General features: G+C 48.0%; 1 protein-coding gene across 1 annotated transcript; it reads right to left on the reverse strand.

Moving 5' to 3' along the window:
- Positions 1–32,446: 32,446 nt before the first annotated feature.
- Positions 32,447–87,865, reverse strand: LOC123001741 (uncharacterized). Its single transcript, XM_057305443.1, has 24 exons — positions 87,661–87,865; positions 67,916–68,070; positions 61,117–61,349; positions 56,613–56,675; positions 51,157–51,209; positions 50,722–50,746; positions 47,231–47,295; positions 46,612–46,636; positions 45,920–45,984; positions 45,297–45,327; positions 44,366–44,442; positions 43,747–43,771; positions 43,050–43,114; positions 42,425–42,455; positions 41,491–41,567; positions 40,877–40,901; positions 40,174–40,238; positions 39,558–39,582; positions 38,862–38,926; positions 38,237–38,267; positions 37,253–37,329; positions 36,634–36,658; positions 34,761–34,849; positions 32,447–32,934 (listed from the first exon to the last, which is right to left on the reverse strand). Exons 3-23 carry the CDS (start codon positions 61,169–61,171, stop codon positions 34,776–34,778), a joined length of 1,044 nt encoding a protein of 347 aa, XP_057161426.1. The 5' UTR covers positions 61,172–61,349; positions 67,916–68,070; positions 87,661–87,865; the 3' UTR covers positions 32,447–32,934; positions 34,761–34,775.
- Positions 87,866–144,179: the final 56,314 nt, after the last annotated feature.

The following is a 144,179-nucleotide window of genomic DNA, read 5'->3' on the forward strand; positions in this document are numbered from 1 at the left end:
CCAAAATCAAGAGTCGGAAGCTCAACCGACTGAGCCACCCGGGGGCCCCTGGTTGAGAATACGTTTAACCAGAGCTCCACGCCTTTGACTGTGTGATGGAACATCCCGTGCATAGGAAGTGGTCGATGACAGGCAGCCGTAATGGTTCACGATTTTTATTTTCCTGGTGCCACGCGGGGCTGTTTGTACGCGAGGCAGACAACCCAACCCAACATCTGTGATTGAGAGCACCTGTCCCTGGGAGGGTTTCTTCTGGGGCCGATCCTGAAAACCACTACTAGTTTGCATCATCCCTTGCCCCCCTTTAGTGGTCCCCCAGGCCCCGTTCACCCACCTCAGCTGCTCTGGAGGATGGCTGCTGAACCCCTGGGGTTCTCCAGATCAGATATTGTACCCACAGCTTGGCACATCCCAAATGTCTCCCAAACTCTTCTTGTGGGATGTGGTACTGAATTCGCAGCCAGAAACTGTATTTTTTGGAGGGTGGACCACAGAGGGGAGTCTGGCTTGTAGGCAGTGTTTGGAGGACACCTGGCCTTATGTGCTGCTGGCTTGGGCTGTGCCCTGGGCATCTCCTTGACCCGGCTGTGCCTTTACATGCCACTGTCTCCAGACAGGATTCTTCGACAGTGTTTCCACGGGGAACACGATCCTGGGGGATTTCAGCTTCCAACGTGTGTGTAGTGTGAAGGGTACGTGGCTGGACCAGGCCTGAAACCCGAGATGATGCTGGAGAGAGATGCTAAGCTCTAAGTGTAACTGTGTGGGTGGTTCTTCTTACAAAACCAATATAGAATTATTGTAGAGGGTTGTTCTTATTGCAAAAACAATCCAGATTCATCGTGGAACACAAGCAACACAAACAACAAAACACCCCACAGAAATCAACCCAAATGTGAACCAAGACATATATTACAGTGCTTAACAATACTAAAATAATAGGATTAATGTTTATTGAGCCCTTGCTAGATGCTTTACATGTTTTATTTCATTTCACTCATTCAGAAAACCGTATTCATGAGAGATTTGAATTCAGGACCTTGAACTCACGAACACATGGTCAGAAGCGCCCAAAGGATGTGGTCCCCCATTGATTCTTCCGTCTGCCCTCCGTCTACTTTTCCATTCCTTCTCCTCTCCATCCTTATATCTACCCATCTATTCTTTTCTGTCCACCGATCGATCCATCCAGCCATCCTCCCATACATCCTTCCATCCTTCCATGCACCCACCCGTTAATTTACCCACCTGTCTGTCCATCAGTGTATACATCATGCATCCATATATCCAAACATCTACTCTTTTATCCTCTGCCCATTCACCCATCCATCCACGTACCCGTGTATGCATCCATCCATTCACCCACCTATTTACTCCTCACCCATCCAACCATCCATCCATCCATCCCATGCAGCTATTTACTGAGCACCGCTGTCTTCCAGGCAACCCTGTATTAAGGATACAACAGGATTCAGTGCCTTTATGGGCCAGACATTCTAGTGCGGAGAAGCAGGTACATGGTCCCATTAATAAGACAGACAGTTTTATTTATTTTTTCTTTTACTTATTTATTGTGGAGAGGGGTGTGGTGGAGAAACAGAGGGAGAGGAAAAGAGTGAATCTTAAGCAGTTCCATGCCCAGCACAAGCCCGACTCAGGGCTCATCTCACGACTCTGAGATCATGACCTGAGGCGAAATCAAGACTCAGAGGCTTAACCGATTGAGCCACCCAGGCGCCCCAACAGACAGTTTTATTTATTTTTTAAAATTTTTTATTATGTTATGTTAGTCACCATACCGTACATCCTTAGTTTTTGATATAGTGTTCCATGATTCATTGATTGTGTATAACACCCAGTGCTCCATGCAATATGTGCCCTTCTTAATACCCATCACTGGCCTATCCCAATCCCCCATGCTGCTCCCCTCTGAAGCCCTCAGTTTCTTTCCCAGAGTCCACAGTCTCTCGTGGTTCATTCCCCCTTCTGTTTACCCCCCCCCCTTCATTCTTCCCTCCCTTCTCCTACTGATCTCCCTGCTATTTCTTAGGTTCCATAAGTGAGTGAAACCATATGATAATTGTCTTTCTCTGCTTGACTTATTTCACTTAGCATAATCTCCTTCAGTCCCGTCCATGTTGCTGCAAATGTGGTGTAATTGTTCTTTTGGATGGCTGAGAAATATTCCATTGTATCTATGAACCACATCTTCTTAATCCAGTCATCTGTTGAAGATCATCTCGGTTCTTTTCACAATTTAGCTATCGTGGACAATGCTGCTATGAACACTGGGGTGCGTAAGGCCCTTCTCTTCACTACGCCTGTCTCTTTGGGGTAAATACCCAGTAGTGTAATTGCTGGATCATAGGGTAGCTCTATTTTTAACTTTTTAAGAGACCGCCACCCTGTTTTCCAGAGTGGCTGTACCAACTTGCATTCCCACCAACAATGTAGGAGGGATCCCCTTTCTCCACATCCTCTCCAACATTTGTTGTTTCCAGCCTTGTCCATTTTTGCCATTCTAACTGACGTAAGGTGGTATCTCCATGTATTTCCCTGATGGCTAATGATTTTGAACATGTTTTCATGTGTCTGTTAGCCATTTGTATGTCTTCATTGGAAAAGTGTCTGTTCATATCTTCTGCCCATTTGTCGATTTATTTGTTTCTTGTGTATTGAGTTTGAGAAGTTCTTTGTAGATCTTGGATACCAGTCTTTTATCTGTAGTGTCATTTGCAAATATCTTCTCCCATTTCGTGGGCTGCCTCTTAGTTTTTGGGACTGTTTCCTTGGCTGTGCAGAAGCTTTTTATCTTGATGAAGTCCCAGAAGTTCATTTTTTCTTTTGTTTCTCTTGCCTTTGGAGATGACCTCCACAAGACTTCTAATGGGTTCTTTATTCTCTGCTGCAGCAGATCTGACATTTTTACTTCATTTAGTGGGGCCATTGCTACCCAAGCTTCTAAGAACTATCCTACAAAGTTCCTTGCTCGATGTTTAATTCTGTGTAACAGGAAAGTTTTCTCATCGTACTGAACTCTCTCACTGCCAGCTTCATGCTCTACCATTCTTGATCCAGCACCCCCAGTATCCAGTCCCATATATGCTCTCCTGGCTCTTGCTTGTACAAGTTGTCCATGTCCTCCGGCAACCTCAGCTCATGGTCCTTGAACTTAGTGGTTTCAGACAACAACTCTTTTATTATATCTCATGTTTTCTGGGTTAGGAATACAGATAGGGCTCAGCCAGGTGGCTCATTAATTCTATAGGTTCCAGAGGTATGTAGCTAGATAGTGGGTTGGTCTTGAGGATCTGAGACAGCTTCAGTCATGTGCCTGATGTCTTAACAGTGATGGCTGTGGGCCTACAGTGGCCTCCCCAGCATGGTGTCACTGGGTAGCAGACTTCTTACGTGTATCCCAGGCAGCGTGTTACAAGAGAGCAGAAGCTACAAGGCTTCTTCTGGCTTAGCCTCAGACGTCTATGATTGTGTCTCTTTTTCTACAGCCTATTGATCAAGTGAGTCACTGAGGCCAGCTCAGATTCAAGGAGAAGAGATAAGGCATCATTTTGTAATGGGAAGAATAGCAAAGCGTTTGCTGCCATCGTTAAGCTACCATACTTCATCAGCAGAGCAGCATAGCACTTGTTATGTTGTGACTTGATACTTTATTGCTGACCTGTTGGTTGGGTGACATCTGGGGATAAATTTTGTGGGTGGTACATATTGTCTCATAAGCCAGAGGCCCCAGCATCAATTTTAAGCAATTGGGAGCATAGTCATCAATAGGGAGAAGCGATCAGTTCTGCATGCCCCAGGGGCTCAGGGAAACATGAGGATTCAAAGTTCTCCAAGATGATTCCATCTCAATCTCAGGATCCCCCTTTCCATTTAGGGCCTTGACTTTGATATTTCAGAGCCAGGGCTGAGCATTCAGTCTTTGCTTATTTTAAATGAAGTCCTGCACCTGATCTTTCGCCTGTCCTGCCCTCTGTCTGGAGGACATGGAAGTCTTTCTGTGTTGCTATAGCGGCCCAGGAGCTTTCAGATTTTACTTTAGATAGAAGGTCAATTTAAAGCAAGCTTTATTGTCTTTCTGCAGTGCATTGGTGGCTCCCTCATTCCACAGAGCATCAGAACTGATTTCATTGGAACCTCTGGAATTCATGTGAATTAGCACCTCCATCGGCCTCCCCTTCACAGGGGTGCCAGCCTACATCACCTCCAGTGGAACCTCTGGCAGGTGCCCAGCTACAACTGGATGGGGTCAGCAGGGTTCCACTGGGGCCTCAGTGCCAACCAGACAGCAGATGAGTGAGTGCCAGTGACCTGCCAGGATTATTCCTGGCTCCAGAGCTCCAGTTGCCTTAGTTTGAGCTCTCCTGGGAAAGGACTCTGAGGCACATATTCATATGCAGGATTTTGTCTTATTTTTTTAGAGGATGGGCAGTTCTCTCTGGAACAATACCTGTTAGGGGTGAGGGAAGCAGGTTTGGGCAAAAGGAGAAGTTGAACTGTCCTCAGCCAACCCTTCAGGGAGCTCTGGAATGGCCATGTTCCAGATTGAGTAATGATGAGCCCTGGGCCTTTGTGCCCCTGTAAGCAGGGTGTCCCCGGCAAGGAGTCATGACCTTGGGCAAGGCAGCTCCCTTTAGCCAAAGGCAATTGCTGGGGAGGACTTGGCTATGGTCCAGCAAGAAACCAACAACATCCTGGCAGCAGGAGAAAGATTGTCTCATCCCTGAAGAGAAAGCTGGTTGGTGTCCAACAGGATTTACTGCCCATCCTTCAGTTGGGTTAGTGGTATACATACTCGTGACAAGAATAAGCAGTCAACTGGGACAACGCACAGACCACGATCTGGGAAGTCTGAGATCGCAGCTCTAAAGCAGACTTATTTCTGACAGTGACCACGGGACAGGCAATGGCAACATGACCACATAGTCAGTGCTAAGGATTTATTGAACGGGAATTTTTGAATGACTACAAGGCTGGAATAATAGGTAATCAGGACTCAGGGAGCAGTCTGGCTTGATTGGCTTGGTCAAATTCTTCTCTCAAGTCTAAGCTGGGCTCACTCCTTTTGGAGCCTCTAATTTAAGTGAAGGTCAGGAGTTATAACAAGTCCTTCCTGAGAGGAGGACCTGGGGTGGACATCTTCTGTGTTACAGTACGTCACCTCAGGTATGTGATGAAAAAATGATCACTTGGTGGCTAATTTGAAAAAGCAACACTTTCTATTTGTGTTTCTATGGGATAATATGGTTAAAGTTCTAAATAATCCATTAAAATAGAATTTTTGGAATCATCTTGTTTATATTAAGTTGGAAACTGCTTGTGCTCTAGTTGAGGTAGGGAAGTAGAGTAATTCCAGAAAGATCTCCATCAGCAAGGACTGGAGTAGTAAGTGGCTCAGCCAAATATCCACAGCAAATACAACTAGGACAGAAAATTAAAGGTCATATGTTGGAAAACATGTTTATTTGCTCCCTTGTCAGAATTGATATTTGGAGAAAGTCCCAGTAGATCAAGTACTAAAAACAGTGACAGAGATTTGGGCAAAAGCCCCACAGCAGGCTAGATAGGAAGGTTGTCAATTGAGGGATATTGATACAATGACAAACACAATTTAATGATGGGGCTCTGAACCTGGGTGCAGAGTGAGTTGACATTTCTTCGCTCGGGTTGCAGAGGCACATGAGGGATGCCTCCTTGACCAGCCCCACATCTCTCATAGACAGCTGTGGCTGTTTCTTCCTATCGTTTTCGGTAAGACAATCTTAATGTGTAAAAGAAATCTCTTGAAAATGCTATTTTCTCCTGAATCCTGTCATTTATTTCATTTGATTTGTTTAAAAAATTGGTTAAAAAATATCACCAAAGTTCACAGGGCATTTTAAAAATCATCCTGGATTTTAAAGCACCAGATTGTTTTTTATAAGAGCATTTAAATATGAAGAAATGTTCAGCCCTGTTCGGAATGCCAAAACCCAAACATTCCAAAGGTGTTTCGGCTTCAGATGAATAAATATATTTTTTGAATTGGTCTCTTTGTACCTGGTCTCAGACTGAGAATAAATTGCCAAGTCTAGAAAGCAGAAAAAATAGTAACTTTTCTGTAAGATTTTTGGGTAAGTTGAAAAGAGTCATAAAAATATAGTGATTGAGCCCAGGAAGCAAATTTCCTAGAAACATTTATAACCCAGCGTTGTTATAACTCCCAGGGCATGGCAGAGCGTAGAGCACCGCACAAGGCTGTGGTGGGCACCCCACCCAGCCCTGGGGAGACTATCAAGGCTTCTGGGGGGAGGCGATGGGTCTGTTTAATTGTTTTGCTGGGGTTTATAAAGGACTCTGTCCTCTTCCCATAGTAGATAACACAAATTAGGACATAAAGTATTTTGGATCATCCAAATCAGTCTTCTAGGGAGTCTAGCTAGCAGTCCAAGACGCGCATTTCTATGATTTGTCGCAGTTTCGGCCAACAGTTGCATTGGAACGAGTGCTGGAAGTCGTCGAATGATCTGATCAAAGATGACACGTGGGCTTTGCCACTTCACTGCCTGCATGCACTTCAGCAGCTCATGAACTTTCTGAGCTTCAGTTTAATCACTTGGTGAACGGAGAGGGTTCCTGTCCCAAAGAGCTGCTGTGTCCATCTGTGATGACACAGGGAAACTTGTACAGTGTCCCTGCCGGGCATACTGATTGGTGCCCCCAAATGTTAGTCTACCCTGAACTGATTCAATAAGATAGTGCCTGCTTAGCATATAGCAGAATGCACATAATGCTTGGAATTTAGTGAGGAATCAATATTTTCTTCTGACAATTAAGCAAATTTTTCTCTTTGGTCTGTGTGTTAGGTATACGGTGCAGTTATAAAAGAGGTCAAGAACACCATCTCCTTATTTTTCACGTATTAGCAATTTTGTTTCATGAGCTCTACACTTTGCTCATACAAAAACATTTTTTTGAACAAATATTCATCACACAGCAGTTATGTATAGACTTTGGGCTAGATAGCCTACAACGGTGAGTAAGACGGACGTGGTCGCTCCTCACAGGACCTCCAGTCGAATGGAGGGGAAACACATCAGCTGAATAGTCAGCCGGATCAGTTTTTTGGTTTGCATTTACCAGCTGTGACAATCCCATGGAGGAGAAGTAGCCGGGGCTGTAAGCGTCTGAGGGTCTCAAGGGAAGGGAATTTTCGGGAATAATTCTCACGCTGGGGTCTGATGGATGAGTAGCAGCTGACAAGAGAAATGGAGTGGTAAGAGGAAGGACTTAGAGAGGAAGGGAAAGAGGGCATGAGGCATTGACAGGGTGTGTGGGTTGGAAGCAAGAAGAGAATGAATCACATGAAGCCATGCAAAGCATCCGGGTCACTTGAGGATTTCACCTTAAAAGCAAAGGGCTGCAGGTGAAGGCAGCAGGAGAACATGCTGGTTTAGCATCAACAGGTTTTGGGAGGCAGGTTTTGGGCAGACTTAGGGGGTGTTTCAGTTGGCCAATTGTCTCATAATTGAAGCTTGGCCTAGGGAGGTGGCTATAGAGAGGTAGAGAATGAGGGATTCCTAGTATGCTTAGAATTTTAAGTTCACAGGATGTGGTGATGAGCTGACAATGTCAGGTGGGGAAAGGAGGTTTCTAGTGGAAAGATACTTTCTGGAAGGTTGATGCCACTCCCTGGCTCAGAGACACAAGTGAGCCTGTGGAGACGCATGGAGTTGGAGGTGCTTTTGGGACACCTGAATGACAGACATCGGGATTGGAACTCTGCGTGAATGTCTGACCTAGAGATGGGAATTTGGGAGTGATGGCCCCTTGTGGGGTATGGCTGAGAAGTGAGGAAGGAAGAGGAACCTGGTCAGGGATATCATGGACAACTGATCTATTGAGTTTCTTAGGATAAGAAATTCCTAAGTGACTGGACCCAGAGGTGGGCATTCTCCCCCTCGCAGTCCTCAGGGGTGGGGGTGGGGTATGTATGGGGGGCAGGCAGTGGGCATGATCCCTGCTTCTTGGAATGGAAAGCCAGAATTAGAATAAAATACACATATAAATGTGTGTCTGGTGTCTTTGTCTTGGTTGCTGGTACTGAAGTGCAGGGCATAAGGACCCCATTTCTGTGCAACTTTCTGAAGAATTGAAGGAAGGGAAGGGCACTGATTTCAACCTGTCATCGGTTTCTTTTCCAGAAGCCCTCTTGATTAAATTGCCAGTACAGGTGCACGGTTACAGACACAGGCATGCAACTCGAAGGCACCCACTTTAGTGTATCTATTTGGAAAGGTAGTTCAGGGAAATGAAGGAAAATGGCTCTAATTATTTTCCTGTTAGGGGACAAAAATATGAGAATGCCACCCTCTTGCTTAGGAGTCTCCTCATTTACTTAAGGAAAACAGAGCAAACGTTCTCACTCAGGACGTGTTGCTTCCTGCGTATAGCGATTGCTAGAAATGCCAGGAACCTCAAAATGTCTGTTGGAAAAGAGATGGAGGTCCAGTGTGGTGACTGGGAATAGAGCAGTAGGCAGTCATGTGGGCTCATCCTGAACTTACCTCAAGGGATGTCTTTTGATTTTTTGTTTTTAAAGGAAATCACTTAAAGAGAAAAAATAACAATAATAACAGGAAGAAAATAATTTATGATAATAAGAAGTATTAGAGGAATACTAATTGGCATATACACATATATAAAAGTACCACACTGCAGTATTTGTGACTGAAAAATTACGCGAGAGGCAGCGTTAAATGGTGTGAAAATGTGGGAAACCTCATGTTTAGCGTATAGACAACAGGAAGAAGAGAGGGTTGCTCAGAGCAGCTATAGAGCCGTGGGGAACTACTGAAATTAGGATTTTCCCAATAACATTAGCTTTCTGCTGAAGACTTCCAATGGCATCTTAGAGTTACTCTGTCACCAGTGAACCCTCCAGAAACAACAGATAAGGAAGACATGATTTTTGACCTCAAGTTCTGAAGGGAAAGGTATGTAGATAAACAGGAAGATAAAGACAGCTTCTCGTCTAATATGTGTTTTTATTTCCTGGATTTGTACAGTTTAAAATGTTTTCTCCTATTCTTTTTCTCTTTTCTCTCTTATCCTGTGGAATTTGAGGATGCAAATTGCCAACAGTTTTAAATAAATAGGGGTTTTAGAATTTTCGAATCGTTTGAAAATAATTTTTTTTTTCAGGAAAAAAATGCATTGCTGCCAGGTGTTTTTTAAAGCTCTGTTTAATAAACACTATGTGAGTATTTAAACACAGGTTTAAACTTTAAATACATAACTTTAATGACGAACTGAGTACAGGAGTCTGAAAGGGAGATCTAAAGTTATTTTTATGTTTAGAAATTGAATTTACTTTTATGAAATAAAAAGAAAACACTTGTAGGGCTGTTTCATGGTAAAGTAGTTTCAGAACTGGTAGGAAGGAAATAAGGTATTTGCTAAAATGAAAGGCATTTTTTATTTCTGAAAACATGCTCTGTAGCTACTGAGATTTGATGTGCTTTTGGACCCCTTGAAAACTGGTTTTATCATTTCCATAAGCAGTGACCCCTTTCTAATCTTCAAATTAAGTGTTATTTAAGCTATTCAGTTGGCCAATGACCAGATTACTTGCCCAGTCCAGCTTCCACAAGGAGTGGGGAACGGTCTATGGTTTTTTGTTTTTGTTTTTTTTCACATCTTGCCTGCGGATTTGTACTTTCATTGAGCTCCTTATTTACAAATTTTCAGTAATAAGTGCGCCGTTTTCAGTAGCACGGTTTTGGAGGAGAGTGATTTGAGGCTTTCATATTAATGGGGTATAGAATTTCCTCCCCATGTTAAGGACTGACGAGCTTTCATAAACTACCCCTAGAGGGCGCTCATCGGCCAGCAGCGGGAGCAAGAAGCCCCCAGTCTCTTGCAACAGGACCAGACTAGTGGTCTCCAGGGGCAGAGCACAACAGGCCCATGAAATGGTTGAAATAGACGCCCTTTACAGTTTTTCTGCATTCTCTCACCTAGTGGTCTCTCAGGTATTAACAATAATAGTTTTTAACAGTGGCAGAGTTCAGTTATTTGATCCTTTGTATTGGCGCTTGCAATCTTTACAATTATGAATTGGGAAGTATTAATTGGGAAAATGAAGGCAAATTACATCTAAATATTCTGTTGGTTTTTAGACATTACGTTTCTGGATTTTCTTCATGTTTGGGTTTTACAGAATCGTTTTTGAATCAGTGTGATTTAATGGGAAGTCTACTTAATACGTAGATGACCCTGGGCAAATTTAATAAGATTTTGTTTTCTCATCTGTAAAACGGGCGCCTGGAGCCCATTTCACAAGGGTTCTGTGATACTTGAGTGAGGGTGTTTGTGAAGGAATCTGGCCGATAAGAATTGCTAAAGAATATATTAAGTCAGAATTAAACACTTTAATATTTTAATACTTTTTCTTCTCTTTAGGTATTTTATATTATGTATGTCTTGTTTAATCATTTATGTAAAAAAAACTTCTAAGCAGAAAAAATTTCTCTCTCTGAAAAGTTTTACAGTTTTCTGCTCATTAAGAAGAAAGACATTCTTTTTGAATCTTCTGTGTCCAATGAAATTAAATGTAAGACAGAAAGCAGAAGGTATTTTCTGACATAGGGTGTTTGTAGCTTCGGTTCTAAGGTCAGTAATTTATTGAAGGCTTTTAACTCGCACCACTATATACACACCTGTCCAGTGGATCAGCTTCACCAGTTCAAGGAAAAAACTCTACTGTATTAATTGTGATCATTTTAAATATTAAGCACACTCTTTTATTAACAAGAAAGTAAAGACTTTGGGGGCACCTGGGTGGCTCAGTCATTAAGTGTCTGCCTTCGGCTCAGGTCATGATCCCAGAGTTCTGGGATCAAGCCCCAGGTCGGGCTCCCTGCTCAGCGGGAAGCCTGCTTCTCCCTCTCCCACTCCCCCTGCTTGTGTTTCCTCTCTCACCGCCAAATAAATAAATAAAAATCTTAAAATAAATAAATAAATAAAAGCTTTGTAAATTTTATGTTACTCTTTGCTCCTATTTTGATTTTGGTAGGAAATCAAGTGTTCATCCGTAGCTTTTTTTTATTTTATTTTAAAGAGTTTAATTAATTTATTTGAGAGAGAGCAAGTGAGAGAGAAAGCACAACGGGGGAAGGGGCAGAGGCAGGGAGAGAAGCAGACTCTCCGCTGAGCCGGGCAGATGTGGGGCTTGATCCAAGGGTCCTGGGATCATGACCCAAGCCAAAGACGGTTGCTTAGCCACCTGAGCCACCCAGGCGCCCCTCATCTGTAGCTATTACATGCAGGAGAAAGATGCTGTCAGACACCTAGGACTGATCTCAAAATTGACTCTGGAAAAGTTGAGCTCCTTTTATGAGAGTGTAAACTAAACCCACCTCTCTGTTAGGCTTTGATGATTTGATTGATGATTAATTAGGAGATTTATATCTTGCTGAGGGAATAAAACCTAAAGTTGCCAGATCTCAGTGTGCTCACCCTGTGAAGTCACAGTAATGCAGGTGCTCCTTTTCATACTCAAAGATCGGGAGAAGTCATGTCAGTGGCCGGCAGAATGGAACAGGGCCCAGTGGAACCTCTTCCTGGTTTCTGTGTCCCTTCCCGTGAGGTGGTTACACTCTTTAGTTCTGGGAAAAATTCCTTGCTGGGCCAGACAAACCCAGTGTTCCAGGCTGAGCCCAAGCCAAGACCAAGTCAGCTCATGGCCCGTGAAAGTTCTTTGGTGCTGGCCAGAACAGTGGCTTGTTCTTCTCCAAACTTCTCATTTCAAATGACTGACTCTCTCCAGCCTCCCAGCCAGGTACAACCATCCTTGTCCACTGGTGAATCTGACCCCCCCAATCCTGCATGACTAAAATAAATTAAGAGCTCATTTCTTCGTCTTTCTCATTGCAGTGAGGGCACCCCATAACTCTACAGTATCTGTTCGTGTAAGCCCGGCCATGTGAGTCAGTCCCCCTAGGGACCCCCACATTTACAGCACCAAAAGCCTAGAGCACCTGTGCTGTATTCTCATTTTACATCAAACCACGGGGTTTGAGCTGGTCTCCAACAGCCAAGTACAGTCCTGACCATGTGGTGGACGGGTCAGAGGGAACCAGCCAACTTCTTCTAAGTGACGGCAGCACAGTTTAGACTTTTTCCCAATATGCTGTTCCTGGACTCTTTTGTTCCCCAGATGGAGGGCCACCTCCATTCTATGAAAGTGGAGGTAGAAGTTGTGACGGGTAGGATGGGATTTGATGAAGTAGGAACTTACCAGTCCTGCTACCAGCCTCTAAGCCAGAGGTCGGCAGACTTTTTCTGGAAAGGGACTAATAAAAACGATCTTAATCTTGGCAGGCCATATGGTCCTGTCACAGTTCAGCTTGGTCATTGTATTGTGAAAGCAGCCACGGACAACATGTAAACGAACGGCAGTGTCTGTGTTCCCAGTGAAAGTGTATTTATGCAGATAGGTGGTGGGCGCTGTGGGCTACCATTGGCTGCCCCTGCTCTAGACCATCCCACCCCCGCTGACTCCACAGAAACATGGCCAATGAAGCACCCTTCTGACTATACGGACCAAGATCCGGGAATAAAAGAGAACAGATATCTGCTTACCTTGCTCAAATCCTCATTAGGGCCAACTGCTGCCCCTGGAAGCTTCTGAAGTCTTAATAGAGGGCAGGACTGTCATATGCAGGCAGCTCTCTCACAGCGGCAGGGGAAGAACGCCACCATCCGGGATGGATTAGGAGCCCACTCCTCGCACATTTGTAGACTAACGCTTTGTCCATTTTGGTGGGCCTGTGGGCAGTGGGCTTCTTCATAGAACAGGCGTTTCCCCACAGACTATTCGCGAGAGTGACATTGTTTGTTTTCCTCCTTCCTTAGCTGCACTGCAAAATGGATGCTCAGTGGAAAATTCTCCAACTAACACTTAATCAAGTGGCCCAACAGACCACTTTTCCTCCCAGCTGGCCTCCAGCTTTGAAGATAATCACTGGCACCCAGACAGGAAGTCCCAGGGCTCAGCCGTGGGTTGGGGGATCTCCTGTAAAGCCACAGCAACAGCCCCGTCACCCTATTCTATACCTCCTGATTTGCCTTGGATGTGGCGGTCTTTAGAACACTGGGCCAAATACTGTAAACCATTGAGGGTTTGCCTTCTTGAATGCTCATGTGTGGGTACACGATAAGATCCTTGTTGCGATGTCTTTGCTGAGACCAGCATGCCCCAGGGAAGTTCAGCTTGACCGAAACCCGAGAGCATGTTAGCATTTGCCGTGGGATTGACAAGACAGAGCTGCACTTGGTGGTCTGCTGAATCATTCTACGTGTTGTCATCAAATGGATCCTTCCAGGATTGTTCAGGTGGTTGGAGGGTTGTGTTTGAGAATGGTAATTCCTGCTTCAAATCCTGAATGATAACTCGTATGTGTATACATTTCCTTCTAAGAGGGAAGATCTGCCCTGTAGACGTTACTTCTATACTCTTCATTTTCCTTCTGTCAAACTCTAAATAATGTGGCCTACAAAACTGAAAAAGCAGCAAAAATAAAATGTCTTTTGGTAATGATTTCAATATTACTGTTTCCCCCTTTTTTTGTTGTTTTTGATAAATTGCAGTTTCTGTGCGTGACCACTAATGTAAGACAGTGGTCTTTTCTTCTATATTAAAATAAGAGAACTTGTTTCTTTTCAATCCTTCTACTCACTTAACCCAAATTTGCTCTTTCATGCCTCTCTCATCACATTTCTTTCATCCATTTCTAGAGCTTTCTGATCTAACCTGCTACTCGACTTACCGATCTTCAACATTTGTGATGAAGTGGAGAGGGAAGGTTACCAGCCTACTGCTTCAAGCCCAAACTCCTTTGCTGGCGTCTCGCCCCCAACCGCTTCCTTCCCTTTCTCTGCCTCCACCCCTTGCCTTCAAATAGGTAAAAAAATAAGTCTCCTGCTCCCACCCCATACTCCTGGCACTGCTCCTCTGAAGCAACCATGATTAATAGTTTGCTTGGGGTTTTTCAGAAATTCCTCTGTACGTGCAAACATACAGGCCCCTTTCCTTGTTAAAGAAGTGGTATGTGGTGTCCAGTCAACGTTTTGTATTTTGTGCTCTTCATTCACTCCTACCTCTTGAAGATTGTTCTACATCAGCACATGTGGGTTGACCCCAAACCTTTTCATGCCTCATGGGTAGTTTCCAGAGTCTTCCATGCTCAGCTCCACCTTTTCCCAGTAACCATGAATCGTCATTGGTCTCCAGTATCCTCGGGTGGTGTCAGGATTGCTTTCTCCCATCCCTCAAGAGGTGTGTCCCTCTCTGCCCTGATGCCACAAGTTTCCTTCCTGTGTGCTTGATGTTTTAATATGGCACATCCTTCAGGGCCCAGCTCATCCTGTGCTTTACTAACATTTCTCGAGATTGTGCTAGTCAGGTTAGCACTTAGTTGTTCCCTTTGTGTCATCTTCTTTCCCTCTGACGGAGCCGAGGGTCCCTCTGGGCAGCCCCTCTGACCTTCCTGTTCCTCCAAAGTGCCTAGCACAGTGCCAAGAACTAACTTCATTGGATTCTTCCTCAAAAGATCACATGGTCACATCCATCGCTTTCCCTTTCCTATTGTGAGCACTTATAGGGAAGGGGAATTCTGGTCTGCTTTTGAGATTGTTCACATCCCATATTGAGTCATTCTGATGCTCCCCCCAAACAGTAAAGGCCAGGGCTAAGTGTTTTTTTTTTTTTAATTTTTTTAAAGTCTTTATTTATTTATTTGAGAGAGAGAGCACAAGTGGGAGAAGAGACGGAGAGGGAGAAGTAGATTCCCCGCTGAGGAGGGAGCCCCATGTGGCGTTCCATCCTAGGACCCTAGGATCATGACCTGAGCTGAAGGCAGTCGCTTAGCCGATGAACCACCCAGGCACCCCCAGGGCTGAGTTTTATAGTTTTATGGACCTCTATTTATTGTCATTCTATTTTTTAATGGTTTTTTATTATGTTAGTCACCATACAGTACATCCCCGGTTTCCGATGTAAAGTTCGATGATTCATTAGTTGCGTATAACACCCAGTGCACCATGCAATATGTGCCCTCCTTACTACCCATCACCAGCCTGTCCCATTCTCCCACCCCCCTCCCCTCTGAAGCCCTCAGTTTGTTTCTCAGAGTCCATAGTCTCTCATGTTTCATTCCCCCTTCTGATTACCCCCCTTTCTTTATCCCTTTCTTCCCCTACTGATCATTCTAGTTCTTATGTTCCATAGATGAGAGAAATCATATGATAGTTGTCTTTCTCTGCTTGACTTATTTCACTTAGCATTATCTCCTCCAGTGCCGTCCATGTTGCAGCAAATGTTGAGAACTCGTTCCTTCTGATAGCTGAGTAATAGTCCATTGTATATATGGACCACAACTTCTGAATCCAGTCATCTGTTGAAGGGCATCTCGGTTCCTTCCACGATTTAGCTATTGTGGACAATGCTGCTATGAACATTGGGGTGCATATGGCCCTTCTCTTTACTACGTCTGTATCTTTGGGGTAAATACCCAGTAGTGCAATGGCTGGACCATAGGGTAGCTCAATTTTTAACTTTTTAAGGGACCTCCACACTGTTTTCCAGAGTGGCTGTACCAACTTGCATTCCCACCAACAATGTAGGGGGATCCCCTTTCTCCACATCCTCTCCAGCAGTTGTTGTTTCTTGCCTTGTCAATTTTTGCCATTCTAACTGGAATAAGGTGGTATCTTAGTGTGGTCTTGATTTGAATTTCCCTGATGGCTAATGATTTTGAACATTTTTTCATGTGTCTGTTAGCCATTTGTATGTCTTCATTGGAAAAGTGTTCATATCTTCTGCCCATTTTATGATTTGTTGATTTGTTTCAGCCCCAGGGCACGAGTGATGCAGCACCTGCGTGCAGCCCAGAAGCCCTGCTTTGTGCAGCCCGTGAGCAGAAAGGTCTATTTCTCCGTGAGAGACAGCTGTAAGACTTACTGGAGCTCCTCCTCCTCCCCTGGAGCCGGAGCTCCCACTCCTCCAGCTCTTTGGCAGACAGCTCCATGGCCAGCTGCGAGTCACTATCAAAACGGCTCCTCTCACTCGAGGCTCCAGGGCACAGGCCTTCTGAGCTGGTGAGCAGGATCTCCTGGATGGCCCTGTGGGGAAAAAGAGGTGGAAAAAAGCAGCCCATTACCAGCAGCATCAGGGCCACAGCAGCACCTGCATTTAGCTGTCCCCTGAGAGCACACCATGCAGGGCACTTTATATGCGCCTCACGGCCACGTTGCCATTCAGTCCCCTGTGGCTCTGGAGGTGTGAGTGCCATGTATAGGTGAGAAATCCGAGGCTCAGGGAGGTGAACAAACCCGCTCAGGGTCTCCTCCCAGCTCCTCCTCCACTGTCTTCCCATTGATGTGTCCTAGGGCTCAGCCCAGGAAACAGGAGCTCTTTAAGGCCTGGCATCTGTCTTGTCCACCTCTGGTCGATCGGCACCCTACACAGGACCTGGTCTTCTGCACGTGATGGAGCCCGCGTGAGAGAAGAAACAAACCCCAAATACATCCTGAGAGGCCCCGCTGCTGCTCCCCCCATCCAGGTGGCAGTCGTGCTCCTCTTAGGAAGGTGCCTCTTACAACACTGGGTCCACCCTCTGCTGAGGCCAATGTGCGTGATGTGATCTATTGCTAAGATTTTGTGTGGTTTTGTTTTGTTTTTTGGGGTTTTGTTGTTGTTGTTATTGTTGTTGCTGCTGCTGCTTAAAAATGGCCTCAAAATCCACTTAGGAGAGTCTACAGCCACACAAAGGGAACTGCACTTGAGTGTCAGACTGTATGAGCCACTGCAAGTTTCAGAACAGCCGGATTAAATGTTGTGACCAATTGAGAAACACTGGTGTCTGTTATGAGTTGTACTCAGTGTGACCACAATACCGCCACTGTCTAGAAAACACACTCCAATCCTTAGATTTCAAATGGTGCTGGGCCCCATGAGAGGCAGGAAACCAGGAGTACAGTAGAGCAGATCACCAGAACTAGAAGCTGGTTCTTTGAAAGAATCAATAAAACTGACAAACCACTGGCAAACTTCTCCAGAAGAATAGAGAAAGGACCCAAATTAATAAAATTATCAATGAAAAAGGAGAGGTCACAACACCAAGGAAATTGGAAGGATTATTAGAAACTTTTACCAACAGCTATACGCCAATAAATTAAGCAATCTGGAAGAGATGGAGGCCTTCCTGGAAACCTATAAACTACCAAGAATGAAACAGGAAAAAATTGATTTCTTAAACAGGCCAATTAGTTATGAAGAGATTGAGTCAGTGATAAACAACCTTCCAAATAACAAAACTCCAGGCCCGGATGGTTTTCCTGGGGAATTCTACCAAACATTCAAAGAAGAAATAATACCTATTCTCCTAAAGCTATTACAAAAAATAGAAACAGAAGGTCAGCTACCAAACTCATTCTATGAGGCCAATATTACCTTGATCCCCAAACCAGGCAAAGACCCCATCAAAAAGGAGAATTACAGACCGATTTCCCTAATGAATATGGATGCCAAAATCCTCAACAAGATCCTGGCTAATAGGATCCAAAAGTACATTAAAAGGATTATCCATCCAACATAATAAAAAAATATTATAAAAAAATAAGTGTTCTGTAAGTGTTCAAGCAGCTGCTGCCTCTAGAGAGGGGGCTTCGACGGCCACAGAGCAGGGAGGGTAGAGGTGTACTTCTCATCCTTTACGCGGGAGGATGCATTACCACTCCTCAGGAATGCCAGTTCCCTCCTGGTTCCGGTGAGGACGCAGGACCAGAGACTGGCTTCGGGGGGTTGCTGGGGAAGCAAGCCGGCAAACCAACATTCTGGCCTTGGCCTCCCTTCCCTGTGGATGCCCTTCTCTGCCTGTGGAGCCTGTTTCTGCCAGGATAGAAGGGACCAGATTCTGATGCAGATGACAAGATAACATCACGCCTTTATCGCCCCCACCCCCCAGCAGACCCACATGGACACACACAAAGGCGCTTGGCTGTCTTCCCTGGGAACCCTGCCTGGGGAGCCTTCCTGCTCTCCCACATCTTCTCAGGGGCACGCACCCATCCCTGGAGGAGAGGCATCATTTACTGGAGGGACTTAATTCAAAGAGGCTCTGAACAGGATAGAGGGTCAACCCCGGCCAGAGTGGTCTTGGTTTCAGACTCTGAGGGAGGGAGGCTGACTTCTGGGGGTGCAGGGACAGCTGCATGTTCTGGGCAATGGTGGGGCTCAGCTCTGCTCTCTGGAGGGCCAAGGTCAGTTTGGCTCTGCCTTGGCCGTGCCCTACACGCTGGAAACTCAGTCCTGCACCATCCGTCTTGTCCCACGGGCCTCCTCAGACACCCCTTCCCTACCCCTGCTCCCACTGAACCCAAAAGGCATACTGAGTTGGCCCTTGCATGGCTGCCCACTGTAAGATCCTGAGACGGTATATCAAATGTTTGGCAAGAGTCACTGAGTGGAATGACTGAGGCTGTTCTCCCCACCCCATACCCACTTGACTGAGACTTGGCCTCTTGGTCACCTGCTCTGTGAGTCTCCTCTGCATCTGCCAGGGCACCCAGCACCGGGGACATGGCGGTATCAGCACACCTGCAGCCCCCCATCCTGCCTTCTGGGGAGCCCTCTACTGCATGTTCTCTGGCCTCCTGTTGGTCTGTCTGAAGTCCATGGTAGACCCTTACCCAGCTTTCCAGATCACACTGGATTGATGGCCTCTCAGTATCCCAACCACCATAACAAGAAAATGTTTATCAGCAAACCACCCACACATGGAAAGCCCCCCCGCCGCCCCACCCCAGCCCAGGGCCCCCCAAGCCCCGGAGTCTGTGCAGCTCAGTGGCTCTGTGGTTCTGGGGGCGGTACCATGCAAACACAAGGCAGTCAACTGTGAAGAGAAACTGCAAATCTCAAAGGAGGAAGGTAACAGGTAGGTACATCAAAAGAAAGGATTAAATATCAAAGGATTAGGACAGGCCTTTAGGAACCTGGAGAGGCCCTTGAATGTTTTAGTTTTTGTTTTTTCCAAAACAAGCCAGGTCTGCTGGAGCCTGAGCCTTGTAAGGGCAAAGGGAGTCTGCAGTGTCCTGCTCACTGGCTTGCAATTTCCTCAAAGACTCGCCAACAAAATCAGCTTGCTGTGTTTGCTTCCATGTGCTAAAAATCAGTGCTACTCCCAAACAGAACCCCAGTTGTGTTAAATGTAAGATTAAAGTATGAGCCACAGAGACAACCACAGTTTCTCTAGGGGCTTGTCCTGGCGACAGGCACCTTGTGTGTGCAGAAGGGGAATCTCCGCGTGAGGCGGAGAAGCTGGAAGGGTCCCCCGAACCTCTCTGCTGGTCCCCAGCGCACCCAAGGACTCACGTTAGGACCCATGCTCCCAGGTTATAAAAGAGGAAGACGGAAACGTGTGGAATGAGTACCCAGCGCTGCTGGGTGAGCTGAGGGCTCAGGTTTGCAGCCCGGGATCTGAGCCCCAGCATCTTGAAGCAAGAGCGACCCTCCTCTCCTAAAAGTTGGCCTGCCACCGGGCCTGGCAGGATCAGCACCCAAAAGCACAAGGTATCTTGGGGTCTGCTCCTGAGGTGGGAGACAATGGGTAAGAACCACCTGGAGCTTTCAGGGGATCTCAACTCAATCACTTCCCTGTGCTTCTGTCAAACGGCAAAACTGAGGAGTGGTTCGTGAATGAGAAAAACGGGGAAACCTCTCAAAACCCAGTACAAACTGAGGGCTTCAGAGGGGAGGAGGTGGGGGAATGGGGTAGGCTGGTCATGGGTAGTAAGGAGGGCATGTATTACATGGTGCACTGGGTGTTATACGCAACTAATGAATCATGGAACTTTACATCGAAAACTAGGGATGTACTGTATGGTGACTAACGTAATATAATAAAAAACTATTCTTATAAAAAAAAAAAACACCCGGTTACCCTTTGACCTTATAAATTATTCAAGTTCTAGGATGCTAATGAATCATAGGGGTTTGGAAACCAATCAAAGGAACCTCTGTTCCACTTGTGAGCCCTTGAAGTAGATCCACAGCGAGAGGCTTCGGAGTGCTCCGAGCTGTCTGCTGCTCACGGAACCCCACTGCTCAGCAGCCACTGCCCTCTCTCCCCGGGGTGACCCCTTCCTGGCTCGGGATGAAGCAGGGCCTCTCTGTGAGAGCCCATGTCTTCAGGTCCAAAGGCGGCAGTTATGGAAGATGCCCGTGTCTGCATGCCTGCCTGGGTCCCAGCTGGCTCACCGTCCTGCAGCATGGTTACCTCGTCCATCTCCGCACTGAAGTCACTGTCCCCGATGTCATTGGTGGCTTTCAGGCTCAGCTTGTAGGAAGTAAAGGGCCTCAGCCTGAAACACAGAAGAGCCACGAGGGCCTGAACCCCTCGCCTTTGTCCTGCTCGCAGCTCTGGCCACAGGGGGCGGGCAGCCAGGAGGAAGAGGCACTCAGTGACCACGGAATCTGTCCTGCCCGGGGAGGGGCCCTCAGGCAGCTGGCGCTGTCCTCACAGCCTGCCCCCAGGAACAGAGGGCTTTCTGGGTGGAGGGGAGTGGGGAACGTCCAGGCGGGCCCAGGCTGGCGGTTCTACTCGGGGCCCCTCCTGTCATTAGAGCTTCTCCTGCAAAGCAAATCACCGCTCTCTGAGGGATGCGAGAATTTCTCAGGAGGAGCTGATTACTGCAGCCCTCCCAGGATTCAGAGCCAGAAAAGAGGGCCCGCCTAACCACTTCCTTGCTCGCCCAGAAGTGCCCTTTCGTGGGGATCTCCCCTGGCCAGGCCCACCTTGCTCCAAAGACCATCTCTGCCTGCCCCTTGTTTCTGCACTTGTCCGGCCGGCAAGAGTGCCACGCCCTGGACAGGCAGTGCCCGGGTTCACTGCACAGCAGTTCTGTCTGCTGGACGTGCTGTGATTCCCATTGCAAGGATGAGAAAATCGAGGCCCAGTGCCATTAAGGCCCTTGCCCCCTACCAGAGGACTGGCCAGAGGCTTGGCCGGGGCTGGAAGAGGATCTTGTGTTGGGGCAACCTCTCCGCCGTACCTGAGACACAGGTAATGCCAGTTGTCCGTGGGGGGAAATGTCCCCACCTGCCTGCTGATGGGGATTTAAGGGGCACGAATACTCTGGGTGCGTGGCTCGTTGCCACCGCTCAGGCCTCCCTCCTTCCCTCCGTTGAGCAGGTCCGTGTTGATGGTCTCCTGTGCTGAGCTCTGTACCACACACACTCCAGACAGACTTCTAAGCAGAGGACGTTCCAGTCTTCCTTGGGTCACTGGCTGGCCTGCTCCTGTGGCTTTCCTTGCCATTACTTCTGAAGGAGCAGATGAGGAGACCCCACCCCACCCCTGCCCCGCTGGCAACAGCTCTGTTTCAGGCAAGGCTCTGCCCCTGTGTCCATCTCCCAGACCAGGAGAGCAGGAGTGGCTCTGGACTCTGCCTGCTTCCTCAGCTACCAGTGGGCAAACCCTCAGGGCCTCTATGCTGGGCCTCTGTCCTCCCTCCCAGGCCAACCTGTAGACTCGTGGGTTTCAAACCGAGCACCGTGGAACCCCCGGAGTCTCTGAGGGATCCTCTAGGAGACCAGAGGGTTCCCATGCCCCCCGAGTCAGACAACAGCAGCCCCATTTCCATCTGATTTGCAAATGGGGTCTGGGTAATCCTTTGCCTACAGGAAGGTTCCTGTGTTTTCAAAGACTGATAACTATCTTTGGACACTGGATCAGAAGAATCGTCCTCTTTGGGGTGCCTGGGTAGCGCAGTCGTTAAAGCGTCTGCCTTCGGCTCAGGGCGTGATCCCGGCGTACCGGGATCGAGTCCCACATCGGGCTCCTCCGCTGTGAGCCTGCTTCTTCCCTCCCACTCCCCCTGCTGTCTTCCCTCTAACGCTGGCTGTCTCTCTGTCACATAAATAAATAAAATCTTTAAAAAAAAAAAAAGAAGAAGAATCGTCCTCTAACTGTTTCATATGCCCTCCTGCCTAAGATGGGAGTACTGTGGTTCTCTGTCGGCCGGCACCTCAAAGGATGCTCTCGTGCCAGCTTGCCCTTCTACGGCTGGTCCGCGACCGCAGGTCTGTCTCCTGACCTCTCTGTGCCCCCATTCCACAGCTGGAGAAGGCATGCCAGGCAACCTTGCTTTGGCCCTGGCTGTCCTGGGGGTGCTTCCAAAGTTCCATCCTTAAGAATGCTCTTTGTTCCTGGTTTCTGGGGGAGCTATCCTTTATAAAGTTAAAACAAATTGTTTCCTATCTGTTTCTGGCTTCCTAGGAACTATTTTATCTAATTCTGGTGACAACTACATGGTTTTTTCCTTGGGTTCCTGCCTCAACCACCTGAGGCCCCATATTTGCATTAGCTTCTCTTTCCTAGATTAGACGGTGGCCCAGGGTGGTTGTCAGGAACATGCACTCTGAAGCCCAACAGCCTACATGCTAACCCCCACATAGCCTTGGGCAGGTCAGTGAGCCAGAAGCATCTCACCTGGGCTGACAGAAGCACTGAGATCATGAGGCGGTCATGCAGCTTCCGTTCAGAAGCAACACAGGAAAGAGACTCTAGTACCCAAGGCGTGCTCACTCATCCTGGCTGCTCTCCTTATCATCAGGACCCTCTGGCAGCAGCTCAAGTGGCCCCAGGAAGAGCCCGTGCCCTGCACACTGTCCTCTAGGCCCATCCATCCCCTCAGCAACCCCACCATGATTTGTAAGTAACCATTCCCCTCCTGGACGACTGTCTGCCTTCCCCCACAGGGACAGGGACCAAGGTGGTCTCCTTTACTGCTCTGCCCTCAGCACCAAGAACAAGGCCCCACACCTAAGAGGCTCTTGGCGAGGAAGGGAGGAAGAGAGGAAGGAAGGGGAGGGAGGGAGGAAGGAATGGGGGTAGGACTCGGGAGGGGTGAATGAGAGGACGCTCGTCACCATCAACATGGTGTCTGGCACATGTCAGCATGCCAGAAACGACCCTCGTCCTTGTATTTAGTGCTCATGTTCACCTAGCATGTTACCTTGAGGACATGTGTCAGACGTGTCATTGATCCCTCCATGTTTAGCACCTACTGTTCTCTAACGCTTTGTTTTGGAATCTGAGGCAGGGCCGCCTCCTCCATTCCCACCCCAGCACACACAGCAGGGGTGCAGTTCACACACTTCAGATAGCTGGAAGCTTCCGCCAGGGTCTGAGGTCAAGCGGAGGGTTCACGGAGAGCAGGAAGCAGAGTTCCCAGCTTTAGGCCTGTTTCCTGGGCTCGTGTCATTTACAGGACTGTTAGCTGTCTCGGGGGCCGCAGGGCACACCCAGGGGCTGAGCTGCAGGAGCACCCTCTCCTCGGGGTAGGAAGCCCACTAGGTGCCCTAAAAACAGACCAAGAGGGACCCAGCAGCAGTGAAGGGAGCTCCATGGGAGGTGACCACAGTCCCAGTGTCCCCTCTCCTGGTCCCTGACCCCTGCAAGTTCACCCAGCCCTTCCTCCTCATCCCTGCATAGCCAGTCCTTGAGACCCCTGGTCTACCTCCCAGTCCTGCACTGGCCTCCACCCACCCCCGGGCTCTTGCCATGCTCCCCCCTGAGGCAGAGCAGGACTTCAGGGCTGGTGACCTGTAAACAAAGGCACAAACCATCCTGGACCCTCTTCCTCAACCCCTCTCATTTCCCCCAGTTCTGTTCCCTGTTCACACGCCACGCCCACATCAGGGTCGGCCCAACCAGAATCCAGAGTCTGGTCCTGGCATCTAAGCCTGGGGAAGTCCTCAAACTTCTCTGAGCCTCCCTTTATTCATCTGTGAGAATGGCGGTACCGGTACCCGGCCCTCCCAGGGCTGCCATGACAGTCACAGGACATGACCCCCTCATGGAATAGGCGTATCCTACATGTGACCTCCTCTTTCTTGTCTTCCCAAAGTCCTCCTCTACCCCTGCCCACAGTGACCTCGTTGTCCCCAGATGCATCCGCCACACACAGACTCCCTTGGCCTCTCCCACTCAGCACCCTCTACCCACCAGCTTTCTGCCATCCACCCTCGAAACTGGCTGGATTTAGGTAAATGTTTGAGGTAACACCTTTTCCTAAACTCCAGCTGTCTGGGGAGGGAACAGGTCGGTGGCTCAGGATGCTCACTGTCCAAGCTCGCAGGAAGCAAGCACAGTTAGAAACCAAGCTTGTGCTTGACCTGCCTGTTCAGCTCCACAGCCAAAGTACTCGGGTGGGGGTGGCACGGAGGTGGCTTCCTGTCCCTGTCCCTGCCACGGAGCTGGAGGGAGAGTCTCATACACAGAAGGAGCTCCCTACATTCATTTGCCCGGTTTGGTTATGAAAATAAAGCCTGAGTCCTGATCATTTTAGAGGCTACCTACCGCTGCCTTTATGCCTCATCTATTCAGAACTCGTGATTAGCACCACAAAGATCAAAGAATATTGAACCCATGCAGGATATCCCTGGCCATTTAAATTAACCTGACCTTTCACGTGGCTTTATTTTTTAAAATGGCATGGAAGAAGAAAAGAAAGAACCCCGTGGAGATGGGGCCAGCATCCTGACTTGAACTGAATCCCTCTAGTTTCACACAGTAATCCCCTTCCGGCCCTCCTGGTTGGGTCCATCGCATCGCCCTGGGGACACGCAGAGGAACAGCAGGACCTGTTATCGGTGGATACACAGCTGTCAGCTGAGCTCACACTGCTGCTGTCTCATCCTAGTAACACCCAGAATGCCTGTGTGGCTCTGGGCCCACGGGCCTTCTCCTCCTCTATGGTACTGCATGTCTGCGGGATGCAGCCCCGATATGTCCCTCAACCCAGAACCTCCCTCCTGCTCCAGACCCACACCCTCTAAATGTGGGGACGGCCACTTGATGTAGATGGCGAAACTTTTTGCTTTGAACTTTGATTTAAACTTTTATGTTTTCTGGTCATTGGCAGATTTTAAGCAATCGGCAAACGTCAAATGTAACAAGAACGCTGAGAAAGAGGAGGTTAAAGTTGCTCTGAGGCTGTTGAACAGGAGGGAGGCCACACCACGGCCACGTGCAAAGCGCTGCTTTCCTAGAAACTCGGCCCACGGCGTGTGTCTGCTGACGAGTGGAAGAGACCCTGGAGGGGATGGACCACAGCATCTCCCACACCAAATCAAACTGTCTGCCGGGAAACATGGCCCCTCCTTTCCAACGTGACGTCCCCTGCTCACCATTGTCTGTTTGATCTCAGGAAGCTCCGGGACAGAAAGGCCATTGGAGTTCCTTTTTCTCCTGTCTTTCACATGGCTACCCAAAGAGGTGACTCCCTGTGATGCCCAGTGCTGACCACACCCACGTGGGCATCACGTGGCACCCCAGTCACATGCTTACACCTTGAACCCAGGAGAGGGAGCTCCTTTTCTCTCTAAACTTTGCTGTTGCCCCATGTCAGAGGCAGAGACAGAGCCACATGCCAGCCCCCACTCCTCCCCCACAGCTTGAACTGCGCTGGGGGAGAGGGTGCCTGAGGATCAAGGCCGGTGCAGGAGCTCCCCCACCCCGGCTGCTCCTTTCCCTTGGCTGAGGTTCAGCAGCATGCAGAAGCTGAGCTGGGGAGCCTTGCAAAGGAGGTGCACCCATGGGAGGTGCTGGGGCTTCAGGCGAATATGACCTTTGCGATCCTCAGCTCTCCTCTGTAGAATGGGGACGATGATTCTCCCTCGCTGGGCTAACATGTGGGCTCGATGAGAAATGTGAGATTTTACAGCACAGTGCTCAGAATAGGGGGGGAGGATCAGTACATGGTGTTCTATCTGAAAGGTGAGAGGAACATTGGCCAGCCTGGGAATGGGGTATAGACCTCCTCCATCATCCCAATGAGAGGTGCTGGCCAGGGTCCTGGAACCCTCAGCAGGTGGGACACGCTCCTTCGTGGCCCCCTCACAGCCTGACGTGACCTTCAGGGAATGTGACCACAGTCAGGGCCAGAGGAGGAGGACAGGAAAGATGCGAGGCCAGCTCCCCAGACAGGCCTGCCCACCAGAAAGACCCAGGGGGCTTCTACAGGGTGGCGTGAGCCTGCACAGCCCAGGCCTGCTTGTGGAGACACAAAGCCTGAGGTCCCTTCTGAGAATCCTCACCTAGATGGTTCGATAGCCCTGGTCCCCTATGAGCCATCATAAAGGAGAATGCCCTGGTCTCCAACCATAGCGCGAGGTGGGGGGTGCCCTCATCCCCCACTGCAGAGGGGGCTACCTTGGTCCCCCACTGTAGAGGGGGTGCCCTGCTCTCCCACCATAGAGAGGGGGGTGCCCTGGTCCTTTACTGCAGAGGGGAGGGTGTCCTGGTCCCTCACTGCAGAAGGGGTGCTCTGGTCCCTCACTGTAGAAGGGGGTGGGAACATGAGGAGGGGCCCCAATGAGGCTGTAGGTGCCAAGAACTTAGCTGTGGTGGTTGGCACCACTCCCCTCCACCTTTGCTTGGTGGTTCCCTCAGCAGCTGGATAAATGCTGGGTTCTCAAGGTGCAGTGGGGATGCCTCTGCCATTTCCCTTCTCAGCCATTACTAATGGATGACAGAACAAGTCTGCCTTGCTGACTAGGACAGAGAGCACAAAGAGAAGGTGCAACTCTCTCAGCCTGTGACACCCCTTCCCCCTACCTCCCCCTCCTCCACATCTGCCTCTCAGGGGATAGGGCACTAGAGCCCATACTTCCAGGCTCCCTGGCCCCATCATCTGTGCTTCATCAATCTCTGGGACCTGGGGTATGCACATGACATGCACAGGGCATGCCCAGAGGACAGACCCAGGGCAGAGGCCAGAGCAGCTCCAGGAGGTGGGAGTCCTGGTCCCTGGTACAGGGAGTGTGCACTAGGAGAAGAGAGCTCAGCGTCTCTGGCCCACACATATTCCCTGCTCTGTTCCCTGGGGAGGGCGTGCCTGGCTCTGGATACCTTTCAACAGCACAGGCTTTGGCCTTGTGGCGGATGGATGAGGAGTAGGTCTGCTGTTCTCCCCGGGGGCAGCTGTCACACCTGCACAGTGAAGTAGTGGATGGGGGGGGGCGCCATCGCTGCCCGGGACCCACTGGAGCTGGAGGCTGTGCGCAGTCACTTCTGACTGTGACACCAGGAGTTCTCGGACGGCGGGGGGGGGGGGGCACTGGACGCTCTGCAACCAAAAAAGAACAGACCAGGGACACGTGACCGGCTGCTTCTCCAGGAAGGCACCATGTCAGCTCAAGCATAAGGACGCGGGCTGCCCATGAGGGCAGAGAACAGGGAGGTCATTCCCAGTTCCGCAGGCACCTGCGGCTCCCTCACGGCCAATTCTGGACCTGCCCCAGCCTGGACCTCATGGGAGACCCTGGCTTGCTCCCAAAGCGCTGCTCTCTCCTGTCGGAGACAGTCGGACAGACAGGAGGATGAGCCCACATGTGTTCCGTGGCAAACACACATCCCTACAACATCTCGAAGTTGACACCTGGGCTCTGCTGAGCACATCCAGGCCCCTGTGGACTCTCCTTGTGATCTCAGGCTCAGTGCATCTTTCATGCTGACTCCTTCTTCCTGGAAGCCAACCCGAGCCTGAAACACAGATGGTGTCCCACTCGGCTCCTCCGGGATGTGTCACCGCCACTCTGTCCCCACAGTGCTGGCGACTGGGAGTGCAGAGCGCAGGGAGCGGGGACCTGGCTCCCGAGCGTGGATCGTTCCCAGCATGCATCTCCCTGTCCCATCAATTGCAGCAGAGAAACCCCACAGAGGAAGGAATAATTGATTAATTGTTTATCATGAAGAAAGTGCTGAATTTCCCTAGGGGGCTGCATCAACTCTGGCAAGAGCCTTTGGGAGAGGCACTCAGGGCCCTGAGCATGCCCCGGACAAGGGGGAGCCTGAGGATCTGGGCCAAAGCTGCAGGAGGGGTTCTCCTGGTGCCTGTCCCCGGTCTCGCCAACCCCACCCCTGTGCTGGCAGCTGCAGGTCAGACAGCGCTATGCGCCAAAAGCCAGGGGCCAACTATGCATGGCTGTCTCTCCACCCACCTCAAGCTTTGGCGTCTCCAGTGACTTCAAGGCTTCCTTCCTCCAGTTAGCAGTAGAGGTAACCTTGTCAGAGGAGGGGCTGTGCATTTGTCTTCATCCTTGGGGGACTGAGGCTCGGCGGTTGAGGTCGGGGGACTCACAGCAGGCTATGGCCTTCCCCTGGAAGGTGTGGAGCCCTGGAAGCTCCGAAGCCACAGATGGGGGACACCAGCGTCCCCCCATTGGCCATCGCAAGGGTCAGCCGTGTGCCTGGGCCAAGCAGCCCTGTCCTGAGCAGCTGGGTGTTCCAGCCAGGGCGGCCTCCGAGCAGGTGCCAGAGCTCAGTGGGCCCTTCCACCTTGTGGGGCATCAGCTTCCCCAGCTGCTCAGCCTGCTTGTGAGGGAATTTGAGAGAGCAGTGAGCCGCAGTGCCTGGAAGGTGGCCAGAGCGTGGCACGGGCTCAGTGCACGCTAGGCTCCTTTGCCTTCTACCTTTTGTAGGTTTCAGATCGGCCCTTGGGATGGTTTTCCAAGCACTCTGGGCTCAATTCATGCCTCCCTAAGACTGTCTAGATCTTCTCCTAGAGTGATCCCACAGGCCACGGGGACACTGGCTCACGTTCTGAGTGCAGCCATGGCACCAGCTCTGTCCCCGGAGTTCTGCGGGCCATTCTGGCCCTCAGGCTTCCCAAGAGGCCACCAGGTGAGTGCAGGGAACAGAGAGGGGAAGGGCCTTGCCTAAGGTCACACAGCTCCAGAGCCTGATGCTTAGGGACTCCCAGAGCCCACCCATTTACTCTGTGCGCAAGCACCTTCCTGTCATCCTCTTCCCTGAGACCTCTGGGTCTGGCCCTGATCTCCCAACCTGGAGTTGGGGCGGCCTTGGGGAGGGAGTCTTCTGAGGCAGATTCCAGAGTGAGGCTGGAGGGCATGTCAGGTGCTCGCTGAGATGGGAACCCACAGCAGATTTCTGTAGGTGGAGGAGATTGAGTGTCTGTGGAGGGTGTCCACGTCATGGCCTCACAGCTGTGTCCCCGGCAAATGACTGAATCCGTCTGGGCCCCACTTCTGTAGAACTGGGGCTCACAGCGCTTTGTTCCCCAGGCCTTTTTGAGGATAAACCAAGACAATGTACAATAAACATCTCACCAGTGCTTGGAACGGAAGCAGTGTCCGTGGAGACAGATCTCCCTATGACTGCTGGGTAGAAAACTTGTTTATTGAGCCCCTGCTGAGCTGGGCACCTGGTTTTGAACATCAGCCATCAAGTGCCTGGCTTCAGGGAGCTGCACTCCAACAGGATGACTCAGAGCCACCCTGGGCCAGTTACACAACCTCGCTGAGCCGCGTCTCCAGCTTTAAACCTTGGACATTCCTGTCTTTCTGGTAAATGGGCTGTGCAGACATGCGACAGTGCAGGGCCTGACCCAGGAAGCCATGGACCCAGCAAGTTCATGGCTCTCATTTAGGCCCAGCTCTCCTCCCCACAGCACCACAACAGTGGACTTGGGCCCCGGGGTCGTATGTCTCTTCTCAGTGGTGATGACAGTGGCCACCAGCAGCAGCCCATAGTGGTGTTTCGTCTTGGCCAAAAGCCTGAAGATGTATGCCGACTCCAGGGCCAGCTTGGCTGCTGTGAACTGCCTCACCGTGGTCCCCACTTCCACCGATGTGAACGTGCTGGGGCTTTTGCTGGCCAGGCGGTAGGGGATCTGGTACCCTGTGGACAGGGCAGGAGGACCACCCATTGGTCACATCACCCCCCTCGGACCCCCGCATTCCCGCCACCCAGCCACCACCGCTCTGCTTTGTTTCCCTGACATTCTTCCTCCTCTGCCAGCATCTGAGAGGGAGGGCACAGCCATGTTGATGGATGGAGACTCTGAGTGCTGGGCCCCCATGACCCTCGTTCCCCTTCATCCTTCCCGCCACCAAGATGTGGACAGTTTCATCTTCCCCAGGGCTGTTGGAGCTGAGAGAACATGGCAGGAACCAACCAGTGCTCCTGAGGGGCAGGCCCAGTGCTCCCTGCTTTTTCTCTTCCTCCTCACCCCTCCTGCCACCCCCCCCTTATCCTCCCAGGGCCCAGGGCAGTGCCTCCTCCTAGAATGTTCCTTCAAGTGTGCCCTTCTCCCACGGTTACATGTCTTTCCTCTCAGTCATCCTCCCTGTCTGTCCACAGATCCCAGCTTTGGGAATGGGACCTGGTGCAGCTCAGCATTGACTCCTGCTGTCGGCCCCTCCTCTGCGCCCACCCCCAGGAAACCCCAGCGTGGCCCCCATCCTGGGGGTTCCCCTGCAAATAATAACCCCCTGCCAAGGAAGCAGTGGGGTGCATGTTCTCAGTTCTGGGGGGCTTCCGCAGCTCTGAATGGCTCCTGAAGTTCCTTGGTTTTCAAGGGATTGCAGTTGATGAGATGTTATGAATGACCAAGCCTCCCAACCAGGCTGTGCCAGACCGCCTCCACGCATGTCTGAAGAGGCAATGCCAACTGTCAGACCCAGCCCGGGACCCAGCTGTGCTCCTGCCCTGATTAAAACCAGAGCTGGTGGGGTGCGGTGGCATCCACAAACACAGAAGACAGCCTACCTGCTCATTGACAGATGACGTGGGCCTCAAAGTCAGGAAATCATGGGGTCCAGAAAGAACTTGTGTTTACTCAATAGATGTGTGCCCCACGAACCCAGAAAGCTCTGGATCAGCAGAGGGGCTTCTTGGGTCTGTGACAGCAAGGGCAGAGTGGTGACAATGGTTACCGTCCCCATGGACTGTGCTCAGTCAGCCTCCAGGCCTCCCGGGTCCCTTTCTGCAGCCACCTATCGCAGTCAGTCCCTCCCAAATGTCCCCTGGGGGACACACTGCCCCTCCTGAGGACCATGGCTCCACAGTCGGACCCGCAGCAGCTTGCCTCCCCTGGGCCTCTCTGCTCTGCACTCTCCTCCCTTCTGTTCATCAGCAACAGGCAGGAGCCTGTTTGGGTCCATCCAGCCAACTCCTGGTGGACCTGCCATCCCAGAGCCGACCTAGGAAAAATTCCTCAGCCCCTCAAACTGTGAGGAGTGCCCTCCACTCTCTGTTCTGCTCACCACCTGCTTGTTCACAGGCCACATGCCTTGATGAGACCCTGGACTCCCTGGAGACCTGGAAGGCATCTGTCTTGGCCTCCCCGCAAAGTCCTTGGAGTGGCAGGGTTTCAGGGCCCTGAAGTGGAATCATGCAATATTGGTCTTTCTCTCCGTGCTTTATCGCACAGAGCATAATATCTTTTCAAGGTCCGTCCATGTTGGGGCATATTTCAAAATTGAATTCCTTTCTAGACCTCCAGTTAATAAAAGTGTATCGATATTGTTTTGCTAATTATAACAAATGCACCACATCCATATAAGATGTTATTAGTGGAGGAATTGGGGTCGGGGGGCGTGGGTTATGGGAACTTTCTATGTTACCTGTTCAACTCTTAGATTTGTCTAAACCTCCTGTTGTCAATAATGCCTATTAACTTTTTAAAATCTGAGAACACTCTTTCAGGGAGCGATCTGTGTCAGCCAATATTGGTTCGAACATCAGCTAAAGGTCTGTACGTTAGCTAAAGATGTTGTTTACTGGTAAAGGTGAGCCCATTCTTGAGTTAGAAATGCACGTTGACTGCTGGAGTTACAGCGATACTGACTGACTTGATCATTTGCCTTTGCATACAGAAGAGAAAAAGGTGGCTTCACATTTTGATGGTTATCTCTTACATACGGGTCACTGAATAAAGTAGCATCATTCTTCTTGAATGAACCTAATGAGTCCATCCCCACAGTACCTTCAACTGGGTCATTGGTAGGGTGCCCCCTGTTGTTTGGCCAGAGGCGGAGTTTTCAGAATCACTGCTTGGGGTCAGGTGATACTCTTGACTTCAGGCAGGAGCCGCGAGCACCTGAGAAAGTTACGGACACCCCTCTGTGTCTCATTTGCCTGTTCTGAGATGTTGAAATGTGACTGTGGCCTACTTGTTAGAATTATGTTATGAGGCTAAAAGTAAATAAACACAAGGAAAGCCTTAAGAAAAATAAAATAAATGACTGGTGTTTCATAATCACCCTAAGTGTTCAATTACTGAGCGACTGCAAGAATAAGGTAGACACTTGGTGGTGGTGGAATCCAGAGAGGGGACGTGGATGGCTCCACAGCAAGATAGGATGGACGCTCACTCTTAGCTTTACATGGGGAGGATGCTTTACTGCTCGTGGACAATACCTGTTACCATCTCCTGTAATCCTCAGGTCAGCCCTATTGAGGTGGGTGGGGGCAGAGCAGGGGCTGTAAGCCATATTCTAGTGGGAGGCACTGAAACGTAGAGAGATTAAGTGACATGCCAAGAGTTACCAGTCGCTTTTGCCAACATTAGAGATAGATTTCTTGTTTTGTTTTTTTTTTAAGATTTTATTTATTTATGTGACAGAGAGACAGCCAGAGAGAGAGGGAACACAGCAGGGGGAGTGGGAGAGGAAGAAGCAGGCTCACAGCGGAGGAGCCCGATGTGGGACTCGATCCCGGTACGCCGGGATCACGCCCTGAGCCGAAGGCAGACGCTTTAACGACTGCGCTACCCAGGCGCCCTAGAGATAGATTTCTTACAGGCTTTTTCTATTTATGCACTTCCCACCAAAGGGAACACTGTTCTCATTTGGGGCAGACGTAGCAATTCCTCCAAGTCGTGTGCCTGAATCATCACAAGTGGCCTCGGTTTGGAGCTGACACAGGAGTTGGAATGTCCAACCTTGGTGATTCATTTCATTTGATGAAATCGGAAGTTCCCAGAGGGACGTACCATGGGGGGTCCACGGACGGACGGCACATCCAGCAGTCAGAAACCCAGGAGTGACGTCAGGGATGTTCTGACCTATCAAGGGTAATAATTAGTAGAATGATTAGAATAAGAAAACGGGAGTAAAGGGGTCATTCTGGGTGAATGGCAACAAGGGTTTATGGAAAATGAGAAGAATTATTTTAACTGAGCAGATACAAAACAGAAAAAGAATCAAATGGGAGTCTTGACCCAATATCTTGTGTGGAAACTGCCCACTAGCCATCACAATTTGCCTGCTCTGAAAATCTTGGGGCAGCTGCCTGCTTCTGAAGACTGGCTATTTTCAGAGGATCTCTGAGAAACCTCAGTTTGAGTAGCCCTCTAATTGTGTGAAATTCTGATTTTTTAAATTATTATAATTATTTTAGTGGAGACATGTGAAGCCAAGGGTGAACTCCCAGGAGTTACACTGCTTTGTTTTTAAACAGTACCTGAAGGGGTCCCTTCAGGGGATGTGTAAGGGCAGTTTTTCTCTGATGTCTCTGCCTGAGGTTGAAGATCATGAAGAGGCTTCCAGGAAGATTTCAGGAATGGAGGCCTGAAGCTGTTGGTGAAAACCTTGGGCACTATTACAAGGGCTCTTTGCAATATGCTGCCATGTCTGCACGTAGTAGGGTAGTGCAATCTAGTCTGGGTAGTGAAATTCCTAGAGATAAGGAACTTCCAGCTACTCATTTAGTGGGAGAGCCCGTGTGTTCCCAAGGGTATAGACTGGAGAGCCATCATCGCTAGTGTGTATTTGCACCCAGGGAGCTCACAGGTTTCTGAAAGTTTTGCTACTTTTAATGGAAGGATGAAAATGTTTTGCCCACTTGAAACAGTTTATGTCTTAAATAATGAACTGTGTTCCAGCAAAATTGTCATTTCTTGTGAAACTCTATATTTCTTTTTGGCCAAGTAAAGAGAACCCTTTTTAGAGGCTTTTTTGTTCTCTGGACAAAGTCGGAGATCATTCACACGTTATATAAGAACTGAATTACAAGGGAAACTTAGATTTCCTTTTTCAGTCTTGATCGAGCACATGGGAAAAGGAGAGGGGCCTTCAGTGAACTCCTGGGCCATGACTGTCCAGGTATGCCACTGTTCTGTCCAGGAGAGAACAAAAAGGATATACCCTTCTGGTCTCTTAGTGAAACAACTTTGGATTCAGAATTTCTTTTGGAGGCCTCAACATAGCATCCAAAATGTGCTGCCCATTGGGCTTCCTCCTTTCCGATGATGCTTCTCAAATGAATGATTTTGCTCCAATCAGGTTGTCTAGAGTTGGCCCTGAAAAGCCAAGTCATCGTTGGTGAAGTCGTGGGGAACAAGAATTCGGATTGTGATGAATGTACACATGAGCATCAGACATTTTTTTCTGGAAGAGGAGAGGGGTTAGGTTTAGAGGATTCCCAAGAGAGCTGGTGACAGTTGGTTGAAATAGAACATTTGTGCATCTCATGCCTTGGGCCCCAAAAATGACAGGGCTGAAGAGAGAGATGATAGATTTGAAGATCCAAGAACATCAAGTGCCGGGAGGAGCCCAGGTCCTGCAGGAGGAGGATCATAAAAAGCAGGAAAGAGGAACTTGGCCAAAGCTACAAAAAGGACCTTCTCAGTAAGAGAGAGGAGACGGATGCCTGGGTGGCAAAGGCGGGTAAGCATGTGACTCCTGATTTCGGCTCAGGTCATGGTCTCTGGGTCCTGGGGTCAAGTCCCATGTCAGGCTCTGCCCTCAGTGGGGATTCTGCTTTGGGGTCTCCCTCTCTCTTCCTCTGTCCCTCCCCCACTCGTGCCATCTCAGTCTCTCCCAAAATAAAATAAATAAATCTTTACCAAAAAAAAAAAAGAGTATAAAAATGAAAGAGGAAATAAATTACATGTGGATGGTGGATCTATGGGTCCGAGTCTTCGCATCCTGCGAAGTCGTCTTCCTTACGGACGACAGTGGCCATCGTCATGGCCTGGTCTTGGGAAAGGAAAGGGGACAATCAGGGTGAAGTGAGGATTCAGGCCACTGCCCCCGGGATTATGTCCCCGACCCCAAAACTCAATGCTGCCCTCAGCTCCGCAGTCCCCCCACCTCACCACCCATGGGGCCGTGATCCCTTTACCTCACTGATGAGAAAGGCGTCCAGGGTCTCTGGGCCCTTCCCAGCCCTCAGATTTCATAACTGGGACCAGGAAGCAGTGCCTGTCAGCCCATTCTTTCAAGAGGCAGCCACAGTGGTGCCCACGACTTTTTGTCCCCATGATTTCCTACCTTCCTCTGCTCCCTCCTGCTACCCTCCCTCCTCTCTCCCTGAATCATTAATTCCTTATTTCCCTTCTCCTGTCATCTCCAACAACCAGACTGTTCTCTGCAATGGGAACAGTGGAGGAATGATCATGGGTTTACTGACACGCTCCCTAGTCAATCAGTTGATCAATGAGCCAATGCAGCTAACATGGAGGCGGCTGCCACGGGCCTGGGGTGATGCTGGGCCATGAGAGTGACCATCAGCTGGGCAATCAAGTAGACTGCCCCATGCCTGGGCTCATCTTGGGCACTTGACACACACTTCCAATTGATGACAGCCCGTAAGTGTCCTAGCCCAGAGAGGAGATGAGTGTGACAGTAGAGGTAATGGTACTTGTCCGAATTCCCCTAGTCTGTCAGTGGGGGGATGGGCATTCTCCAGCTGGTGTGGCCACATAAACACCAGTACCTGCAGTGTTCACCAAAGACCCTGAGACCTGGAAGGACTAGGGGAGGCCCCGAGCAGATGGATGGAAGGTCCGACGGTGGGCCGTGACCACGATGTGGGGACCAGGCCCGTCGCTGTCAGTGGACTCTGACAGGAGCAAAGACCCTGGCCCCGCTTCCCAGAGCCTCTGTCCTGGGCCTAGTCAGTCCCAGGAGACCAGCTCAGAGGGACGTGAGAGCCAGTGTGTGCTGCCAGCCCAGCAGCCTTCACACAGGCCTCTAGAATTCCCGTCAGCCAGGGAGGGTCTCCGGGCAGCTGCATATGAGCCTCTCTCCCATGGAGCCAAGTGAAGGTCTTGCTCTGCTCCCAGTATAAGGGATGTGGTGAAGAGAAGAGAGAAATGTGCTCCAGAATGTGCCTCTCACCTCACCTCTGCAGCAGAATGCCTCGGGGAGTATTGCTCGCTATGAATGGGGTTAGAGCATATGGAGGCATTTGGTTCCCAGGCATGAGCTGAGGGCCACCGCTTGGCCTCCCGCGGTCATAGGGCTATAATGTGTGCGCTGTGACGAGATTCCTTTATCTCGTCTTTTCATTTCGTTTCTTTTCTTTTAATTTCTTTTCTTTCTTTCTTTCTTTCTTTCTTTTTTTTTTTGAGAATGTGGACAATGGACATTGTGCAGTGGCAGTGGGATACACCTCCTGGAGCAATATGCAATCTCTCTCTCGCTCTTTCCATCTCTCCCTCTCTGCATCTCTGCATCTCTCTTTCTGTGTCTGACTCTCCCTGTCTCCCACACAAAAATACAATCTTATCACATAGAGCCACAAAAGACACCCCAAACCCAAGCCTCACGCACACACACCCACACCACACACAGGGAATACAATGGCTTCCTAGGACTGTAGACACATGGACACACTTTTTCACCTGGGAAATCTCCTGTCCACCACACCCCCACAACCCAATCACGGCGGCTCGCCAGACTGAGGATTGCAAGGATGCCCCACCTGCATTAACATCTAGAGTTTTGTCTCAGGAAGAGGCTGATTCCAGAATACGTACCGCATTCACCGGATGCTCCTGTCCCCTGCAGGTACAGAAAAGAGGACACCGTGAGGCCCAGGTCATGCTACACACTGTCTGTCTGCATGAGCTTTATTTCCCTCAATGACTTTAGGAACCCAGATGGAACACAGTGGTTGAGTCCAACGATCCCAAAGTAAGTGAACTGGGGATGCCTTAGGAAGTTGTTTTTCCTGGGGGACATGTCTGTCCAGTCCATTCAGGACGGTGACTACAAAATGCTTCATCCAAGCAGGAGAAAGTGTTACTGAGGGACAGGATCCTACCACAGCGTTTAGAACCACGTTTGGTGTCGCCAATGCTAAGTGTCCTCTCAAATCAGCTAACGGTTGGCAGAGACAACCACTCAACGCTCTCCCCACCAGGGAAATTCCATATGTAGAATCTCAAAAGTATATATAGCTTTTTACATAAAATCTGTATATAAAAATAATTTCATTTCCATATACAAGCAGTTGACATTAGGAAAATGATTTTTGTTTTAGTATTATGTTCAATTCGCCAACACAGAGTATACTGTCTGAATTTCATCTGAATTTGATTGGAAAGAAACCCAGAGAGCAACATTTGTTCCTCGGGGATAGACAGGCGAGCTCACCTTGTCAGGAGGCAGGCCCTCCTCCTCTGGGATCCTCTGATACAGCCAGGACCAGACAGCGCCATCATCAGTCACATCTAGAAGGACACAGAGTACCTGTCAGCGTATTGGTGGTGCTGCTCAAGAATGATGCGGGGAGGGGCGCCTGGGTGGCTCAGTTGGTGAACCATCTGCCTTCAGCTCAAGTCAGGACCGCAGGGTCCTGGGATCGAATCCCGCATGGGGCTTCTGCTCAGCAAGGGTCTGCTTTTCTCTCTCCTTCTGCCCCTCTCACCTGTTTGTGATCTCACTCACTCTCTCTCAGATAAATAAAATCTTAAAAAAAAAAAAAAAAAGAATGCCTCGAGGTGTATTGCTCACTATGAATGGGGTTAGAGCATATGGAGGCATTTGGTTCCCAGGCATGGGCTGTATGCCCCGCTGGGCCTCCCGCGGTAATAGGGCTAAAATGTGTGCCCTGTGATGAGATTTCTTTATCTCATCTAATCTTTTCTGTTCTTCTCTTTTCTTTTCTTTTCTTTCTTTCTTTCTTTCTTTCTTTCTTTCTTCTTCTTTTTTTTTTTTTTTGAGAATGTGGACAATGGGAATTGTGCAGTGGCAGTGGGATACACCTCCTGGAGACATATGCAATCTCTCTCTCACTCTTTCCATCTCTCCCTCTCCCTCTCTGCATCTCTCTGTCTGTGTCTGTCTCTCCCTGTCTCCCACACAAAATCACACACTCACAATCACACCACATAGAGCAACAAAAGAAACCCCAACCCCAAGCCTCATGAACACACACCCACACCACACACAGGGAATACAATGGCTTCCTAGGACTGTAGACACATGGACACATTTTTTCACTTGGGAAATCTCTGGTGCCCCACACCCCCACAACCCAATCAGGGCGGCTCGCCAGACTGAGGATTGCAAGGATACCCCACCTGCATTAACATCTAGAGTTTTATCTCAGGAAGAGGCTGATTCCAGAATACGTACCGCTCTCGCTGGTGATGGTTGAAGGTGTCACCTGCAGGTACAGAAAAGAGGACACCGTGAGGCTCAGGTCATGCTACACACTGTCTGTCTGCATGAGCTTTATTTCCCTCAATGACTTTAGGAACCCAGATGGAACACAGTGGTTGAGTCCAACGACCCCAAAGTAAGTGAACTGGGGATGCCTTAGGAAGTTGTTTGTCCTGGGGGACATGTCTGTCCAGTCCATTCAGGACGGTGACTACAAAATGCTTCATCCAAGCAGGAGAAAGTGTTACTGAGGGACAGGATCCTACCACAGCGTTTAGAACCACGTTTGGTGTCGCCAATGCTAAATGTCCTCTCGAATCAGCCAACGGTTGGCAGAGACAACCACTCAACGCTCTCCCCACCAGGGAAGTTCCATATGTAGAATCTCAAAAGTACATATAGCTTTTTACATAAAATCTGTATATAAAAATAATTTCATTTTCATATACAAGCGTATGACATTAGGAAAATGATTTTTGTTTTAGTATTATGTTCAATTTGTCAACACAGAATATACTGTCTGAATTTCATCTGAATTTGATTGGAAAGAAACCAAGAAAGCAACATCTGTTCCTCGGACAAAGAACTTCTAGCTCACCAAGGCGAGAGGTGTGCCTCCGGCGCTGTCTCCTTTGATGGGATCCAGGGCTTCCTCCAAGGCATCTAGGACACAGAGTACCCGTCAGCACATTCCTCTTGTTGCCCAAGATATTCATGAAATGTTGCTTGATATGGACACAAGGCTGGGGTGTATGGAGCCAGCTGGTTTCCAAGCATGGACTGAAGTGCCCCTGCTGGGCCACCCACTGCAGTAAGGCTCTAAAGTGCGCAGTGTGATGACATGGCTTTGGAGAAGGGTGACATCATGCAGTATCTGTCTGACATATCTCCTGGAGAAACACCTTTCTCTCTCTTTCTCCCCCTCTCTGTCTCTCTTTCTCGGTCATCTCTCTCTTTGTCTTTGTCTCTCTGTCTATGTCTCTCTGTCTTTCTGTCTTTGTTCCTCTCTCTCTCTCTCTCACACACACACACTCACAATCACGCCACATAGAGCCAAAAAAGACACCCCAACACCATGCCTCACGCACACACACCCACACCACACACAGGGAATACAATGGCTTCCTAGGACTGTAGACACATGGACACACTTTTTCACCTGGGAAATCTCCTGTCCACCACACCCCCACAACCCAATCAGGGCGGCTCGCCAGACTGAGGATTGCAAGGATGCCCCACCTGCATTAACATCTAGTGTTTTGTCTCAGGAAGAGGCTGATTCCAGAATACGTACCGCATTCACCAGATGCTCCTGTCCCCTGCAGGTACAGAAAAGAGGACACCGTGAGGCTCAGGTCATGCTACACACTGTCTGTCTGCATGAGCTTTATTTCCCTCAATGACTTTAGGAACCCAGATGGAACACAGTGGTTGAGTCCAACGACCCCAAAGTAAGTGAACTGGGGATGCCTTAGGAAGTTGTTTGTCCTGGGGGACATGTCTGTCCAGTCCATTCAGGACGGTGACTACAAAATGCTTCATCCAAGCAGGAGAAAGTGTTACTGAGGGACAGGATCCTACCACAGCGTTTAGAACCACGTTTGGTGTCGCCAATGCTAAATGTCCTCGCGAATCAGCTAACGGTTGGCAGAGACAACCACTCAACGCTCTCCCCACCAGGGAAGTTCCATATGTAGAATCTCAAAAGTACATATAGCTTTTTACATAAAATCTGTATATAAAAATAATTTCATTTCCATATACAAGCAGTTGACATTAGGAAAACGATTTTTGTTTTAGTATGTTCAATTCGCCAACACAGAGTATACTGTCTGAATTTCATCTGAATTTGATTGGAAAGAAACCAAGAAAGCAACATCTGTTCCTCGGACAAAGAACTTCTAGCTCACCATGGTGAGATGTGTACCTCTGGCGCTGTCTCCTTTGATGGGATCCAGGGCTTCCTCCAAGGCATCTAGGACACAGAGTACCCATCAGCACATTCCTCTTGTTGCTCAAGAATATTCATGGAATGTTGCTTGATATGGGCACGAGGCTGGGGTGTATGGAGCCAGCTGGTTTCCAAGCATGGACTGAAGTGGCCCTGCTGGGCCACCCACTGCAGTAAGGCTCTAAAGTGCGCAGTGTGATGACATGGCTTTGGAGAAGGGTGACATCATGCAGTATCTGTCTGACATATCTCCTGGAGAAACACCTTTCTCTCTCTTTCTCCCCCTCTCTGTCTTTCTCGGTCACCTCTCTCTTTGTCTTTGTCTCTCTATGTCTCTATGTCTTTCTATCTGTCTTTGTCCCTCTCTATCTCACACACACACACACACACACACACACACTCACAATCACACCACATAGAGCCACAAAACACACCCCAACACCATGCCTCACGCACACACACCCACACCACACACAGGGAATACAATGGCTTCCTGGGACTGTAGACACATGGACACACTTTTTCACCTGGGAAATCTCCTGTCCACCACACCCCCACAACCCAATCAGGGCGGCTCGCCAGACTGAGGATTGCAAGGATGCCCCACCTGCATTAACATCTAGAGTTTTGTTTCAGGAAGAGGCTGATTCCAGAATACGTACCGCATTCACCAGATGCTCCTGTCCCCTGCAGGTACAGAAAAGAGGACACCGTGAGGCCCAGGTCATGCTACACACTGTCTGTGTGAGCTTTATTTCCCTCAATGACTTTAGGAACCCAGATGGAACACAGTGGTTGAGTCCAACGACCCCAAAGAAGTGAACTGGGGATGCCTTAGGAAGTTGTTTTTCCTGGGGGACATGTCTGTCCAGTCCATTCAGGACGGTGACTACAAAATGCTTCATCCAAGCAGGAGAAAGTGTTACTGAGGGACAGGATCCTACCACAGCGTTTAGAACCACGTTTGGTGTCGCCAATGCTAAATGTCCTCTCGAATCAGCTAACGGTTGGCAGAGACAACCACTCAACGCTCTCCCCACCAGGGAAATTCCATTTGTAGAATCTCAAAACCATATATAGCTTTTTACATAAAATCTGTATATAAAAATAATTTCATTTCCATATACAAGCAGTTGACATTAGGAAAATGATTTTTGTTTTAGTATTATGTTCAATTCGCCAACACAGAGTATACTGTCTGAATTTCATCTGAATTTGATTGGAAAGAAACCCAGAGAGCAACATTTGTTCCTCGGGGATAGACAGGCGAGCTCACCTTGTCAGGAGGCAGGCCCTCCTCCTCTGGGATCCTCTGATACAGCCAGGACCAGACAGCGCCATCATCAGTCACATCTAGAAGGACACAGAGCACCTGTCAGCGTATTGGTGGTGCTGCTCAAGAATGATGCGGGGAGGGGCGCCTGGGTGGCTCAGTCGGTGAACCATCTGCCTTCAGCTCAAGTCAGGACCGCAGGGTCCTGGGATCGAATCCCGCATGGGGCTTCTGCTCAGCAAGGGTCTGCTTTTCTCTCTCCCTCTGCCCCTCTCACCTGTTTGTGCTCTCACTCACTCTCTCTCAAATAAATAAAATCTTAAAAAAAAAAAAAAAAAGAATGCCTCGAGTTGTAAAGCTCACTATGAATGGGGTTAGAGCATATGGAGGCATTTGGTTCCCAGGCATGGGCTGAACGCCACCACTGGGCCTCCTGCGCTAATAGGCCTAAAATGTGTGCCCTGTGATGAGATTTCTTTATCTCATCTTGTCTTTTCTTCTCTCTTTTTTTTTTTTCTTTGAGAATGTGGACAATGGGAATTGTGCAGTGGCAGTGGGATACACCTCCTGGAGACATATGCAATCTCTCTCTCACTCTTTCCATCTCTCCCTCTCCCTCTCTGCATCTCTCTGTCTGTGTCTGTCTCTCCCTGTCTCCCACACAAAATCACACACTCACAATCACACCACATAGAGCCACAAAAGAAACCCCAACCCCAAGCCTCATGAACACACACCCACACCACACACAGGGAATACAATGGCTTCCTAGGACTGTAGACACATGGACACATTTTTTCACCTGGGAAATCTCTGGTGCCCCACACCCCCACAACCCAATCAGGGTGGCTCGCCAGACTGAGGATTGCAAGGATGCCCCACCTGCATTAACATCTAGAGTTTTATCTCAGGAAGAGGCTGATTCCAGAATACGTACCGCTCTCGCTGGTGATGGTTGAAGGTGTCACCTGCAGGTACAGAAAAGAGGACACCGTGAGGCTCAGGTCATGCTACACACTGTCTGTGTGCATGAGCTTTATTTCCCTCAATGACTTTAGGAACCCAGATGGAACACAGTGGTTGAGTCCAACGACCCCAAAGTAAGTGAACTGGGGATGCCTTAGGAAGTTGTTTTTCCTGGGGGACATGTCTGTCCAGTCCATTCAGGACGGTGACTACAAAATGCTTCATCCAAGCAGGAGAAAGTGTTAGTGAGGGACAGGATCCTACCACAGCGTTTAGAACCACGTTTGGTGTCGCCAATGCTAAATGTCCTCGCGAATCAGCTAACGGTTGGCAGAGACAACCACTCAACGCTCTCCCCACCAGGGAAGTTCCATATGTAGAATCTCAAAAGTACATATAGCTTTTTACATAAAATCTGTATATAAAAATAATTTCATTTCCATATACAAGCAGTTGACATTAGGAAAATGACTTTTGTTTTAGTATTATGTTCAATTCGCCAACACAGAATATACTGTCTGAATTTCATCTGAATTTGATTGGAAAGAAACCAAGAAAGCAACATCTGTTCCTCGTACAAAGAACTTCTAGCTCACCAAGGCGAGAGGTGTGCCTCCGGCGCTGTCTCCTTTGATGGGATCCAGGGCTTCCTCCAAGGCATCTAGGACACAGAGTACCCGTCAGCACATTCCTCTTGTTGCCCAAGAAAATTCATGGAATGTTGCTTGATATGGGCACGAGGCTGGGGTGTATGGAGCCAGCTGGTTTCCAAGCATGGACTGAAGTGGCCCTGCTGGGCCACCCACTGCAGTAAGGCTCTAAAGTGCGCAGTGTGATGACATGGCTTTGGAGAAGGGTGACATCATGCAGTATCTGTCTGACATATCTCCTGGAGAAACACCTCTCTCTCTCTTTCTCCCCCTCTCTGTCTCTCTTTCTCGGTCATCTCTCTCTTTGTCTTTGTCTCTCTATGTCTCTCTGTCTTTCTGTCTTTGTTCCTCTCTCTCTCTCTCACACACACACACACACACTCACAATCACACCACATAGAGCCACAAAACACACCCCAACACCATGCCTCACGCACACACACCCACACCACACACAGGGAATACAATGGCTTCCTGGGACTGTAGACACATGGACACACTTTTTCACCTGGGAAATCTCCTGTCCACCACACCCCCACAACCCAATCAGGGCGGCTCGCCAGACTGAGGATTGCAAGGATGCCCCACCTGCATTAACATCTAGTGTTTTGTCTCAGGAAGAGGCTGATTCCAGAATACGTACCGCATTCACCAGATGCTCCTGTCCCCTGCAGGTACAGAAAAGAGGACACCGTGAGGCTCAGGTCATGCTACACACTGTCTGTCTGCATGAGCTTTATTTCCCTCAATGACTTTAGGAACCCAGATGGAACACAGTGGTTGAGTCCAACGACCCCAAAGTAAGTGAACTGGGGATGCCTTAGGAAGTTGTTTTTCCTGGGGGACATGTCTGTCCAGTCCATTCAGGACGGTGACTACAAAATGCTTCATCCAAGCAGGAGAAAGTGTTACTGAGGGACAGGATCCTACCACAGTGTTTAGAACCACGTTTGGTGTCGCCAATGCTAAATGTCCTCTCGAATCAGCTAACGGTTGGCAGAGACAACCACTCAACGCTCTCCCCACCAGGGAAATTCCATATGTAGAATCTCAAAACCATATATAGCTTTTTACGTAAAATCTGTATATAAAAATAATTTCATTTCCATATACAAGCAGTTGACATTAGGAAAATGATTTTTGTTTTAGTATTATGTTCAATTCGCCAACACAGAGTATACTGTCTGAATTTCATCTGAATTTGATTGGAAAGAAACCCAGAAAGCAACATTTGTTCCTCGTGGATAGACAGGCGAGCTCACCTTGTCAGGAGGCAGGCCCTCCTCCTCTGGGATCCTCTGATACAGCCAGGACCAGACAGCGCCATCATCAGTCACATCTAGAAGGACACAGAGTACCTGTCAGCGTATTGGTGGTGCTGCTCAAGTTTGATGCGGGGAGGGGAGCCTGGGTGGCTCAGTCGGTGAACCATCTGCCTTCAGCTCAAGTCAGGACCGCAGGGTCCTGGGATCGAGTCCCGCATGGGGCTTCTGCTCAGCAAGGGTCTGCTTTTATCTCTCCCTCTGCCCCTCTCACCTGTTTGTGCTCTCACTCACTCTCTCTCAAATAAATAACATCTTAAAAAAAAAAGAGAATGCCTCGAAGAGTATTGCTCACTATGAATGGGGTTAGAGCATATGGAGGCATTTGGTTCCCAGGCATGGGCTGAACGCCACCACTGGGCCTCCTGCGCTAATAGGCCTAAAATGTGTGCCCTGTGATGAGATTTCTTTATCTCATCTTGTCTTTTCTTCTCTTTTTTTTTTTTTTTTCTTTGAGAATGTGGACAATGGGAATTGTGCAGTGGCAGTGGGATACACCTCCTGGAGACATATGCAATCTCTCTCTCACTCTTTCCATCTCTCCCTCTCCCTCTCTGCATCTCTCTGTCTGTGTCTGTCTCTCCCTGTCTCCCACACAAAATCACACACTCACAATCACACCACATAGAGCCACAAAAGAAACCCCAACCCCAAGCCTCATGAACACACACCCACACCACACACAGGGAATACAATGGCTTCCTAGGACTGTAGACACATGGACACATTTTTTCACCTGGGAAATCTCTGGTGCCCCACACCCCCACAACCCAATCAGGGCGGCTCGCCAGACTGAGGATTGCAAGGATGCCCCACCTGCATTAACATCTAGAGTTTTATCTCAGGAAGAGGCTGATTCCAGAATACGTACCGCTCTCGCTGGTGATGGTTGAAGGTGTCACCTGCAGGTACAGAAAAGAGGACACCGTGAGGCTCAGGTCATGCTACACACTGTCTGTCTGCATGAGCTTTATTTCCCTCAATGACTTTAGGAACCCAGATGGAACACAGTGGTTGAGTCCAACGACCCCAAAGTAAGTGAACTGGATGCCTTAGGAAGTTGTTTGTCCTGGGGGACATGTCTGTCCAGTCCATTCAGGACGGTGACTACAAAATCCTTCATCCAAGCAGGAGAAAGTGTTAGTGAGGGACAGGATCCTACCACAGCGTTTAGAACCACGTTTGGTGTCGCCAATGCTAAATGTCCTCGCGAATCAGCTAACGGTTGGCAGAGACAACCACTCAATGCTCTCCCCACCAGGGAAGTTCCATGTGTAGAATCTCAAAAGTACATATAGCTTTTTACATAAAATCTGTATATAAAAATAATTTCATTTCCATATACAAGCAGTTGACATTAGGAAAATGATTTTTGTTTTAGTATTATGTTCAATTCGCCAACACAGAATATACTGTCTGAATTTCATCTGAATTTGATTGGAAAGAAACCAAGAAAGCAACATCTGTTCCTCGTACAAAGAACTTCTAGCTCACCAAGGCGAGAGGTGTGCCTCCGGCGCTGTCTCCTTTGATGGGATCCAGGGCTTCCTCCAAGGCATCTAGGACACAGAGTACCCGTCAGCACATTCCTCTTGTTGCCCAAGAAAATTCATGGAATGTTGCTTGATATGGGCACGAGGCTGGGGTGTATGGAGCCAGCTGGTTTCCAAGCATGGACTGAAGTGGCCCTGCTGGGCCACCCACTGCAGTAAGGCTCTAAAGTGCGCAGTGTGATGACATGGCTTTGGAGAAGGGTGACATCATGCAGTATCTGTCTGACATATCTCCTGGAGAAACACCTTTCTCTCTCTTTCTCCCCCTCTCTGTCTCTCTTTCTCGGTCATCTCTCTCTTTGTCTTTGTCTCTCTATGTCTCTCTGTCTTTCTGTCTTTGTTCCTCTCTCTCTCTCTCACACACACACACACTCACAATCAAACCACATAGAGCCAAAAAAGACACCCCAACAGCATGCCTCACGCACACTACCCACACCACACACAGGGAATACAATGGCTTCCTAGGACTGTAGACACATGGACACACTTTTTCACCTGGGAAATCTCCTGTCCACCACACCCCCACAACCCAATCAGGGCGGCTCGCCAGACTGAGGATTGCAAGGATGCCCCACCTGCATTAACATCTAGTGTTTTGTCTCAGGAAGAGGCTGATTCCAGAATACGTACCGCATTCACCAGATGCTCCTGTCCCCTGCAGGTACAGAAAAGAGGACACCGTGAGGCTCAGGTCATGCTACACACTGTCTGTGTGCATGAGCTTTATTTCCCTCAATGACTTTAGGAACCCAGATGGAACACAGTGGTTGAGTCCAACGACCCCAAAGTAAGTGAACTGGGGATGCCTTAGGAAGTTGTTTTTCCTGGGGGACATGTCTGTCCAGTCCATTCAGGACGGTGACTACAAAATGCTTCATCCAAGCAGGAGAAAGTGTTACTGAGGGACAGGATCCTACCACAGCGTTTAGAACCACGTTTGGTGTCGCCAATGCTAAATGTCCTCTCGAATCAGCTAACGGTTGGCAGAGACAACCACTCAACGCTCTCCCCACCAGGGAAGTTCCATATGTAGAATCTCAAAAGTACATATAGCTTTTTACATAAAATCTGTATATAAAAATAATTTCATTTCCATATACAAGCAGTTGACATTAGGAAAATGATTTTTGTTTTAGTATTATGTTCAATTCGCCAACACAGAGTGTACTGTCTGAATTTCATCTGAATTCGATTGGAAAGAAACCAAGAAAGCAACATCTGTTCCTCGGACAAAGAACTTCTAGCTCACCATGGTGAGAGGTGTGCCTCCGGCGCTGTCTCCTTTGATGGGATCCAGGGCTTCCTCCAAGGCATCTAGGACACAGAGTACCCGTCAGCACATTCCTCTTGTTGCTCAAGAATATTCATGGAATGTTGCTTGATATGGGCACGAGGCTGGGGTGTATGGAGCCAGCTGGTTTCCAAGCATGGACTGAAGTGGCCCTGCTGGGCCACCCACTGCAGTAAGGCTCTAAAGTGCGCAGTGTGATGACATGGCTTTGGAGAAGGGTGACATCACGCAGTATCTGTCTGACATATCTCCTGGAGAAACACCTTTCTCTCTCTTTCTCCCCCTCTCTGTCTCTCTTTCTCGGTCACCTCTCTCTTTGTCTTTGTCTCTCTATGTCTCTCTGTCTTTCTATCGGTCTTTGTCCCTCTCTCTCTCTCACACACACACACACTCACAATCACACCACATAGAGCCACAAAACACACCCTAACACCATGCCTCACACACACACACCCACACCACACACAGGGAATACAATGGCTTCCTAGGACTGTAGACACATGGACACATTTTTTCACCTGGGAAATCTCCTGTCCACCACACCCCCACAACCCAATCAGGGCGGCTCGCCAGACTGAGGATTGCAAGGATGCCCCACCTGCATTAACATCTAGAGTTTTGTTTCAGGAAGATGCTGATTCCAGAATACGTACCGCATTCACCAGATGCTCCTGTCCCCTGCAGGTACAGAAAAGAGGACACCGTGAGGCTCAGGTCATGCTACACACTGTCTGTGTGAGCTTTATTTCCCTCAATGACTTTAGGAACCCAGATGGAACACAGTGGTTAAGTCCAATGACTCCAAAGAAGTGAACTGGGGATGCCTTAGGAAGTTGTTTTTCCTGGGGGACATGTCTGTCCAGTCCATTCAGGACGGTGACTACAAAATGCTTCATCCAAAAGCAGGAGAAAGTGTTACTGAGGGACAGGATCCTACCACAGCGTTTAGAACCACGTTTGGTGTCGCCAATGCTAAATGTCCTCTCGAATCAGCTAACGGTTGGCAGAGACAACCACTCAACACTCTCCCCACCAGGGAAATTCCATATGTAGAATCTCAAAAGTATATATAGCTTTTTACATAAAATCTGTATATAAAAATAATTTCATTTCCATATACAAGCAGTTGACATTAGGAAAATGATTTTTGTTTTAGTATTATGTTCAATTCGCCAACACAGAGTATACTGTCTGAATCATCTGAATTTGATTGGAAAGAAACCCAGAGAGCAACATTTGTTCCTCGGGGATAGACAGGCGAGCTCACCTTGTCAGGAGGCAGGCCCTCCTCCTCTGGGATCCTCTGATACAGCCAGGACCAGACAGCGCCATCATCAGTCACATCTAGAAGGACACAGAGTACCTGTCAGCGTATTGGTGGTGCTGCTCAAGAATGATGCGGGGAGGGGCGCCTGGGTGGCTCAGTCGGTGAACCATCTGCCTTCAGCTCAAGTCAGGACCGCAGGGTCCTGGGATCGAATCCCGCATGGGGCTTCTGCTCAGCAAGGGTCTGCTTTTCTCTCTCCCTCTGCCCCTCTCACCTGTTTGTGCTCTCACTCACTCTCTCTCAAATAAATAACATCTTAAAAAAAAAAAAAAAGAATGCCTCGAGGTGTATTGGTCACTATGAATGGGGTTAGAGCATATGGAGGCATTTGGTTCCCAGGCATGGGCTGTATGCCCCGCTGGGCCTCCCGCAGTAATAGGGCTAAAATATGTGCCCTGTGATGAGATTTCTTTATCTCATCTTGTCTTTTCTTCTCTTTTCTTTTCTTTCTTTTCTTTCTTTCTTTCTTTCTTTCTTTCTTTCTTTCTTTTTTTTTTTTTTTTTTGAGAATGTGGACAATGGGAATTGTGCAGTGGCAGTGGGATACACCTCCTGGAGACATATGCAATCTCTCTCTCACTCTTTCCAACTCTCCCTCTCCCTCTCTGCATCTCTCTGTCTGTGTCTGTCTCTCCCTGTCTCCCACACAAAATCACACACTCACAATCACACCACATAGAGCCACAAAAGAAACCCCAACCCCAAGCCTCATGAACACACACCCACACCACACACAGGGAATACAATGGCTTCCTAGGACTGTAGACACATGGACACATTTTTTCACCTGGGAAATCTCTGGTGCCCCACACCCCCACAACCCAATCAGGGCGGCTCGCCAGACTGAGGATTGCAAAGATGCCCCACCTGCATTAACATCTAGAGTTTTATCTCAGGAAGAGGCTGATTCCAGAATACGTACCGCTCTCGCTGGTGATGGTTGAAGGTGTCACCTGCAGGTACAGAAAAGAGGACACCGTGAGGCTCAGGTCATGCTACACACTGTCTGTGTGCATGAGCTTTATTTCCCTCAATGACTTTAGGAACCCAGATGGAACACAGTGGTTGAGTCCAACGACCCCAAAGTAAGTGAACTGGGGATGCCTTAGGAAGTTGTTTGTCCTGGGGGACATGTCTGTCCAGTCCATTCAGGACGGTGACTACAAAATGCTTCATCCAAGCAGGAGAAAGTGTTACTGAGGGACAGGATCCTACCACAGCGTTTAGAACCACGTTTGGTGTCGCCAATGGTAAATGTCCTCTCGAATCAGCTAACGGTTGGCAGAGACAACCACTCAATGCTCTCCCAAAAAGGAAAATTATATGAGATCTATATGTATAATCTCAAATATACATTGTCTGATTTTCATCTGAATTTGATTGGAAAGAAACCAAGAAAGCAACATCTGTTCCTCGGACAAAGAACTTCTAGCTCACCATGGCGAGAGGTGTGCCTCCGGCGCTGTCTCCTTTGATGGGATCGATGTCTTCCTCCAAGGTATCTAGGACACAGAGTACCCGTCAGCACATTCCTCTTGTTGCCCAAGAATATTCATGGAATGTTGCTTGATATGGACATGAGGCTGGGGTGTATGGAGCCAGCTGGTTTCCAAGCATGGACTGAAGTGCCCCTGCTGGGCCACCCACTGCAGTAAGGCTCTAAAGAGCGCAGTGTGATGACATGGCTTTGGAGAAGGGTGACATCATGCAGTATCTGTCTGACATATCTCCTGGAGAAACACCTTTCTCTCTCTCTCTGTGTGTCTCTCTCTCTATGTTTCTGTCTTCTCTCTTTCTGTCTCTGTCTTTGTCTCTCTTTCTCTTGCTCTCTCTCTCACACACACACACACTCACAATCACACTACACAAGACACCTAACCTCCAAGCCTCATGCACACACACCCACACCACCCAGGGGGAATGCCTTGTTTTCCTAGGACTGGAGACACATGCACATAGTTTCTCACCTGGAGTCTGCTTTTCCCCACACTCCCAAGCCTCAGTCCTACCAGGGACCTGGAATCAGATGGCTCTCCAGACTGAGGACAGTGAGGACATCCCCCCAACCTGCCTTACCATCTAGAGTTTTTCCTCAGCAAGGGACTGATTCCAGAATACGTACCACCTCCACATGGTTCTGGGGCCACCTGAATTTACAGAAAAGAACACACCCTGAGAGTCAGGTCATATGCATACTGTGTCATCAACGGCTCTCTTGGTGACTATTGAAAACCAAATGAGAAACAGCAGGAAAGACAAAGGCCCGGAAAGGAAGCACAGTGTGCACCCGTGGAAAAGGCATGAGCTTTTCCTGGGGGATGGATCTTTCAAATTCCCTGAAGCACAATTACAAAACTCTTAATTCAGGGAGGAAATACCGCTTCTGAGTAAAAGGTCCCCTACCACACAGTTTACAACCTCCCCTCCCAACACCCCAAGAAAATGGTACCTCACGTCTAAAAACTACACTGTCATGTTGTCATAGCTGAACTCACTTCAAAAAGACGAAACTCAAGTAAGAAACATTTCTTTCTCAGGCAAAGACAGCCAAGCTTACCCTCGATGTGTTGGGCCATGGTGGTTTCTTGCCAAGGTCCTCCTTGGTTGACTCTGAAAGGACACAGAGTAAGTGTCAGTCCATTGTTGGTCCTACTCGGGAATTACTCTATGATCACTGTTGATATGGACACGGGACAAGACTCTATGGGAGTGACTGGCTAAGAAGCATGAGCTGAGCTGCTGCTGGGCCATTCTCCTTGGTGGGTGAGGAAAAGCAAACAAGAGGATGAGAAAACGAAGGAGAAACAGACCTTTGACTTTCTAGCTTAAGGCAACCTGGTCGATGTGAGTCAGTTAGTCTACAAAGAGGTCGCCTGGTTGCACACTGTGGTGTCGTGAGGGAGCCCCACCCCTCCCTCTGCCCGTAGCAAAGTCTCTCTAATTGTTCTGCCAGGACGAAGCTCCTCCAACTGGCCATCTGAACAGGAGACAGACTACAGGACACAGAGTACCTTCCCGCCACGGTGCTCTATCTCATGAATGACTCAGAGAGCTCTGCTTGACTTGAACGACAGAACAGTGGAGATGGATGTGGTTGGTTAAACAGCATGCAGTTGCCAATGGCAAGATTTGATTCCTTCTGGTGGTTGAGTAATTTACAGTGTATCTATATTACAAACTGAGGGCTGCTGAAGGGGGGGTTGGTGAGGGATGTGGTTGGTTTAACAGCATGCACTTGCCAATGACAAGATTTGAGTCCTTCAACAGTTGAGTAATATTCCCATATATCTAGAGAACACACTGAGGCTGCTGAAGTGGGGGGATGGGGTAATTGGGTGATGGGCCTTAAGGAGGGCACTTGATGGAATGACAACTGGCTGTTACCGCAACAGATGAACCACTAAGTTCTACCCCTGAAACTACTAATACAGTATATGTTACCTAATTTGAATTTACATTAAAAAAGAAAAGCCTGCAGTTGGCTATTGGTGAGCCCCCTTCTTCATGGAAGGAGATGCAGAGAAGAGAAGCAGCAAAGAAGGGAGAAACAGAGTCCTGGCTTTGCCATTGAAGGCAAAGGTACACCTGAAACGAATGGAATATGGTGTGTCAGCTCAACTACTTCCATTAAAAAATAATAATGATGAAAAATAAAGACACTCTAAAGACAGAAGATAGTCCAAAAATTTAAAAATATGAAATAAATAAAAATAACATCATTAATCTTATGGTATTTCCCCATCCAGTGTGTGTCTCATGTATGTGTTCACTGAGTCGGGTGGCTCTCCGTGCTAGCAGTAGTCATCCACTAATGGGATGGTCCTTTACAGTGGGAGGCCTGGGTTCCTCCCGACGTCCTCTACCTCAGCTCTGTAAGAGAGGTGCAGGAAAAAGAGCGGACCCTGGGTTAGTAACCAAATGTTACTTGGAGTTCTTATTTGTCCTTGTTGCTTGGGTGTGTCATTGCCAGCACTGGAGGCTTTCTGGGGCTCAGGGGGATCATGCAATCAAAGAGCACTAAACTATCTCTTGATTCCCGTTTGGGGCCAGCCGCTGAGAAGTGACCCAACACTGAGAGAGATTTACCATGTTTTTCAATGTTGTGCCTCCCAGTCTCAAAATCTGTGAGCTGGACAGTTTGGACCTTCTGTGTGCTTTTCACACTAAGGGCTCTGCCCAAGTCTGCCCTCCATGTGACCACTGAGGCCACCTCATAATGGTAGACAGTACTTGGGATCTCTGTAGACTCATGCAGCTCAGATATATACACAGGCCTTGGAAAGATCCTGCGTGGTTTCTGTTGAACCCATGGCTCAGAGCTATGCTTGTCAGTGTGGGAAGTGCAGTTCAGTATCTCAGAGTAGCAGCATGGGTCCAGCCATCTGGGTGCACATTTTGGCATTTCCACTTAAGAGCTTGTGTGCTTGGGCGCATTCAGCTCTGTGCCTCAGTTTCTCCATCTGAATACTGCCCTTAGCAAGCAAAGTACTGCATTGGTGGTGAGGGTTGAATGGTTAGTGTAAGTAAAGCATGCCATGGAAATGCTCAGGAAGGTTCCTTGGAGGTGAAATGTCTCATCTGAGATGCCATAACTCCACAGAACTCAGAGCTGCAGTCAAACTCTGCTGTCCAAGCTCCCAGGCCAGTGCTTTCCCCATGACGCACACCTGCTTTGTCTAAAAAGGACTCCTTTATGTTAAGCCAGACCCGGTGTTTAAGGAGTCACATAAAGGTCTCAGAAATGCTTTTTCTGACTGCCTGAGGACACGCTAAGTGGCCATTTCCCAAAATAATGTGCATGATGCTTCCAGAATGAATTAGTTGCCTGACCTGACAGCTATCTGGTCCAACACGACGAACACCAGTTGACTGGTGGGAGAGAGCTTATGTACCTAACATACTCATGTTCTACAACGTGTGAAACTCTATCATCTTGTGAGATTTCCTCCTCCTACATGTGAGCACCTCAAGCTAAGACCTGTTGCCCAGCCATGCGAGAGACCAGAGCTTCGCCTTTGCACAGCAGGCTGGATGCAGACTCAGGGGACCTGACCTGTGCATTACCTCACAACCACATGAATAGAGGCTCGTGCTTTTCTAAAGCTGGAGCTCTATGTGCACAAGGATGCAATTGTCTACATACAGAAATTCATATGTCTCTTCATCTCAAAATGTTACCTTTTCTTTTTTCTATGTTACTAACTCCCTATGTACATGTGTATCTATCCATCTCTGTCAATGGGTTTCTTGGTCTGTCATTGTGTGTGAAAGCCTGGATACTCAATGGATATATGTAAAAACACATATATTCTCTATTTTCACTAGTCCATACCTCTGGGAGGGTAACACGTTGAGTGAAAGCATATGGCTGATATTTCTGTAAACCTCTAATTTAGGATAACAGCCAATGTAAAAGGTGGAACGTCAAAGAAAACGTGTGTTTTGCTACGTAAGCTGACATCTAGACACAGGCTTCTCGGCTGTTTTTGGAGACCTGGTTATATGAATGGAAGCAGCGTGTGCCCAAATATCTTGAAGTCAAGACACATTTCAGGAGAAGGGAGTTGAAGGCACATGAAGACAAAAGTAGAGGGCTCCACATGCAAGGATCATGGCAATCACTGTCCACCCTACGAACAAGAAAAAGCCTGAAGACACTGAAAAATCAACCACTCTCGGATCCATGGAGAGGGGAGGACACAGGACAAACCATGGCCCTGAGGAGACAGGAAAGGGAACACAGGGAATCCAGGTTTCCTGGAGCACAGACTCTCTAGCAGAATATACTGTTTCTCCAGCTCACCTGGAACATTCAGCAAGAGACCACATGCTGGGCCATAAAACACACCCCAACACATCTCAAAGAGTAGAAGCAATACAACAGCTGCTCTCAGACCTCTATGAAATTAAACTAGAGCTCAACCACAGCAAGAAATCTTGGGAAATCCCCAAATAGCTGGAAATTTTTTAAAAATGGTCAAAGAGGAAGTTTCACGAGAAGCCTGAAAAGATTTTGAACTAAACGAAATGAAAATATACGTTGACAAAAATGTATGCAAAGGCAGTGCTTGGGAGAATTTATACTACTGAATGTCATCGTGTTGGAAAGTAAGAAAGATTCAAAGTGAATAGGCTTCCTCCTTAGAAAACAAGGCAAAAAAGAGTCATGTCATATAAAGCAAGTAAGAGAAAAAAAATCCTATAATTGCAGATACCAATGAAATGGAACACAAAAAACTCTCAGACAAAATCAACCAAACCAAGACAAAAGCTGGTTCTTTGTAAATATCAGTAAAATGGATAAAGCTCTAGCCTGACTAACCATGAAGAAAGAGGGAAGACACACATTAACAACAGATGAAAGAGGAGACGTCACGTTGAAAGGATTCTAAAGGAATACATGGAAAAATTCTAGGATTCCTGAAAGGAAAGAGGCCAATTCCTTCAAAGTCACAAAACTACCAAAACCCACTGAAAGGAAATAGATGATCTGAACAGGCAGGTATCAAAAACATTTAACCGATAGTTAATACATTTCCCAGAAAGGAAGAGCCGGCCCCAGATGGTTTGACTGGTGAATCCTATCAAATCTTACAAAGCAAAACACAGTCTTGCTGTGTCATCCAGCCATCTCACTCCTAGGTATTTACCCGGTTGAGTTGAAAAATGTGTCCGCATGAAAACTGGCCCAGGAGTGCTTCTATCGGCTTGATTTACAAACACCAAATCTAGAGGCGACTAAGCTGTCCTACACTAGGTGAACGGAGAAACAACCGGCAATACACCCTTACGATGCAATACGATTTGGTAATAAACATAGCTGAGCTACTGGAGCACATAGCTGGCTCACTCAGTTAAGCATCCACCTCTTGATTTGGGCTCAGGTCATGATCTCAGGGGCATGATATCCAGCCCCACGTCAGACGGGTTCCCTGCTGAGCATGGAGGCTGCTGAAGATTCTCTCTCCCTCTTCCTCCGCCCCTCCCCACACACTTTCACTCACTCTCTCTCTCAAACAATAATAAAAAGAAGATTAAAAAAAATAATTGAGCAATCAAGTCACAAAAAGACATCGACGAATGTGAACTGTATAGATAAAAGTGAAAGAAGTCAGTCTGGAAAAGCAACATGCTTTACGGTTCCAACTAGATGACATTCTGGAGAAAGGAAAGCTATAGAGATGACAAAAGGTCAACGGTTGTTAAGATTTCTAGAGAAAGGGCAAAGGCATGAATAGGTTAAACACAGGATTTTCAAGGCAGTGAAGTTACTCTGTACATGGTGGATACACGACTTTACACATTTGTCAAAACCCATACTCCTGCACAACACAGAGCAGACCTTCCTAGCGATGCTGGCCTTCAATGAGTATTAATATCGCTACGCTGGTTTGTGATTCGTGACACGTGTTCCACACTGATGAAGCTTTTAAGGATTGTGGAAATTGTGCGCCAAGGGATAAGGATGATAGGGAAACTTTTTATATTATCTGCTCAATTATTATCTTAATCTAAACCTATTTGAAGTAATAACGTCTATTCATTAAAAATAATAAAATCTATTTTTCCTAATATTTGATAACAGACTAATGTCCATTCCTTAGCTTCACTATACCTACCATGAAATGTGAACAGACTTGAGTTGCAAATGCCATTTGACTACTGTGGTTATAAACTGATGAGTGACCAGCTAAATTAAAATTGTCACACGTGAAACAAAAATAATATGGCTTGGCATTTTTGTCTTAAGTATGGGACACTGAAAACTAGTGTAATGATTCTTCTTCTTCTTTTTTCTTTTAGAGACAAAGAGAGAGTGTGAGCAGAGGAGGGGCATAGGGAAAGGGAGAGAGAATCTGAAGCAGGCTCCATACCCAGCATGGAGCCCAACACGGGGTTCAATCTCATGACCCTGACATCATGACCTGGGCCAAAATCAAGAGTTGGACACCACCCAGGTGCCCCTAGAATAATTATTCTTGAATCAACTTAATGAATGAATTTCCACGGTACCTTCGACAGAGTCAGAAGTGGGGTGAACCTTCGGCTTTATTCTCCTGGCCAGCTTCCGGAGACCTAGAGAAAATATGGATGTTTTCTTCACTTTTGTTTTTTGTTTTCTCAGAGACCATGGGAAATGCATGACAACAGAAAGAGCTGTTGACATCTTGCTATCAGAAGGCCATAGGAAAAGGAGTGATAAGTTCATCAGAGTTCAAACTTTTGATCCCATGGTTCATCATTTGCCTAGCAAAGCCACCTGAGTCAGAGAGGGCTTTCGGAAGGTCTTAGGGTTCATATAGCCTTCAAATACCCCACAGAGAATGTAAACTGATGCAGTCACTATGAAAACACAATATGGGACTTCATCAAAAAAATTCACAAAAGAACTACCATTACACCCAGCAATCCCACTCTTGGATAAGAAATCCATTTGAATTCAAGTCTAGATTTCAGAGAAATATCTGCCCATGTTCGGCAGCACTATTTACCAAAGCCAAGCTATAGAGACAACTTAATGTTGAGTGGGGGAGCCGGGACAGGAATGGAGTTGGTTCCTTGGGGAGAGAGGTCCCAGAACACCTGACACCTGCCCAGACACCTGAGATCAAGCCCTGCAGCCCTGAACCAGGGCTCCCTCATCTCTTTCTCATATCCTCCAGCCCCGAGTTGTCTGTGGGAGACAGTGGATGCCCTGGGGGAGGTGCCTGAGCCAACAGCAAAGTCCAAATCCTAGCTCACCTTCGCACATCTAGGTTTCAACCCCTGACCCAGAACACAGTGCAGATGCCCCTTGACAAGCCCCTCTGAAGGGCCAGGGGAAGCCCAACTGTGGCCATCCTCCCACAGCATTCACCCTACTAGCTGTCTGACGTGGAGCCTTCCCCGGGACCAGTTGAGCACCCTCAGGGACCAGTGGTCTGCGGGGCTCCCAAGCTGATTCAGAACCCAGGACTTTCCAAACTAATTGTCACATGACAGCTCTACCAAGAATTAGCTTCCCTTCAACTGACCAACCCTGGCTGAGCAGTTCCTGTGAATTAACTGGAAAAATGGCCACCTGGGCTAGTGCTTTGCTGGTTTAATAAATTAAGCCTATGACCTCTAGTATCTCACTGGTATTGATCTAAGTAAGTCTCCAAACTGCCTGGGCTAAGGCCTGGCTAAGAGTGAACCGGGACTGCACTGGCTCTGAATGGGCACCTTCCCTGTTCCTTCCTTCCTTCCCCAGATCCAGTCTTTATAGACTCCTCATCCTTCTCTAAACCCTGCAGTGGCAGGGGACCAAGCCCCACCTCCTTTGAGAGGGACCCCTCAGGGACGCCTGTGTGGCTCAGTGGGTCACGCGTCTGACCTGGCTCAGGTCATGATCTCAGGGTCCTGGGATCGAGCCGGGCCTCTGTTTCTGCACTCAGCTTGGTGCCTGCTTGTCCCTCTTCTCCTCCCCCACCCCACATCCCCCTTACTCACCGCTTCTGCTCTCTCATTCTCTCTCAAATAAAATCTTTTTTTAAAAAATCAGGGAATATACAAAGGACACATAGACAGGGACCCTTCCATACCCACACCCTGGAGAAGCTCCCCCATCACGACTCTCCGTAAGGATCACCCACACCTGCTTTTGCATTTAAATCTATCATCTGCTGTATACTATTTTGCACATGATAATAAGCAACCTTTTATTGAGAGACTTAGATTCAGATCTAAGCACGACTTTCTGTTGCATTTCATCTCACATCCTTTGTGAGGAAGCTCATCAATTGTTGACGATTTGTCAATAATGAAGTTCTATCATTGAAAACCAAGCACCATTATTCATTTGATGCTGTTTGACTTCTAGTCTTGCTTTGCAAGGCTATGTGTATATAGTCATGAAGCATGGCCTCTCTCCATGCTTGCACTTACTAGCCAACAATGGGAGAGCTCCGGAAGGAGCAAAGGCCCCCACTGGAGCATGGACACTCCCTGGCCTAGCTGGAAAAGCGCGTCCAAACAAGGATGATGGACAGCAGGCTGTTACGAGTGTTTGAGTTCTTGTTGGTCACTGTCCCTAAAGTGTGTAGTTCATGGCATTCAAGCATTTTTTTAGGGCTCATGGGGAGAATGTTATCAAATCTACAACACTATGTCCCTGATTCCTTTCTCTCTGTTTTTAAAATAGGCTCCATGCCCAACATGGGGACTGAACTCACGACCCTGAGATCAAGAGTCAAATGCTCCACTGGCGGAGCCAGCCAGGCACCGCTCAGCATGCTCCCTATTCTTATTCTATTTGTGCCATGCCCTGAAGAGTGACCATGCCATGACACTGATTGGCCAGGCACTGACCAGCTCTGGACAGAAGGTTAATCATGAACTGGTTCTTTGAGTCTTATTTTTCCTTGTCCCAGCAGTGTCCCTAAGGTCACAGGATGTCGGCATGACTAGGGCTTACTCATACTGACAATGCCATCAAACACCATGAAAGGGTCTCCTCCATTCTGACCAGATTGAGGTCAGGTGCTGAGGAGTAGCCCAGTGTTCAAACAGAGTTTGACTGGCTTGTCCTAAATGGTGCCTCCAAACCCTCAGAATCTTTGGACTGAACACAATCATGGCTTCAAACGGACCAGGCTTTCTACGTCCTTTTCAGATGAATGACTATGGCAAGATCTGGACATCTATGGCTCAAGAGCTTCCCTGGGCTATGTGACCACTGAGGTGACCTCATAATGACAAACAGTGTTTGGGATTCCCCTTGGCTCAGGGAATTCCTGACATCCATGCAGATGCTAAAGCTTCTTTGCACAGTAACTACTGATCCCATGACTGAGTCATAAGTGCAGTTCGGTTCAGTAGTTAGAGCACGAGCACTGGACTGCAGGCCTGGGTTCACCTCCTGGCTCCTTTACTTAGAGGAGTTCATGAACCTGGTCACATTCATCTCTGTGCCTCCGTTCCTCCACCTGAGGAACAGGGAGAGGAAACAAATCATCGCATAAGTGTGTGATGAGCATTGAATGAATGAACACCTGTCACGTGGTCAGAAAGGTGAATTAGAGGGTCTAGATCTTGTCTGACATCTCACAATTTCACAAGTTCCAGAGCTGGATTCAAATCTGGGAGTCTGAGTTCCCACACCATTGCTCTGTGACACACAGCTGCTTTGCCTAAATACAAGCATTTTACCCCAACATGATTTCCTCTGGACAGAATCAGAGGCAAACAACAACAACAACAACAAAAAGCAAACGAGCAAATCTATTGCTGTCTCCCTGAATCCACTCTCTGGGGCCCTTGTCCACAAATATCCATGACTGTTCTCTAGAATGTTCCAGTTGCCTGTCTTAAGGTCAGCAGATCAAATGAGATGAATCCCAGTGTAAAGGAAGGGAGGGTCACTGTTACAAAGTCTTGTGTTTTCAAACATGTGAAACAATGTCATCTTGCATTATTTATTCCTCACACAAATACAAGTGCCTCCAAACAAACTAGGAGTTCCTGAGACCCTTGTCAACTCATAGAAGAAAAAAAAAAAAAACATAGCTTAGCTTTTGGGAAGAGATCTGGATGAAAGTTCAGGAGAACTAAGAAACACATTACATCAAAACCACTTTAATGTAGACACGTTCTGTTTTCAAGCTACAATCCTCTGTGCAAACGTATGCAATCATCTATATATACATATATACTTATATATATAATGCGTGTGTCTCTGCTCTTGTGTCTACATCACCTATTTTTCTTTGTGCATCACTAATAATCTGTGTACTTGCTTATCGATCACTCATTAACTCGATCCATTAACCAGTTACCCATCTTTCACCATACATTAAAGGCCGGCTATTCATTGCGGCACCGAGGAAAAAAGGTCATGCTATTGTCACCATACTTACGTCTGGGGCACTGAATGGGACGGGTGGTAGCATACCATTGAAATCTCTAGAAAATGTCATTTTGGATAACACCCAAAGTTCTTAGAAATGGAAATGTGTGTCTGGGGGTCATAAACTGAAATGTAGACTCTCATATTCTGAGGATCTCTTTGGGGCAACTATTGATAGGAACGAACCCACATGTCCCCAAAATCCTGAAATCCATACCCCTTTGGGGATGAACGGTACAGGGCAGACATTGTAAGACACTGAGAAAATAATGATAAATGTCCTCCATATCAACCTTTCTGGGTTCACTCTAAATTTCAGAAATGCATAATGTGAATATAGAATTTAGGATGCTTAAAAAAACTTAAACGAACATAGACACTGCCGTATTTCCCCCCCTTGAGAACCTAGGGGTGACAAGTGAGGAGTGCAGGATATCATGGAAGTAGTCCATTGTTCTCCATGGAGGACAAAAACCAAGGCTGCTAGGTCAGTAGAACCACCAACAGTAGAAATCAAGGGATAAAACAAAACTATAAAACATGTGTAGATGAAATTGGGAGAGAGGAAATTTTCAACGATGAGAAAAATAGTTTGAGAAAGAGTGAACTGAGTCCTAGCAAACAGCATTCAGAAGATCATTAGGAACATACCATCACAGCAGGAACCACAGCAGAAACCACAGCAGGAACCACAGCAATTTCCCATTCTGAGTTGGAGCAGCAGAGCAAACACCAATCCCTAGGAATGGGTCAGCTCAAAGAGTCCCAGCTGGAAAGGACAGCAGAGGTGTGGCTCAAGTCACCATGGCGATGGTGTCATCATAGACCTTTCAGAGTCAATGCAGCTGCACAGCGGCCAACTTCTGGTGTCGACAGGGGCCTGTCTTCACAGACAAGGGGGGCATGGGAGAGTAAATGCTTTGTTTCGAAAGTTGAACCCCACTCTCACACTTTCTCACTCTTTTTTTTTTTTTGAAAATAAAAGACATGAGGGGGGATGACCTGCCACCCCCCCCAAACAGAGTCACTAGCCAAACTTCAGGGTGAAGAGGGAAAAGAAAAACAGATTGAGAATAAATAGAGGTCCCACTCTTGATTTAAAACACCATCCCCACCCATTCTATCCTCCAGTCACCAGACATGTCTAGAATATAGTTTAAAATGGGTCCCAGGTGAAATGAAGAGCAGTGTTCACAGAAATTCCATTCTTCAAATCATTATTTCTCTAAGTATATACTAATGAAAGTATGTCATTCTCTCACCGTCTATGCATACTACCTGATTTTTCTCTGTGTATAGCTGAGAGGACGTACTTAGTTACCTCTCAACCTTTGTGAATTTCTTGGTTAGTATGTGTATATAAAGCAGACTCTTTCCTGAATAATGAGGGGGGAAATATCACTGTATCTTCACCACTGCATTTCTGTAATAGTGAACGGGTTGAGGGCAATACATACAACTAGTACTTTTCTAAATGAAGTACTTTAAATACTCCCCAAAATGCAGGGTTCAGTGTGTGTTCTGGCTCATGGATGGGCACTCAATAGACACAGGATTTTGATCTGTTCTTGAAAAGTAGCAATGGAAATGGAAGGAACCAGTTCCAAATATACATAAAGAAGGAAACCTTTTAGAACAAAACCAAGTGCCGTGGACTTAACCAAGGAACTACAATACATGCTAAAAAAACAAACAAACAACAACAACAAAAAACTGGATGTAGTCGGGGAACCTGGTGAATCCTTGGACTCTGAATTTTGGCTCGGGTCATGATCTCAGATTCGTGAGATCAAGCCCCAGAAAATAATGGCATAAAACAACCCCTTTACTTTGGTAAAGTACTATTTTGGTAAACCTGGTCACAAGGTTAGGAATTCATCCAGGACACAATGCTGACATTAGAAAACGAAAGGTTTCACATATCCACACCCAGGATGATCCCCACTAGGTAGAACTTGGGGTCCATGAAAAGAGCAGCCCTAGGCCCAGTGCCAATAAATAAACGAGGGCTTTCTATTTCTCAAATCCACAATCCAGAATCCAAGTTTTGCAGGCAGTTGGAACTTCCTGAGTTAGTGAACAGATTCTTTGCAAATGCCCACATCTATTCTTTGCATGTTCCCCAGATCTACTTCCCAGTAGGGTGGCCAGAGGGCAACCAAGGGGAGTCCATGATGCCAGTTGTGTAGCTGAACCTCTCAGCACCTCTTTCAGATTCTATCTGAACCGAATACCCACTTTGGACACTCCTCAGGGTAGCAGAAATCATGAGGTTGTCATTGGGTGTATCTACATCTGAGGTCATACCCATTGGAGAGAAAAAACAAATTCAGCCACTGGTCAGAATGCAGAGCCTGGACATAGAAGAGGCCCACATATTCCTTTTGCATTTCAGTGGCTTCTCTCTGCTCTTTCCACAGTCAATAAACCTTCCCACAGAAATCTGTCCTGAACATCGAACTCACGACTCAATTAATGATGCCTATAAGAGAGACCTTGTCTCACAATCATTAAGCAGTGAATCAGTAAAAATGTTGTAAGGAGGGAAATAAGCAAGACCAGACATAGGGGGCAGTATGATTTTTGAAGCCTTTGTTTTTTTTTTTTTTTTTTTTTTTTTGGACTCTGGGGTAGCCACAACCTTTTCCATATCAAAAGGTTAAGACACACATTAGTATCATTTTTCCCCCACAAAGCCAAGAAAAAGGATGAGACTGTGCTACATGTCTTGCGAGGGAAATCAAGAGTCGAGGCAGGTGCTTTCCATAGGAAATAGATTCCACCTGAGGTCTGGCATGGCAGGGAGACCTTCCACAAGGGCACCAGTCAAGAGCCCAAAGGAGGTGGGGAAGCAACGGGAAAGGAAGAGTGTATGAGGCGATCGCTCCTCCAAAGAATAGATGTCTCACAAGAAACCGAGCTGTCCTGATAATGGACTCTGTCGGGTGGCTCACTTGTGTACAGAGCAGGACTCAACCGTCAGTCTTTATCAGAGACCTACCAGGTCACTCTACTCTGCACTTGGGACTGAGGGGCACAGGCCCATAAAATGCCCAAAGTCAGGTAATTCCCACCTTTTGTGGGGAACCAACTGTGATATCACAATCTCTGAGTCATTAGTGAGGAAGGGGGCAGTGGGGTCGTTTCGGCATCCACGGCTTCACCTAGGGAATAGCTCTCAGCTAGGCTCCACATCTTTGATCTTGGAAACCAACTTCCCCTACTGCCAGTCGAACCTGACTCCATTCTTCCAAGAGACCACAGAGCACAGAGGACCCCTAAGGGGGGGCTTTATGCAGTCAATTGGTGCAGTGGAGGAAGGAGATGTGTTCACGTTTCAAGTACACCCGTGTGCTCTATTTCCTGACACCAACCACAACCAACTCGCCACGTTCTCCAACAATTCAATTCATACTCCACAGATTTCAGGGCTCAGTCCCACAAGTCTGTCCCCACTGCAGAGGCCAGTCACAAATGGGGTGTTCAAGCTACCCACACTTCTGCCCAACCACAAGGTCAGGTACTCCCTCAGACCCCCTCCTTAGGGTTGATAATTTCACTAGAATGACTTACATCCACAAGTGGATGGATAAAGAAGATGGGCTCCATGTATACAAAGGAATATGACTCAGCCATTCGAAAGGATGAATTCTTACCACTTACATCGACCCGGACGGAACTGGAGTGTATTATACTGAGTGAAACACAGCAGTCAGAGAAAGACAAGTATATGGTTTCACTCATAGGTAGACTCTAAGAAACAGTGCAGAGGATCATAGGGGAATGGAGGGAAAACTGAACTGGAGGTCATCGGAGAGGGAGAAAAACCATGAGAGACATTTAAGTATATGAAACAAACTGAGGGTTGCTGGAGGTGAGGTGGGGGGGATGAGGTAATTGTATGATGGGCATTAAGGGGGGGGCGCGTGATGCGATGAGCACTGGGGGTATACGCAAATGATATATTATTGAACACTAGATCTGAAACTAACGATGTACTATACGCTGTCTAATTGAATTTAAATTTTAAAAAAGGAAAAAACAATTATAAATACACTGTAATAAAAGTTATATGAATGAAGGGGAAAAAAAGATCGACTCAGAAGTCAGGAAAGCACTTTACTTACATCGACCAGTTTATTATAAAGAATACAACTCAGGAAACGCCCAATGGAAGAGATGCGTGGAGCAAGGAAGGTCTAAAGGGGGTGGGGAGTGGCAGAGAGCTTCCACGCCTTCTCTGGGGGAAAATCACTTTTCCAGAATATTAATGTGTTCACCAACGTCTTGTTCAAGACTTTTTATAACCCAATCTTCAGCCCCCTCCCCTCACAGATGGCCAGTGGCTGGGGCTGAAATTTCCAATCCTTGACTCCCAGTTTGGTCCTTCTGGTGACCAGCCCCACTGTGATGCCATTTCTGGGCCCCACCCTATGTCAGCTATTTAACCTAAACTCTGGAGAGGTCTGTTGGAGATTTTATGACTAACAAAAGTCTCTCCTATCCCTCAGGAAACTGCAAGGATTTTAGGAGTCCTGTGCCAGGAACCAGAAATTAATTAATTAATTAATTAATTAATTAATTTATAAATTTTCCACAAAGCACTTCTCCAGAAAGGCTAGGCAGACAGGACATTGGCTTGCCTCTTCAAACTACTTCATGGTGGCTTCCCAGAGGGAGATCACCTGGACAGCTGAATGGCAGGATCATCTGTGATTTAAATGCTATTGTTTCCTGAAATCCTTTCATCCTTAAAGTGGAAATACCTAATGGGTCCTAAGTAAATGTCCTTTCTAGTGCTAACGAATGAACACACAAAATCAAGGGCACATGGTCCAAACCGAGAGAGATCTGAAATGCCGATTGGAAACCAAGTCTAGAATCCTCACTGGGCTTTGAGCTGAGACGGGAGAAGGATCCGAACTTAGGCGGATCCGCAGCTCTGCCTGCAGGTCCTGCCTGGCCCAGACACTAACCCAGAGCAGGGTTGAGTTCAAGGTGTCCTGACAGGGCAGAATTCTCCACCTTCTAGTTCAGGGCTCTCTGATAAATACCTAATGCAAGACACAGACATGGTTTCATGTTTTCTAATAAGCACACTGGAAACAAGAGAAATGAAAATGGTGAAGTAAATGTAAATGATGTTTTGGGTTTGGTTTTGTTTTTTAAGGAGGCTCCTGCCCAGTGTGGAGCCCAAGGCAGAGATTGAACACACAACCATCAAGACCTGAGCTGAGATCAAGAGATGGCATTTTAACCAACTGAGCCACCCAGGCACACTAAACAATGTATTTTTAATTCACTATCCCCCAAATGTTCACATTTCCACATGTGACACAAGAAAGGTGGCCACATTTCAAGGGCTCAAGAGCCACTCCGAGCTGGTGCTACCATATTGGACAGGGCAGACAGAGATCGTTTACTCATGGAATCCTATCGGCCAGTGCTGTTCAGGCTCCCTCAGGCTATACTGCACTTTGATTTATGAACATCCTGAAATAATCCACTTCTTCAGACTGAGTACTGAGACTCACATCTGTGCCAGGGATTCTCAAACCCAGAGTCAATGTGGGACAAAATTACGTACATGTTGCCAGGCATGGGTGGTAGTGGCTCAGTAACGGTTTAATCAACCTCGTCTAAACTCTCCATCTTGCTCTCTCCTTAGCCACCCTCTGGAGAATGTGAGAAACTCATGAATGGAATGAATGATTATCAATCATTTTAATGAATGAAAATAAATTAATGTAGGGCTCCTCTCTACTCGCCTTGAATCCTGGCTTCCAGGCGTTTACACGGTGAGGCGGCTTCCATTGGCGTTCTCGCTCTCCCTGTATTCACATCCTGTCAATGTCTCTTCAGTCTGAGATTAGTTTTACTCCATTAAGGGGTACATAATAGAATATTATACCCAGAGGGTGTACCTTCCCAGTTCTCTGGACACATTCTATTGGCTTCCAGTGGTCCCCAAGCAGGGAGTGCTTTGGCCCCCAGGGAACACTCGGCAATGTCTGGGTACATTGAAGGTTCCCAACTGTGGGGCGGGTGCTACTGGCATTTGGTGGGTAGAGGCCGGGGATGCTGCTCCACATGCTACCAGGCTCCCTGCAGCTCCCGCAAGAGTTCCCTTGCCCCAAATGTCAACAGAGCCAAGGTTGAGAAGCCCTGTCTTAAGCCATGTTTGCTAACACCCTTTAAGAAAAATGGGGGTTCCTAGGGGAGCCCTGAATTGGGCTCTGCATTCAACATGGAGTCTGCTTGAGATTCTCCCTCTCCCTCTGCTCCTCCAACTCATGCTGTCTCTCTCTCTCTCTCTCTAAAATATACAAATAAATCATCTTAAAAAAAAAGAATGAAAAATGGGGATTCCTCCTGATCTCTTTGAACCCAATATTAAACGGCCAATATCTATCTCTATGGAATTAGTCACAGACCCCACTGATGTAAAAAGGAATACACCTATTCTTATATTTCAATTTTTTCAAAGTAGCGGAAGTGTTTTGGGAAGTGTTCTCTCAAAGCTCACTCTCTGGACCCAGTCATTTCTCCCCAACTGTTTTTCTCCATGATTGCAAATATGTATTTTCAAGCATTGTTAGACAAACTGGAACGGGCCCCAGACCACCTGAAATTGGACAACAGCCTTTCCTTTTTGAAAATTTTGCAAGACAGCATAATAGAAACGAGACATCTAAAGTTGCAGTAAATCATATCGTGTCTTTTATCCAAACTAAAATTCATATTCACAGAACAATTATTACTGCTCAGCCATTTCACACCATTTTTCACCCCTTGTTAATGCTAATAAAGTGTATGAGTTTTGAATCTGCGGGTGGCTGACCAAAGTGTGACCCCACAGCATGTATAGCCTGTTAGAAGGCTGTGTGCCTCACAGTCAAATCCAACCACCATTTCTAAATATTGCAACTCACGAGTTTCGGATTTGCTTTCTTTTGTTCGCCACAAGTTTGGATACATTTGAAAATGTCCAAGAATAATGAGAATTGTAGACTTTACTTCTGAGATGGGAAATTACAAATAATTTTCATAACATCTTCATATTTCCCTTCTTGACATCGTACCACAACTTAGGTAAATGGCCTTTGGTTTATTCTTTGCATAATGTCCAATCAAGTTTTCTCCCTTCAATTATGCCATATTGTTTTACAGTACTCCTAGATAAGCAGGAAAGTGTAGGGAGCATGAAAATCAAGAGATAATATAAGGGAAATCAGATTGATTTCAAGTTATAAAATTAAATTCTACATCAATCCAGTAATAACTATTTGTTGTCTACTTTTTGCTGGATACTGCTTGTAGTTGATATCCAAAATCAAGACCACAGACCCAGCTATTAAATTTGTCTCATTCAAAAAGAATTAAGACCACACCCATCCAAAAAGAAAAGAATAGTAACCGATTCTATTAGAAATGTTTATAAGTTGGGTACCTGGGTGCTTCAGTCGGATGGGCGTTGGATTCTTGGTTTCAGCTCAGGTCATGATCTCAGGGTCCTGGGATCCAGCCCTGTGTCAGTTCCACACTCAGGAAGGAGTATGTTCCTCTCTCTCTCTGCTCCTCTCCCTGCTTGTGAGTGCTCTCACTCTGAAATAAGTAAATAAAATCCTTAAGAAAGGTATTTCTAAAAGGGAAGTTTAGAGTGATACAGGCCTAACTCAAGAAACAAGAAATGTCTTGGATAAGCAACCTAAATTTACACCTCAAGGAAACAAAAAAGAACAAAGGAAGGCAAAAGTTAGTAGAAGGAAGGAACATATCAGAACAGAAACAGATGAACTACAGACTAAAGAGACAATGGAAAGACTTTTAAAAAAACAATAGAAAGATCAACCAAAGACCCGGTTCTTCGAAAAGAACAAAGCTGACAAATTTTCAGCTGGACTCAGGGTGAAAAAAGGAATGAGAACTCCTAAGCAGCAATGGAAGAGATGTTCCCACGGATTCCGTAGATATACAGAGGCTCACAAGAGACTACTATGGACAACTACTCCCCAACACACTGGACGACCTAGAAGAACAGGATTAATTCCCAGAAACATGCAACCTTCCAAGACTGAATCACGAACTGAAAGAAATTCTGACTAGACCAGTTACCAGCGGAGAAATTAAATGAGTAACCGAAAGCCCCTCAATAATCAGAAGTCCAGGACCAAATGGCTTCACTATAAATTCTACCAAATGTTCAAAGGAAAATGAATACCAATCCTTCTCAAACTTTTCCACAAAAAAAAAAAAAAAGGAACGCTTCCCAAATCATTTTAGGAGGCCAGCATTGCCCTTAACAAAAGCTGCCAAGATGCCACAAGAACAGAAAATTACAGACCAGTATATGTGATAAACATGGATATAAAAACCCTCAACAAAATATCAGCAAGCCAAATTCAACAATACAGGAAGAAGTACGATCAAGTAAGATTTATTTCACGGATACAGCGTGGTTCAAAATCCAAAAATCAGGGGCCCCTGGGTAGCTCAGTTGGTCAAATGTCTGCCTTTGGCTCAGGTCATGATCTCAGAGTCCTGGGATCCAGCCCCACCTCAGGCTCCCTGCTCAGCAGGGAGTATGCATCTCCTTCTTCCTCTAGGCCTCCCCCTGCTCCTGCTCTCTCTCTCTCAAATAAACAAAATCTTAAAAAACAAAACAGCCTATAGGCCCTCCCTCCGTACTTAACACCTCAACTGTCAGCAAGTCCTAAGCCAGGCTTCAACCCCAACCCCAACGCCAAAGTGACTCTCAGCTTCTCATTTCCAGCCAGTGAAGCAGAGTAGCATAGGCCACTCCCAAATATGCCATTTTCAAACATTATGTTGGATTAAAGTTACTTAAGAAACAGCCAGTGCCAGAGGACACTCGGACCTTCCCTCGCTGCACCAGGAGGAAGAGAGGCAGCCTCCTCACCAGCCATGGGCAGGTGAGGGCCGAGGTGGCTATACAACCTTGTTACTTCACTAGATTACCACCCCAAGCCCAAACCCCTCATCTTGTCAACGCTTCACCAATTGACTGTTTCTATTCATAGAAAGCATTAAAAACAGTCCGCTTTGGTCACTTTTGAGCCTTGTGTTTTGGGGGCTCCTGTACATACAAAATTAAATGGTTTTTTCCTGTTCATCAGTCTTTTAAAAAATTTTTTTATTATGTTACGTTAGTCACCATACAGTACATCATTAGTTTTTGATGTTGTGTTCCATGATTCATTGCTTGTGTGTAACACCCAGTGCTCCATGCAACACATGCCGTCCTTAATACCCATTACCAGGCCAGCAGATCCCCCCACCCCTCCCCTCCTAACGCTCAGTTTGTTTCCCAGAGTCCATAGTCTCTAATGGTTCATCCCCCCTTCAGCTTACCACCCCCTTCATTCTTCCCTTCCTTCTCCTACCAATCACCCTGTTCATCAGTCTTATGTCAACTTAATTCTTGGACCAACTGTAGAACCCAGAAGGGAAGAGGGAGAAGTTCTCACCCCTACACTATGAATCAAGAAAACAACTAGCCCCCTCTTACCGCCTCTGCATTTCAGGCACAGGACGCATGTCCATTTTACCCCCAAGGGCCAGAAAAGGACACAGTGAACAGAGGACAGAATTGGGCCTTCAGTGTGGGAGCCCCGTCCTGCCCAGGAGGACCTCCTGCTTCACACAGCTCCTTCCTGCTCTAAAATGGTAACATTCTGATGATTTGAATAAAAGAGAGACAAACGGAAAAGAAACTGGTCACTCTCCAGGAAGGGGATTTTGAGGGACTGGGAGAGACTGCAAGGCATGTGGGAACAAGGGGAGGTACATCCCAGTGCCAGGGGGTCAACACCAGCACAGCAGAGAGGCAGAAACTCCAGGGCCAGGGTTCCTCTGGAGAGGATGAGTTGTTTTGTAGAGTGGACAAAAAAACCGGGGTTGTCTGGAAGAGCCTTGGGGTACCTGCACCAGGAATAAGGTCAGGGCGGTGGGTCCAAGTCCCCCACAGCAGGGCCCGGAGCCAGAGCCGTGGCTAGGTCTATGACGGGCATGAGAACCTGTGAGGAGCAGCCCTGCCCAGCCCAATGCCAGAGCCCTCGGCCACTGGAGCCCAGAGCACCAAGGAGGGGTAGAGAGTGCACCAGGAAGGAGGTGGCCCAGAATCCTCTGCATGTCACATCCCACGGGCTGTGGTGGGTCACCGTTGGCCGTGCTGGCCAGCAGAAGAGAAAGGAGCCGACTACGCAGGGGCAGGTGCTAGAGACGCCAGGGCTCTGCCCACACAAGATGCTCTCTGTACTGTGGATGTTGCTGCCTGACTCCTGAGGGGCCCAGGGAGCTCCAAGAGAGCCCAGAGTGAAAAGTTTTCTCAGGAGGTGAGCCCAGGAAACAGAGGAAGCTGACAGAAGGCCTGTTGAAGCAGTTGCTCTGCTGGGCCCCCAAGGATCTGCCCACTGGGGGGGGGTGGGGGGGGCTGCGGCGGCATCCCCCCAACCCCCAGGAGTCATGGGCGGGGGGCTGCTGGTCGGCAACTCCCCTAGAAGCCCGGCCCCAGGGTAGAGAGCACCTTCGGGCACAGGGCACTGCCAGCGTCCCAGACGCTGCGGGATGGGCCTTGGCGGGGAGTGCCGGGCCCCGACCACGCACATGGCATCTGCCACCATCCAGAGGTCACGGTTTCTATCTTCGGGGCTGCTTCTGGCCATCATTTTTCTATGCATATGAACGTGAAACAAAACTGATTTTACTTCAAGTGCAGACTTTTCATTCGTGTCTTCTCACTACATCTCCCAAGCGTCATTCTTTTCCTTCAGAAACGTGAGTTTTGATGGCTGTACCATTCCACCACATGGACCTGCTCTTCCAGGTGCCACCAGCACTGAGCCAGAAGCAGGGTGTTCGCAGCTCGATTTCCCAGGGCTCCTCTGCCACTGAAACACAGAGACGACGAGGCCCACTTCCTACAGCCACGGCGCTGGCTCTGAGGCAATGCATGGGACAGCAAGGACAGCATCACCATGTGCACCTGCAGGAAACCCGGCTTATTATCCCTGCCTCTGCTCCAGCTCCCACATGAACCACTGGGAGAAAGCCCCTCAGCCTGCGGGTATGTTCGTACTTTCCTCTTATCTGCCCTAAACTCAGGGTGATATACCCCAGTCCCCACTCTGGCCTGGTGAACATACAGACGGGCACCTCAAATGTCCTTACAAAGCCCTAGCCTCAACGGACAATAGAAGAGAGCCCTTTCCTGTGCCTAAATGGCAAAAGCAAGCAGATGAGTACCCGTTCTTGCATTTCTAGAGAATAACAGGAGATAGTTTTGAGGGAGAAGAGTGTTTTGACAGAAAAGACTAGTTACATAATTACACTTCGAGCGAGATCAGAAACATTAGTGTGTGGGAAGCCAGTCTTGCAAAGAGATGTTTCCATTTATTCCCTATGAACACTGATCTGAACATTTGGAAGCTGTTTTCTCAACCCTCCTACAGCATCTGCAATTTGGGGTGCTAGCTGTAATAATATTCAGGTCACAGGTTACCCTGACAACATTTGCTACCATTACAACTGGACCATTACAACAAGATGTTCAAATGTGGTGTTTTTCTGCATTACAGGTAGACATAGCACTATTGTACTTTCTGTCTGTCTTGCCATGGTTGGAATGCTTAAAGTATTTATATACTGCCCTCTCCTTACCTGGATTTTTGTGATTTTTAGTGACCCCCCACTGCCCTGGGACTATGGATCAAAATGTAAACTTTTGAATGTCCCTTAGGAGCTCTTATAACCTGGCTCCAACCTGCCTTTCCCGGTTCTTTTCCCTGTCATGTCCGTGTGAAACCTCTGCTGGGGAGCACCAGCTAGATGCTGGCACAGGGTGACGTCTTGGGCGACAAGAAGAAATTCTCTGGTGCGGGAGACACGGTGAAATACTAAACAGCCATGCGTTCCAGTGAACATTCGCTGAGTGCTTACCACGTGCTGGGCGTTGTCCTAAGGTCCTCAGGCACAACTCAGTCAACACTAGGAGGGAGAGGGGTGTTATTCCCATTTGAGGGATAGGGAAACCGAGGCACAGAAAGGCTCAGTAACGTGCTTAAATTCATCAGGCTGGGCTACTGAGTCTGCAGGGTTGCCCACATTGCCTTTGGCCTGTCTGGAGCATGGTGCTTCAAACCCAGGGGAGAGCAGAGCAGGCAGCCCGGGATTCTTGAGTGCATTGTGCAGATCTTGGCTTGCTGGGGGTGCAGGGGAGAGTGAATCACACCACCTCGATGTGAGGTTGGGGAAACTTCCTGAGAACAGCTGGCTGACTCAGATCCTGAGATCGGTGTTGTTTGGCCTTTCCTCTCGCTGGGTCTCGCCCTCCACAGCCTGAAGAGGCTGAGCCCGTCGACCCTCCCACATGCCCCAGTCCTGCCACTGTGCCCCGAGTGGACTCAGTGCCCAGGGAGTGACGTGGCTACAAGTGCAGGGTGGCAAGAGGGGCCACCACTCAGAGTGAGGAGTGGAAGGAGCCACAATGGCCCTGAGAGGGACTGGGGGCCCACTGACCCCAGCCTACGGGGCCTGCGTGCAGGTGACAGCACCTGCTCCATCCACCATGGAAACGGCACACGACGGGAAGGCACACAGGTTTCAAGTCCACATGAAAGTCTCTGTGACCAAAAATAAAAGGGGAACTTTTGCAACATCCGTGACATTGAATATTGTTAATTAGTTAATGATCATGTTGGGTGGTGTTTACTGGGCTAAGTTGCCCAGACCCTGTGTCACGGCACTAACAGAGCAGAGTCAGGCCTCCAACCCAGATTCAGAGCCCAACAGCGGACTCAGGTCTCTCAGCCACTTGGTACTCTGATGCTGCCAACGAGTAAGGTATGTGAGAGCCCATAAGGAAGGGGTGACTCCCCAAGAGAAAAATGGCCAAAGGACGTGTTACGGGCTGAATGGCATCCCCCAAATTCACAGGTTACAGTCCTTGCCCTGAGCATCTCCAATGTGACTGTATTTGGGGAGAGGGTCTTTACAGAGGGGATTAAGGTGAAATGAGGTCACTAGGGTGGGCCCTGATCCAGGGGGGACTGGCACCCTTACAAGAGGAGATCAGGACACAGGCACACACAGCGGGATGACCAGGTGAGGGAAGACATGGGAGGGGGGACAACGAGAGAGGCTGCTGGAGACACCAGCCCAGCCATGCCTGGATCTCACACCTCCAGCCTCTGGACTTGACAGAAAATAGATTCCTGCTGTTTAAGAAACAAACTAGTACAGAATATAAACTGGAAATTCCCCCCCCCCCAAAAAAAATAATAACTTATGGCCAGTAAACTTTGAAAATGTTCTCTTCATATGTTCTATTTAATGTATCAAACTGGCCCAGATAAAAACAAACAAAAAACAAACAAACAAAAAGCCCATTAATGTTGATGTTGGTGAAGGTGGAGTGAGATGGGCACTGCTGTCAGGAGAGCTGACTGACCCAAAGTTTCTGGAGGGAAGAAGTTTCGATCCCGAGCCTATCGAGTGTTGGCAACGACGTGCAGAACCATGGGGGTCCTTACACCTGCTGGTGGGAGTACAAATGGCTATTACTGCTCAGGAAAGTGGTCGGGCGTCATTGTGCAGAGTTGAAAAGGCTCCAACTCTGTGGCCCACCAAGGCTGTTCCCGGGTGTGTGCCCCGGGGAACCCTTCCACCTGCGCGCCAGGAGGCAAGCACCAGGATGCTGGAGGCGCTGCGAGCATCCCGTCCGGTGTGTGCAGAGCCAGACAGCCAAGGTGTGTATGTAGGAAAGATTCGTGACGTGGCAAGAGAGGAGCAAAGTCACAGAAAAACACAGGACAGGAGTTTGCATGAAATCTAAAAATATGCAGCACTAGTATTAGCTTTTTAGGCTTAAGTTTACCTCTACGAAAATCATGCAGAAAATTGAAGGAGAGATAAACACAAAATCCCTCAGGGGGCCTGGCGGGCTGTCCATGCTAGACGGGGTGGCAGGGACACGGGCAGGCCACCACTGCTAAACATGCACGTGCTAGAACGAAGAGAATCCTTTCTAAGTAGGAACTATTTTGTAATTAAAATAGTAGAAAAATGAACAGAAGAAAAAAATCATAACATTATTTTGGGGCGGTGGAATTGTGGGTGATTCTCATTTTCTGCCTGTTACTTGTTTGAATTTTCTGTTTTTTAAAAAGTCTATAGTGAACGTGTTGTTTTTATCTTATGATCGTCCTTTTTTATTATAAATCTTTCAAACATACAGGAAATACTGGGAATGATATAGATGAAACACCCAAATATTGATTGTACCAAACTGAACAAATCTTGAGATTTTGCCAAATTGGACTGTTTTTGTTTTCATATAAGAGAAGAGACAGAAAAAGTTGAGGTTGTCTGGTGGCCCCACCAGCTCCTCTTCCTCAGAGGCCACGCCCCGTCTCAACTCCAGGTGTAGTCCTGTCCATGAGCTCACACGTTGACTGTACATGTAAATGACTATAGTAACACTCCTGGAGGTTTAAATGTACAGGAACATTCTCACGCTCTGTGGATTCTCCTGCAACTTGTTTTCCCCATGAACACATGCTTGTGAGACTTCCTCACGTTAGCTCGTGTAGATCTTGGTCATTCCTGTAACTGCTATCATGTTTTCTGTTGCGTGAAGAGCCCAGGATACACATTTCTGTTGCCTGATTGATGGACACTTGGGTGTCTGGCTCTTTGTTTTTCCCTGTTATTGAACACGACACTGCAAGAGTGTCCCGTGTGTGTCTCCTTGGGTAGAGGTGTGAGAACTCCAGGATTTAAGACCTGACAGGAAGGGCCTCCGGGATGGAGAGGACAGATGGGGTCACCTCGCCCAGACATGACCATATCATTCTCCGGGAGCATATGAGCATGTGTTTGCCCACTTACCCATCTCACCTGGGTCGTATCAAGACTTTCTAGGACTCCCAATCTGAATAATGTAAATGCTACCCCATCATGGTCTGAGTTCTCCTTTCACAGTGCTTTCTCAAACAGACGCACAAACGTTACAGATGCCCTTCAAAGTACGTGATGAGATTTTATCTTTGGACAGTGAGACTCGTGTGATGACAGTGGGCACAACCAGGCAGGGATGGCCGTGGAGTCACATCGAATGTAGACTTTAGAGGCACAGAAGGGGCAAAGGACCAGCAAGCACAGTGGGCTGGCCCTGGCTCAGGCCACAACGTCCCCATGTTTGCGAGGAGGACCCAGGATGAGACTGTGACAGGACAGAATTCACATTCTGTGCTCCAGAAAGGTTTCCTGTCTCACAGCAAGCTGGGGACGCCCACTGGGTCATCAGATGTTTAGCCCTGCTCTGTCCAGAAGAGGCAGCAGCCGGGGCGTGGTGCTGAGGGGCTCCAGGAGACTTCTGGCCCATCCATGCACTCTGCAGACCATCTCCCGCCCCAGGTCTGGAGCACAAGGTGTGGGGCCTAACAGGTGTCTGGGATCCCATCTCATCCGACAGGATCTGAAATACCATTTCACCAGCAGCTTCCTCGGCGGCTCCTTGTGATTTTAAAATAGCAAGAACCTGCGGTTCCGAAGGTCACCCATTTCAGAATTACTGTACTCAGCAAAATACCCCACCCAGCAACTCCAGAAATCGCACAAGGAAGGGTCAGACTGAGGAGGGCCCAGCCTGGCAGCAGACGACGTCAGGATGCCTCAGGCTCTGTCCTCCCCATGTTCGTGACTCAAGAACTCAAAACTATTTGCCTCTCTAGTTGTTACCTAGAAGGCAAACCTGATTCCATCACTTTGCTGCTCAAAGCCCTTGGGGGACTCCCTACTGCCCTCAGCACAGATTATTTAAAAATGTTTTCTAATGAAGTAAAACCCTTTTTCAAACTGAATCTTAGAATCCTAATATCAGAAGCAGGTGTAAGTGGTGAATTTCACTACCTGTCTGTAAGCTCAGGTTTATAATCTTCCTGTAAACCACCCAGTACACGAGCTAACATATCTGGGGGTCTGCCGCGAGTCTGGATTAGGGACATAGCCTATCAGAGGCTGGCCTGGGTCTGGAGAGTAGATCGAGCCTGGGGCCCTGGCCGTTAGATGCCTGATTTCACAGGTCTGGGCCCCTGGGCACTCCCTGCATGGCAGAGCCGGCCATCCCCAGGCAACCCAGGCCCGGCCCTGCCCACATCCGCAGGCAGGGATCTGCCTACACTCTCACAGGAAGAAGGCATTCCCTCTGGCTGAGTGGATGTCCCTCTTCCCTTCCTCCAGGACTCCAGAGGCCACTCATCGACAAGATCCAGCTCTAAAGCCACCTTCCGTCCGCTGAGAGCCCCTTGGCCTGGGGGACCCGCTTGTGGATCATCTCGTGAACCGTTATTAGTCACCTATCACATTGCATCATCCTTGTGCCTCTCCCCAGTGGTGCCATGAGCCACACGCCTCCTGAGGACAGGTGCATCTTCTTCACTCCTTACTGCCCACCATGCAGGCGACACCACGCATAGGGGAAGCCCTGAATTTGTCATGGTGAAGGGGTGACTAAATAAGGGAACTGATGATTTCTTTTTTTTAAATAAAACTTGCCTCCTTTGGGGAACTAAGAAAAAATAAGGCTTTTCATCAATGCTATCAGAGTTGCCCCCCTGAATGAAACATTAAAAGTAAACCATTTCCTAGGGACCCAAGGCACAAAATTCACGCTGGAAACTTCTTAGAAGGATGAGGTGAAGGCCCTGCAGCCGAGGATGTTTCCTGGAACTTGGGAGCAAAGTCCAGGTCTCTGGTTCCCATGAAAAACGAGGCTGCTGCTTCCCAGACACCCATGGAAACAGCCTGGTTATTTCAGAGCTGAAGGAAGGGCCAATTACAGATGGTTTTGTTGTGAACCATGAACAAATGGAAGAAATTCTGGGCTAACAAAATGTAAATTTCAATCTGCAAAGAAACCTCAGAACACAGCTCCCAGGACAGTAGAGGGTCCCACATTTCCCAGCGCTAAAAATGCCGGGCTGTGGCAGGCAGGATTTTGTTGTTGTTGTTGTTGTTGTTCAACCTCTTTGACATGTAACAAGAACAGAGGAAATCAATGCAATTGCGATTTCCCTCTGAGCTACGATCTCTTTAATCACGGCCGCTTCCTTACCCAGAGCGATGCCGTTGGGCTCCTCTGGCGGCTGCCACACCATCCACACGGACTGAGTGTCACTTCTGGCAACACGAGCCTCACTGGCAGGCCCGGGGCTGGAGGGAGGAGAGGAAACCATGAGGCAGGTGCCTCTACGGTGTTACGTGGAGACATGACGTGGAGACAGCCCAGGACTCTGTGGGCTGGCCGAGCATTCTCTACCACAGCTGACTCTGTGCATGGACCAGACACTCTAAGGCCACAGACGACTTCTGGAATCTAGCTGACTCCGTGTGGCCCCCTAATGATGGTAAGAAAACACCTCATTTAGAATCCAGATCATCTGCTTTTCCAACTTCTAGAAGCGGTGCTCACACACTGTGCTGGGAGCCCATGAGTGCAAGGGGTGCGAGGCTGCAAGCACATCAAGCTGGAGGTCAAGATTCTGCCCATCTGGGCTGAATCCTTTCGGGAGCTTGACACCTGCCAGCAAGTGTTAGGTAAATCAGATGGCCTAAAGTCCCTCCCCACTGACAAAGTCACGTATTTACAAGGAGTGATTTTTCTCGTGTGCACCGTCTTAGAAAATTAAGAGTTGGCGCACGAATGCACAAAATAATCCCGTGTGATGTGGCCCCTTTGCCTCCAGCTCACAGCCGTCATAAATATATTCACGTAAACAGCCCGGTGAGTGAGTGTGCGGCCAGCACCAGAACTTGTGGTTGGAGCTTACCTGACTCCCAGATGAGAGGCAATGGGCTCGGAGCAATGCATACAGAGACAGGAGGATGTGTGTTACAGTCATTCCGGGGCCACTGAATTCTGCCTCTGGTTACTAAGCTGAGAACGGTATTTAAAAGTTTAAACCCGTGTTTGAACACATCTGTGACCCTTGCGCTTGGTAACCTAAACGTAAGGAGGCTATGGGCTCCCACACCAGGACCAACTGCACAAACGGGCAAATTTTGATGGCAGCCTCATGGGTCCCCATCCCCCGCGCCATCCCCAAAGCTGATCATTTGGATCGCGCTGAAATGAGGGAGAGGAAAACCTGCCTCCAATCACACTGCAGGAGAAGAAGGAAAAGTATTCTGTGACTTACAGCCTCTACTTCAGGAAGTTGTAACTGGCCAAGGTTGGAGGCTCCTTTTTCTTTTCCTTTGTGTAACCGGGACTCCATGGCTTCCCATAGTTTTGCAAACAACCTTGATCCAACTGCCCCCGTCAGACCCTAGCCCCCCGAGGCTCTGCACCCAGGAAAGGATGGTGTGCAGAGCTCCTTCCTCTCCTTGACTGAAGCCCAGCGCTGGTGCTGTCTCCCAGCAGAACACAGAGATGCCTTCCAGCTCGACAGCCGAGCACCATGGGGGCTAATTGAATGACTTTGGCCGACATGTATCAGGAAATCTACAGTTGTCCTACTTCTGTGAGAAGCTTCTGATCCCTAATGTGTGTGTGTGGGGGGAGCAGTATCTCCCCCAGGATATACACCCCTCCCTGACTATTTGCTACAGTCAGTGTAACAATAAAAATGTAAAAGGAGATAACCTTTAAATGTCTGACAAACTGGAAAAACATTTGCTGATGATTTAGACGTCCACAGAAGCAAAGCCATCAAGAGGCGCTTGTGATTCTGGCCCAGAAACACAGGTGCAGGGCAGTGTGGGAGCCCGTGGAACCCACCGCACTCTGTGTGAGAGCTTCTAGGGACCTCCGGGCATGTGGACGATGGGAGTGGGTGGCACCACGGAAATCAAGGCACCCAGGCTGGGAGTGGGGCTCTTAACCCGATCTGTGCTGACACTGCCAGCGGGGCGTTTTATGGCCCCCGCCCACCCAGCCTTTACTGCGCTGCCTCTCATAGAGTTATGACAGAAATTTGCAGAAGTTCGTCATTAGGCTGTAGAAATTCACTCCAGGCTAAAATTGGCCATATAAATGCCCAGTGACTGAAAAACAATTCTGTTTTGTTTTCCTCAACTGAAAAAAAGGGGTACAAAAGTGGTTCGAAATTTAAGTTAAAAATGACAACTGGGAGGGAGTTAAGATGGCGGAGGAGTAGGGGACCCCTTTTTCAGCCGGTCCCCTGAGTTGAGCTGGATAGGTACCAGACCAGCCTAAATAACCACGGAATCAGCCTGAGACGCAGGATGATGCATCTGGATCTCTACAAATGAACATCTCCAGCGCTGAGTATTGAGGTACGAAGAGGGGAGCTGTAAACCGTGCACAGATATCGGAAGATAAACGGAAGGGGGAGGGAGCCGCCGTGCTTGGGCGCCGGGAAGCGGCAGCCACCTGCACGGGGGAGCGGGCGGACTCACAGAGGGCACCCGCGAGAGAGCGGACTGAGATCGGTGAGCTGTGAACGCGCGCCACCAGGCATCTCCCAGAACACCGGAATCCCGGTGTGCTCACGGGATCCAGACTGAGACCGGGAGCTCCTGGAGCGCGCGCGCGGGGCGGCTGGTGGCTGGCGGGCCACCTGCACAGGGGAGCGGGCGGACTCGCGGTCGGCACCCGCGAAACAGCAGACTGAGACCCTGAACCGGGTGCGCGCGCCACCAGGCTTCTCACGAAACTCCGGAATCGAGGTGTGCTCACCGGGCATAGACTGAGACCGGGAGACCCGGGAGCAGTGCGGGGTGGCCGGTGGCTGGCGGCATTAGAAACACAAAGGACAGAGACGCGCCGGCCCTGGAAGTGAGGGCAGGGACGCCGGGTGTGGGGCGCACATCCCGGGACGCTGCAGGGTTGAGCAGCACCAACAGTAACAGAGTAAAAGTGGCCAGAACATCAGTGGAGAACGGGCCACAATCCCTCTGTTCTGTGACAATGCTGCCTCTGCTGCTCTGACTCTCAGAAGAGGCATAGCCGGCCGCCAGGGAAAGCCACCAGAGAACAAAAGCCTGGAGATACCAGCTCAGAGAGTGCCCATCCCCATCCTCCCTCGCAGGGGACACGGAGACTCTAACCAAACAGGGTTGCCTGAGTATCGGCGCAGCAGGCCCCTCCCCCAGAACACAGAAGGCAGGCTGAAAAATCAAGCAGCCCACAACCCGAGGCGCCTGGGTGGTGCAGTCATTGAGCGCCTGTCTCCGGCTTAGGGTGTGATCCCAGCGTTCCGGAAAGGAGTCCCTCATCGGGCTCCTCCGCTGGGAGCCTGCTTCTTCCTCTCTCACTCCCCTGCTTCTGTTCCGTTCTTGCTGACTGTCAGTCTCCCTCTCTCAGATAAGTAAATAAATAAAATCTTTAAAGAAGAAGCCCACATCTCTAATATCCCTATAAAACAAGGGGCACGGCCTGGGACCCAGTCAATAATTTTGGGCTCTGGACAACCCCGCAACCTCTCCTCATTAGAATGACAAGAAGGAGAAGCCCCCTCCAGCAAAGAAAAGACAGTGAGTCTGTGGCCTCTGCCACAGAAGTAACGGATATGGATGTAACCAAATTATCAGAAATGGAATTCAGAGTAACAATGGTCAAGATAATGAGTAGACTTGAAAAAAGTATTAAGGAAAATGTTACTGAGAATATAGAATCCCTAAGGGCGGAAATGAGAGCGAATTTGACAGAAATTAAAAATTCTATGAGCCAAATGCAGGCAAAACTAGAGGCTCTGACGGCCAGGGTCACGGAAGCGGAGGAAAGGGTTAGTGAATTGGAGGATGGGTTAATAGAGGAAAAAATAAAAATAGAAGATGGTCTTAAAAAAATCCACGCCCACGAATGTTGGCTACAGGAGATTACTGACTCAACGAAACGATCCAATGTAAGAATCATCGGCATCCCCGAGGGGGTGGAGAAAAACAGAGGTCTAGAAGAGATATTTGAACAAATTGTAGCTGAAAACTTCCCTAATCTAGCAAGGGAAACAAAAATTCGTGTCCAGGAGGCAGAGAGGACCCCTCCCAAGCTCAACCATGACAGACCTACACCACGTCACGTCATAGTGCAATTCGCAAATATGAGATCCAAGGATACAGTATTGAAAGTGGCCAGGGCAAATAAATTTCTCACGTACCAAGGCAAAGGCATCAGAATTACCTCAGACCTGTCTACACAGACCTGGAATGAGAGAAAGGGTTGGGGGAGCATTTTTAAAGCACTTTCAGAGAAAAACATGCAGCCAAGGATCCTTTATCCAGCAAGGCTGTCATTCAGAATTGATGGAGAAATAAAGACATTTCAGAATCGCCAGTCACTAGCCAATTTCGTAACCACGAAACCAGCCCTACAGGAGGTATTACGGGGGGTTCTATAAAAGTAAAAAGGCCCCAAGAGTGATACAAAACAGAAAGTCACAGCCAATACAAAGACTTTACTGACAACATGGCAGAATTAAAAGCATATCTCTCAGTACTCAGTCTTAACATTAATCGTTTAAATTCTTGCTTTAAACGCCACAGCGTTGCAGATTGGATAAAAAGAAATGACCCATCCATTTGCTGTCTACAAGAGACTCATTTCGAACCCAAAGATGCATTCAGACTGAGAGTAAGGGGATGGAGTACCATCTTTCATGCAAATGGACCTCAAAAGAAACCTGGGGTAGCAATTCTCATATCAGATAAATTGGATTTTAAACTACAGACTATAATTAGAGACGCAGAAGGGCACTATATTATTCTTAAAGGAAGTATTCAACAAGCGGATATGACAATTATAAATATATATGCCCCCAACAGGGGAGCAGCAAGATACACAAGCCAACTCTTAACCAGAATAAAGAGACATATAGATAAAAATACATTAATAGTAGGGGACCTCAACACTCCACTCTCAGAAATAGACAGAACACCCTGGCAAAAACTAAGCAAAGAATCAAAGGCTTTGAATGCCATACTCGACGAGTTGGTCCTCTTAGATATATATAGAACACTACACCCCAGAACCAAAGAATACTCATTCTATTCTAATGCCCATGGAACATTTTCAAGAATAGACCATGTTCTGGGACACAAAACAGGTCTCAGCCGATACCAAAAGATTGAAATTATCCCCTGCATATTCTCAGACCACAACGCTCTGAAATTGGAACTCAACCACAAGGAAAAATTTGGAAGAAACTCAAACACTTGGAGACTAAGAACCATCCTGCTCAGGAATGACTCGATAAACCAGGAAATCAAAAATCAAATTAAACAATTTATGGAGACCAATGAGAATGAAAATACAACAGTCCAAAACCTATGGGATACTGAAAAGGCATTCCTAAGGGGGAAATACATAGCCATCCAAGCCTCACTCAAAAGAATAGAAAAATCTAAAATGCAGTTTTTATATTCTCACCTCAAGAAGCTGGAACAGCAACAGAGGGACAGGCCTAATCCACGCACAAGGAAGAAGTTGACCAAAATTAAAGCTGAAATCAATCAAGCAGAAACCAGAAGCACAGTAGAGCAGATCAACAGGACTAGAAGCTGGTTCTTGGAGAGAATCAATAAAATTGACAGACCACTGGCAAGACTTATCCAAAAGAAAAGAGAAAGGACCCAGTTTATTAAAATTACGAATGAAAAAGGAGAGGTCACGACGAACACCATTGAAATTGGAAGGATTATTAGAAATTTTTATCAACAGCTATATGCCAATAAACTAAGCAATCTGGAAGAGATGGAATCCTTCCTGGAAACCTATAAACTACCAAGATTGAAAAAGGAAGAAATTGATTTCTTAAACAGGCCAATTAATTATGAAGAAATTGAGTCAGTGATAAACAACCTTCCAAATAACAAAACTCCAGGCCCGGACGGTTTTCCTGGGGAATTCTACCAAACATTCAAAGAAGAAATAATACCTATTCTCCTAAAGCTATTTCAAAAAATAGAAACAGAAGGAAAGCTACCAAACTCATTCTATGAGGCCAATATTACCTTGATCCCCAAACCAGGCAAAGACCCCCTCAAAAAGGAGAATTACAGACCGATTTCCCTAATGAATATGGACGCCAAAATCCTCAACAAGATACTTGCTAATAGAATCCAACAGTTCATTAAAAGGATTATCCACCACGATCAAGTGGGATTCATACCTGGGATGCAAGCGTGGTTCAATATTCGCAAATCAATCAGCGTGATACATCATATCAACAAGAAAAGACTCAAGAACCATATGATCCTCTCAATCGATGCCGAAAAAGCATTTGACAAAATACAGCATCCTTTCCTGATTAAAACCCTTCAGAGTGTAGGAATAGAAGGTACATTTCTCAATCTCATAAAAGCCATCTATGAAAAGCCTACTGCAAATATTATTCTCAATGGGGAAAAGCTGGAAGCCTTTCCCTAAAGATCAGGAACTCGACAAGGATGCCCACTCTCGCCACTATTATTCAACATAGTACTAGAAGTCCTTGCAACAGCAATCAGACAACAAAAAGGGATCAAAGGTATTCAAATCGGCAAAGAAGAAGTCAAAATGTCTCTCTTCGCAGACGACATGATACTCTATATGGAAAACCCAAAAGAAGCCACTCCCAAACTATTAGAAGTTATAGAGCAATTCAGTAACGTGGCAGGATACAAAATCAATGCTCAGAAATCAGTTGCATTTCTGTACACGAATAACGAGAAGGAAGAAAGAGAAATCAGGGAATCCATCCCATTTACAATAGCACCAAAAACCATACGTTACCTTGGAATTAACTTAACCAGAGACGTAAAGGACCTTTATTCTAGAAACTATAAATCACTCTTAAAAGACATTGAGGAAAACATAAAAAGATGGAAAGATATTCCATGCTCATGGATCGGAAGAATTAACATAGTTAAAATGTCCATGCTACCCAGAGCAATCTACACTTTCAATGCTATCCCGATCAAAATACCGAGAACGTTTTTCAAAGAACTGGAACAAATAGTCCTTAAATTTGTACGGAACCAGAAAAGACCCCGAATCTCCAAGGAACTGTTGAAAAGGAAAAACAAAGCTGGGGGCATCACAATGCCGGATTTCGAGCTGTACTACAAAGCTGTGATCACAAAGACAGCATGGTACTGGCACAAAAACAGACACATAGACCAATGGAACAGAATAGAGAGCCCAGAAATGGACCCTCAGCTCTTTGGGCAACTAATATTTGATAAAGCAGGAAAAAACATCCGGTGGGAAAAAGACAGTCTCTTCAATAAATGGTGCTGGGAAAATTGGACAGCTACATGCAAAAGAATGAAACTTGACCACTATCTCACACCATACACAAAAATAAACTCCAAATGGATGAAAGACCTCGATGTGAGACAGGAATCCATCAAAATTCTAGAGGAGAACATAGGCAGCAACCTCTACGACATCGGCCAAAGCAACCTTTTTCATGATACATCCCCAAAGGCAAGAGAAACAAAAGACAAAATGAATTTATGGCACTTCATCAAGATTAAAAGTTTCTGCACAGCCAAGGAAACAGTCAGAAAAACTAAGAGGCAGCCCACGGAATGGGAGAATATATTTGCAAATGACACTACAGATAAAGGACTGGTATCCAAGATCTACAAAGAACTTCTCAAACTCAATACACGAGAAACAAATAAACAAATCAAAAAATGGGCAGAAGATATGAACAGACACTTTTCCAACGAAGACATACAAATGGCTAACAGACACATGAAAAAATGTTCAAAATCATTAGCCATCAAGGAAATTCAAATCAAAACCACACTGAGATACCACCTTACGCCAGTTAGAATGGCAAAAATAGACAAGGCAAGAAACAACAATTGTTGGAGAGGATGTGGAGAAAGGGGATCCCTCCTACATTGTTGGTGGGAATGCAAGTTGGTACAGCCACTCTGGAAAACAGTGTGGAGGTCCCTTAAAAAGTTAAAAATTGACCTACCCTATGATCCAGCCATTGCACTACTGGGTGTTTACCCCAAAGATACAGACGTAGTGAAGAGAAGGGCCATATGCACCCCAATGTTCATAGCAGCAATGTCCACAATAGCTAAATCGTGGAAGGAGCCGAGATGCCCTGCAACAGACGACTGGATTAAGAAGTTGTGGTCCATATATACAATGGAATATTACTCAGCAATCAGAAAGAACGAGTTCTCAACATTTGCTACAACATGGACGGCACTGGAGGAGATAATGCTTAGTGAAATAAGTCAAGCAGAGAAAGACAACTATCATATGATTTCTATCATCTATGGAACATAAGAACTAGAATGATCAGTAGGGGAAGAAAGGGATAAAGAAAGGGGGGGGTAATCAGAAGGGGGAATGAAACATGAGAGACTATGGACTATGAGAAACAAACTGAGGGCTACAGAGGGGAGGGGGGTGGGGGAATGGGATAGACCGGTGATGGGTAGTAAGGAGGGCACATATTGCATGGTGCACTGGGTGTTATACATAACTAATGAATCATCGAGCCTTACATCGAAAACCGGGGATGTACTGTATGGTGACTAACATAATATAATAAAAAATCATTATTAAAAAAAAATGACAACTGTCTCCGTTGTTTGGGCTGTTCAAGCACACCGCTACCATACTGTCATCCTCGGTCCACTCTAGGATGAGGGGAGAGCTGGGGACTCCGTTGCCAATGCGGACGAACGTGAGCACCCGGAGCTTGCATAGCATGAACTTCTGGAGACCGGCCAGCAGCGCCGACTGCGTGTGGTTCCCTTGCACGATGGGACTGCGGGGCTCGGGGGTCCAGGTCGTTGGCCCGGAACAGAATCTGGAGCATCCACACACAAGCGTGCATGGTCATGGGGATGCAGGGTGCCAGGAGGGGGCCTCTCAACCACAGGGCAAGGACCAGCAACTGCGGCTTCTCCCCCACAGCAGCGGTGTTTAAGGCTTATGGATCTAGTTTCCATATGCTGGTATTTAGTGGGGAAGACGTGCTCCAGAGCAGAAGAGGAGCTGAGTTAGGACCCAGCCCATGGCAGGGGGAGCTCCCCTGAGCCGTGATTTCCCAGAGCTGAGGCACACAACAGCAGGCACACCAACCACATCCACTAGAACGAGGACTTGGTCATAAACACCGACACTGTGCTTCCTACAGAAGGAGCCAGCGCCCCCTCGGTTTCCCAGGTTCTTGGGAAATTGGGCTCCTGTCTCGAGAGAGTTGCTGGAATTCCCTGCACCCTGGGCCACAGTCCCCCTGGGCTCTGTGCTGCTGCCCATGCACAGACACAGCACCCTGGGAAACTCCAGTCCACGGCCCTGCCTGCTCCTGCTGGTTTGCTAAGTCCTCACTCGCAGCTCATCCTTCCTGAACTGGTCCCTTAGTCCAGGACCCAGAAGGCCATAAGAGATGGCGGACCTCAGGGAGGAGCTTGAAAACAGCAGGGCAAGCTCTCTTCTCCAGGACCCAGGTATGTGCTGTGGAGTTGTGGTCACTACACCTGCCCAGTGAGATCCCCACGTCCAGCAGGGCCTGGGGGAGCAACTGAATGCCCACGAGAACAGGAGGGGGAAAACCAGAGGCTGGGGATCAAAACCAAGGAAAGCCTGGAGTTCCGATGCTGGAAGGCTGTACAGGGAGTAACAGACAGGTGTGGGGCCCTATGGGCCACATCCAGGAAAATCCGTCCCACTGCTCGGGGGAAGTGATGTAAACAAAAGCACAGGTGGATAAGTGCAGGTAAGACTAAACCCAGCAAGGGCCCCCCAAGAGGCAGAAAGGTGCTCGCCCCTCCTGCTGTCGCCATTGCCCTGGATGGCCCAGGATGCTGGTGTGCGCACCAGCATGCAGGTAGCTAAGAACACCCACTCAGCACACGCTAGGAGCACACCGCAGCTCACAAAATCAAACCCCCTTCCCTCTCAGACCAGATCAGAGCCAGCCACCATGATGACTCCCGTTGTACAAGCCAGGAAGCAGAGGCTCGAGCTTAAGTAGCCGGCTCCTACCCGTGTGTTGTTTGGGCCTATGTTAGGAGGTTGTAGTCGTGCCTCGTCACCAGATGGCAAGGAAGTTTAGAGGAGAAAACAGATGTGAACATCACAACACAGGACGGTGCTGCAGGTCTGGAAGACGCCCTGCGCTCCTTAGTCTAAGGGAGTGACACGCAGGAGCACCTGCACAGTCTAAGCACAGGACAGTCACCTCTGACACATACCTTGTAGCCCAGTATGAGCCCGTTCTGGTCCTGTTCAGGCACCAAAGCCCACGTCAGTAAAATCTGGGTGGAGCTGACGGCCTCAGCAGACGTGTTTTCAGGAACGTCTGAAGGAACTGCAAAGGATGAGTAAAACAGATTGGTTCCCAAAGTCCAAAGGCTTCAATAAATAAAGGTCTAATTTTTACCTAATCAAGTTGTCCTTGAAAGAGCAACCAGTTCTGAGCATTTTGGAATGATCAGATTAAGCCGGCAGAGGTATAACAGAAATGTAAATCTCTAATATTAGCAACAAATCCCACAAATCCTGGGTATGTAGGAGCTCAATTTTATCTGAATCTACCCAGCAAGAAAATGTGCTTGGTCTATTTTTAGATTAACTTGTGGGAGCTGCAGACTTGGATCTCAAATGGGAAATCCTCACTCTCAGCCACCCGGGCATCCATGACGCCCCACCTGCGCCATCCCCACTGCTCTGTAGTTACCCAGAGAGCTGTGGGCAGACTGGTTCTTTATTAGCCCATAACACTGTCTAAAACAGGTCTTTAAGAAAATGGCACTATTATGCACAAACAAGCACTAAGCGGGGTTTTTCCCCTTCCCATTTTTTGGAATGGAAACAGATTTATCTCTACCACCAGCATCTTCATTACAGGAAACCTGCTCGAAGCAGCCTTTAGAGAAGACTAGATGGTATCTTGGCTATTAGAGCACAGAGAATGGCTGCAGATGGCAGGGGTTTACAGAGAGAGCGAGAAGGCAAACGGGAGCGGCAAACGAAAACATAAAACATTTGCATTCTCCCCTTCTTTGTGCACCATAAAAATGCGGGTAGCAAGGTTTTGCTCTCTCTACAGTCAACAATTACTAATTAAACAAAGCAGAACCAGAAATACTTATAAAAGCTGCTTTCTAGAACTTTAACCCACATCTGAGCATCGGCTTAGTACAGGGCCTGGCAACGCGTGCTCCTCCAAGGATTAGGGTCTTTCCTTCCGTAATTCACTGAAAATAATGCCAAGTGATACAACCTTCCTGGTGTGCTTTCAAAGCAGTCAGAATTTAAAGAAAAGTTTTCTGCAAAGATGATGTGATTAAGTGGATCAAAAAAGAAAATACTGGTGTCCCGCCACGAAGTGTTTGGTATGAGCCAAATCCTCAATCCTGGAAAGCCGCTCCGCTGTTGCCTGCCCTGCCCAACCTTCATGGCTCCTGGAGATGGGGCGCGAAGCCACCTCCTCCTGGGCCTCCACCGCTCCCCAAGCCAGGGCGGTCCCTCCTCCCTATGTTCTGCTGGCACCCCAGGCTCACTCTGAAATCGCCCCCTGCTTTCAGTGTGATGAGTCCTTGGACGGCCGACTCCTCACCGGACATGGTGCTCCAGCCTCTTGCTCATCTCTGACGTCTGGCCTGCGGCCAGGCAAAGGGCAAAAGGCTGGACAAGGGAACCTGGAGTCTCGTGGCATAGAAAGCCTGGGTTCAGCTTGCACCCAACCAAAGAGAATTAGGTGAGGGATGTTCCAGAGATTTCACCTATCCCAGTGACAGTCTCAAGGGCCATGTTGCTCTGAGTTTAGGCAAGTTGGAGCCTGCCTCGACCACGGAACCCACTGAGATATTCTCGGAGAAGTAGCTGGTGAGCTGAAGAGAGGCTTCAGGGAGGGAACTCGACATGGGCAGACAGTACACATGGAGGCCAGGGACACAGTCCCTGCGGCCTGGAGGGCTGGCAGATACCAGAGGGGATTTCATTTGTAAAGTACCTCATGGCTAGAGAAAGCAGAGGTGCACACATCTTAAATAAGTCAATATGACAAAGTGTTCTAATTCTCTAGCAACCCCTCAGAGCAGGCAGTAACCTCCGTGCGTCACAGTCAAAGCACCTGAGCTGGGTGGCTTGCCTGTGGCCATCCCGCTGCGACGTGGCAGAGCTGGGGTTCAAGGTCCCATCTCTCTGACCCCAACGCTTGTCCCATTTGTTCTCATGTCACTGGCCATTTCATCTGGGCACCAGGTAGCCTCAGGGAACTTGTCTGTGGCCTTTCCTGGAGGATGAGTCGGACGGTGATCCATGGAAGGTGGTGAATGTCCGGGGGGGGGGCAGGGGAAAGGGGCAGGATGGGGTTTCCTGAAAGATCCCATGGCCAGTGTCCTGGCAGTAAGAGTAAGAAGAGGGACCACAAATCTGCTCTTCCCCTGGAAGAGTGTCTGATTCTGCTGGGTCCCCACTTTCTGAACCTCCTATTTTCCTGGAGAAATGTGATTTTCCCCTGGTCTCTGTTCAGTCCAGTGGGGCCTCATGACCACAATTTATTCAGCCCCGGATTTCACCACGATTTTAGACTCAAAAGCCCCAGCAAGATCCTGAATCAACCCCCATGGAAGGGAGCTTATGTGGTTAGAGACCAGGCAGAGCATCTCCTAAAGCACGATACAGTGATGGAAGGCACTCATGGGTCCCAAAGCAAGGGCGATGGCTGAAAATGCGCTTCCTTCTTTCCGGTCATTAAACTCGGGGATTCCAGAACACCAAAAGGTGTCGTAAAGTTCATTCTGATGGAAGCAATAAATATAGTTAGGAACTTGTGCTTGCAGGTAAACAAGAATTTAGAGAGCATCTCAGGGACTTTAATATTAAAAAAAAAAAAACTGTCAGAATCTGCTGCCCATCTGCAGTCCCACAGCCCACCAACTCGTGCGTGGACACCGAGCCCCCAGGATGGGCAGTGCTGACGCGACATCCAGGGAGGGCAGCAGAGGGGCACTGGCCATGGCTGTCTGGTGCCTCCACGCACACGGCATCTCCCCCATTACCTCTGGTCTCCACCCACGTCCCTGGGCTCTGTGCAGCCCCTCTGGGCTGTGGGTTCCCCCAGACCTCGCTTCTCCTGCCTGCTGCCCTGCTCCCTCTGGACCTCAGACTCTCCCTCCTCACGCCCCTTGCCCCACGTCCAGCCTTCCCCCACCTCAGTGCACCAGACCAACCAGTTCTTTTCATTTTGTTAATTCAGAATTTTGGATCTAATGGAACAATTAAAAATCAAACCTTCTGGGCAATGAGTATCAATAGCTTCAAGTATCCCCAGTGTTCCCGACGTTCCTGTGGTGCTGTGAGCATGTGGCCTACGTTAGTTCATTCAGTCCTCACAGCAGAACTTCCAAGTCACTATCCCCGTTTGCAACTGAGAACGCTCAAGCGCAGAGAGGTTCGTGAACTTGCTGGAAACTAGCAAGGGTTTCTAGGGTTGGCCCGGGCTCCACACTTCCCCACAGAGCCTCCGTCCACACACAGCCTTCTCTCTGAAGCACTGATGTGTGTGTGCACACCTGACCGCCCCCCTGACCTCAGTGGGTCACACCTGATACATGGCTGAACGGTTTGATCCAAAGAGTCTTCCCTGAATGTACAGGAGGACAGGGCTTTATGTTCCAAGCTTGTCTACCAATTTTATTTTTTAAAATCTGATCTTGATCAAAATTTACAAAAATACGGCATGTTGTTCATCATGGTAACCTGGATCCCAATCCCAGCGCTTCAAGCACCCTCCAGGGCAGCGTTGCTGGGGTCTGTGACGTCACCTTGATATGTGGGTGGGCTGGTGTTGTGGACGTGGACAAGACCAAAAGACACAAGCAAAGCCCCTGTGGCAGAAAGCACAGCCCGGACACATCGCAGGGAACGGCATGGGAGGCTTGCCATACACAGATGGACAAAGCGGGGGGGCACGTGGCCGGTAGAGAGGCGCTTGGATTCCTGCACTGCTCCTCAGGGGGCATGCTCCTTGGGGGTGTGTGGCAGCTCAGGAACGTTCCACCTGCTCCAGCCTGCCAGGGGAGGTGGAGGGGCTGCCCCGGCCGGAGCTGGGCAGCATGGGCCAGACAGAGCGAGATGGGGATGGGGACCGTGCCGCTGCTGGGAGGGACTGCAGAGTATCGCCCACAGCTCTGAGGTCACGGTGGTGTTGCCAGCCCAGGACCCCAGCGGGCAGCCGTGAAAAGGCCAAGCTCCACGGAAACTGCTACTTTAATGACATGGATTTGTTGAAATAAAATACAAAAAGGAGTTCATTAAGCCCTATTAGCTGGTGAGAACAGAGGCTCATAAATGGAATATTGGCAACCACCGCTCATCTGGGATATGCTGGCCCTGCTCGGTGATGACGTGTGCCCATGGCTTCCCCAAAGCTTTACACCAGGAATGAGCTGTGTGTTGTGTTCACCAATGACCACGTGTGTATCTGAAGGAAGGAAGTCTCGGTGTGCATACGTCTACCCAGGCCTAGCCAGGGTTCTGAGGCTTGGCCCTCGTGAAGTCCGCGGGCCAAGCAGGCAGCCGTGGACACTCTGCCTCCGAAATCGATGGTGAGCGCAGCTCTCATTCCAGCCACGGGCCTGACCGGTCCCCGAGGCGTCTGCTGAGAGTCTTTGCTTCCAAGGGCAGCCTCCGTCTATGCACTTTTGGTGTTTCAGCTTTTTTGTTTTCCCTAGCACTGCCTGGCTTGCTTTTTCCTCCCTCTGTATGGCTTAAAGTTAAACTGAACGGGCTCCCTTCTCTGCCCATCCCGCACCATGTTCGGTTCTTCTGCTCCGGGAGACAGGAGGCCTCTCACAGGTGATCCTGTGCTGAGAGACTGGAGAATGAGCTACCTGGTTCCTGCACTGCACTTTCAGTAGTGACTTCTCCCCTTTCCTGGAGCTACGTTGTTCCTGATGGTGACTATCTCAAAGCATTAGGTCTGAGGGCAGAACCAGACCCATACATGCACTCTGGTTAGAAGTGAGGGGCACAGGAGGCTTCAGAGCAGAGGTGCCCTCTGGGGTCTGTAGGGGTGGTCTGCAGGGGGCCCTGGCCCAGCACAGGCGACTATGTGTGGTTTTGAGACAAGAAGCAGGAGGGGTTGGCACCAGGAAGTTCCCTGACTAATGGGAGAGAAAAGAGTTTAGGGGAGGAACGCAGTCCCCAGGCTATGCCCTCAGGCACCCAGGACACGGCCTGGAGCCTCAGACACAGCACCGCGACACAGTGATGCTGGGCACCTCCCGCCTTTGTCCCTGGGGGACAATGGGGAGCTTAAGCTTGAGCTGTTCCGAAGTTCAGGGTGAGGGGGTGCTATACGCCTGTCTGTGGACACAGCCCGTCTTTGCGAAGCTGAGTTTCTGGTGGTTTCTGTGATACGGGAGCAGGTACAGCATGAAGACCAATGAGGGAAATTACGGAAATTAAGGTGGTGGCGTTCACTCCGATCCCACATTCAAGAAGGTGGGCAGAGCCCGATCCCATCAGGAACATCAGGAACACACATCCCTGAAGCCGCAGGATGCAGGTTGAGAGGACAGAGGCAGAAGCCCCAGGCATGGCAGGAGGTGCTGCAGGCAGAGTCCCAGAGAGCGCCTGCCACAGACTGTGTCCCAGACTGAGTGGCTGAGGTGTGGAAACATGAGCGGCTGGCTTGACGTTTCAAGTAATGCTCAGGAAATGGAAGGGGCCGCTGGAGGCTGTGGCCCTGGTGCCTCCTCCCTGCAGGCCCACGAAGAAATGGAGGGTCTGGGAGATAAGGTAAGGCTCCCACCTTCCTCTGAGGCCGAAGCCACCCAGATTTTTTCATTTTGAAGCCAAGATTTAAATTAAGCTTCCACTTTTCAGGTTAAAGCTCTTCTGTTCTAAAAAAAAATCATCGAAGCCCCACAACAGACACCTGCAGCCTGTGAGCAGTCTGCCTGGCAGCCTGGCTGTCCTCACTTCGAGTCCCCAGGGGACACTGGGTGGAGCACAAAGGGTGTGGGAGCCAGGACACACGGGCTGCGCTGTGAGGTCCAGGTTTGGGCAGGGGTCAGTGCCGGGTGTGGTGACTGAGCTCTCTGCCCTCTGCCGACAGCCAGGCAGATGTGTCCACTTCCCTGAGAGGCTTCCGGTGCCCGTCCCCCAGCCAGCTGGGCTGTTTACAGCGATGCCCATCTCCCTTTTGGGGTGAGATTGTTTTTCCTTTTTCCAAAGACAGGGATACTAACCTGTAATGATGCCATTTTTCTCCAGGGGCTCTTACAAGCTGACCTTGAGCGACGTGTCCAGAATCTCCATGAAACTCAGGTGTCCCACAGCTCCTGGTTCTTGCAATGAAACCTAAAGTCACCAGTTAACACGAGGGCCCCCTTCTCCTTGGGTCAGATGTGCGTGGAAAGTTCTAACCAGGGAAGGGAAGTGGGAGCCCAGGCTGGGGCCTGCAGGCTGAACTCGAAGGAAATGCCAGCAAAAACTCAGAAGAGGCAAGGGACTTTGAGGTGCAAAAGGCCTCCTAGGTCTGAGCATGTAAATTGTTTTGCTCAGCTGCATCCCGGCCATGGCGAGAACCAAAAACAGGCAGTGGGAGATTTATACACACCTCTTTCTCCCTTACCTACTCTACTGAGAACAAGCAGGGGCAGAATCAGTGGCAAAGGAGGAACAGGAGGAGAACGGAGAGGAGCCGAGGGACCCACTCGCTCAGCACTGACTGAGGAAGTGCAGGCCACGTGCCCGGCAGGGACACCAGGCTCCTCCTGAGCTGCCCCGGCCTCATGACTCCCTTGGGCAGGCTCTGAATGTGCTACACCAAGATCTTTTTAATCATACCACATGCAGTATTTCAAGCTTTAAGTAGGAGAGCATGAAGACAAGGGTGTTGGTTGTCCTGCCCGAGAGCAGAGCTCGGGGCATCCCCGCAGAGAAGCCTCACCTGTTCTGGCAACTGCCGGCATCACTTGCAGACAGCGGATTCAGTACCCGCTGCTCAGCGCCACTCAGACCAAGCTCCCTAACACAACTCCTAATTAAAAAAGGAAGCAGGATGAGAGACTGTGGACTCTGGGAAACAAAGTGAGGGCTTCAGAGAGGAGGGGGTGGGGGAATGGGGTAGGCTGGTGATGGGTAGTAAGGAGGGCACGTATTGCATGGTGCACTGGGTGTTATACGCAACTAATGAATCATGGAACTTTACGTCAGAAACCAGGGATGTACTGTATGGTGACTAACATAATATAATAAAAAAAATTAAAAAAAAAAAAAAAGGAAGCAGGGCGCCTGGGTGGCTCAGTTGGTTAAGCCACTGCCTTTGGCTCAGAGGTCATGATCCCGGAGTCCCAGGATCCCAGGATGGAATACCGCATCAGGCTCCCTGCTCACCGGGGAGTCTGCTTCTCCCTCTGACCCTCCTGCCTCTCGTGCTCTCTCACAAATAAATAAAATCTTTAAAAAAACAAAAACAAAAACAAAAAAGGAAGCAAAGGTGGAAACAGCCTCAGCAAATATACTCATCTGGGTGAAACTTTCAAAAGACATTTTATGGATAAGCTCAAACACTGACAAGGGCCACTCTCTGAGTCAGGGAGATGGTAAAATAGAATGGTTGTCGAATCCAGCTCATATTCCTCTGGGTTTAGTTTCCAGAAAGACGATCTGATAGATTTTTGAACGGACTTGTTCTTTTCTTGATCGATAGAGCAGCAAAGAAAGTTTTTTGCTCCTTTTATACTCTCAGTGTCTCTGCTTCTTGGATTCCTGTCCATATCTGCTGTCCTCTAGCTCTGCTGGAACCAGCTGGCAACATCTAGTCTTAAAATTTATATTCTGTTTCCTCTTTACTGTGTTGCCCCCCCCTCCCTGCCCCACTCGTGAGTTCTTATCACTTGGAGCTTTGGAAAAGGAGGCCTGCAAGATGTGGAGGCACGGGAGGTGCCCTCAGCAGGAGAGCACAGGTGGGGGGGGGGGGGCGGGTGCCTCCAGCACTGGCCAGTCCAAGCCATCTGCCCTCCTTCCACCTTTCCATAACACAGTGCATGCTCTGAACAGCATCGATAGGCTCCCCAGCTAACAAAAAATTGTGACTCTATTAGAAAATTCTAAAAAGATGACATTGCTTCCAGTTTTCTCAATTTCCAAAAAGGAAATTTCCAATTTCTCTTTTTCCCTAATGGGGGAATGCACTTAAAGTTCTGTTTCCTGGCCACAGAGCTTAATGGGAGGTGTCCCCACTATGTCTGTTGGCTTGCTTAACTGGCAACAAGTGTGTGTGTGTGTGTGTGTGTGTGTGTTTCGTAAGTGAGGAATTCAAGCAGGAGTCTTAACTCTCTTCTTTGGAAGGAGTTGCCTTCTTTTGCCACTTTTTATTTTTTAATAAACATCCTCCGAAAAATGAAATCTGATATTCAGTTGGACATGGCTGTGGCTGGAACAGAGGTGCTGCGCTGGCCTCTTCTTCAAATAAACGAAATAGAGGAAAACATCCACATAATGAAGAGCTATAAGGGGGGGGTGCTCGTAACATCTGTCCCTCCCCACCTCCCTCCCCACCCCATCAACACATGTAAAGGGGCTCCGTTGTGCTTTCCTACAGATGAATGCAGAAAGTACCCTTCAGCCAAGCCAGGCTCCTCTCTCCTCCGAGACCCCACGTGGGCCCCCTGCACGCCCCCTATGCACCCTCAGTCCCACACAACTGGGCCAGAACCCAGCGGCGTCACCCTTCTCTTAGCCCCCTTGTCCCATACTTTCCCCACCAGATCCCTATGAACCTTTTGATTCAGCTCTGTGTTTGTCTGTGTCTGTGTGTGTGTCCTGGGTTTCAATGTCAAATAGATGTCCTATTGTAGACTGTAGTCCAAAATGTCCACAGACTCCTGCAAATCCACCTACCATGTGAACAGAAGTTAAGATGAGATCTTGCTTCTTTTCCATTCTATATCCAACCTGCGCTGAAAATCTGGAAGTAATTTCTGTCCATGTTTGATACATGCAGATTGGAAAAAACACAAATTCCAGCCATGTGACTTTGGGTAAGTTCGTTACCTCTTAGAGCTCCCATTTATCTCTGTGGAATAGGAGCAGTGAAGCTTCTCTCTCAAGACTGCCGGGGGTATGACCAAGGTGAGGCATAGCATGTGCATGCATAGCAGAGGATAACAAAACCTCTTACAGGGTGGCTTCCTCCAAACTGCTAGCTTCCTAGCCTTTCTTCTTTCCTGAAAATTCTAAAAGACTGAATTGAGCCCATTCCTAATGGAACATCCCACATCATTTTGTGCACTTCTTACTTAATGTTGTAGCTGGTTCTGGGAGAATCTGCCACATTATCCTATTCTGTACGTGCAGCCCGAGGTCTAGGACGTCTTAAGGACTGAGAAACAGATCTTTCGTGCCATGTTATTTATGCCACATTGACAACTTCCCAAGAGGAGAGGAGAACGGAGCTTGCCAACCGAGTGTTCATTTATAATCCTTACTTTAGAAAACCTTTCAAAGCCCAAGTGAACATTTAGGAGCTTTTCCTAATGTTTCAGAAATGTGGATAACCCAACGTTTTTCCCATCTCTCTTTAAATATGAAATATTTCTTTTTCATTAGAAGATAATGTTCTGAAACCAGAATCAATCATTACAGCACAAAAATACCTGTTACGGGAAAAAAATGATATAAAGAAATCAAACCAGAAAAAATTAAAACCTTATTGTGTTCAAAATGATGATTTATACTATCATTTGTCTTTAGACCCATTATAGAAACACCAGCATCTGCGTCTTTGTGACCACAGTTAAGAAACAGATGGAAGTTCACTCATCTACACGGGCCTATTTTAGGATCTAGTGGTCATCTCTCACACTCATGCTCCCACAGGATTCCATGCTCAGGCTCCCCTGAGAACCTTGCAGTCACACTGCGTCTGCACGGGTCTCTCACAGGAAGTTGAACCGTTTTTAACAAAACATGAACTCAGAGGCCAAACACTGCCTCAGCATTAGATTTGGATCCCTTGTTGCTTCAAATGACTATAGTACTCTCCTCCTAAATGATAGGAAAGTTGCTGATGTCGACATTGGCAGTAAGAAAAATGGGCATTTAAGTTATGCAGAACTTACACGTTATGGCTTTTTTCCACTCGCAACTGAAAGCATATTGATTGCCAGAGCGTTTTGAAAGAAATTCCTGAGTCAATTTAAGTTATTTTCCATTTCACTTTGGGAAATCATGATGGAAATCTGACGAGCTGATTCCACATGAGCCGGATTTTGGGCCACAACTCCTGTGGCAGGAGGGACCTTTCCTCTCACCCCCTTGGAACGTTCACATGGCTGGGACTTACGGTTTTGCTGCTCGATTTGTAAGATAATATGTCACATTTTAAAAGGCCTAGAGCAGAAAGGGTCTTGGAGGCACTGCTAAGAAAATCTAGCCAATGGAATTGGCAGACAGGATAATGGCAGAATAGTGGATGGGCAGGGGGAGTATGAAGAGTGGGGGCGTGTGTGTGAGAAAGTTTATATTAAATAATCCCCACATGTCCAAGTTACCCCATGCTGACAATGCAAAGAGCCCAAGTAGACAAACCAGTTGTTTTAATAGATCTCAATAATAAATGGGATTGAAACAAAGACTGGGCCATGTGACAGGTGAAGAGTAGGTTCAAAATTACTTCAGGGATCAATAGCACATTATGTTGAACTCAAGGTACAGATGACTTGCTCATCATCAATTCTGGGAGCTTCTGTGAAGGAAATACACTCGAGAGCCAACCTGTGTGCCCAGCAGCAGGTGGGCGCTCCCTGCCCCTGCGGACGCTTGCCCGTCACACATGTCTCCTGTGGGCGTCAGCAAGGGCTGCCCACATGTGCTTGGCTAGCCCCCAGGCCGAGGCTGGGACGTTCCTGAGTGATCTTTGAGAATGACCAGCCACCATGTCACACACCGCCTCACAGTGGCGGGAGCCGCACCAGCTCTCCCTGGCGTTGTGATGCTTTCTCAAGAGGACCTAAATCCAAAGAGCTTATTAAAGTCAGGACAAATTCCATCTCATTTCCCCTAATGGATCGGGCTTGCCGCTTGGCCGAAAGGAGGAGGAAAAATCAGGCGGGCTGGCTGGAAGCTTTATTCTTCCTGAAGACCAGGTGCTTCTTGCTGTTCCCACGGTGTCCTGACAGACTCCAGAATTATGTGCCTATACGTTCCGATAATTTTCCAAATTAGGCTGACAAATAATTTTATGAGTTATTCTCTTCCCCTGTAATACACAGGCATTTAAATTATTCTCTTTCCAGCTGCAAGGACCAGCTCACTCTTACAGGCTTTCTCGATACGCGACACTAGCAGCCATGGAGCACCCCAAGCCCACAGAAAGGGGACCCAGTGGCCACAAGCACCTTCAGCTGGTGCCCAAACAGACCACAAGCTGAGGCCTTGAGGCCAACGGCCCCCTGAGCCGTGGGGCTCATGTCTGCTAATTCTTATGTGGGCAATTCTGAAGGATCATGAGGCCCTCTGCATGCAGCCAGCCATGACACAGAAGGTCACATGATTTTAGTCTAGAAATTGCATCTCCTCTGGGCTTCACTCCTCAGCAGGATTTGCTGTAGAAAGCAAGGCAGAAACTGCTAGCTGCCTTCGACTGTCTGCCCCCCCTTCCTTTCTTAGCAATGGACGGAAATGTATAGAGCTGAAAGAGCACCTTTCCAGGCTTTCCTGCACAGAGATATTCCATGAATTCTAAGCATAAGTCGGCAGCAGAAGGAACTTCTAAGAATGTTCTTCAAAGACTAGTGTTACTTGCATAGTTGGCCACAAGATGTAACCCTGTGCCTTCTTCCTTCTAGAATGTGGACATGACAGCTGGCATCCCAGGAGCCAGCTTGCAGCCCCAAGGCAAATTCTAAAGACGGCAAAGCAAAAAGAAGCCTGACCCTCTGGGTACCACGGAGCTGCCACTAACACCCCATGCAGCCCAAGGCCCGCTCTTGATGGGAGAAAATAAAAACACCCCTGCACTGTGTTTCAGCTGTTACTCTGGGTCTGTTTCTCACAGCTGGAGAGACCACCACTACAGACAGTGGAACCCTAGCTCCTCTGCTGCAGTCCCACCATGTAGATCCCAATAAAGCCCCTTTTCATGTCGATGGAGGATCCCTCTGAGTCTCTGTGCTGGCAGTCGTTGAAGCACGCCTGTCACACCGACCTTGTGCACAGCCGGGGTGTGGCCACACCCGAGCGAGGCTGGCTTCGTTGGTCGTTCTCGCTCTGCTGTCACAGATGTTCATACCCCCTTCCGGGCTAGGCTGCAAGTCACCAAGAGTCACGGTGTGTCGTAGGAGCTCAGGGCTTTCCAGGCCTTGACCTCATCTTCTCTCGCAACCGCCCCCGAGGCAGTCAGCACAGACAATGTTACAGATTATAAGCTTATAGTGGGGAACTTGGGGCTCACAGATGTTTCTGGGCAGATGTGAGTGAACGTGTGTGTGTGTGCAGACAGCTCACAAACCCTTGCTCTCCATCATCGTCTCCCTAAATTATTCATGGCCCCCGTTGTTGCCATTTTTCTTCCTAATGCCTCACCTTCTAATCAGCTCATTTTTTATCTGGTTTATTCCACCCCTGCTCCAGACAAGGTCCCCCGCCCCCACACCCTGGTTCTTCCCAACCACACGTCTAAATCCTCTCTTATGTACTTCCTGTCTTGGGCGGGAACATTGATTCAGAGACAGAATTTACAAGCTGCTTTCCCTTTGTTCAGCTGTGGGGTGGTTGACCAGGATGCTCCCGAGGAGCAGGGCTGGACCCACACAGTGTAAGCACACGGCATGCATGGGGCCAGCTGCCTCCCCTGCACGTGCAGCCCTCCTGACACCCGTCGAGTGTCACAGCCATGCCCAAGGGACAGTATCCCAACGCTGTGGTCAACAAGGGTCTCACCCCTGATCTGTCCTGGGGCTCGGGCTTGCCCCTCAAACAAAGGAGGATCAGGGTGAGCAGCGCTTCCCAGTGAAGACTCAGAGGCTGTCACAAGCCTAAGAAGCTCTGTCGAGTGACCAGGGGATGGGTGTGGGAGTACGTATACGGCAGGATCTGGAAACATCAGGAAAAGACCCACTGCATTCCAGAAGCACGGGGTCCTTTCCCCAGGGTGTTACAGTCATGTGAGCATGCAGGAAGAGTCTGAAACATGGCGAGAAGAGAGGGCTGTGTCCCTCAGAGGGAGGACAAAGATGCCCGTGCTTCCTGTGCCCATGCTGGTTGGGAGCAACGTCAAAGCACAAATGCCTGCAGGGAGGGAAGATGTGGATTATGACCACTCCCCTGGGTGCCCCCGAGACCTGCAGGGACTCCGGGCTTAGAGCTCCAACAATAGCCATTCAAAGCCCAGACAAAGGAAGAAGGCCCACCTGCATGAGGAGATGAGATGGGGAAACTACACACAGGGCATCTTCAGGAATGTCAGCTCATCGAGAGTTTAAAAAAAGTGATACTACAAACCATACTTGCACAGAGAGCTAAGAGAAGTCAGGTTCTCACCTAGAGGAGGAAAGCGAATCCTTGCACTGAGTAGAAGCATCCTCAGTCTCTCCATTCAGAAAATCACCTGACCCAGAGGTGGGAGCCAGCCCGCCCACCCACCGCCTCTGCCTAGCCCTGAGTGCTGGCGTTTCAGACCAGCTAAGCTCGAGCTAGCCAGCGTTCAGTTCCCCTATGTGTGAGCAACTGCAAGCAAAACCTGCCCTGTTCTAGCCAGTGCCCCACCAGCAATCTGAGGAGGGGCTGGGCCCCACTACTTTTCACATGCAGTCTCATGCACAGGGCACCACGCTCCCAGGGCAGACTGTTGTGAAGCTCTCAGAGGGAATAGAACACGAATGATGAAGCACCGCCCAAACATACCAGCCCACCCTTCTCGTGGCCAGTGTCAGAGCTCCAGGGAACCCATGAATTCATGGTCAAATCATTGCCCATCAGCCTGGAGTCATGTGGCCCCTGGGGCTCCCTGTCAGCTCGCCTGCACAGCCACCAACAGGTTCGTTCTCCTCATACAGGATTTTGATCCTGTCGCTCACTGCTCTCAACCTTCAAAGGCTCCCCAGTACCAACCGAGTCAAAGCCAAACTCTAAGGCCACAAGCCCTTCTCTGTGAGGTGGAGATGTGCTTCCCATATCCCAAGTCCTTCTCTGTGAGGTGGAGATGTGCTTCCCATGCCCCACACTCAGACACCCCGGTACTAAAATGAAGCAGTCCTAGTTAACAGTGAGAGAGGACTGTTAATAGCAACATTCATTATTTTTTTAATGTTTTTTTTTTCTTATGTTACTCACCATACAGTATATCCCTGGTTTTTGATATAAAGTTCCATGATTCATTAGTTGCGTATAACACCCAGTGCACCATGCAATACGTGCCCTCCTTAATACCCATCACCAGCCTATCCCATTCCCCCACACCCCTCCCCTCTGAAGCCCTAAGTTTGTTTCTCAGAGTCGATAGTCTCTCATGGTTCATTCCCCCTTCTGTTTAACCCCCCTTCTTCTTCCCTTTCTTCTCCTACCGATCTTCCTACTTCTTATGCTCCATAGATGAGAGAAACCATATGATAATTGTCTTTCTCTGCTTGACTTATTTCACTTTAGCATTATCTCCTCCAGTGCCGTCCATGTTGTAGCAAATGTTGAGAAATCATTCCTTTTGATAGCTGAGTAATATTCCATTGTGTATATGGACCAGCTTCTTCATCGAGTCATCTGTTGAAGGGCATCTCGGCTCCTTCCACGATTTAGCGATTATGGACAAAGCTGCTATGAACATTGGGGTGCATATGGCCCTTCTCTTCACTACGTCTGTATCTTTGGGGTAAATACCCAGCAGTGCAATTGCTGGATCATAGGGTAGCTCAATTTTTAACTTTTTAAGGGACCTCCACACTCTTTTCCAGAGTGGCTGTACCAACTTGCATTCCCACCAACAATGTAAGAGGGACCCCCTTTCTCCACATCCTCTCCTGCAATTGTTGTTTCTTGCCTTGTCAATTTTTGCCATTCTAACTGGCGTAAGGTGGTATCTTAGTGTGGTTTTGATTTGAAATTCCTTGATGGCTAATGATTTTGAACATTTTATCATGTGTCTGTTAGCCATTTGTATGTCTTCATTGGAAAAGTGTTCATATCTTCTGCCCATTTTATGATTTGTTTATTTGTTTCTCACGTATTGAGTTTGAGAAGTTCTTTGTAGATCTTGGATACAAGTCTTTTATCTGAAGTGTCATTTGCAAATATATTCTCCCATTCCATGGGCTGCCTCTTAGTTTTTTTGACTGTTTCCTTGGCTGCGCAGAAGCTTTTGATCTTGACGAACTCCGACAAGTTCATTTTATCTGTTGTTTCTCTTGCCTTTGGAGATGTGTCATGAAAAAGGTTGCTGTGACTGATGTCATAGAGGTTACTGCCTATGTTCTCCTCTAGGATTTTGATGGATTCCTGTCTCACACCGAGGTCTTTCATCCATTTGGAGTTTATCTTTATGTATGGTGTGAGAGAGTGGTCAAGTTTCATTCTTTTGCATGTAGCTGTCCAATTTTCCCAGCACCATTTATTGAAGAGACTGTCTTTTTTCCACTGGATGTTTTTTCCTGCTTTGTCAAAAATTAGTTGCCCAAAGAGCCGAGAGTTCATTTCTGGGTTCTCTATTCTGTTCCATTGGTCTATGTGTCTGTTTTTGTGCCAATACCATGCCATCTTTGTGATCACAGCTTTGTAGTAGAGCTCGAAATCCGGCATTGTGATGCCCCCAGCTTTGTTTTTCCTTTTCAACAATTCCTTGGCGATGTAGGGCCTTTTCTGGTTCCACACAAATTTAAGGGCTATTTGTTCCAGTTCTTTGAAAAATGTCATTGGTATTTTGATCGGGATAGCATTGAAAGTGTAGATTGCTCTGGGTAGCATGGACACTTTAACTATGTTAATTCTTCTGATCCATAAGCATGGAGTATTTTTCCATCTTTTTGTGTCTCCCCCAATGTCTTTCAAGAGTGATTTATAGTTTCTAGAATATAGGTCCTTTACGTCTCTGGTTAAGTTAATTCCAAGATAACTTATGATTTTTGGTGCTATTGTAAATGGGATGGATTCCCTAATTTCTCTTTCTTCAGTCTCATTGTTCGTGTATAGAAATGCAACTGATTTCTGAGCATTGATTTTGTATCCCGCCACATTACTGAATTGCTCTCTAAGTTCTAGTAGTTTGGGGGTGGAGTCTTTTGGGTTTTCCATATAGAGTATCATGTCATCTGCTAATATGACATTTTGACTTCTTCTTTGCTGATTTGGATACCTTTTATCCCTTTTTGTTGTCTGATTGCTGTTGCAAGGACTTCTAGTACTATGTTGAATAATAGTGACGAGAGTGGGCATCCTTGTCGAGTTCCTGATCTTAAGGGAAAGGCTTCCAGCTTTTCCCCATTGAGAATGGTATTTGCTGTAGGCTTTTCCTAGATGGTTTTTATGAGATTGAGGAATGTACCCTCTATCCCTACACTCTGAAGGGTTTTAATCAGGAAAGGATGCTGTATTTTGTCATATGCTTTTTCTGCATCTATTGAGAGGATCATATGATTTTTGGCTTTTTCCTGCTGGATAAAATCTATGACACTGATAGATTTGCGAATGTTGAACCACCCTTGCATCCCAGGGATGAATCCCACTTGGTCATGATGGATAATCCTTTTAATGCACTGTTGGATTCTATTAGTCTGGATCTTGTTGAGAATTTTGGTGTCCATATTCATTAGGGAAATTAGTCTGTAATTCTCCCTTTTGATAGAGTCTTTAGCTGGTTTGGGGATCAAGGTAATATTGGCCTCATAGAATGAGTTTGGTAGCTTACCTTCTGTTTCTATTTTTTGAAATAGCTTTAGGAGAATAGGTATTATTTCTTCTTTGAATGTTTGGTAGAATTCCCCGGGAAAACCATCCGGTCCTGGTGTTCTGTTTTTTGGAAGGTTGTTTATCACTGTTTCAATCTCTTCATAATTAATTGGCCTGTTTAAAAATTCAATTTCTTCCTGTTTCAGTCTTGGTAGTTTATAGGTTTCCAGAAAGGCCTCCATCTCTTCCAGATTGCTTAATTTATTGGCATCAAGCTGTGGATAAAAGTTTCTAATAATCCTTCCAATTTCATTGGTGTTGGTTGTGACCTCTCCCTTTTCATTCATAATTTTATTAATTTGGGTCCTTTCTCTATTCTTTTGGATAAGTCTTGCCAGTGGTTTGCCAATTTTATTTACTCTTCAAAGAACCAGCTTCTAGTTCTCTTGATCTGCTCTACTGCGCTCCTTGTTTCTAATTCATTGATCTCTGCTCTAATCTTCATCAACTGCTCTCTCGTACGTGGATTAGGCCTGTTCCTCTGTTGCGGTTCCAGCTTCTTGAGGTGAGAATATAATAACTGCATTTTATATTTTTCTATTCTTTTGAGTGAGGCTTGGATGGCTATGTATTTTCCCCTTAGTATTCCCTTACTGCCTTTGCAGTATTCCATAGGTTTGGACCATTGTGTTTTCATTCTCGTTGGTCTCCATAAATTGTTTAAATTGATTTTTGATTTCCTGGTTTATCGAATCATTCTTGAGCAGGATGGTTCTTAGTCTCCAAGTATTTGAGTTTCTTCCAAATTTTTCCTTGTGGTTGAGTTCCCATTTCAAAGTGCTGTGGTCTGAGAATATGCAGGGAATAATTTCAGTCTTTTGGTATCGGTTGAGACCTCTTTTGTGACCCAGAACATAGTCTATTCTTGAGAATGTTCCATGGGCATTAGAATAGAAAGAGTATTCTTTGGTTCTGGGGTGTAGTGTTCTATATATATCTATGTGGTTCAGCTCGTCGACTATGGGATTCAGAGCTCTTGTTTCTTTGTTGGTTTTCTGTTCTGGTGCTCTGTCTATTGCTGATAGTGGAGTGTTGAGCTCCCCTACTATTAACGTATTTTTATCTATATGTCTCCTTATTGTGCTTGAGAGTTGGCTTGTGTATCTTGCTGCTCCCCTGTTGGGGGCATATATATTTATAATTGTCATATCGACTTGTTGGATACATCCTTTAAAAATAATATAGTGCCCTTCTGTATCTCTAACTATAGTCTTTAGTTTAATATCCAATCTGTCTGATATGAGAATTGCTACCCTAGCTTTCTATTGAGGTCCACTGGCATGAAAGATGGTATTTCATCCCTTTACTTCCAGTCTGGATGTATCTTTAGGTTCAAAATGAGTCTCTCGTAGACAGCAAATGGATGGGTCATGTCTTTTTACCCAATCTGCAACCCTGTGGCGTGTTATGGGAGCATTTAGGTCATTTACATTGAGACCGATTATTGAGAGATATGATTTTAATGATGTCATATTGCCAGTAAAGTCTTTGTTTCTATCGATTGTGACTTTCTGTTCTGTATCACTCTTGGGGCCTTTTTACTTTTATAGAACCCCCCTTAATATCTCCTGTAGGGCTGGTTTCGTGGTTACAAATATGTTTAATGACTGGAGATTCTGGAAGGTCTTTATCTCTCCGTCAATTCTGAATGACAGCCTTGCTGGATAAAGGATCCTTGGCTACATGTTTTTCTCTGAAAGAGCTTTAAAAATGCCCCCCAACCCTTTCTCTCATTCCAGGACTGTGCAGACAGGTCTGACGTAATTCTGATACCTTTGCCTTGGTTGTGAGAAATTTCTTTGCCCTGGCCCCTTTCAATACTTCATCCTTGGATCTAATATTTGCGAATTGCACTATGACGTGCTGTGGTGTAAGTTTGTCGTGGTTGAGCTCGGGAGGGGGTCTTCTCTGCCTCTTGGACACGAATGCTTGTTTCCTTTGCTAGATTAGGGAAGTTTTCAGTTACAATTTCTTCAAATATCTCTTCTAGACCTCTGTTTTTCTCCACCCCCCTCGGGGATGCCGATGATTCTGACATTGGAATGTTTCATTGAGTCAGTAATCTCCCGTAACCTACATTCCTGAGCATGGATTTTTTTGAGTCCAGATTCTATTTTAGCTTTCTATCATCCTCCAATTCGCTGATACGTCCTTCTGCCTCATTCACCCTGGCCGTCAGAGCCTCTAGTTTTGACAGCATTTGGCTCATAGAATTTTTAATTTCTGCCAGATTCACTCTCATTTCTGCCCTTAGAGATTTTATATTCTCATTAACATTTTTGTTAATACTTTTTTCAAGTCTACACATCATCTGACCATTATTACTCTGAACTCCATTTCTGATCATTTGGTTATATCCATATCCATTAGTTCTGTGGCAGAGGCCACAGACTCATTGTCTTTTCTTTGCTGGGGGGGGGGTTCTCCTTCTCATCATTCTGATGAGGAGAGGTTGCGGGGTTGTCCAGAGCCCAAATTATTGACCGGGACCCAGGCCGTGCACCCTTGTTTTATAGGGATTTTAGGGATGTGGGCTTCTTGATTTTTCAGCCTGCCTTCTGGGACAGGGACCTGCCGCGCCGATCCTCAGGCAACCCTGTTGGGATAGAGTCTCTGCGTTCCCTGTGAGGGGGGATGGAGATGGGCACACTGTGAGCCAGTATTTCCAGGCTTTTGTTCTCTGGCGGCCTCCCTGGCGGTTTGCTATGCCTCTTCTGAGAGTCAGAGCAGCAGCAGCCGCATCTCAGCCTCTGTCTCAGAACAGAGGGATCGCGGACCGTTCTCCACTGATGTTCTGGCCACTTTAAATCTGTTACTGTTGGTGCTGCTTAACCCTGCAGTGTCCCGGGATGTGCGCCCCACACCTGGCATCACAGCCCTCACTTCCAGGGCCAGTGCATCTCTCTCCTTTGTGTTTCTAACATTGCCAGCCACCAGCTGCCCCCGCGCGCTCCAAGAGCTCCCGGTCTCATTCGGGTTCCAGTGAGCCCACCGAAGCTCCATTTCAGTCCGGTCGTGCGCGTTCCCTGGCTCACGATCTCAGGCTGCTCTTTCACGGGTGCTGGTCTGCTGCAACATTCATTATTTTAAGTATTTCCAAATTTGTTATTTTATTAAGTAGATGAATTAAAGCAAACATGAATTGTCCAGGGGCTCAGATGTCTCCATTTTCCCATGAGTCACATGCGGCTGAGCGGGTCCTTCCTGGCTGTCTCATATATTTCTGCCAGTGAAATATTTCCATGTGGAAGCAGAACTGATGGTGCTTCATTTATAAAGGAGGCTTTCTGGACTCATGGATGATGACAGTCAGTCGATAAGAGGTGATGATAACAGTATGTAATATCAGGGCACGTTAGGTCTCTGGCATGAATTGGGGAGAGAAGTGGCCAGTTAGAAACCTTATCATTTGAAACAGGTCAAGGCCTGGTGGCAGTAAAAATGCGTAAGCAAATAAACTCACACTTGTGAGTCGGCAGAGGATAAAAGCGCTGGATGAAAGGAGTTGTCGACTGAGTGGGGAAATTGCTTCCCTGGACCAGGATCGGGGTGCTGTGGGCACATGCAGCCCCTCCAAGACACGGCCCATTGATTCTTGCCAAGCGCACCAGCAGTGAAATACGTTCTGAATGCCAGCTCTTCCTGTGGCTGAGGCGTAGCCTGCAAAGGCAGGGCCCACTGGCTTTAGGTCATTCTGCCTGGCCATATAGGGGAGGGTGGGCTCAGGGAGGGGATTTTACCAATTTAGTAAGTTGTCTGGCTCGTGTAACTGAAAGTCTTCCCCCCCAAGAAGGAGCACCAAGTTGCAAATTCCTTTACCAATAATCATGATGCATTAATTACTAAAAACGTAATTCTAAATAATCCCTCTCTGGAAGAACGCTCAAAAAACATCAATGACACCATTTAAATAATTATATAATAAATGCCTAGAAAAACACTAGAATGAAATACAATAAAATATGGAATGGGCACTATTAAAAAATTAACAATGATGGTTTTTGATGTCAGTGAATTCTACAACTTTCCACGATGTTTATGCATTTCTCCAGTAATGAAAAAGATCTTAATTGAAAACAAAATTAAATGAGCCCACATTCCCATGAACTCCACACAAGCTGAAATGAATTAACAAGGATAAGTAAGTCTAGCATGTAAAACCCACTGTAGTTTGTCCAAAAAGCTAAATGCCTGACAATGGGTCACTAAGGGCAAAACACTATCCTCATGACCTCAGGAAGTTATTTGTGGCTACTTAAAATTTTTCTTTTATAACATTCGTCAGGGAACTAGGGAGAACAAAATGAACTTACTACTTTTTTCTTAGTGTTTACCAAAGAAACCTTAGCTCACTTCTGAGCCAACAAAAATAAAATTCATTTGTCTCCACTCCAGGATGTCACTTTGGGCAAGGTAATAACTAAGTCATTTGTATACTACGCGTCTAGCCATACTTACATTATTTATAAGCTCATGAAGTCTGTAATTATAATGTATCCATGCACTACAAATGTGAATGTACCTTTGTTCATTTTTTCCCCTTTTAGTAGAAATTGCATTAGAAGTATAGGCTTCTAATGATTAAAAATAATTGACGGGGAGGTTGCGTGTATCTTCTTTGTTGCTACACGATTTTGTTGACTGGACTCCTAAGGGCTCGTTCATACGGGTCTCACTGCCTCTTCTGCCTTCCTGTACTTCACAGACCGTCGCACCACAGGTCTGCAAGCTCCTTAGAGAAGGGGCACGATCTTTCTCATCACTGCAAATTTCCTTATTATGGCACCTAGCACAGAAATTTATGAAAAGATACTTGACATAATTCATAGGGAATCAGAATTTTCTACTTCTAATGACGCTTCGTTTCCTGAGCGAAGTGACGGGTTAACCCGGAGAAGCCAGGACAGAGCCTAATTGCTGAGTGTAAATCTAGACAGAGAGGGAGGGCTGGTTTCTGAGAAGGTGAAGAATGGTGCCTGCCAGCCTGGCTGGTGTGAGGGAAAAGTCACACAGCAGACTCTAGGTGGTGGGAAGGCTGGAGAAACGGGAGGGACCCTCCTGCCGTCCCTATAAAAAGTCAGTAAAATCTATCCTCCTAACAGCTGTGGAACGGGAACCCTGCTAGCAGATGAGTGCAGGGTAAAACCAGATGCTTATCCCAGGGACGGCCGACATAGGGATAGGACACGTGTTTGTTCAATTGGATCAAGAGCCCAACAGTTATCTACTAAGAACCTGCTCTGTGCCCTTAACTGTTCTAGCTTCGGGGCCCACCAAGGAAGCACAGCCCAACATGCGCTCTGCCCTCCGGAACCCCGTGGTTCCCTAACGCTTGTCCCGGATCTACTTCCAACAGTGGATCCTTATTCCCCATGGATTCCGTACCTGTGGAGCTACCCGCTCACTAAAGTTTGTAACCCCCAAATCCAATGTTCTTGGACATGCAGAGTGGCAAAAAAAAAGGGGGGGGTCCCAGCTGAGGTCAAAGAAGGCCAAACTGCCTTGTTTCAGCTCTCCTACTGTAAACAAGAATCCCCTTCACAGTCGATTATTGCTGCATTTTTTGGCTTTTTTTTTTTCATCCCTGCCGGCGATTTCCATTTAAAATGGTCCTCAGGTGTAGTGCTGAAGTGCTCTCTAGTCTTCCAAGCAAGAAAAGGCTGTGTGTCTCATGGGGGAAATGCGTGTTAGATAAGCTTCATCCAGGCAGCAGTTACGGGTTGTTGGCCATGAGCTCAATGTGAACAGATCAGCGATGCATATGTTAAATAAGTTGTCTTTAAGGAAACACACATAAAGTAAAGTGATGTACTGACTGGTTGACAGATAGGTGAGGAGGGACCTAACTGTGCTGCTCCTCGGAGCACTGATTCAGTGCTCACTAACTCAGGGTTTGCAGGACCACGAATAATGAGAATGAAGTGAATCTGTGCCTTCCTCTATTGCTGTTCAAGTGAAGGGAAACGCAGAGCAGAAGTAATCTTTAGGAAGGGCCAACTGTGGGCCAAACGTGGTGCTAAACATTTAAAATACATTCACTCAGCGTAACTCTCACAACCAACTTGTGAGGTAGGTAGCAGCTTCACTTGACAGATGAGAAAACTGATGCTCAGAGAGGTTAAGTGAATTTTCCAAGGTCACACAGCCGGTGATAGAATACTATCCCTACCACTGCCTGAGAGATGACCGGGGGAGAGGATATAATTAAACGGAACATTTATTCTCAGTCTCAGTTGTTGTGATGGTAGGATGTGAGTATAAGGGACAATTTGAGAAGACGACAATTAGGACGATCTCAGCCAAGGGACAAAAAGATTCTCCTCGAGGCTGGGGGACCTATGAGCTGGACCGTCACCTCTCCCTGTTGGAGATCCCGAGGGGGAGGGTGACAGGGAGAGGCTGGGCTTCCACCAGTGTGAAGGTTCCCCTTTCCCACAGGGCACATTATAATCCACTCTTAATTACTCATTCGTTTACTCAACATGTACTGAATACCTACTATCTTACCCCAAGTTTAGACACTGGGGATTCAACAGTGAACAAAACAAATACAAAGCACTAGGCTCAAGGAACTTCTGCGCTAGTGACAGGATTGAAAGACTGAGTTGTGTGGCCTCAGGTTAGTACTTTTCCTAAAGTACTGTGGTATTCCAACTTTCACGAACACCAACAAGTACTGATGCAGAAATATGTCCATACTGCCTGACTCTGATAACAGCACTGAAACTGCCAAGGAGATAAGCAGCAGCCACACCAGCCTGCTGCTTGCACGCAACGGAGCGCTCAGTTTTCTAGGCCCCCCTTCCCACGGTGAACTAGATATTCTGAAAAGCTGCCCTGCTGCGAGACATCACCTGCTGGATAAATGGAGCAAAAACTGGCCCATCATTATCAGAGTTAGCCTAAGGAAATGATGCACCTCCAAAGTCACTTGAAGTCTTTTTAGAACAATGGTTCTGACCCTGGCCTGCACACAGAATCTCGGGGCTTGCAAAAGTCCTGTTGCCCAGGTCACGAGCAAACCAATTAAATCAGAATCTTGCAGGAGAACTCGGCCATCAGGATTTTATAAGACTCCCCAGGGGATTCTGATGTCCAGCCAAGGTCAAGAACCACTGCTTCAGAATGTGACAGAGCACACGGTGTGCAGGGAGACTTGGTGATTCCAGTGTTCTGTCAATTTCACTAAAAACTGCAGAAGCCGGTGGATCTGAAAAGTTACCTAGCTTCTTAAATTTCCTCTCCATTCCCTCCTTTCTTCTGCTCTCCACCCTGGGCTGGGAGGTGTGGCCTCAGACTGACAAACCAGAGACCAAGAGGCACGTGCTCTACAACAGAGCAGTCAGGTGCGCCTTGACTCTTGTTTTAAACTGATTATTGTGAAATAACTTTAGGCTTACAGAAGAGGAAGAGAGTGCAGAGAGCTGAGGCTGTGGGTCTGGGTGCCACACTTTGAACAGCAACCTGGACAATACCTAGATTGACACACCAGAAATGCCATTCACTGGCTGTGTGGTTGGCTGACCTGCAGTTCCCTTATTTGGAAACGGGAAACTCCCCTTACCTTCCAAGGTTGCTGGGAAGAGCAAAGGAGCAAACATCCACCGAAGCCCTCCGTTAGCCATGAGTTACCCACAAGCATCCATTATTCTCACTACCTACAAGCTACCGTGCAGAGGCTCGCCCAGTTACAGTCAAGAAGGACGGCATTAACTTGGTGTCGCACACTGTACGGTGACTTCATGTCCGTTCCACAGTTTAAGCTCCACATAATCCTGGGAAGCAGGTACACGACACTGTCCTTCACTTACTAAATGGCTCACCCTGCGGGTCTGAGGGTGTTGCTTTTCCATATTAACTCTCCCTGAAATATGCGGGCTGCTCCTTGGTGCTCTCGCTGTCAGGAGTGACTGAAGACGCCTTATGAATGTGGCGGCTCAGTCAGCACGGGGTTCCTAGGTCTGTGTCGCCAGGCCCGAACCACTCCTACTTTTCAGACAGAGCTTCTCTGCAACCTCAGCCTGCTTTGGGGCCCAGCCCATTCCACCCCGGCTCCTCTCCTGGGGAACCCAAGGAGGCACTAAGGGAGGTGGGGCTCGGGCTCCCTCCAGCTGTTCCGCACCCAGGGCACCCTGCCCTCCATGTAGAATGGTAAAGTCAATTCAACACATTAGCTTTTTCATCAAAGGAGTTCAACTATTGAAGGCATCCATTTGAAGTAAAAACAAAAAGAAAAACAAAACACAAAACACACACCATCGCCCCCCATGAACATCCCTGGCTTTCCTCTCCTGACCTCTTCACTTTCCTTTGTAGGCTTTGTGGGGCAGTGGAGTGGTGGGACTTATCCACCTGAAAACCCCATCCTGAACAGCCTCGAGAAAGTTTTCCTTAGACATTTCTAGTCCCTCCCACCCACCATCCGGGAAGAGTAAAGGTCTCATGGGGAAATCTTTACAACTGCCTAAAATAAGCTGACATTCATTTATACACTCACAAGTCTTCTCCAGCCTCCAATCTTTCTAACAGTGCCACTCCCGGATCGAAATAACAAAAAACGTTTACATTCATGTGCTCCCTGGCTTAAAAGTTCTTCTCATGACAATGCAGGGTTCCTTCTTAATTAGCTGCTAAAAACGAGAGGCCATCTTACAATTAAAAACACAAACAAGTTGAGATCATTTGTGGGCTAGCTTAAGGTAAAGGAAGCACCATAATCTTATCCTCTGTGGGGAGGAATTTAGAATGAAGGAAGGCTAGCTGTCCTTGGGCTCCAGCCAAAGAGTGTTGTCACCAAACTACCCAAAGAGAGTCTTATAGGGCAGCTTCTTGTTCTCATCTCCCTTCTAAGTCCATTCCAACTCCACTAGCTCTGCTCCAGCCAATTCCTTCACATCTCTGCTCAGGACCTTATTCTATCAGGAAGCCATTCTGCCTCTTTCTCTATAGATCTGGGGGAAGGATCCTCCTCCTCTGGGCTCTCTGACGATCTTACATCCTAAGTGTGTTAGTTTAACAAGTATTGCATGGACTTTCATTCCCCCCATCCCTGGAGATAAACCAGACCATCAATGATTTCATTTAATTTTCAAATCCCCGTATCGACTTTCAATAAAGTTCTACAATTCTGACACCAGTTGCAATGTGTTTCTTCCACGTGACAAGCAAGTCTTTGACACCACCCGCATGTCCTTTTCTGACACGACCTATCTGGAGATAGTGTCAGCTTGCACAGCTCAGTCCCACCACACTGGACCCCCAGCACCCTCAGATGCCCATCACAAGTCCAGTTTGCCACCTGTGCTTGACTGGCCACAGATGGGAGGTTCCAACCACTGCCTCCTTAGGCTCAATTAATTTGTTACAGTGGCTCACAAAATTCAGAGAAACATTTCACTTACAAACCTACCGGTTTATTATAAAAGGATACAACTCAGGAAGAGTAAGAGAGAAGATCTGCGTAGGGCCAAGTACGGGGAAAGGGGTATGGATCGAGTTTCCATGCCCCGTTCCAGAGCGCCACTCTCCCAGCACCTCCAATGTTCACCAACCCAGAAGCTCTCAGAACCCGTCCTTCAGGGTATTTGTGGAGGCTTCATCACATGGGCATGATTTTATGATTTCATGACAATCATTGTTCTCCAGCCCCTCTCCCCTCCCAGGAGGTGGAGGGCGGGCCTGAAAGTTCCCACCCAATAATCAAGTGGTTGGTTCCACTGGCAGGCAACCAGCCCCCTCCTCAGTCCCAAAGTCTCTCATTAACACAGCAAACAAAAGATACCCCATCACCCTCCACACTTAGGAATTCCAAGGGCTTTAAGGAGCTTTGCTGCAGAAACGGGGTAAGATCACATCTATATTCTAAATCACAACACCGCAAGTTCGTAACTCAGTGCTGGACAGTAATACAGCATGGATATTTAAATGACAGGCTCATTTTTATGTTGATGACCGAAAAGGAGCTTCTCAAAGAGCAAATGTTTAAAATTCATCAAATGAAATGACTTTCTGAAAACCAGAATCTTTTACTAAAGTTTTTTCCATTTACAGAACAGTTTCTGCAGCTCTGAACCTAATTCTTACCAAAAAGGGGATTAATAAATGTTGGGATCTGGGGGGAAAAGTGACCTCCTAATGTTAGAGCTCAGGGATAGCACTGGAAGGAAGATGAGTCAATGCTCAGATGTATTCCTTGGCCTAGACTTCAGGAAGGCAGCATATACAAGGAGAAAAGAAAACAGACAGGTAGAAGAGTCTCTCAGAGCCTGCATTTCCAAACGGGAAGGCCCTTTCCTACATGGATTCCTTGGTTTCATCAACAAGTATTTATCAAGTGTCCAACTAATCACCAGCGAGGATATTTATAAACAATTACACGATGGAGTCCCTCTTTTCGGACGTTCCTAGTCTAGTGGGGAAGACAGACATTCCAAGAGCCCTTTGGAGAAAATGGGGAGGCTCTATTAACCAGCAGAGCTTCTTTTTCCCTCGGGAATTCTGGGCCCTTGGCTGAAATCCTCACCTGGATCCTCTGTGTGGTTGGCCCATCCTCACTTAATACTGCTCCTCCATCCCTAGCCTCAATCCCACTTCCCTCTTGTACATTCCTCACAGCACCTGCTATTACATGAAAGCGTGTGCTTCAGTCTAAAGCTTACAGTAGAAGCCATGAGAAAGGGATCTTGTTTATTTTGTTCAAGGCCGCTTGCCCTGAGACTAGAAGAACGCCTGGCAAATTCATATATTCATTCACCGTATGTTTAAAGCATCTGCTAGTGCCAGGCACTGACCCGGGCAGAGATCGGGAAGCGGAAATTCCCTCTCCTCGTGGAGCTTCCATTCAAGTACCATAAAGACAATGACTATGATGGAGCGCTTTCTTTGGAGAAACTCCACAACACTGAATCCTAACAGCAACTCTGAGACAGGTAGGATTATAATCCTTGCATTACAGGCAAGGAAACCTGGACCCAAGAGGTCAAGTGACTTGCCTAAGGAGAAGGGGCAGGGTTAAGATGCGCACCCAGGGAGTCTGGCCCTAGAGCTCAGTGTCTTACTAATCTGCTAGAACGCCTCTTGCTTACATACCCACAGTATGTGTGCAGTAAGTATTGTTGGAAAACGGCTGGAAGCCTACGGAGAACCAAAGGAAGACAAGGACTTCATTATGGAGGTACAGGGTAGATGATGTGGGCTGAGGGGGAGGTTAAGGAGCTTCACAGAGAAAGGGACATGGCCGATTCTTGAAGGCCTGGAGTGCAAAGGGTGGGAATACAGGGAGGGTGTGAATGCAAACAACAGACACAGCAACACTTAGTGTGACTGGACCATAAGGGGGTTGGAGAGAGGGCACCAAATTCATATAGTGATGGTAAAGGGCCTCGTACGCCCTGTTACATAGTTTGAACTTGGTCCCGAAAGTACTCAACACAGAGACCTGAGGTGGCTGAAATGGAATCGCCGAGAAGCTCAGATTTAAAAGACCACGGACAAACCAGGAGCAAAAGGTGTTAAGCCAGAACCAGAATAAAGGAGCGCCATATTCTCTTCCAACTGTGTGATTTCTTTACAGATCTCAGCACCTCTATAACTGTGGATTAAACGAAGTTCTCAAATCCCCTCTTCCACTTACGCATGACCTCAGGGACCTCAATAAGATCTAACGGCACTGAATTCATGATGACGTTCCAAGGTTTGAGATGATTACCCCATTAACCTTTTGGACACGTTTTCCAGAAGATGGCTTTTCTTCTTATCACAGAGACAGAAAACAAGCAGATCAAGATCCTTCCCCAGATGGTAGGTAAGTGGTGATCTCACAAAAGAAAGGGAGGATTGGGAGTGCCTCCAGGGCTCCAAGGAAAACACTTAGGGAGGTGAGACTGCAACTTGTATGGAAACTTTCTTCATCAGCAAGACCGGATCTGTCTGTGCTAGGACCAGGGCCTTGGCTATAGAACACCCAGCACCGTGCTGACAGCTGCTACATGCTCACTAAATGGGGGGTACCTCGATTTATGCGGTAAACCTGCACTAACGCACGATTCTGCCAACAGAAGCAACCTCTGGTTCAGAGTTTTTGTGTGGGGCGAGGACTTGCAGAACTTTCTACATCTGTCCTACTAAGGTCTTTTCCCCAAAGAACCAACTGTGTATTTTCTTTTTAAGGACCTGTCTCCAATGTCACAGCCAAGAAGAAGGTATCTTTTCCCCTCAGATGTAAAGACAGAAACCACCAAAAGAGGACATCCAAATAAAGGCCTGAACCTCAACCCTGGCGGGAGGTTCAGAACCAAGACAACTTACCACTGTGATGCAAAACCACCGGGGAGATGACAGGGTGGACCATTCTTGTGCCTATCTCACTGGAACCGGCGGCGAAGACGCAGAGGTCAGACGCGTTGCATCCTACCCGCCAGGCCAAGGAATGTGAGCCAAGAAGAACCGTCTGTAAAACAAGTACAGCTTTGAGTTCAGGTCTTAGGGATTGCACTCTGGGAGACACAGAGTCACCCCCAAACGGAAAGTGTGCTCCACACTGCCAGCAGGGAGCGCAGGCTCAAAGAGGTCAAAATCACAGGGTCGCACAAGCTGGGAAAGAATTAGGATTGCTGCGAGCAGACCTTAAACTAATGCATGGTTGGCGGTTTGGCTACCAGGTGTTCCATGATGTCTATTTCAGACCAAAGCAGGAGGATGGGGTCCTGGAGGTGGCCCAGAGGTCAGTGATCATTTGCAACTACTGACAAAAGTCCAACGTTCATGCTGCTCCCAGAACCTAAACAGAAGATGTGCATCAACCCTATTTCAACTACATTTTGCAGGACGATCTTAGCAATGCTTACTCCTCCTGGAATCTTCTTTCACATTGGAAGTGTGTTCTCATTCATCAACCCCTGGATCTTCCATTATATGGAACTGAAACAGGAGATGTGCATACACCCTACCTCCTCCAGGTCTTTTCAACTCTATGTGAGTGACTCTCTCAGTCTTTCTTCTTTCGCAACTCTATTTTTAATAGCATCTTAGCAGTATTTCATTCTTAAAGAGAAATCGGTGAGGTTCAACAGGCAAATTGCATTAACACTTGTTGAAAGTAAGCCCTGATCTTTGCCATCTCTAAAGTCTCTATTTGGCTGAAATCGGCCTGGGGTCTTTTCTTGTGAAGATTTGCCTCTCACAGACACCTGAAGTCAAAACACTCATCACCACAAAATGCAAATTTAAATTTCGGAGGAGATTTAAAGGGGTTTAAATCCTAACCAGCATTTATGATACTGACCCAAGGTGCAAGCACTCGAACCACCAGCTTCTAGGGGATTCCAAGATTACTTTGGGTGGCATTCCGATAGGATTTGCCCAATCAGAAAACACTGTCAGTGTCAAAAGTGATGTCTCCAACCTAACTTGCAAGATAAATGGTTTCATAGCTGAAGGGGACCCATTTTGAGGCACAGAAATATCAGGCGTGTTTGCAGTGTGTGCTAATCCAGATGGGTGATGCCTTTCAGTTACACGGATCTGTGATTGTTTCTTAGATGAAAGAAGGCCGCAGCGATCATCGCACACTTGCTGGCTTAGCATCTACTCTTTCTTTTTTTTTCATTTATTTTTATTACGATGATATATGAGTCACCATACAGTACATCATTAGCTTCTGATGTAGTGTCCCATGATTCACTGATTGTGTAGAACACCCAGTGCTCCACACAACACGTGCCCTCCTGAATACCCTTCACCCGGCTAGCCCATCCCCCCACCCCCTTCCTCTCTAAAACCCTCAGTTTGTTTCCCTGGGTCCAGAGTCTCTCATGGTTCCTCTCTCCCTCTGTTATCCGTCCCCCTTCCTCTTTCCCTTCCTTCTCCTAATGATCTCCCTGCTACTCCTTATGTTCCACAAATACGGGAAACCATGTAATTGTCTTTCTCTGCTTCACTGACTTCACATAGCACCTATTCTAACTAAGCTCAGCAAGAACAGTAATGGACCGTATACATTTGTAAACCTTGCTTTGCCAGAACTTTTCGTAAGGAATCTTCTAGATGGAACTGGCAATCGTGTCTTGAGGCCAGAGGCCAAGCCAAATACTCACCACAGACTTGCCTGCAGTACCTGTAGATTCGGGTCAATTCTTCTTTTTGAGATCCCCAAACTATCCTGAGGTTCCGATACCTGCCGGGAAGTAACCCTCTTTCCTCATCTGGCAAGGCTCCTGAGAACTCTGTAAGCAAGGTTATCAGGCCAATATGTCCAAGGGGCTCCATCAAGTCAACCTGATATCCTTCAACTTGTCTGGTCATATCAGGGTCTATATGCATGTCTCTCTCTCTCCAACAGGACACTTCATTCAACGCCTTGGTAAAATAACTAAAGTTTCCAGGAGTGACCTGTTGCAAGGAAAACAGACTTGTGTTGAACTTTGGCAAATAATCAAACTTACCTTGAAAGAAGGAATACTCACTGAGAGCTGCTGAATTCTGGAGGATTCGGGTAGGGAGAAAAGTGAAATGTTTCCACTTGTTCACAAAAACATATGTTATCCGATCTCCCTATATCATGCATATTTTAACATAAAGTTTCCTTCAATCTGGAAGAACACATATTAAAGAACCAGCAATGTTTCAAACAAGAGTCACAAAACTATCATCATCGTCCTCAACTCTTTCTGCCCCATAGTATTAATTCTTGTTCTGTTTGAATGCAACAAAACCGGCTCCATTAGTTCGGGAAATTCTTACCCAGTTGAGTTTTAGGATTTTAAAGAGCACAACTTATATTTGTCAAAAATTCCTTTCATGAATCTCCTTGAGGATGAAACACATTCGACAAGGGCATAAATGACACAAGAATCACAAATGTACATGGTTCAAGATCTGATGAGAGCTCATTACAACGCACTTGACAAGGAAATCCCGTTACTTCTGTGACACAGAACATTTCCATAATTAGCATATCGAGTGAGGACCTTATACTGAGACATATTAAAGCTTGAGGAATTCACATAATTCCTACAACAATTATAACATTTACCCATACAACAGAACCCATGGTTTCCCAATCATTTATTTCACAATGCTTCCCAAGTGACTTAACATACCAAAGAAGCCTAAGTAGTAAAATGAAAAGAACAGAAAAGCAAAGTCTCCACTTACAATTTAAATCCCAGGCAATTTGTTTAAAAATTCAGAATGGTTTAAAGCATAGGCCTAAATAGATATATGGATCATGACAAAACTCACTACTTAAACTGAACCAAGGAGGCCAAAAGACATTTTAGGGAAGATTGTGCAGTCTTTAGCAAAACTTAGCTTCTTTCAAACTGAGACATTTCAGTCCTCTTAAGTCATCAAAAACCTGATAAAGACAAAACATAGAAACTTTGCTTTTCTGCAAAGGTAAAGAAAACACATAATAATAATAGTAATAACATCTTTGTTTACAACTCCCTCTTTTTAATCTTTCATCTTTTTTTTTTTTTTTACGATATGGTAGTCACCATACCGTACACATCATTCACTTTTGATGTAGTGTCCCATGATTCATTGTTTGCATATAACAACCAGTGCTCCATGCAATACCTGCCCTTCTTAACACCCTTCACCGGTCTAACCCATTTCCCCACCGCCCTCCCCTCTACAACCCTCCTTTGCTTCCCTGGGTCCATGGTCTTTCACTTATTTGTGGAACGTAAGGAATAGCAGGGAGATCCTTAGGAGAAGGAAGGGAAAAATGAAGGGGGGGGCACCAGAGGGGGAGATGAACCGTGAGAGACTATGGACTCCGGGATACAACTCTTTCACATCAAGAGCAGACCAACAATCCAGGAAAATTTTGTCCTTTTAACAGAGAGAAAAAAAGCAGAATTTCAGACTTATACCATTGTACCTATAAAATCCATTCATTTCAATCTTAGTCCTGACCATAAATAAAAGTTTTTTCCGAAGTTGCGCTTCACAAACTTCCTACACCTTTCTTTTTCATTCAGATTTTGTCCTGAGACGTTTCTCTCTGAATAAACAGTCTTTATTTAGTACAAAATAACAAAATTGCTTTTTTTCTTTCCTGAACAAAAATGGATTCTCATTCCTTATAGTGCCCTTATAAAAATACAACTTAACCTTTCTTGCATACACAGTTGCTTCCCCTATCACTTCCAGCAATCTCAATGTACACTTAGCAGAATTTTAACTTTTACAAACCTTTGCCTCCACTGAAAACTAAGCAGTAACCAATCCCGAACTGTTATACCAGAATTCTTTAGATTGGCATTGTATTATTAAAATAACATATTAAAGAGGAACAATGAAGCAAAGAGACAGTCCACAAGGACAAAGATCAGAAAGGAACAGAGCCAATATACACAAACAGGGACATTAGAAGCAATACAATGGCAGTAAATTCACAGCTCTCAGTAGTTACTCTGAATGTAAATAGGCTCAATGGCCCAATCCAAAGACAGGAGCCTATCAGATTAGATGAAAGGCAAGACCCATCAACATGCTTTCTTTTTTTTTTTTTTAAATAATGATATTTTTTATTATATTATGTTAGTCACCATACAGTACACCCCTAGTTTTTGATGTAATGTTCCAGGATTCATTACTTGCCTATAACACCCAGTGCACCATGCAATACAGGCTCCTCCTGTGGACTGGGCTGTGGTTTGCCAAGCCCTGATCTCCACCAGAGACCTCACCGGCCCCACCTTGCAGGTGTTCCCAGGCCTGCTCGCTCACTGCAAGACCCAGTGACCTGCCTGGGATGTTCCTGGAAACCTCTGCCCCTTAAATTCTCAGATTGTGATCGTAGCGTAAACCAAATCGGACAATGTGCTGTGCTCCGGATTTCAAAATGTTTTCTCAGAAGAGCCATTTTTATCATTCTCTGTCCCCATCAACCCCATATTTTGTAAGATCTTATCCACTTAGATTCAGAGTCACTCAAAGGCAACAGCAAATTCAGAAACCACATTTAGTGGTGCTTGTTCTGGGCATCATGAGAGACAGTCATCAGCAGAGACTACTCAGGAGGCCAGGACAAGTACACATGATGGGGGGTTGGGAGGGAGAAGACGAACAGGGCAGGGGGAGAACGGGCTTCGGTCCCTGTGTTTTCATGTCACAGGTTAGATACGCAAATATTTCCAAAACCTCATTACTAATTTAAAACAAAAACAAAGACAAAAAATGTAGGACGCTTTCCAGCACTACGGAACTCTAAACAGATGATGGGACTGACCCAAGGTACAATTTCTTAGCTAAAAGGGCCTAGGTTGTTCCAGAACAAAATGTTGACCACAGTTCTCTTTCAGGGTGAGGGCTCTGAACCAGCGTAGTGGATTTTGATTTGGACGGTGGTACATTTACCTAAAAGCCTACGAGCAGGAAGCGGTTGGCAGTGAAGTCTTGGCGTGGTTGGTGTGCGGCAGTCTGGACTTCTTTGTCTAAGCAGGTGCCGGGGCCCTCCACCTCTGGTTTTTCTGTGGACGTCTGGGTGGACAGGCCCCCACTGGAGGGACCAGTTCTGGCTTGAGGTGTCCTGAGCTGATTGTGCTGGGGACAACAGGGGTCTGCAGACGGCTTCCCCACCCACTTCTCACTTACACCTCAAAACAGCTCAGTGTGGTATTATAAAAAATTAACAAATTGGAGAGCAGCAGCAATCCTCCCAAGACGACACGGCTAGGGCACAGCCCACCCGCTTCAATTCACGTCTGTGACCAGCGCCCAGGATGCCCGGAGAGGATAGGCACTGGGGAGGGGGGCAGTCAGCCTTGATGCCCTGGCATCATTTTCCTCTTCTGTTTGAGAAGATATACTGTGTGCGTGGTGACAAATTCAGACCGTGCCAAGGCTGGAGGTAACCAATGTTACCGAGTTCTTGTCCATCGTTCCAGAGGTGGTCTTTACACATCCTGAGTGTGTGTGTGTATGTGTGCATTTACACACACGTGTGCACACACTGGACAGAGCACCCTTCTTTTTCCTCCTAAGGGCATAACTTGAGGCTTGCTCTGTGCCTACTGATGTTACTTCAGCTCACACGTTCAAACAGCTGTGTAGGTTCCAGCGTGTGGACACGGCAGATTTCATTTCCTGTCTCGGGGGGACTGGGGACATCCGTGCTACAGGTGGCACCGGGCCAGAAGGGCCTTGTGTCCAGGCCCACGCGGGAGCCGCGTGGCCCTACTGAGGTGGATGATGAACCTCTCTAGCAGACATGTCCATGGAGGCCTTCTGAGGGGCTTGTTTGGGTCTCTGTCTGGCTTCTGTCACACCTCATCTCTGGAGCAGCCAGTCCCTAATCTTTTGGCCCTGAACGTTCTTGGAAAAAATGTTCCCTAAGGCAGAGGGAGCACAGGACTCCCAGCTGTAGGCTCTGGGCTTCGCCCAGCGGAATGTGATTTTGTTCTTGGGCTCTCCTTAGGGACCCCAATGGGCCCCCCAAGTCATCAGGGTGATTATGACGTCCGCTGGATGTCTCAAAAATATGCATTTTTTACCTGGCTCCCGTTCAACTCCATAACGTAGTGCTTTGCTCAATGACTGTAGAGTATGGTCTCATCTGAGGAGAAGCAGGACATTTTAAGACCGCAGAGCCCAAAATTAACAGCCTGGAATTTTGGCCCATGCTCTCTGTTGACTGACTTAAGCCATTACACGGAAAGACACTTTGGCAAATCCTGAACTACTCGTACAAGAGAAGCCACAGACATGATCAGACCATTTAACAAGAGGCATCTGGCCGACCGAACATTTTAGGAAATGGTCTCTACCATTAGTGGGATTGCAAACCCTTCCACACAACCCAAACACAGTGACTGAGAACAGTTCCACCTCGACACAGAACCAAACCCTTAAAACCCACTACGAACATCACAGAAGCTGGCAACCACTGCATCAAATTACGGTTTTCTGGGTTAACACGCTGAGGCCTTGTCACCAACCTCCAAACCTCTTCTCGCTTTGCCTTTTCATGGTGCTGTGGGGCTTGGTGCCTGAGGTAAGAACCAGGGTGAACAGAGCCTGGGCAGAATCACCTCAGATGCTCAGGAGGTGGAGGCCAAGGGGTCAAGGGTCAGCTCAGGCCCTCTGGCTTCTCTCTCCTACAGGCAGACGTCCCGTAAGGTGCACTGGCGGGGCTGACAGGGGACGCCCCGGCCTGCTGGTCGGGGTCAGAGCTGCGGCTGTGAGCAGGAGGGCCAACAAGCTGGAAGGTGAGTGGGCAGGAAGGCTCTGGCTCTGAGTGCTCATGGGCATGAGTCAACACCAAATACTCTGGCAGGGTGCACGTAGCAATGCTGACCTCCAGAGCTGGGCCCCCAACAGGCTGTGGCCATTTAGAATCAGTTTATGATTTTCAATGAGTTTTTTTTTTTTCCCCCAAAATACCTCAATTTACAAAAAGCACACATTGGGCTTCCATCCATAGCTGACAGCAAATAAGCGACTGCCTTGGTTGGAGAATCTTTTCTGCAACGACCCACCGTTTGTCTTATCCATAAGCCCTGTGCCACCATCTTTCTGCTGAGCCCAGGCAGCAGTGTGGGTGCTACTCCCCGGCCTGAGGGCTCTAACCCGGACTGGGCTCCTGAAGCCTCTGCAGCCCCACAAGCTGGACCCTTTTGGGATGCCACACTGCCATCCCTCAGAGCTCAGTCCCTAGAGCGAGGAGGGTCACCCCCCTGCCCTCAGGTGCAAGAAGCAGGGTTCTCCGCCGCATGGAGGTTTAGGGTCTCAGGCTAACCTATGCAAATGGAACTCATGCACAGAACCACCGGAGCTTGCCCCGTTCACAGGAACAGTTTGGGAAACTGACAAAAAAAACAGGCGATCTCTCAGAAGGCAAGCAGAGATGCTTCCAGCTTGCCCGTCTGCAGCTGGAGACTCACGCTGCCAGCAGGCAGCAGCCACACCACCCCCGGGGCCTAGGCTGGGCAGTTGTGGCCTGGCAAGCTGCCATGTAGTGTGTGGCCTTGAGGAGAGATGATGCCGCAGAGGCGGTGAGGGCGCAGGTGTGCAGGGAAAGGCAGCCAATGCGTGAACGACCCCTCTGCATAATCTTGGCCAGGGGACGCAGCTCTGCTCAGAGGCGCTTTTGCAAGGGTTGCGCCAGAGGCTCAAGCCCCCAAGAGGGGCTCAGGTCCCCATTATCCTGTGGATGGGGTACCAGTGAAGGAGAAGAGGACCCAGAGCCCCAGGTTCCTTCAGTGGAATCCTAACTGGTAGAGACGTAGGGCCCCACCGTTTCTGTGCCCACTGATGTTCACTCTGGGCCTTCTGAGGCTGGGCGCTGTAGGACTCAGGATGCAGGAATCCCCCAGTGTGTTGTGTTCCTCTCCTGCCCCTTCCCTGACCCCAGTGCTGTCCTCGAGGAGTAAGGAACTGCATTCCGGACTCCGAGGCTGGGACTCTCACCCATGCTGCTTTTCCAGCCTGGGGCAGTTCACCTGGCTGGTGAGCCGAGTCTCACTGCCAGGCAGCGGGCATGAACATGGCGCTCTGCGCGGTGACCACATTGTGCAGGTGTGGCCTTGCCTCCCTATGTGCCACTACCTTGTACCTGTACCGGGCTTGCCCGCCCACGGCCTGCCGCTTCCACAAGTTGTAGTAAGTAGGGTGAGGAGTAGTGGCGCCTGGAGCTTAGCAGCCTCGACGACAAGCACCTCCATGGGCACACTAGCCGGGCTCTCACCAGTGATGTCGTACGCCATCCGGATGAGCTCATAGTGCCGCTATTTCTTCACACCTACAGGTGGAAGGAAACGGGGGTCAGCTGGCCCAGGACCACCTCCCTCTCTTGGAACCACACCGAGGGGCTGCGGGGCAGGCCGTGGGTGTCACCAGAGGGTCGCTGGAACGTTCTCCTCCTCCTTCCCTGACCCCAACGTAACAGCCACCCTGCGCTGCAGTGCACCCCTCCCACTCTCCGCTCACGGGAAAGGTGGCAGCAGGCCACCTATAAGGCCACCTTAACTACCACTTCAATAAAAACCTGAAAAGAAATAACACAGAAAAACCTTACGGACAATACATTTACAGCAACGTCCCTTTACTGAACAAACCCACGTAATAAGCAGACTGCCCAGTTCAGACCCACGTTGGCCAAGCGTCCACTGCAATACTGGAAATCCTAGCCAGAGCAATTACACAAGAAAACTAAATCAATAAAAGGCATCCAAACTGGAAACCAAGAAGTGAAGGTCACTCTTTTCAGATGACATGATATTATATGTAGAAAACCCTAAACACAACCACAAAAAAAACTACTGAACAAATTCAGTAAAGTGGCAGGGTACAAAATGCATAAAAATCTGTGCTCCCTCGTTTCAAACTCTATTACAAAGCTCTACTGATTGCTGGCATATTGGCATCAAAGCAGACACACAGATCAACAGAACAGAAGACAGAGCCCAGAAGGAAACCCACACTTCTACGGTCCGGTACTTTATGACCAAGGAGCCAAGAATATGCAAGGGGGAAAAGACAGTCCCCTTACTAAGCGGTGCTGGAAAAACCGAACAGACCCATGCAAAAGAATGAATCCGTACCACTATCTTACACTCGACACAAACATTAACTCAAAATGAATTCAAGACCTGAAACCTTACAACTCTTAGCAGGAAACATAGGGACAAAGCTGCCCTACGTACTACTCAGGCGTGATTTTTTTTTTTTTTGGGTCATGTTCCAAAAGCCAAGGCAGTAAAAGCAAAAGTAAATAAGCGAAGCTACAAGAAACTAAAAAGCTCCTGCCCAACCATGAAAATCACCAACTAAATAAAGACGCAACCTACCGCCTGGGAGAAAAGACTTGCTACTCATAAATCTCATAAAAGGTGACTTTCCAATATATAGGATGAATTCCTACAACTCAATCACAACAACAACAAAAAACAAAGTGGAAGGATTTTCCAAACGGACATTACGCAGAGAAGACACAGAGACGTCAACAGTTCCGTGAAAAGATGCTCCACATCAATAATCATCAGGGAAATGCAAATCGAAACAACACTGAGGTATCGCCTCACACTGCTTAGAAGGTTCAGTATCAAAAAGACAGAAATAACAAACGTTAGCTAAGATGTGAAGGAAAGGGATCCCTGGTGCACTGTTGGTGGGTACAGAAGTAGGTGCACACGCTGTGGAAAACAGTATGCAGCCTCCGCAAACAAAAGAAAAATTAAAAAGAGAACTATCCTACAATCCAGTAACTTCTCTTCTTAGCTTTTAACGGAACAAAATGAAAACACCTATTTGAAAACATATTTATACCTGCATCTTCATTGCAGCATTAACCATATGTAACTAATTTAACATATAAAGCATCATATTGAGGTATACAATATATAAAACATCTCTAAAATAAATTATAATACAAAACTGTATATACATAACTTAGAGGACCCAAGAGAGAAGAATAACCTACAAGACCATGTCCGTGGAGAAACAGATCCAGAAAGAGCCCCTTCCAACCCAACCCATCTCCCCACCACCCAAGCAACAGCCTTTCCTGCTGTGGCCACCGCTGAACATACCGCCCATGCCCTCTCCCATCTCTGCCTAGGACCATACGGCTGCTGCCCTCGCCACCCATGACAACTCACAATCCTCGCCCTCACCGCCGCCTGGGACTCAGAGCCCTAACCAACCATGCCATCCTCTTCCCCGCCAGGGAACCCACGACTCCACGGCCCTTGACGTCACTGCACACCTACAATGCAGGTGCCGCTGCCACCAGGGCCCCTGACCTCACTGACGCGCAACCACCGTCGCCACGGAAATCAACACCCGCGCCACAGCACGACCACGGAACTCCCCGCCGCTGCCCTCACCACCCTCACCGCCCCTTGCGTCGCAGCCCATGCCACTTGGGAACTCACCGTCGCCCTCGTTGCTGCTGCCTCCACAGCCGCCGCAGCCACCTCCAGCGCCGAGGCCGAATCTGTGGATGCCGCCTCCAGCGATGCCTCTAGCGACGCCACCTTCAATGCCGGAGGCGGCGCACCACTGACGTCAAAGGGAGGCGCCGCCGCCAGCGCCGCCGAGGCTGGGGCTGCCTCCAACACCGAGACCTCTTCAGTCGACGCCCCTCCAATAAAGCAGCCTCTGCTGCCTCCAGGGACGCCGCCGCTCTCGCTGACTCCCTCGAAGACCAGGACACCTCCAGTGCTGCCGCCGATGACACGATCAACGCTGCCGAAGACTCCACCGCTGCCAACACGTCCGCACTGGAGTCCGCGCAGCACCGAAGTGAGAAGCCCCCAGCGTGCGGGGCTCCGCCCCCAGCGTGCGGGGCTCCGCCCCCAGCCTGCGGGGCTCCGCCCCCAGCCTGCGGGGCTTCCATAGTCCCCCTGCTGCTTCCTGTGCCAGGGGCACTGCCTCCAGAAACAGCGGTGCCCCGGGAGCTTCCAGCAGGGGCGCTGCAGCGGGCACCTCTGGCAGGCACGCTGCATCTTGTGGTCGCCCCTGCTGCCTCCAGCGAGAAGGGCGCCTCCTCCACTGCGGCGGGCGCCGGGATGCTGATGCACGAGCCGCCTCCAGTAACAGCAAAGCCTCCTGCAGCTCCTGCAAGGGAGCCGCCTCCATTGTTGCCTCAGTGGTCGCTGTAGGCCTCCAGCCCAGTGGGCACTGCCGCTGGTGCCTGCAGCAGGGGCGCTGCATCCGTGGACGACCCTACTGTCTCCAGTGGGGGGGGGGGTGGGACTCGGACCCACCTCCAGCAGGGGGGCACTCCCTGCATGTCCCTGCTCCCTTCACTACTGCGGAGGCCGACTCCAGCCTGCAGGTGCTGCCTCTTGCATGTGCGCTCCGCCTCCAGCAAGTCGCCGCCACCACTTTTAACTCTCATTTTAAGTTGCAAACAGTCTCAACTCAGCAGACAATGAACAGTATGAAAATGCTTTTTTTCTTTCCTAACCAAGCTGTGGTTAAATATGTGAAGAGACTGTTGATTTTCTTTTTCCATGCTTATTTCCCCTTCACTACAAAATGCCATTTTCACATTCCTGGTAAAAGCCTGGAGAGGGACCAGAGGTAGGGATACAAGAAAGTTCTTTATTGACTGCTATTTTTCATTCTGATTTGTGATCTCAGGGCCTGACCAAAATGTAAATCTGTCTCCCCTAAGGTCTTCAGAGAACTTAACAATACTGTTGCTCTTTTCACTGTTACTCCCCTAGAACAGGATGTATGCGGTTTTTATATCTATTTGTTGGTGATTGTCCCTCAGGATCAGATGATCACCAGTCAAGCTCGACCTAAGTGATTCCCACGTAGTGCCTTCCTCTCTCCCGGAGGTTGTCTTTGGACCGTAGGAACCTCTAAGGCAAACTTTACCTTACATTCCGCGGAAGTTCAGTTACTTCACAACAAAGTCTTGTGCCCCTCCCCCCTTCTATCTGTGTATCTTTCCTGCTGCCTGAGGAAACAGGCTCTTGCCTTCAGGCTCCTCAGCCATATGTCAGATGCGAGTACGCCCCCCAAAATCCAAAGGATATATATTCAGCTCTTCTATTGATCCCGCGGAAACCCAACCTCTTATCTTGGAGACAAGAGCATCCTACCCATTCCCCTTGCTTTTGTTGGAAGGTTGGATAGGCAAGTATTAATGAACATAAAGAGGATTCAGACAATCCTCTTTACAAATTCTATTTCCCCTTAGTTTCAGGGTGAAGGATCCCCCTCCTCTGGGCTCTCTGACGATCTTACGTCCTAAGTGTGTTAGTTTAACAAGTATTGCATGGACTTTCATTCCCCCCATCCCTGGAGATAAACCAGACCATCAGTGATTTCACTTAATTTCAAATCCCCGTATCGACTTTCAATAAAGTTCTACAATTCTGACACCAGTTGCAATGTGTTTCTTCCACGTGACAAGCAAGTCTTTGACACCACCCGCATGTCCTTTTCTGACACGACCTATCTGGAGATAGTGTCAGCTTGCACAGCTCAGTCCCACCACACTGGACCCCCAGCACCCTTCAGATGCCCATCACAAGTCCAGTTTGCCACCTGTGCTTGACTAGCCACAGATGGAAGGTTCCAACCACTGCCTCCTTAGGCTCAATTAATTTGTTACAGTGGCTCACAAAATTCAGAGAAACATTTCACTTACAAACCTACTGGTTTATTATAAAAGGATACAACTCAGGAAGAGTAAGAGAGAAGATCTGCGTAGGGCCAAGTACGGGGAAAGGGGTATGGATCGAGTTTCCATGCCCCGTTCCAGAGCGCCACTCTCCCAGCACCTCCAATGTTCACCAACCCAGAAGCTCTCAGAACCCGTCCTTCAGGGTATTTGTGGAGGCTTCATCACATGGGCATGATTTTATGATTTCATGACAATCATTGTTCTCCAGCCCCTCTCCCCTCCCAGGAGGTGGAGGGCGGGCCTGAAAGTTCCCACCCAATAATCAAGTGGTTGGTTCCACTGGCAGGCAACCAGCCCCCTCCTCAGTCCCAAAGTCTCTCATTAACACAGCAAACAAAAGATACCCCATCACCCTCCACACTTAGGAATTCCAAGGGCTTTAAGGAGCTTTGCTGCAGAAACGGGGTAAGATCACATCTATATTCTAAATCACAACACCGCAAGTTCGTAACTCAGTGCTGGACAGTAATACAGCATGGATATTTAAATGACAGGCTCATTTTTATGTTGATGACCGAAAAGGAGCTTCTCAAAGAGCAAATGTTTAAAATTCATCAAATGAAATGACTTTCTGAAAACCAGAATCTTTTACTAAAGTTTTTTCCATTTACAGAACAGTTTCTGCAGCTCTGAACCTAATTCTTACCAAAAAGGGGATTAATAAATGTTGGGATCTGGGGGGAAAAGTGACCTCCTAATGTTAGAGCTCAGGGATAGCACTGGAAGGAAGATGAGTCAATGCTCAGATGTATTCCTTGGCCTAGACTTCAGGAAGGCAGAATATACAAGGAGAAAAGAAAACAGACAGGTAGAAGAGTCTCTCAGAGCCTGCATTTCCAAACGGGAAGGCCCTTTCCTACATGGATTCCTTGGTTTCATCAACAAGTATTTATCAAGTGTCCAACTAATCACCAGCGAGGATATTTATAAACAATTACGCGATGGAGTCCCTCTTTTCGGACGTTCCTAGTCTAGTGGGGAAGACAGACATTCCAAGAGCCCTTTGGAGAAAATGGGGAGGCTCTATTAACCAGCAGAGCTTCTTTTTCCCTCGGGAATTCTGGGCCCTTGGCTGAAATCCTCACCTGGATCCTCTGTGTGGTTGGCCCATCCTCACTTAATACTGCTCCTCCATCCCTAGCCTCAATCCCACTTCCCTCTTGTACATTCCTCACAGCACCTGCTATTACATGAAAGCGTGTGCTTCTGTCTAAAGCTTACAGTAGAAGCCATGAGAAAGGGATCTTGTTTATTTTGTTCAAGGCCGCTTGCCCTGAGACTAGAAGAACGCCTGGCAAATTCATATATTCATTCACCGTATGTTTAAAGCATCTGCTAGTGCCAGGCACTGACCCGGGCAGAGATCGGGAAGCGGAAATTCCCTCTCCTCGTGGAGCTTCCATTCAAGTACCATAAAGACAATGACTATGATGGAGCGCTTTCTTTGGAGAAACTCCACAACACTGAATCCTAACAGCAACTCTGAGACAGGTAGGATTATAATCCTTGCATTACAGGCAAGGAAACCTGGACCCAAGAGGTCAAGTGACTTGCCTAAGGAGAAGGGGCAGGGTTAAGATGCGCACCCAGGGAGTCTGGCCCTAGAGCTCAGTGTCTTACTAATCTGCTAGAACGCCTCTTGCTTACATACCCACAGTATGTGTGCAGTAAGTATTGTTGGAAAACGGCTGGAAGCCTACGGAGAACCAAAGGAAGACAAGGACTTCATTATGGAGGTACAGGGTAGATGATGTGGGCTGAGGGGGAGGTTAAGGAGCTTCACAGAGAAAGGGACATGGCCGATTCTTGAAGGCCTGGAGTGCAAAGGGTGGGAATACAGGGAGGGTGTGAATGCAAACAACAGACACAGCAACACTTAGTGTGACTGGACCATAAGGGGGTTGGAGAGAGGGCACCAAATTCATATAGTGATGGTAAAGGGCCTCGTACGCCCTGTTACATAGTTTGAACTTGGTCCCGAAAGTACTCAACACAGAGACCTGAGGTGGCTGAAATGGAATCGCCGAGAAGCTCAGATTTAAAAGACCACGGACAAACCAGGAGCAAAAGGTGTTAAGCCAGAACCAGAATAAAGGAGCGCCATATTCTCTTCCAACTGTGTGATTTCTTTACAGATCTCAGCACCTCTATAACTGTGGATTAAACGAAGTTCTCAAATCCCCTCTTCCACTTACGCATGACCTCAGGGACCTCAATAAGATCTAACGGCACTGAATTCATGATGACGTTCCAAGGTTTGAGATGATTACCCCATTAACCTTTTGGACACGTTTTCCAGAAGATGGCTTTTCTTCTTATCACAGAGACAGAAAACAAGCAGATCAAGATCCTTCCCCAGATGGTAGGTAAGTGGTGATCTCACAAAAGAAAGGGAGGATTGGGAGTGCCTCCAGGGCTCCAAGGAAAACACTTAGGGAGGTGAGACTGCAACTTGTATGGAAACTTTCTTCATCAGCAAGACCGGATCTGTCTGTGCTAGGACCAGGGCCTTGGCTATAGAACACCCAGCACCGTGCTGACAGCTGCTACATGCTCACTAAATGGGGGGTACCTCGATTTATGCGGTAAACCTGCACTAACGCACGATTCTGCCAACAGAAGCAACCTCTGGTTCAGAGTTTTTGTGTGGGGCGAGGACTTGCAGAACTTTCTACATCTGTCCTACTAAGGTCTTTTCCCCAAAGAACCAACTGTGTATTTTCTTTTTAAGGACCTGTCTCCAATGTCACAGCCAAGAAGAAGGTATCTTTTCCCCTCAGATGTAAAGACAGAAACCACCAAAAGAGGACATCCAAATAAAGGCCTGAACCTCAACCCTGGCGGGAGGTTCAGAACCAAGACAACTTACCACTGTGATGCAAAACCACCGGGGAGATGACAGGGTGGACCATTCTTGTGCCTATCTCACTGGAACCGGCGGCGAAGACGCAGAGGTCAGACGCGTTGCATCCTACCCGCCAGGCCAAGGAATGTGAGCCAAGAAGAACCGTCTGTAAAACAAGTACAGCTTTGAGTTCAGGTCTTAGGGATTGCACTCTGGGAGACACAGAGTCACCCCCAAACGGAAAGTGTGCTCCACACTGCCAGCAGGGAGCGCAGGCTCAAAGAGGTCAAAATCACAGGGTCGCACAAGCTGGGAAAGAATTAGGATTGCTGCGAGCAGACCTTAAACTAATGCATGGTTGGCGGTTTGGCTACCAGGTGTTCCATGATGTCTATTTCAGACCAAAGCAGGAGGATGGGGTCCTGGAGGTGGCCCAGAGGTCAGTGATCATTTGCAACTACTGACAAAAGTCCAACGTTCATGCTGCTCCCAGAACCTAAACAGAAGATGTGCATCAACCCTATTTCAACTACATTTTGCAGGACGATCTTAGCAATGCTTACTCCTCCTGGAATCTTCTTTCACATTGGAAGTGTGTTCTCATTCATCAACCCCTGGATCTTCCATTATATGGAACTGAAACAGGAGATGTGCATACACCCTACCTCCTCCAGGTCTTTTCAACTCTATGTGAGTGACTCTCTCAGTCTTTCTTCCTTCTTTCGCAACTCTATTTTTAATAGCATCTTAGCAGTATTTCATTCTTAAAGAGAAATCGGTGAGGTTCAACAGGCAAATTGCATTAACACTTGTTGAAAGTAAGCCCTGATCTTTGCCATCTCTAAAGTCTCTATTTGGCTGAAATCGGCCTGGGGTCTTTTCTTGTGAAGATTTGCCTCTCACAGACACCTGAAGTCAAAACACTCATCACCACAAAATGCAAATTTAAATTTCGGAGGAGATTTAAAGGGGTTTAAATCCTAACCAGCATTTATGATACTGACCCAAGGTGCAAGCACTCGAACCACCAGCTTCTAGGGGATTCCAAGATTACTTTGGGTGGCATTCCGATAGGATTTGCCCAATCAGAAAACACTGTCAGTGTCAAAAGTGATGTCTCCAACCTAACTTGCAAGATAAATGGTTTCATAGCTGAAGGGGACCCATTTTGAGGCACAGAAATATCAGGCGTGTTTGCAGTGTGTGCTAATCCAGATGGGTGATGCCTTTCAGTTACACGGATCTGTGATTGTTTCTTAGATGAAAGAAGGCCGCAGCGATCATCGCACACTTGCTGGCTTAGCATCTACTCTTTCTTTTTTTTTCATTTATTTTTATTACGATGATATATGAGTCACCATACAGTACATCATTAGCTTCTGATGTAGTGTCCCATGATTCACTGATTGTGTAGAACACCCAGTGCTCCACACAACACGTGCCCTCCTGAATACCCTTCACCCGGCTAGCCCATCCCCCCACCCCCTTCCTCTCTAAAACCCTCAGTTTGTTTCCCTGGGTCCAGAGTCTCTCATGGTTCCTCTCTCCCTCTGTTATCCGTCCCCCTTCCTCTTTCCCTTCCTTCTCCTAATGATCTCCCTGCTACTCCTTATGTTCCACAAATACGGGAAACCATGTAATTGTCTTTCTCTGCTTCACTGACTTCACATAGCACCTATTCTAACTAAGCTCAGCAAGAACAGTAATGGACCGTATACATTTGTAAACCTTGCTTTGCCAGAACTTTTCGTAAGGAATCTTCTAGATGGAACTGGCAATCGTGTCTTGAGGCCAGAGGCCAAGCCAAATACTCACCACAGACTTGCCTGCAGTACCTGTAGATTCGGGTCAATTCTTCTTTTTGAGATCCCCAAACTATCCTGAGGTTCCGATACCTGCCGGGAAGTAACCCTCTTTCCTCATCTGGCAAGGCTCCTGAGAACTCTGTAAGCAAGGTTATCAGGCCAATATGTCCAAGGGGCTCCATCAAGTCAACCTGATATCCTTCAACTTGTCTGGTCATATCAGGGTCTATATGCATGTCTCTCTCTCTCCAACAGGACACTTCATTCAACGCCTTGGTAAAATAACTAAAGTTTCCAGGAGTGACCTGTTGCAAGGAAAACAGACTTGTGTTGAACTTTGGCAAATAATCAAACTTACCTTGAAAGAAGGAATACTCACTGAGAGCTGCTGAATTCTGGAGGATTCGGGTAGGGAGAAAAGTGAAATGTTTCCACTTGTTCACAAAAACATATGTTATCCGATCTCCCTATATCATGCATATTTTAACATAAAGTTTCCTTCAATCTGGAAGAACACATATTAAAGAACCAGCAATGTTTCAAACAAGAGTCACAAAACTATCATCATCGTCCTCAACTCTTTCTGCCCCATAGTATTAATTCTTGTTCTGTTTGAATGCAACAAAACCGGCTCCATTAGTTCGGGAAATTCTTACCCAGTTGAGTTTTAGGATTTTAAAGAGCACAACTTATATTTGTCAAAAATTCCTTTCATGAATCTCCTTGAGGATGAAACACATTCGACAAGGGCATAAATGACACAAGAATCACAAATGTACATGGTTCAAGATCTGATGAGAGCTCATTACAACGCACTTGACAAGGAAATCCCGTTACTTCTGTGACACAGAACATTTCCATAATTAGCATATCGAGTGAGGACCTTATACTGAGACATATTAAAGCTTGAGGAATTCACATAATTCCTACAACAATTATAACATTTACCCATACAACAGAACCCATGGTTTCCCAATCATTTATTTCACAATGCTTCCCAAGTGACTTAACATACCAAAGAAGCCTAAGTAGTAAAATGAAAAGAACAGAAAAGCAAAGTCTCCACTTACAATTTAAATCCCAGGCAATTTGTTTAAAAATTCAGAATGGTTTAAAGCATAGGCCTAAATAGATATATGGATCATGACAAAACTCACTACTTAAACTGAACCAAGGAGGCCAAAAGACATTTTAGGGAAGATTGTGCAGTCTTTAGCAAAACTTAGCTTCTTTCAAACTGAGACATTTCAGTCCTCTTAAGTCATCAAAAACCTGATAAAGACAAAACATAGAAACTTTGCTTTTCTGCAAAGGTAAAGAAAACACATAATAATAATAGTAATAACATCTTTGTTTACAACTCCCTCTTTTTAATCTTTCATCTTTTTTTTTTTTTTTACGATATGGTAGTCACCATACCGTACACATCATTCACTTTTGATGTAGTGTCCCATGATTCATTGTTTGCATATAACAACCAGTGCTCCATGCAATACCTGCCCTTCTTAACACCCTTCACCGGTCTAACCCATTTCCCCACCGCCCTCCCCTCTACAACCCTCCTTTGCTTCCCTGGGTCCATGGTCTTTCACTTATTTGTGGAACGTAAGGAATAGCAGGGAGATCCTTAGGAGAAGGAAGGGAAAAATGAAGGGGGGGGCACCAGAGGGGGAGATGAACCGTGAGAGACTATGGACTCCGGGATACAACTCTTTCACATCAAGAGCAGACCAACAATCCAGGAAAATTTTGTCCTTTTAACAGAGAGAAAAAAAGCAGAATTTCAGACTTATACCATTGTACCTATAAAATCCATTCATTTCAATCTTAGTCCTGACCATAAATAAAAGTTTTTTCCGAAGTTGCGCTTCACAAACTTCCTACACCTTTCTTTTTCATTCAGATTTTGTCCTGAGACGTTTCTCTCTGAATAAACAGTCTTTATTTAGTACAAAATAACAAAATTGCTTTTTTTCTTTCCTGAACAAAAATGGATTCTCATTCCTTATAGTGCCCTTATAAAAATACAACTTAACCTTTCTTGCATACACAGTTGCTTCCCCTATCACTTCCAGCAATCTCAATGTACACTTAGCAGAATTTTAACTTTTACAAACCTTTGCCTCCACTGAAAACTAAGCAGTAACCAATCCCGAACTGTTATACCAGAATTCTTTAGATTGGCATTGTATTATTAAAATAACATATTAAAGAGGAACAATGAAGCAAAGAGACAGTCCACAAGGACAAAGATCAGAAAGGAACAGAGCCAATATACACAAACAGGGACATTAGAAGCAATACAATGGCAGTAAATTCACAGCTCTCAGTAGTTACTCTGAATGTAAATAGGCTCAATGGCCCAATCCAAAGACAGGAGCCTATCAGATTAGATGAAAGGCAAGACCCATCAACATGCTTTCTTTTTTTTTTTTTTAAATAATGATATTTTTTATTATATTATGTTAGTCACCATACAGTACACCCCTAGTTTTTGATGTAATGTTCCAGGATTCATTACTTGCCTATAACACCCAGTGCACCATGCAATACAGGCTCCTCCTGTGGACTGGGCTGTGGTTTGCCAAGCCCTGATCTCCACCAGAGACCTCACCGGCCCCACCTTGCAGGTGTTCCCAGGCCTGCTCGCTCACTGCAAGACCCAGTGACCTGCCTGGGATGTTCCTGGAAACCTCTGCCCCTTAAATTCTCAGATTGTGATCGTAGCGTAAACCAAATCGGACAATGTGCTGTGCTCCGGATTTCAAAATGTTTTCTCAGAAGAGCCATTTTTATCATTCTCTGTCCCCATCAACCCCATATTTTGTAAGATCTTATCCACTTAGATTCAGAGTCACTCAAAGGCAACAGCAAATTCAGAAACCACATTTAGTGGTGCTTGTTCTGGGCATCATGAGAGACAGTCATCAGCAGAGACTACTCAGGAGGCCAGGACAAGTACACATGATGGGGGGTTGGGAGGGAGAAGACGAACAGGGCAGGGGGAGAACGGGCTTCGGTCCCTGTGTTTTCATGTCACAGGTTAGATACGCAAATATTTCCAAAACCTCATTACTAATTGAAAACAAAAACAAAGACAAAAAATGTAGGACGCTTTCCAGCACTACGGAACTCTAAACAGATGATGGGACTGACCCAAGGTACAATTTCTTAGCTAAAAGGGCCTAGGTTGTTCCAGAACAAAATGTTGACCACAGTTCTCTTTCAGGGTGAGGGCTCTGAACCAGCGTAGTGGATTTTGATTTGGACGGTGGTACATTTACCTAAAAGCCTACGAGCAGGAAGCGGTTGGCAGTGAAGTCTTGGCGTGGTTGGTGTGCGGCAGTCTGGACTTCTTTGTCTAAGCAGGTGCCGGGGCCCTCCACCTCTGGTTTTTCTGTGGACGTCTGGGTGGACAGGCCCCCACTGGAGGGACCAGTTCTGGCTTGAGGTGTCCTGAGCTGATTGTGCTGGGGACAACAGGGGTCTGCAGACGGCTTCCCCACCCACTTCTCACTTACACCTCAAAACAGCTCAGTGTGGTATTATAAAAAATTAACAAATTGGAGAGCAGCAGCAATCCTCCCAAGACGACACGGCTAGGGCACAGCCCACCCGCTTCAATTCACGTCTGTGACCAGCGCCCAGGATGCCCGGAGAGGATAGGCACTGGGGAGGGGGGCAGTCAGCCTTGATGCCCTGGCATCATTTTCCTCTTCTGTTTGAGAAGATATACTGTGTGCGTGGTGACAAATTCAGACCGTGCCAAGGCTGGAGGTAACCAATGTTACCGAGTTCTTGTCCATCGTTCCAGAGGTGGTCTTTACACATCCTGAGTGTGTGTGTGTATGTGTGCATTTACACACACGTGTGCACACACTGGACAGAGCACCCTTCTTTTTCCTCCTAAGGGCATAACTTGAGGCTTGCTCTGTGCCTACTGATGTTACTTCAGCTCACACGTTCAAACAGCTGTGTAGGTTCCAGCGTGTGGACACGGCAGATTTCATTTCCTGTCTCGGGGGGACTGGGGACATCCGTGCTACAGGTGGCACCGGGCCAGAAGGGCCTTGTGTCCAGGCCCACGCGGGAGCCGCGTGGCCCTACTGAGGTGGATGATGAACCTCTCTAGCAGACATGTCCATGGAGGCCTTCTGAGGGGCTTGTTTGGGTCTCTGTCTGGCTTCTGTCACACCTCATCTCTGGAGCAGCCAGTCCCTAATCTTTTGGCCCTGAACGTTCTTGGAAAAAATGTTCCCTAAGGCAGAGGGAGCACAGGACTCCCAGCTGTAGGCTCTGGGCTTCGCCCAGCGGAATGTGATTTTGTTCTTGGGCTCTCCTTAGGGACCCCAATGGGCCCCCCAAGTCATCAGGGTGATTATGACGTCCGCTGGATGTCTCAAAAATATGCATTTTTTACCTGGCTCCCGTTCAACTCCATAACGTAGTGCTTTGCTCAATGACTGTAGAGTATGGTCTCATCTGAGGAGAAGCAGGACATTTTAAGACCGCAGAGCCCAAAATTAACAGCCTGGAATTTTGGCCCATGCTCTCTGTTGACTGACTTAAGCCATTACACGGAAAGACACTTTGGCAAATCCTGAACTACTCGTACAAGAGAAGCCACAGACATGATCAGACCATTTAACAAGAGGCATCTGGCCGACCGAACATTTTAGGAAATGGTCTCTACCATTAGTGGGATTGCAAACCCTTCCACACAACCCAAACACAGTGACTGAGAACAGTTCCACCTCGACACAGAACCAAACCCTTAAAACCCACTACGAACATCACAGAAGCTGGCAACCACTGCATCAAATTACGGTTTTCTGGGTTAACACGCTGAGGCCTTGTCACCAACCTCCAAACCTCTTCTCGCTTTGCCTTTTCATGGTGCTGTGGGGCTTGGTGCCTGAGGTAAGAACCAGGGTGAACAGAGCCTGGGCAGAATCACCTCAGATGCTCAGGAGGTGGAGGCCAAGGGGTCAAGGGTCAGCTCAGGCCCTCTGGCTTCTCTCTCCTACAGGCAGACGTCCCGTAAGGTGCACTGGCGGGGCTGACAGGGGACGCCCCGGCCTGCTGGTCGGGGTCAGAGCTGCGGCTGTGAGCAGGAGGGCCAACAAGCTGGAAGGTGAGTGGGCAGGAAGGCTCTGGCTCTGAGTGCTCATGGGCATGAGTCAACACCAAATACTCTGGCAGGGTGCACGTAGCAATGCTGACCTCCAGAGCTGGGCCCCCAACAGGCTGTGGCCATTTAGAATCAGTTTATGATTTTCAATGAGTTTTTTTTTTTTCCCCCAAAATACCTCAATTTACAAAAAGCACACATTGGGCTTCCATCCATAGCTGACAGCAAATAAGCGACTGCCTTGGTTGGAGAATCTTTTCTGCAACGACCCACCGTTTGTCTTATCCATAAGCCCTGTGCCACCATCTTTCTGCTGAGCCCAGGCAGCAGTGTGGGTGCTACTCCCCGGCCTGAGGGCTCTAACCCGGACTGGGCTCCTGAAGCCTCTGCAGCCCCACAAGCTGGACCCTTTTGGGATGCCACACTGCCATCCCTCAGAGCTCAGTCCCTAGAGCGAGGAGGGTCACCCCCCTGCCCTCAGGTGCAAGAAGCAGGGTTCTCCGCCGCATGGAGGTTTAGGGTCTCAGGCTAACCTATGCAAATGGAACTCATGCACAGAACCACCGGAGCTTGCCCCGTTCACAGGAACAGTTTGGGAAACTGACAAAAAAAACAGGCGATCTCTCAGAAGGCAAGCAGAGATGCTTCCAGCTTGCCCGTCTGCAGCTGGAGACTCACGCTGCCAGCAGGCAGCAGCCACACCACCCCCGGGGCCTAGGCTGGGCAGTTGTGGCCTGGCAAGCTGCCATGTAGTGTGTGGCCTTGAGGAGAGATGATGCCGCAGAGGCGGTGAGGGCGCAGGTGTGCAGGGAAAGGCAGCCAATGCGTGAACGACCCCTCTGCATAATCTTGGCCAGGGGACGCAGCTCTGCTCAGAGGCGCTTTTGCAAGGGTTGCGCCAGAGGCTCAAGCCCCCAAGAGGGGCTCAGGTCCCCATTATCCTGTGGATGGGGTACCAGTGAAGGAGAAGAGGACCCAGAGCCCCAGGTTCCTTCAGTGGAATCCTAACTGGTAGAGACGTAGGGCCCCACCGTTTCTGTGCCCACTGATGTTCACTCTGGGCCTTCTGAGGCTGGGCGCTGTAGGACTCAGGATGCAGGAATCCCCCAGTGTGTTGTGTTCCTCTCCTGCCCCTTCCCTGACCCCAGTGCTGTCCTCGAGGAGTAAGGAACTGCATTCCGGACTCCGAGGCTGGGACTCTCACCCATGCTGCTTTTCCAGCCTGGGGCAGTTCACCTGGCTGGTGAGCCGAGTCTCACTGCCAGGCAGCGGGCATGAACATGGCGCTCTGCGCGGTGACCACATTGTGCAGGTGTGGCCTTGCCTCCCTATGTGCCACTACCTTGTACCTGTACCGGGCTTGCCCGCCCACGGCCTGCCGCTTCCACAAGTTGTAGTAAGTAGGGTGAGGAGTAGTGGCGCCTGGAGCTTAGCAGCCTCGACGACAAGCACCTCCATGGGCACACTAGCCGGGCTCTCACCAGTGATGTCGTACGCCATCCGGATGAGCTCATAGTGCCGCTATTTCTTCACACCTACAGGTGGAAGGAAACGGGGGTCAGCTGGCCCAGGACCACCTCCCTCTCTTGGAACCACACCGAGGGGCTGCGGGGCAGGCCGTGGGTGTCACCAGAGGGTCGCTGGAACGTTCTCCTCCTCCTTCCCTGACCCCAACGTAACAGCCACCCTGCGCTGCAGTGCACCCCTCCCACTCTCCGCTCACGGGAAAGGTGGCAGCAGGCCACCTATAAGGCCACCTTAACTACCACTTCAATAAAAACCTGAAAAGAAATAACACAGAAAAACCTTACGGACAATACATTTACAGCAACGTCCCTTTACTGAACAAACCCACGTAATAAGCAGACTGCCCAGTTCAGACCCACGTTGGCCAAGCGTCCACTGCAATACTGGAAATCCTAGCCAGAGCAATTACACAAGAAAACTAAATCAATAAAAGGCATCCAAACTGGAAACCAAGAAGTGAAGGTCACTCTTTTCAGATGACATGATATTATATGTAGAAAACCCTAAACACAACCACAAAAAAAACTACTGAACAAATTCAGTAAAGTGGCAGGGTACAAAATGCATAAAAATCTGTGCTCCCTCGTTTCAAACTCTATTACAAAGCTCTACTGATTGCTGGCATATTGGCATCAAAGCAGACACACAGATCAACAGAACAGAAGACAGAGCCCAGAAGGAAACCCACACTTCTACGGTCCGGTACTTTATGACCAAGGAGCCAAGAATATGCAAGGGGGAAAAGACAGTCCCCTTACTAAGCGGTGCTGGAAAAACCGAACAGACCCATGCAAAAGAATGAATCCGTACCACTATCTTACACTCGACACAAACATTAACTCAAAATGAATTCAAGACCTGAAACCTTACAACTCTTAGCAGGAAACATAGGGACAAAGCTGCCCTACGTACTACTCAGGCGTGATTTTTTTTTTTTTTTGGGTCATGTTCCAAAAGCCAAGGCAGTAAAAGCAAAAGTAAATAAGCGAAGCTACAAGAAACTAAAAAGCTCCTGCCCAACCATGAAAATCACCAACTAAATAAAGACGCAACCTACCGCCTGGGAGAAAAGACTTGCTACTCATAAATCTCATAAAAGGTGACTTTCCAATATATAGGATGAATTCCTACAACTCAATCACAACAACAACAAAAAACAAAGTGGAAGGATTTTCCAAACGGACATTACGCAGAGAAGACACAGAGACGTCAACAGTTCCGTGAAAAGATGCTCCACATCAATAATCATCAGGGAAATGCAAATCGAAACAACACTGAGGTATCGCCTCACACTGCTTAGAAGGTTCAGTATCAAAAAGACAGAAATAACAAACGTTAGCTAAGATGTGAAGGAAAGGGATCCCTGGTGCACTGTTGGTGGGTACAGAAGTAGGTGCACACGCTGTGGAAAACAGTATGCAGCCTCCGCAAACAAAAGAAAAATTAAAAAGAGAACTATCCTACAATCCAGTAACTTCTCTTCTTAGCTTTTAACGGAACAAAATGAAAACACCTATTTGAAAACATATTTATACCTGCATCTTCATTGCAGCATTAACCATATGTAACTAATTTAACATATAAAGCATCATATTGAGGTATACAATATATAAAACATCTCTAAAATAAATTATAATACAAAACTGTATATACATAACTTAGAGGACCCAAGAGAGAAGAATAACCTACAAGACCATGTCCGTGGAGAAACAGATCCAGAAAGAGCTCCTTCCAACCCAACCCATCTCCCCACCACCCAAGCAACAGCCTTTCCTGCTGTGGCCACCGCTGAACATACCGCCCATGCCCTCTCCCATCTCTGCCTAGGACCAGACGGCTGCTGCCCTCGCCACCCATGACAACTCACAATCCTCGCCCTCACCGCCGCCTGGGACTCAGAGCCCTAACCAACCATGCCATCCTCTTCCCCGCCAGGGAACCCACGACTCCACGGCCCTTGACGTCACTGCACACCTACAATGCAGGTGCCGCTGCCACCAGGGCCCCTGACCTCACTGACGCGCAACCACCGTCGCCACGGAAATCAACACCCGCGCCACAGCACGACCACGGAACTCCCCGCCGCTGCCCTCACCACCCTCACCGCCCCTTGCGTCGCAGCCCATGCCACTTGGGAACTCACCGTCGCCCTCGTTGCCGCTGCCTCCACAGCCGCCGCAGCCACCTCCAGCGCCGAGGCCGAATCTGTGGATGCCGCCTCCAGCGATGCCTCTAGCGACGCCACCTTCAATGCCGGAGGCGGCGCACCACTGACGTCAAAGGGAGGCGCCGCCGCCAGCGCCGCCGAGGCTGGGGCTGCCTCCAACACCGAGACCTCTTCAGTCGACGCCCCTCCAATAAAGCAGCCTCTGCTGCCTCCAGGGACGCCGCCGCTCTCGCTGACTCCCTCGAAGACCAGGACACCTCCAGTGCTGCCGCCGATGACACGATCAACGCTGCCGAAGACTCCACCGCTGCCAACACGTCCGCACTGGAGTCCGCGCAGCACCGAAGTGAGAAGCCCCCAGCGTGCGGGGCTCCGCCCCCAGCGTGCGGGGCTCCGCCCCCAGCCTGCGGGGCTCCGCCCGCAGCCTGCGGAGCTTCCATAGTCCCCCTGCTGCTTCCTGTGCCAGGGGCACTGCCTCCAGAAACAGCGGTGCCCCGGGAGCTTCCAGCAGGGGCGCTGCAGCGGGCACCTCTGGCAGGCACGCTGCATCTTGTGGTCGCCCCTGCTGCCTCCAGCGAGAAGGGCGCCTCCTCCACTGTGGCGGGCGCCGGGATGCTGATGCACGAGCCGCCTCCAGTAACAGCAAAGCCTCCTGCAGCTCCTGCAAGGGAGCCGCCTCCATTGTTGCCTCAGTGGTCGCTGTAGGCCTCCAGCCCAGTGGGCACTGCCGCTGGTGCCTGCAGCAGGGGCGCTGCATCCGTGGACGACCCTGCTGTCTCCAGTGGGGGGGGGGGGGTGGGACTCGGACCCACCTCCAGCAGGGGGGCACTCCCTGCATGTCCCTGCTCCCTTCACTACTGCGGAGGCCGACTCCAGCCTGCAGGTGCTGCCTCTTGCATGTGGGCTCCGCCTCCAGCAAGTCGCCGCCACCACTTTTAACTCTCATTTTAAGTTGCAAACAGTCTCAACTCAGCGGACAATGAACAGTATGAAAATGCTTTTTTTCTTTCCTAACCAAGCTGTGGTTAAATATGTGAAGAGATTGTTGATTTTCTTTTTCCATGCTTATTTCCCCTTCACTACAAAATGCCATTTTCACATTCCTGGTAAAAGCCTGGAGAGGGACCAGAGGTAGGGATACAAGAAAGTTCTTTATTGACTGCTATTTTTCATTCTGATTTGTGATCTC

The sequence above is a fragment of the Ursus arctos genome, unplaced genomic scaffold, assembly GCF_023065955.2.
Source record: "Ursus arctos isolate Adak ecotype North America unplaced genomic scaffold, UrsArc2.0 scaffold_32, whole genome shotgun sequence".
NCBI lineage: Eukaryota > Metazoa > Chordata > Mammalia > Carnivora > Ursidae > Ursus > Ursus arctos.

Coding starts and splice junctions, on each gene's coding strand:
- LOC123001741 (XM_057305443.1), bottom strand. CDS start 61,171: ATGGGAAATTGCTGTGGTTCCTGCTGTGGTTTCTGCTGTGGTTCCTGC. Junction 43,772..44,365: donor AGGGCCTGCCTCCTGACAAG/GTGAGCTCGCCT, acceptor CTGTACCTGCAG/GGGACAGGAGCATCTGGTGA. Junction 39,583..40,173: donor GAGGTACACATCTCACCATG/GTGAGCTAGAAG, acceptor CTGTACCTGCAG/GGGACAGGAGCATCTGGTGA.